This window comes from Phoxinus phoxinus (genome assembly GCF_949152265.1).
Source record: "Phoxinus phoxinus genome assembly, chromosome: 11".
NCBI lineage: Eukaryota > Metazoa > Chordata > Actinopteri > Cypriniformes > Leuciscidae > Phoxinus > Phoxinus phoxinus.
The window spans coordinates 28,967,766-29,083,775 of record NC_136886.1 but is presented as its reverse complement, the minus strand read 5'-3'; the positions used below and the strand labels follow the sequence as shown (position 1 = coordinate 29,083,775).

Below are 116,010 nucleotides of genomic sequence, written 5' to 3'. Positions count from 1 at the left end.
TAATTCAAACAGATTTTAATGTGATTGAGGGCTTGTATCTGAATACACATGGGACGTGCTAATTGGTTGCCATGAAGTATTTATCAGATAAATGAGAGCCAACAGTCTCCCCAGCTGGTGCAGGCTTGTCGACTGTGGGTTCGCCTGAGAAATGTGTGTTTGTTAGATCACACTGTGCTTGTGGGAACTAAAGGAGACGGCAGAGATTCTTGAGTAGCAATGTTTGCAATTACAACATGCTTGATGGTGTTACACCTGCATAATATATGTGCATATATGTGTAAATTTGTGTGATCATACTGTAGTTATCTTAAAAGAGGACACTCACTTTTTCTTTTTAAGCGCCTTTTACCTTTTTAATGGTCAAGTAAAAGGCCTTTTCTAAAAAAATAAAAAATTCTAAAAACATCCCTCTTCAGCTTGTGGTACACACGTGTCTTTTTGCTGTGAAATCCATAAATAATGAAATGTAAGCATTTAAATAATCTTACTAAGACATACTATTGGAAGATATACGATTAACTAACTGTATTTTTCTATGTACATTTCTGAAATGCATTTTCTGTAAGGCTGCTTTGAAACAATATGTATTGTGAAAAGCGCTATACAAATAAATTTGAATTGAATTGAAGATATAGAGTGACTGATTTCTATTGCCTATGCATTTTATCTAAACTGCTGGACTGTTATAACGATCTCATTTACTTACATTACAAGCTATCCAAATTGTATCTTTTTGGCCATATAAACGGGCCCGGTTCCAGAATCAAATCACTAAGGGGTTCTCTAGTAAAGTGCAGATGTAATGTGTAAGCAGCGGCTCCATAAAAATAAGCCATTTAAGATTATTTGCAAGTCATTATTTGTACAAATAATTGGAAAAGAATTTCAAAAATATTTTGTTTACATTTACATTTATTCATTTAGCAGACACATCCAAAGTGACTTACAAATGAGAATAATAGAAGCAGTTAAACTAACAGTAGGTAGGACAACAAAATGACCCTTCCCAGTTTAATCTAATCTAACACGTAAGTGTTTTTTTGTGTGTTTTTTTTTAAATAAATAGAATAGAAGAGAAAGTGTTAGTATTACTGGATCAAGTGCTGCCGGAAAATATGCGTCTTCAGCCGTTTCTTGAAAATGAATCCAGCTCTGGTTGAGTTGGATAGATCATTCCACCAGGAGGCAACACTCATGGTAAAGGTCAGAGAAAGAGATGTTGTGCCTCTTTGACATGGCACCACAAGACGACGTTCCCTTGCAGAGCGCAAGTTTCTGGATGGCACATAAGTCTGAAGTAATGAGTTTTGGCAAAAGGGAGCAGAGCCAGTAGTTGTTCTGTAGCCAAACGTCAGTGACCAAACCAGTGCAATTTTGTGAGGAGAGGAGTGACGAGTGCTCTCTTCGGCTCGTTAAAGACCCTCTAGCTGCAGCATTTTGGATTAGTTGCAGAGGTTTGACCGAGCAAGCTGGAAGACCAACCAAAGCATTGCAATAGTCCAGTCTGGATAGAACAAGCGCTTGGACAAGGAGTTCTGTAGTATGCTCTGATAGGTAGGGCCTGATCCTCCTAATGTTGTACAAGGGAAATCTGCAGGACAGGGCAGTTCTAGCAATGTGGTCCGTGAAGTTCAATTGATCATCAATTACAACTCCAAGGTTCCTGGCTGACCTTGATGGAGTTATGGATGACGAGCCTAGCTGAATGGTGAAGTTGTGATGAAGTGTTGGGTTGGCCGGGACCACAAGTAGCTCTGTCTTCTCAAGGTTTAGTTGAAGGTGGTGGTCCTTCATCCAGCCAGAGATGTCTGTCAGACAGGCTGAGATGTGAGCAGCTACCGTCGGATCATCAGGCTGGAATGAGAGGTAGAGTTGTGTGTCATTAGCGTAGAAGTGATAGGAATAGCCATGTTTCTGAATCACAGATCCTAGTGATGTCATGTAGATGGAGAAGAGAAGTGGTTCAAGCACTGAGCCCTGAGGCACTCCAGTAGCTAGATGTTGTGACTTCGACACCTCACCCCTCCACGACACCCTGAAAGACCTTTTGTTACAAATATTGTTACAAATATTTTTCTATTAATCTATTATTCTGCATTTACATTGCTTAATGCATATCTATTTTGATATGCCATATTTTTGTCCCATGCTATGTTTATCATGTCAATCATTGCAATTTTGAGAGTGAATCCTGCATTCATATGTAGATGTCACTTCAGAAACTTTGCAGCATGTAATTGGCCGTCGGTCCTCTGAGCAGCATGAAAAACAAAACTTTTCATTCAATGCATTATAATAAAGCGTGCAAACTAATACACTCCCTTTATAATCACTACAAAGTTGTCATTCATCTCAGTTGATCGAGATCTCACAAAATTCCATCAACCGGGCCTGCATATTATCAACAAATGCATAAAGTTTATGCTCCATATTATCACTATCTTACTATATGAACCATTTTTGTAAAGGGCATTCTTCAAATGGATCAAGTCCAAGTGATGAAGGTAAAATACTTTTTTTTGTAATTATTTTGTGAATTTACATTTTTGTTTGGGCATTGAACAGTACAGCACAGCTTTGGTTCTGTGCTTCTTCCAGACCTCCCGCAGTTAAACGTATCAATATCATGTTCTCCAGACCTGGTGATTTTAGGAGCGCTGATGAGGGTCATAATCACAGAACAGAGTCTGACACCTGAACCATATCTCGCTCCCCTTGTCTGCTACTGCTCCCAGGTGAGCAATTACAGGACCGCCGGGAGCCTCTTGACACACACACACACACATTCTTAATCCAGCTACTTCTTATTCTCACACACACACACCATACTTCCATTACCGGAGGAGTGAGTGAAAGAGAATGCTCTATCAGTCTGTCTGCCAGCCGAGCGATCCATCATTTATATGGACGGAGACAGGCAAGGTGGAGTTTTTTCCCCAGCTCTGTCCTCTACAGTTTGAACACTTCCCTTCTGCTACTGTACATGTTTGCCCTATCTGGTCCGTCCTTCACTTTACCTTTTTCATCACAAACCATGGACAGTTAGCAGGTCCAACGATCTATGGATTTTCTGTTTACGCTCTTTTCACTGTTAGGTTGCCTCTCCTTCTCTTACTTTTCTTTTTCTCGCCATGTTTACCCAGGTTTTACTTTTTTTTTTAGTCATGCTCTCATTTTTACTCTTCTCTCTTTTCTGTATCCATTTCCCTCTCTTCAATCTTTATCTTAATCTATCTCTCCCAATTTTGCCTGGAGGAAGAAGTATCTCATTTTATCCTCATTTTTAATAAAAGTGAGGATGTATTCTTGGAAAATATTAAATATTAATTCATGATGTGTATTAATAATGCATTATTAATATAATGTGATGGCAGAGGTCTTCTGTGGAAAATTTATCAATTTACCTGGATTATTTTAGGTTATATCCCGAGGGATTGGGGATCAGTGGAACACCTTTTGCAGGATGACAAATGTCATGTTCTTTTTATAAAGAACTTTTTTTATTGCTTTATTAACGACACAAACTCCTGGTTTTGCTGTAAGTGCATAAAAGCTCAGGATAAAAAGGGTAAATGTGAAAAAAAGAAATGTTCTTAATATTGGAAAAATGTTCTTCAGATTATTAAAATGTTCTTTACACTAAAAAAAGAGAGGTTATTTTAAGAACTAATAACTGAGGTTAGGGAACCCAAAATGGTTCTTCAAGGGCAATGCTGTGAAAAACATCTTTTAGAACCTTTCTTATTAAGTATGTTGTTTATGCAAATATTTGCCTAATTAATTTAACCAAAATAAAGGGAATGAGAATTTGAACAATGCTCTATTGCAGGAGTCTCACACTATTTATCCTTAAACCCCACAATCAGGTATTTAATATCTGGGGGAAACTATCTGTTTACATTCCCATTTTTTGCAAAGTCGTCTGGTGCAGGACCACCCCTGAATTACACAATTTGACATCTGCCATCTTCACAGTTTTGAGTCAATTTGAGCTGTAATGCCATGTGACTAAACAGCTGTAAGAAAATGACATCATGACAGTGCTGATTGGCTGATGGTAACACAACAAGGCATGTTGTCCCAAAAATTAGCTGTGGTGTGAAAGGCAGCAAATACAATTATTAAAAAAAAGTCATGTTTTTAAGAACCATCCAAAAAACACTGGTTTGCACTGACAAACAATCTAATATAAAAAAAAGGTTGATATTATTAATAAAATAAATCAATGAAAATATTAGGCTTATTTATATTATAATCAACGGAGCTATATACATTTTTATCAGTGTAATTTTTATCCGATGCAAAATCACATTGCTAGTTGACAGACAGTGATGCTTTGCACATCATCTCCAGCACCTTTTTTTCATCATATATGATGTTTTATTTACAAAGTTCGGGAGAAGCACGTTCAGATAATTAACCTAATTAACATTGAGGAGCGCATTCTGTCAATCAACTCAATTTACAAGATAAGAGGTCAATATACAGCAGACTCACCTCTGTTCCAAGACTGTTTTCCAGCATCCCTTCACCACTCATCTCCTCACTTCTAACTATTCCTATCCCAGGGTTCGGGCCAAATTCCAAGCTTTTGTCTGACCATCATTTCAAAACCAGTGATGTTTCTTTTGATGAAAGAGTTCACCCAAAAATAATCATTCTGCCATCATTTACTCACTCTCACGTTGTTCCAAACATGTATGAGTTTCTTTATTCTGCGAAAACACAAAAGAAGTTATTCAATGCTTTGGACCCCATTGACTTTCACAGTACGAAAAAAAAACCCTGAGATTTATTAATGTATTATTTTTTTGTGTGCATATAGGCACATTGTTAATGCATATAGGCATTTTTGGTAAGTTATATAAATGATAACATAAGTTTCATTGGGTGAACCACCCCTTTGATGGGCTACCTGCTATTTTCATGGAGGTAAACACCTGATTTATACTAAATATTAGTATATAAAGGTTAAATGGGGCATTCCATTAGATTCCTCCATTGGTTTCCTGCCTGAAGAGCTTATTTGAATATCTGTGGAAATGTGTGTGGGAAAAAAATAGGTTCATATGTCTTTGTTCCAGTTGACAAGTACCAAAGGGACTACTCAGAGACAAGTCTTTCTGGAGGAAGCTCAAACAGTCTGGCTTTAGTTACAGCTGGAGAACTATCTGCAGAGAGAGGGAGAGAGAGACAGAGAGAGAGGGAGTGAGAGGAAGGGAGGGAGGGAGGGAGGGAGATAAGAGACCGACCGAAGTGCTGAAAAGAGAAAGGGTGAATGGAACAGGACCACATGTTGGGTTGATGTGACAAGCACGCATCACCAATGGCTCATTCTCCAGCTCTGGTGTTCGGAGTGACTGGAAACCGGAAAACACTTCCAGATTAAACGGTAATGTATATGAACACAACATCAACACAGAGTTTGATGTTCTACACTTTTTTAGAATCAGTCTAGCTACTGGAGCCACTAGCCTGAGAATTGTGGTTGCATGCAATATGTGTTCATGTGGGAATGAAGCAGTGCGTAGATGGCATGTTTCGTGTGTTTACGTGATGTTTTGTTTAAACCAGGACAGCTGAAACATCAATGCGTTCCAGTCTCTCATGTGTTCTCATTCTTTCTTTCTCTCTCATTAAAAAAGCAGCTGTAAAGTTCCCTCCTCTATTCTGAATCACAATCCATCTGCCCAAGGAGCTCTAAACATCCGTGTGCAACAACCATCAACAGGGGTGTGGAAAACAGGAGGCTGTTGAAGGTGACTGTGAACATGTTGTCCATCTCAAACCGGAACCCTTTGGGCTGCACAGACCCGGAGTGCCATGGAACGCTTCAAATGGACTATCAGTTCCGTGAATTAATCGATGTCGCGTTTGAAAGAATAGTCCTTTAATGTCCCTGAATGGGACGACTGCTGAACTCAGATCCTCTGGGGTATCGCCTGAGATTTTGAAAGACAAAAGCGCTGAACATTGGCTCATGGAGCAGAAGGTGTCTCTGGGAAATGCAGTTCTCAATAACTCAATGGATTTCAATTGTAGCGAAGACAGAAATAGGTCGGTCGATTCGACCTTTAATGGCCAGAAGAACTGGGTGGCTCTTTTGATTTCGCTGGTCATAATCATCACAGTGACAGGAAACATTCTGGTCATCATGGCAGTGAGCTTGGAGAGGAAGTTACAGAATGCCACCAACTACTTCTTGAGGTCTTTAGCCATTACAGACATGCTTCTGGGTATCCTTGTAATGCCAGTAGCCATGCTGACGATCCTCTATGGTGAGTTTCTTGACATTTTTACATATCATCATATATTTGCAGTAATACACAATAGAAGTCTATGGGGCAAGGCATTTGCCAAAATTAACTGTTAAAACAGGCAAAGTTTTGAAAGTATAGCCTAAAGACATGAACATTATACATGTTAACATAAGGCTAAGGTGATCAAATTGATTAATAACCTTGCGATGCAAAGTCGTTCCACTCCCATCATTACATTTTTAAGCCAGTATAACTTGTACCGTATGATATGCACAAGGATAGCACAGGGAGAATGTTTACAACAGGGGTGCCCAATCCTGTTTTTTGAGATCTACCTGCCTGCAGAGTTCAGATCCAATAAAGTGCTCCTGAAGATCTTAATTAGCTGGTTCAGTTGTGTTTGATCAGGGCAGAAGCTAAACTTTGCAGCAAGGTAGATCTCCAAGAACAGGATTGGGCACCTTATGTGCAAAATTGCAATAACGCATGTAACATTTGCAAAAAAAGCACCGTTTCCATCCAGTTGAAGAGAACAAAAACGTCAGTCGTATAAGACAGTTCTGGGAGGTACTTTGACGACAGACATTCTGGCAACTCGGGCATTTCAGAATGACCAAAACAGCATTTTAGATGCTGTGCAATGAGATCAGTCCGCTGGTTGGTCCAGTTAAGCCTTCCCATTGCAAAGCCACATGTCTTTTTCGATGCACATCGAGGAAATGATTCGTAAATTTGTTTCAAACGTAGTTTATGCACGTTTTCTTAACGGATAAAAAATGTATCCGACTCAGTTGAGCGCATACGGTTTTTATGAGCATTTTTAGAATTTATATGCATCTTGGCGTTTCCATCCAGCATATCTTTCATGCGATATCCCAAAATGAGCATAAAAGTAGGTGGATGAAAAAAAAATTGTCTCTGTCACTATTTATCTCACACAGTATATCACAACACAAGAGTCCAATTGCATACACAATAATGTATATATATACAATATTTATTGTAAAATTATACAATAATAATTCGTTACATTTATATGGCGCTTTTCTGGGTACTCAAAGTACTACACTTTACATAGAAGGAGGGAATCTCCTCAACCACCACCAATGTGCAGCATCTACCTGGATGATGCGACGGCAGCCATATTGCGCCAGAACGCCCACCACACACCAGCTTACTGGTGGAGAGGAGACAGTGATGAAGCCAATCAGTATATATATATGGGGATGATTAGGAGGCCATGATGGACAGGCGCAAATGGGCAAATTTGGCCAGGATGCCATAGCCGGGGTTAAATCCCTACTAAATCCCCCCCCCCCCTTTTTTTTTGCCTAAATTTCTGGAATGCCTAGAACTATTAACAACAAGCTACATTTTTTCTTTGTTTTTACAAACTGAGAGAAAAATCAACCATAATTATTTTCTGCCATAATCAACACAACAGCATGGGTGATGCCATTTCTTAGCATAGATCATAATTCTGACTTCTGTTGTTGTCGACCACATGCCCCAGATGCTGTTGATAGACATTAAGTTGTTTAGAAACCAGAACATTCCTTTAAACAACACAAGTTGTGTCTAAACACAAAAGGGATTTTTATTTGAGCTGTTTTACAGAATCAAGTCAAGTCAAATTTATTTATATATAGCACTTTTTACAATACAGATAGTTTCAAAGCAGCTTTACAGTGATAACAGAAAAATTATGCAAAAAAGTTTGTTTCCAGCATCAAAGCTTAAGTTCAGTGATGTTTCATTTTTGTTTAAAAAAAGTTATTAATTTAGTTAATTTATATATATATATAGCAGCTCTGGAGTAAACCATGATGTCTCCGTCCAGCTCAGTTCAGTTCTTGTATAATAGTGTCAATGCAGGCAGATCAATATTATTGTTGAATATTAATTTAAATTGTACATTTCAGCAGCACAGAATCAGCACTCATTAGATGTCTCCAGTGAGTTTCTTCCATGTCAAAGGTGTAAATTGCAAACTTTCTTGTGTTATAACATTTGTATCTCTGAAAAAAGACGTACAAACAATAATTAGGCCTCCATACATTTAGCTGGAAGGTGATTTATTTCAGTGCATAATGAGTGTGTGTTGGGCCGTCTGGTGTGTCCTAAATTAGTCTGCTTGTATTCACGCATGGGGAGAGAAATCCCTCTTCCTACTCCTTCCAGCGCTTTGATGAGAAATTAATTATGCAGTAACGATGCTCCGCTTTGGTGTGTGTTTATGCAGCAAAAATTGTTATGCTTCCTATTTGATGTACTGAATAGTTTGACCAAGGAGAATAAAACACGCCACTTCCTGTTTCTATCAGACGTATGTTTTTTTTTTTTTTGGTGTTATGACAGCTGGCGTCGTATGGACAGAATTCTGATAACACACAGCTGAATTATTTATTCCTTCTTTCTTCTTTTACTGGTGGAGTTTATCATTTATAGATCAAAATTTGACATGAAGACCTAGACATAACAAAGTCCGCCAAAAGACACATAACACATTGTTTCTAAATCAAACGTGCAAACACGCAATGCAGAACTCATTCTGAGTGACAGCAGCTACAAGATCCTGTATCATCTTTTGCCCCCTGAAACAGGTTATTCCCGCATGATGTTATGGTATTATATAACCGGTCGAGAGTAATTGAATTTATATAGCCTACATGAAACTCCAGGCACTGATAAAAACACGGCTCTCTGTTTCAGCTGAACATGTTGTGAGAATTCTGGGAGATTCTATGACTTCACAGTTCGAAGCACACCATTGAGTGTGATGGTGCTATTGATGACTTCCAGTGTCTCTATCCGCACCCGAGAGTCTTCTACTCTCTCATCTTTGATTCCAGAGCGCATTTCTTTGTGTTTAGATTCAACCTGTATTATACAGAGACACAGTGCCTTCCAAAACATCTCTGTTCTTTCTAAGTCAGCAAACTAAAAGGCGGATTCTCATGAAATATTCTCATGATTCTCATGAAATATATGTTATTTTGCCAGTGACTACTGGTACCCTCCTTTTTCAAGATTATTATTGGTGGTAATGGACTTGAAGAAGCAAAACATATTTTAGACATGAAACGTTCAGATTAACAGTAAAAGGGTTTAAAAGGGTTATTTTATACACGTTTACTATTTATTTTACCCTGAGGTCCAATTATGATGCAAGTAAAGTTTTTGGTAGCACTTTATTTTACAGTCCTGTCCCCCATACATACTATGTACTTATTATAGTAATTACAATAACTGGGTAACTAATAACTATACTACTATAGGTACTAACCCTGAACCTACCCCTAAACCTAACCTTAATGCATGTAGTTACCTTATATTAAAGGAACACACCGACTTTTTGGGACTTTTAAAATAAAAAAGTCTGTTCTTATTTAGTTTGCATGTACCTTAAGACTCTTTTAAGATCATTTGAATGCCCTCTTTGCAGGTTAAATGAATAATTTATGAATAATGTATATAAACTACTGTTGAAATGTTTGGAAGATTTTAAATGTTTTTGGTAGAAGTCTCTTATGCAACATTATGATGTAAAAGAATAAAAAATATTAATATTATAATATTACTAGCCTACTACTAGGTCACTAATCAAAAACAAGTAAATTTGTGGTTTTGACAATGTGAACGTCTTGTACAAAAAAGTCAGATTTCCTTGCTCCATGAAGGATAAATGTTGACCAGTGAATATTCAATATTATATGACTGTAACCAAAGTATTTGCTTGTCCCGAATGTGACACATTTTGTGTCTCTTATGTGTTAGGTTACACCTGGCCACTCCCCCAGGCCTTATGTCCTATCTGGATCTACCTGGACGTTCTCTTCTCCACCGCCTCCATCATGCACCTGTGCACCATCTCTCTGGACCGATACATCGCCATCCGTAACCCCATCCACCACAGTCGCTCAAACTCACTTACTAGAGCCAGAGTCAAAATCACAGCAGCCTGGACCATCTCTGTGGGTAAGTTACAGATCGCTCAAAGCAAATAGGAAATTGCTTTCCAGCTCATTTCAGAAATGCTAAACAACTGAGACTGCGTCTATTAGCACTGGTATGCCACACCACAGCACCAAGCTGTCTTCTTACTCTCATTTTGTCTCCATCTGTCTCAAGTTATCTCCATGCCTGTCCCAGTTCTCGGCCTGCACGATCACTCCAAAGTCTTCCGGAATGAAAGCTGCCAACTGACGGACAACAATTTCGTACTGATTGGCTCTTTTGTGGCGTTCTTCATCCCGCTCATCATCATGGTCGTCACCTACTTTCTCACCATCCGTGCTCTGCAAAGCGAAGCGACTTTGTGCCTGGACCAACTCGTTGTGCGGCCAAAATGGTCGTCCACTATACTTCTCCCTCGTGGCTCGCTCTCCTCCGAGCGTCTCTTCTCGCGTTCATCTATCTGCCGCGACGGGGCTTCCAGCCGTCGCTCCATGCAGTCCCTCAGCAATGAGCAGAAGGCGTCTAAAGTGCTTGGCGTGGTCTTCCTCCTCTTTGTGATCATGTGGTGTCCGTTTTTCGTTACAAACGTGATAGCGGTGGTGTGCGGCTCGGCGTGTGACGAAGATTTGGTGGGGGGACTGATGAACGTGTTTGTTTGGGTGGGTTATCTGTCATCGGCGGTCAACCCTTTCATCTACACGCTCTTCAATAAGACTTACCGTGCCGCTTTCGCCCGGTACATGCGTTGCCGCTACCATGAGGAGAGGAGGCCTCTGCAGATGATACTTGTCAACACCATCCCTCCTCTGGCGTACAGCTCCTCCGGGCTTCCCTTGAAGGTGGAGAACTCATTAAGGAAGAGGGCAGAGGGCAGCCGGTCTGGGAGCTTCTCCAACACAGATAGGTCCAACTCTAGAAACACACAAAACAAGCAGGAAAGGGATGAGGTAGTAAGCTATTTGTGAGACTAGAAACTGACTCTGGAGAGTTTTTAATTATGGCTCACATCAACAGACCTTAGAGACTGTCTTTTTGTAGGTGTAAAAGCTTGAAAAAATAAGTATTTTATTTGAATGTGTGTCCACCTGTGCAGCATAGCACAGTCAGCAGATTATACTACCTACGGCTCAAAGCCAAAAGAGAAGACGGATGCTTTAAATTGTTCCAACAGCAATAAAGTTTCACTACTCTCTTTGTGGGACTCACACCACAAATTTCTGTTCATTTTGTACAAGATTTGTAAAAAAAAAAACTCACTGTATATGTTTACTTTACACAAATATCCACTGTATGAATGAAATACGTCACTTTTCTCACTTTATCTTGCCTCTGGTAAGGAATAGTTTCATTAATTTATTATAGATTGTATTGTGAAGACCTGTTCATGATATGTGAGTAGATTAAATAAACCGTACAAGGAAGATTTGGTCGCTTTCTTGAGACAGACTGGTTTAAGGTCTGTTAAAAAAATGGGATTTGGCAAATGAACTCGCAAACAATTCACCTCGAATCATTATGCCATCTGAATGAAAAAACAGATGCAGACAAAGTGAAGGGGGAGGCCAATAACAGACCAATGTGTGTTAAATTAAAGTGTCTAAACAGCACTTGACTTTTAATCTTGGCAGACCTGCAAAACATTGTGTGGCTGCTGATGTCATTGCTAATTAAATACAATTGAAATTTCATGACAGTCATGTGACTGTGATGTGAGAGGTCAGATTCTCCACTCATCTAAAAGCAACGCAACACAACGTGGACATATACTTCTCTGACTCTAAAGCCAATGTACGGATCCACCCGGTGTACAGTGGGTAAGGTAAGATCTGGCGTTGTAAATCTCTTAGATTTAAGAAGCTTTTTTGGCCAGCACTTCAGACTGAAGATAGGCCATAGGTTTGAAAAATGTGGTTCTTTGTGTCAGAGTTACTATTAAATTAACGTTGAACCATAAAAGACACAGACCCCTTACAAAAAGTACTGTGGTGGTACTTTTATCATTTAATACCATGGTACTTTGATAGGCTATAGCCATGGCCTACATAATTCATAGCTTAAAATGTGGTAGCCTATGTCTAATTTACTGTAATGTATTTAAAAGGATAAAGTAGACGTTTAGTTACCTTTTAATAATGTAAATACTCATGTGCAATTCTTCCGTGGGTAAATGAGATCATAGTATCAGCGGTCTCTCATTAGCACAGATTTTGCAGCACGCATGCGCCCTAGTGGAAAACAAAAATACTACATCTGCATCACGTACTGCATGTTTTTGACTTGCTCGCCGCTGGTTGGCGCTTGTTGTACCTCTCAAAGTTGTTGCATAGCTCTCCCAGATTTATTTTTTGTCTTAAAACGCCAAATAGCAAGAACAACCACCACAGAAATTTCCTAAACATTTTACTTCTCTTCTCTACATTAGCTATGCACTATGTCTAGGTTGATTTCGTGTGATTTTATCTAACTTTTAACAATTTCAAGATGGAAATTTGTGTTACGAATAAGAATCCCTCAATTATCACATTTATTTTGAATCAAAATGACTTTCAGCTTTGCTAAATGTGAGACTAAACTATTGTTTAAGTGATTAACTGTAGGATAGTATGCCTATTCTAATAAAAACATAAAGTTTTTAAAGTAAAAACATAAAACACACACACACACACACACACACACACACACACACACACACACACACACACACACACACACACAAAACTTGTTGTTGGGGCTAAAGAAAAGCCAAGATTAAAGGGATAGTTCACCCCAAAATGAAAACAATGTGAGCTATTACTGACCCAAGTTGTTGTCTCAAACCTGTATGGGTTTCTTTCTTCTGTTGAACAAGAAAATATTAAAGAATGTTGGTAACAAGAAAATATTAAAGAATGTTGGTAACCAGAAAATATTAAAGAATGTTGGTAACCAGAAAGTGACAGCACCCTTTAACTTCCATAGTAGGAAAAAAACATAGCCTATACTATGGAAGTCAATGGAGTCCGTCAGCTGTTTGGTTACCAACAACATTCTTCAAAATATCTGTTGTGTTCAACAGAGTAAATGATGATAACATTTTCCTTTTTTGGGTGAACTATCCCTTTAAGGCCCATAACACTGTTACTTTGTCAAAGGTAGCAACAAAATACTTCAACTAATTTATATCTTCAGTATGGAATGATGCAACGTGAGTTTAGCCAACATTAACTGGTCCAGTCAAAATGCAGATTATTTTTGTGAAATATGTCTGTACTTTTATTAGCTTCAAGATTACTTAGTTAATTAATGAAATTATTTTAATCAAGACACCCTTTTTGGTGCCCTCGTTTGGACCATCGCTAAAGTAGCGTAGTAAAGTTAGTTTTGTTTTCGATATTCCCCGATAAATGGCAATACCTCCTAAACAACTAGGCTAAAAATAATTTGAACACTATTGCTGCTAAAAAGGCAAAGCTACCAATGTTTCACAAGCTTAATTTCCCGTATTTTCGCTCTATATAATGAGCACTGCCCCACAAATGCCGCCGCAATGTGAGTTTCGCCGTGAAAGCTCGCTCTTGACGGAGATGCGAGTAAGGGACCGTGGGGAAAGTGCACTTTTTCTTCGTTTCTAACTATAACGCAGAGGGTGTGTTTTTTATTTTAAAGGGCCCATTGACATGAGACCAGTGCAGTTCGGTAGAGGGCCTCAGTGGGCATATTTCACAACATCTCCTTTACCTCTCCTTTTACCCCTACTGGCTGAAATGGGTATTGCATGTCCAAATTAACATTCTTTTTGTAATAGCTTTGTCCATCAGGGAGACGGAGACATCAAACCAGTGTCAATAAGTAGAGGAGGACAGGGGACAACTTTCACAACCTCTCCCTTTTACCCCTACTGGCTGAAATGGGTATTGCATGTCCAAAATTAACATTCTTTTTGTAATAGCCTTGTCCATCAGGGAGACGGAGACATCAAACCAGTGTCATTCATTAGAGGAGGACAGGGGACAGCTTTCACAACCTCTCCCTTTAACCCCTACTGGCTGAAATGGGTATTGCATGTCCAAATTAACATTCTTTTTGTAGTAGCTTTGTCCATCAGGGAGACGGAGACATCAAACCAGTGTCATTCATTAGAGGAGGACAGGGGACAGCTTTCACAACCTCTCCCTTTAACCCCTACTGGCTGAAATGGGTATTGCATGTCCAAATTAACATTCTTTTTGTAGTAGCTTTGTCCATCAGGGAGACGGAGACATCAAACCAGTGTCAATAAGTAGAGGAGGACAGGGGACAACTTTCACAACCTCTCCCTTTTACCCCTACTGGCTGAAATGGGTATTGCATGTCCAAAATTAACATTCTTTTTGTAATAGCTTTGTCCATCAGGGAGACGGAGACATCAAACCAGTGTCATTCATTAGAGGAGGACAGGGGACAGCTTTCACAACCTCTCCCTTTAACCCCTACTGGCTGAAATGGGTATTGCATGTCCAAAATTAACATTCTTTTTGTAATAGCTTTGTCCATCAGGGAGACGGAGACATCAAACCAGTGTCATTCATTAGAGGAGGACAGGGGACAACTTTCACAACCTCTCCCTTTAACCCCTACTGGCTGAAATGGGTATTGCATGTTCAAAATTAACATTCATTTTGTAATAGCCTTGTCCATCAGGGAGACAGAGACATCAAACCAGTGTCATTCATTAGAGGAGGACAGGGGACAACTTTCACAACCTCTATTTTACCCCTACTGGCTGAAATGGGTATTGCATGTCCAAAATTAACATTCATTTTGTAATAGCTTTGTCCATCAGGGAGACGGAGACATCAAACCAGTGTCATTCATTAGAGGAGGACAGGGGACAACTTTCACAACCTCTCCCTTTAACCCCTACTGGCTGAAATGGGTATTGCATGTTCAAAATTAACATTCATTTTGTAATAGCCTTGTCCATCAGGGAGACAGAGACATCAAACCAGTGTCATTCATTAGAGGAGGACAGGGGACAACTTTCACAACCTCTCCCTTTAACCCCTACTGGCTGAAATGGGTATTGCATGTCCAAAATTAACATTCATTTTGTAATAGCTTTGTCCATCAGGGAGACGGAGACATCAAACCAGTGTCATTCATTAGAGGAGGACAGGGGACAACTTTCACAACCTCTATTTTACCCCTACTGGCTGAAATGGGTATTGCATGTTCAAAATTAACATTCATTTTGTAATAGCCTTGTCCATCAGGGAGACGGAGACATCAAACCAGTGTCAATAAGTAGAGGAGGACAGGGGACAACTTTCACAACCTCTCCCTTTAACCCCTACTGGCTGAAATGGGTATTGCATGTCCAAAATTAACATTCTTTTTGTAATAGCCTTGTCCATCAGGGAGACAGAGACATCAAACCAGTGTCATTCATTAGAGGAGGACAGGGGACAACGTTCACAACCTCTATTTTACCCCTACTGGCTGAAATGGGTATTGCATCTCCAAAATTAACATTCATTTTGTAATAGCTTTGTCCATCAGGGAGACGGAGACATCAAACCAGTGTCAATAAGTAGAGGAGGACAGGGGACAACTTTCACAACCTCTCCCTTTAACCCCTACTGGCTGAAATGGGTATTGCATGTCCAAAATTAACATTCTTTTTGTAATAGCCTTGTCCATCAGGGAGACAGAGACATCAAACCAGTGTCATTCATTAGAGGAGGACAGGGGACAACGTTCACAACCTCTATTTTACCCCTACTGGCTGAAATGGGTATTGCATCTCCAAAATTAACATTCATTTTGTAATAGCTTTGTCCATCAGGGAGACGGAGACATCAAACCAGTGTCAATAAAATTGAGTTAGATAGATAGATAATTTATTGTCCCTTAACGGGAAATTTGTTCTCACATATTATCATACAGCACACGCAACTGGCATGTAACAACAACAACAAAACACATGTAACAGCAACAACAGCAACACCAGCAACACACAGTGAATGTTCAACTTTATAGCCTATTAAGGATTGAAATTGCAGATGGTACAAAGCTCTTTTTGAAGCGAGCCCTTCAGTGTAGAGTGTGTACAGAAAGGGAGAGAGGACACAGCCTTGAGGGGCTCCAGTGTTGGTTATGGTGGTGCCCGATGTAACAGACCCTATCCTCACAGCCTGTGGCCTGTTACTCAAGAAACTGTGAATCAGATGGATGTAATGAGGTGCAACGCTGAGTTTACGTAGTTTTTTACGAAATATAAGTTCTTAAATATGCTACAAAGACAAATTATAATTTTGTAATAAAATAAAGTAATGTTTACCTGTTCATTAAAATGCTTTATTTCTTACTACATCAGGGAAGCACTTAAATATGCTTGGACTTGGTCTTTTGTCCATATGAATTGGCCAATGGCAGAATAGAAAGAATAGAAACACCACAATAAAAATATTCAGGATTTTGTATATTCAAAATAAATATCTAAATAACTCTGTCACTCACTACAAACTTTATATGTTGAAAATTCAAAATACTAAACATATTAAAAAAATACCGTCATTTGTTTTGAAATATAGATTATTACTGGATCATGCACCACTAATTAAAATGACCAAGACCTTTTAACTATGGCATTTCTTGCATAATGAAAAGTGATTCTTATTTTATCTTACTCTGATTATTTAGGATAGAGTCTCAGGAGAGTTTTCTATTACTTTTCAAACCAATCCATTGCAAGTCAATATATTTCTGGTTGACTTAACTACACCTATAATCATCAATACTGAGAGCTTTCTCCCAAGTATATGGGCCGGATATTTACAATACCACTGGGTTCCAATGAATAAAAAAGAAAATGAAATTTTAAAATAAGGTGTTGAGTATAAATACATTTTAATGCATATGTTGGATTTTCATGTTTTTAGGGGATATTCCATAGGCATATATTCCAAACTGTTTATTCTGTCCTACTACACTAAACCTACCTATCATACAAAAATAAAAAATCCACAAGATCCAAATTTACTGGTGTTACTATAGCTACTTGTGTGGATATTTAGACCCCATAACCAGTATCACACACACACACACACACACACACACACACACAAATAATTGTGTTAGTGACACCAACAGGCCTTATTTGGAATTGCGCCAAACATATCTTACAGAATTTATCTTAAATATTTATATTTTTAAATGCGATCAAAATACAGTTATGTAGCTTACAAATTTACAAATTAATAGTTTTATGCAGAATGAAGTCGTTCAAAAATTATTTATATTACATCGGAGGCTTAGTTAAAACATTCTGTTACCGGTCACTCATTCTGCGCGTGCCATACGGAAAATTACAGCTGTCATTTAAGCTTTGATGCTGATTGTCGTGAACAGTAGGTGATTGCAGCTTTATTACCAAGATATTGCGTTAGAATGTGTTTCATGTCGACATGGGTAGAGTGAAGAGAGGTCAAAAAATTAGGAAATATGATTTATGGAGTAGATGTGGAGGACTTGCACAACTTATAAACAAGTTCCATGATGTCAATATAACAAAGAAGACAACGCATTGGAGTTCAGAGGTATGGCCTAAACTGTCTACAGCTGTTTTTGGAATCAATACTTCACAATACCGTAAATGGCTTTATGTTGTGTGGAATGAAAATAGAAGAGGAGTCAGAACACATGTCATAAAAACAAATAACTGTGATGATAAAGACAGCAATGGAGAGCGTGATGGAGAGCGCGATGGAGAGCGTGATGAAGAGCGTGATGGAGAGCGTGATGAAGAGCGTGATGAAGAGCGTGATGGAGAGCGTGATGAAGAGCGTGATGGAGAGCGTGATGGAGAGCGTGATGAAGAGCGTGATGGAGAGCGTGATGGAGAGCGTGATGAAGAGCGTGATGAAGAGCGTGATGGAGAGCGTGATGAAGAGCGTGATGGAGAGCGTGATGGAGAGCGTGATGAAGAGCGTGATGGAGAGCGTGATGGAGAGCGTGATGGAGAGCGTGATGAAGAGCGTGATGGAGAGCGTGATGAAGAGCGTGATGGAGAGCGTGATGGAGAGCGTGATGGAGAGCGTGATGAAGAGCGTGATGAAGAGCGTGATGGAGAGCGTGATGAAGAGCGTGATGAAGAGCGTGATGGAGAGCGTGATGAAGAGCGTGATGAAGAGCGTGATGGAGAGCGTGATGAAGAGCGTGATGGAGAGCGTGATGGAGAGCGTGATGGAGAGCGTGATGAAGAGCGTGATGGAGAGCGTGATGGAGAGCGTGATGAAGAGCGTGATGGAGAGCGTGATGGAGAGCGTGATGGAGAGCGTGATGAAGAGCGTGATGAAGAGCGTGATGGAGAGCGTGATGGAGAGCGTGATGGAGAGCGTGATGGAGAGCGTGATGAAGAGCGTGATGAAGAGCGTGATGGAGAGCGTGATGGAGAGCGTGATGGAGAGCGTGATGGAGAGCGTGATGGAGAGCGTGATGGAGAGCGTGATGAAGAGCGTGATGGAGAGCGTGATGGAGAGCGTGATGGAGAGCGTGATGAAGAGCGTGATGGAGAGCGTGATGGAGAGCGTGATGGAGAGCGTGATGAAGAGCGTGATGGAGAGCGTGATGAAGAGCGTGATGAAGAGCGTGATGGAGAGCGTGATGGAGAGCGTGATGGAGAGCGTGATGGAGAGCGTGATGGAGAGCGTGATGAAGAGCGTGATGGAGAGCGTGATGGAGAGCGTGATGGAGAGCGTGATGAAGAGCGTGATGGAGAGCGTGATGAAGAGCGTGATGGAGAGCGTGATGGAGAGCGTGATGAAGAGCGTGATGGAGAGCGTGATGGAGAGCGTGATGGAGAGCGTGATGAAGAGCGTGATGGAGAGCGTGATGGAGAGCGTGATGAAGAGCGTGATGGAGAGCGTGATGGAGAGCGTGATGGAGAGCGTGATGGAGAGCGTGATGGAGAGCGTGATGAAGAGCGTGATGGAGAGCGTGATGGAGAGCGTGATGGAGAGCGTGATGAAGAGCGTGATGGAGAGCGTGATGGAGACAGTGATGGAGAGCGTGATGGAGAGCGTGATGAAGAGCGTGATGAAGAGCGTGATGGAGAGCCATATAGAAGCACAAGGCCAGGACCCAAGTCCTTTACAATGTATATATCCACACGGAAATGGAAAAAGATAAGGCCTTTGCCGGGTAGCAGAAAATTGCAGAAATCATGGACACATGTCATTTATGAAAAATTCCGGAAAACAAATCCCTGCTGCACACTGGTTTTTAAATACCAGCACTTAAAGGTCACCCACAGTCGTAAGTATCGGTGCCCATTTATGACAGTTAAGGCATCATGTTCCTTCAAAACTTGCAATGCGCATTATATTTTCCGTATTACACACAAACCATTGGGCTGTGACAAACAAATTCCAATTCAGGTGACAAGAATTGGTAAGGTAACGCATTTGAAACCGGAGATAAGGTCCCGGCCAGCTAGTTACCAGAAGAGAGGCAAGATTGCCAAAGAAGTGGTACAAGGAGTAAGTAATGTGTACTACAAAAATCTCAGGGAAACACCAGTTCCTGAGTTGATGGCTGGAAACATCACTAGAAGTTTAAATAAAAACATACTCAAAGTAATTTCTAGTGAAATTCAAAAAAGCTGCAGACTGCATGATGATGTGATCCTCGAGCTGATGTTGACTCAGAAAATTATGAAAGACACAGATCTGTCATACAGATTTTGGCCAGGATATGTCCAACATCTGCAAGTGGATCCATTTGGAGTACATCTTTACACTGAGACAGGACTGGTCATCCTTGTACAACATCTCAGAAAAGGAAATCCTGTTACCCTGTATTTGGATGCTACTGGAGGGGTTGTGAGTCGAGTTCCAAGTCAGGCAAAGAGAGTGCTGTACTACAGCATCAACCTACCAGGACATGGAAAAGATAAGCCTCCTCTTCCTGTGTCTGAAATGATAACGAATGACCACACAATCCCAAACATTTCTTTCTGGTTGCATCAGACTGTAACAAAGTTACGGAAACTCACTATCTACAACATACACCGGGTTGAAACCGACTATAGTTGGGCACTCATCCAGAGTGTCCTATTGTCTTGCAACAAACAAGATATACATACCTACCTAAAAGACAGCTACAATTTAGTTACAGGAAACGACACCATGGCAGACTTCAGGAGACTAACTATTCTTCACCTATGCTCTGCCCATATAATTAAGGCAGTCCATGGAGCAATTGGCAGAAGAACAACAGACAAAGGCTTGAAAGAGTTCGCTACTCACTGTGTGGCACAACTAATGAACACCACAAGTCTGAAGACGGCATTAGACATTTTCGAGTGCATGTGCCATGTCTTTTACACCAAATCAAACACACAGTGTGTAAATCAGTTTCTTCAAAAACTCCATGACCACATTCGTGGAATAGAAATTCCACAAGACACTCTGGATGAGAAGCAGGCAGTGGACCACTACATCCCTCCAGAGGCAAACACAATATTGGCCAGGTCACCATTTACAAAGGAGTTTACTTCTGTACTTGAGGCTGTCATGTCTATTGAAGATCCTGCGGAGAAAACTGAAATTGACAACAACAAATATCATTGTCCAGGGATCCTGGATATTCTGATGAAAGACTACATGCCAATTTTTCCACTCTGGTCAGGGATAATGCTTGGTGATTTGAAAAGATTCAAAGACAGAGAGTTCATCAGAGATGACCTACAGAAAACACATGACACAAACTGTCATGCTGAAAACTGGTTCTGTATTGTCAAAGACAAAATCCTACAGAAAAAACTGTACCATCGCCCAGCAACATTCATACAAAAAATGTATGCGTCATTGCAGGGAAGGTACAGAGAACACATCCTGCAACATGACCTTCCAGACAGAATGTTACAGAAGCATTTAAATGTGAAACAACACAGTTTGGAGGACTTTGAGGAAAAATGGGCCAAGAAGAGCGTGTGTGACCGAAAAGAAAAAAAAACCAAGTACTTTCATACCCCAGAAGTTATACCTTCTCCTAAAGAAAAGGTGAGTAGTACGGCCATTAATAAAGTCTTAAAACAAAATTATTTTTAAGATTATATACATGACCATACAAAAATGTAATAACATAAGTATTTCTAATAATTAACAGAAAAGTTATTTGTTACACATTGCATCACATACTTAATTTCTGTCTGTCCTCTTAGGCATCAAAAGCTTCCGCCAGAAAGTCGAAGCCTACAGTAAAAGAGACTGACAATGTCAGAGTTGTGTCTGACCAGGTAAGACTAAGTCAACTTAAGGCAAATTCAGGGCCATGACACCTTTTTAAAGTGTACAAATACTCTAGCATTATTACAGTTTTTCACAACAACATGTAAATATTGATTATCTTCTGTTTTCCCCTCTTAGGCATCAAAAGCTTCTGCCAGAAAGCCGAAGCCTACAGTAAAAGAGACTGACAATGTCAGAGTTGTGTCTGACCAGGTAAGACTAAGTCAACTTAAGGCAAATTCAGGGCCATGACACCTTTTTAAAGTGTACAAATACTCTAGCATTATTACAGTTTTTCACAACAACATGTAAATATTGATTATCTTCTGTTTTCCCCTCTTAGGCATCAAAAGCTTCCGCCAGAAAGCCGAAGCCTACAGTAAAAGAGACTGACAATGTCAGAGTTGTGTCTGACCAGGTAAGACTAAGTCAACTTTAGGCAAATTCAGGGCCATGACACCTTTTTAAAGTGTACAAATACTCTAGCATTATTACAGTTTTTCACAACAACATGTAAATATTGATTATCTTCTGTTTTCCCCTCTTAGGCATCAAAAGCTTCCGCCAGAAAGCCGAAGCCTACAGTAAAAGAGACTGACAATGTCAGAGTTGTGTCTGACCAGGTAAGACTAAGTCAACTTAAGGCAAATTCAGGGCCATGACACCTTTTTAAAGTGTACAAATACTCTAGCATTATTACAGTTTTTCACAACAACATGTAAATATTGATTATCTTCTGTTTTCCCCTCTTAGGCATCAAAAGCTTCCGCCAGAAAGCCGAAGCCTACAGTAAAAGAGACTGACAATGTCAGAGTTGTGTCTGACCAGGTAAGACTAAGTCAACTTTAGGCAAATTCAGGGCCATGACACCTTTTTAAAGTGTACAAATACTCTAGCATTATTACAGTTTTTCACAACAACATGTAAATATTGATTATCTTCTGTTTTCCCCTCTTAGGCATCAAAAGCTTCCGCCAGAAAGCCGAAGCCTACAGTAAAAGAGACTGACAATGTCAGAGTTGTGTCTGACCAGGTAAGACTAAGTCAACTTAAGGCAAATTCAGGGCCATGACACCTTTTTAAAGTGTACAAATACTCTAGCATTATTACAGTTTTTCACAACAACATGTAAATATTGATTATCTTCTGTTTTCCCCTCTTAGGCATCAAAAGCTTCTGCCAGAAAGCCGAAGCCTACAGTAAAAGAGACTGACAATGTCAGAGTTGTGTCTGACCAGGTAAGACTAAGTCAACTTTAGGCAAATTCAAGGCCATGACACCTTTTTAAAGTGTACAAATACTCTAGCATTATTACAGTTTTTCACAACAACATGTAAATATTGATTATCTTCTGTTTTCCCCTCTTAGGCATCAAAAGCTTCTGCCAGAAAGCCGAAGCCTACAGTAAAAGAGACTGACAATGTCAGAGTTGTGTCTGACCAGGTAAGACTAAGTCAACTTTAGGCAAATTCAAGGCCATGACACCTTTTTAAAGTGTACAAATACTCTAGCATTATTACAGTTTTTCACAACAACATGTAAATATTGATTATCTTCTGTTTTCCCCTCTTAGGCATCAAAAGCTTCCGCCAGAAAGCCGAAGCCTACAGTAAAAGAGACTGACAATGTCAGAGTTGTGTCTGACCAGGTAAGACTAAGTCAACTTAAGGCAAATTCAGGGCCATGACACCTTTTTAAAGTGTACAAATACTCTAGCATTATTACAGTTTTTCACAACAACATGTAAATATTGATTATCTTCTGTTTTCTCCTCATAGGCATCAAAAGCTTCTCGCGGACGGCCGAAGTCCAGAAAGCCAGAAACGGACATTGTCACTGAGGCCACAAGTCATGTCCGTAATGAGGACATTATACAGGTAAAACATAAAAAATGTGCATGTTATATTATGTGTATGTGTGAATGTACTTATTTTAAGGGTTAATTCCACTAACGTGAAAATATAGTTACTTTTAAGTTGGGTTGTCACTGAAAATCCCTGTCTGTTCCCTAACTATGTTATACCATTACCTCCGCCCGACACCGCTGATGTGTTTGTTTGAAACATTCACTGTTTAACACAAAACAACTTGATTACATCTCTGCATAAAAAAACACACGAAATACGGATCAATTCTTGTCACTTTTAGTATATACAAATACATTTTATTCAGCTTTGTACTTCTAGACAATAATAAATACATGATGTGTGGTTGTGGAACTTAGTAGAAAGTAAGCAATACTTTATACAAAGTCTTTATAAAGTTAACTGCCTATAAAGTATGTTCTTGAAAATGGACACAAAGTAAAACCAGCACCACCAAAGTAATTTATTGGTGTGCAGTGACTGTTGATTGTTTTTCTCTCCAATCTAATTTTTTATAGGCTTTTTGGAATTCAAAGGACAGTGAAGTTGTGGTTGCAGTGATTCAGTCAGTTGACAAGGATGTCACATATACATTGCGCCTAACAGAGTTCAAAAGCCTGAAACCACACAACTGGTTGAAAGGGGAGGTAATCATATGTTTACAGTATCAAACATTGATATACTCCAGTTAGATAAATAATGATTTAAATTAACCACCACTGTAAATGCCAAATGGTATTTTAGGATGCATTTTAATATTTGTACTGGTAGAGTTTTATGTGAAAGGACGCATGAAGCTATTTGTGGACTTGAAAGGACAATATACAGTATACAGAAAGTGAATATTTTCTTATAATTAAAATGACAAATGTTTGATGCATACTGTGGATTTATATATTCATATTAATATAATGTTAAACAGTAGGCCTAACTACTGTGCATGAAGTTTTACTATCCCTACTGGTAGGCTAATGAGTAAAGACACATTTGACAAATATTAGTTTATTTGTTATAATACATTTTAAGGTAATACATTTAATTTTCTTTAATGTTTGCAGATTATTGAAAGCTACTTCCAAGCACTGTTGAATTCGAAACCATATGGAAGAAAAATATTTTTATTGAACCACTACTCTGCCGGTGTTGTTGTATTTGGGGAGAGGTCTGCATTGCCAAAGCACAGTTTCCGAAAGGTTAGACTTTACAGTTGTTAGTCAGTGCAAAATTAAAAGGTCAGACGGACAAGTTTAATAATTTCATCTCGCTTACAGGTCAACTTTGAAAAATATGATGCCATGATTGGATTCATGCAAGTACACGAAAACCACTGGAAATTTCTGGTGTGTAAAACCATTGTCAAATCATAGTTAATTACTTACGTACATAGAAAACTAACCAAACTAAATGTTTTTACAGTATCTCGATAGGACATTGCAGAAAGTGTTTGTGGTGGATCCCCAAGGGATAGATGAAGGAAAAGATTCTAAACTTGCTGCTGCAAGATTCAGGTATTGTATTATATATATATATATATATATATTTTTTATGATCATACAGTACATTATCATGTAGTGTTATTATCAACTTTGGTGACAGTTTAGTGAAATGATAACTGGTTATAAATTCGATAACATACAATTCTCACACACATGTAGAAAATACTTCAAAATGCGGCAGATACTTCATGGTAAGACAGACTGGGTGGATGTGACATGGACACATGGTGTCTTGAACCACAGCATACAGCAAGATGGTTGCAGCTGTGGAGTTTATGTCATGCAGGTAACAATTTTATGTAACCTTGGAACAAGACAAAATTTTACATAACCTCGACAGTGTAATATTTAAATTTCTTATTCTGCTATGGCTAATGTATTTTGCAAGTTTATTTAATGCTATTTATGTTACCCAACAGATGGCTAAGGAGGTGGTGGAGGCCTTTCCAGTGACACCATCTGAAATAATGATACCTTCCCGTAAGCGTCTCATCTCAGAGCTGCGTAAGGGGGTGGCTGGAACAATCCTAGAAGCATCAGGTATGTATTGTAAGCACACAATTAAGGAGAATCTTGCACTGATCCTTCAGTGCGAGTGCTCTTTTACTACACATGGGCATGAAAAGCCAAGGATCCCACAAACTGATCTATAGTCATTTTTGAGTGGTGAGTTTGATTTGTATTATTATGTTGGCTTTACAATGGTACTGAAAACATACTGTTTACATATATATTTATTGGTTAATATAATGGGTTCAAGCATCAAACGTACTGGAAACCTTTTGTATTTGCAGAAATTCTTTGTCTAGTCATCAGAGACCTAAGCCATAAACATTTTCCCAAAGTTGATGAAATAGATCCAAATCAACCCCATTACCCATTTCATTTTGATGTTGTAATAAAACTTTAAACATGGTAAAATGTAATAAGATATACAGTAGTACAGCACATACATATATTTTTGCAAAATATAGTTAATTCACATTTTATATATGTCATTATATACATTGTTAATATAATAAGAAGAGAATAAAAATAGTGATTTTATTCCTTGTCACTGTAATTAACAAGATTATTTTAATTACATTTATTTAATTAGCTCATATATGAAGAGTTTGATCATTTTTTATGCTTTTCAACAACTTATTAACCGCAAAGTGTTCTCACTTCAGATTAGGTGAAAATCTGAAAACTTTAAAGGACATTAACTGCGCTACAACTAAGTGGTCCTTAAAATGTTTACAAATGCATGAAGGATAAATAATGCATGAGTATAGTTTACCATACTTGACCATCACCTTGCTTCACTTCACTTCACTATATATAACGCAATCCTTTCAATGTGTTAACAATTTATGTTTTTATGTCAATGCAAATGCAAGTAAAGGTACATGTGAAAGGAAAAATAGACACTAATTCTCCTGAGATAGGCTAACATTAGGTTTAACTTAGAATACATCAGTTAGGTTTAGTGGTAGAGTTAGAGATAGGGGAAAGAACATACTCTGTACAGTATAAAACTCCTATTAATTAACAATGTAGAGAATACAATATATATACTACAATTTAACTATAAACTAAAGCTCATAGTGTATGTCAAGAACATAGTAACTGTCATAGTTATCCATGAGCTAATGTACAGTGAGAATTATTTAATTATGTTGTTAACAAAGAATAAAAAACATTATCTTAGTCTTTACATATGACCTAATTCAAATATTTTGATTTCTACCCTGAAAAGGAATGAAGAACTCAATATTTGTATAAAGTAATCTATTTACATTAACAGTTAAGAGACTACAATATAAAAACCATGAATTAACTATAACATTTGCAATTGATTTGGAAACACTTTATTACTATATATACTTAGCCTATTATAAAGTTTAAGACATTTAATTTTTTATTTTATTTATGTAGCCAATTCATTTTGGACGTGTTAGAACATTCACCAAAGAAGATGCATTCGTTTTTGTGTACTAGGTTTGATACAAAACAGATACGAACGTTTAAATAAATTCAGAAATATCTATCTATCTATCTATCTATCTATCTATCTATCTATCTATCTATCTGTCTGTCTGTCTGTCTGTCAAAAATAAGTTGAAATAGAGCACTGATTTGCGAAAATGTAATTACAGTGTTCAACCCCAAGGATCATTGCTCCTTTTGTGGACAAGAGTCTCCTGTTGGACGTGTGGGTCGGAACACATGGGTTTGTGTCCTTTATGTACATTTTCTTATTACAGTAAATTAGCTATTAGAAATAGATCTCAAGTGTTAAAATATTAAAATTACTTAAATAATTAGTAGGCAGATAATTATGTAATTACAGTTTTTCTCAATTGCTTTGGCACATTTTTCGAAACAGTCTTAACATTCTCTAAACTGTGAGTGCAAATGTCACAACTGTTTGCAGGAACTTCAAAACTTTATAGCATGTCTGCAAAATGTAGTTACTCATCCAAAACATTTAATTCATGCTTCAAAACCTAGTTATTGTGTCAATAATTTGGCCAAGGCCACCAAAATCTAAAGTATTTTTGTCATTGTGTGAGCCACACTGGTCAAAATGTTTAGTTGTTTTTTCACCACAACAGTCAACCATGAAAATTAAGGGTTTAAACAAATCTCATATTTGTTGAGAAAAGTCAATAGTATGTAGAAAAAAAAAAAAGTCTATGAACATTTGTATTTTTACAGTGTTTATTTTTGTACTTCATGTGTATATACACAATACAAGTGTATTTACTGTACATGTAAAGTAACTGACAAGAGTAACAAGATTTCACTTTACATTTCATATTTGTGTATTACCACAAATACACAAACAACAAATAGCATTCATGGGGAAAAAAACAAAACAAACAAATTATTCTTGGTGGACATCTTGTCGCTCACGTTGGTCAGGCCAAAGATTTTCATCAACATCACATCTGATGTTTTCCATTGCCACACACCGTGGAAAAAATCTCCTTGAATGCCGCACCCATCCCCTGCAATGGTCCCCCCTTGTTCTGGAATCAGGTCTCTGTTAAGTGCATTTAGGAAGGCCAGGAGAAGTTGGGTATTACGTATAGGGCCCAATGTGTGGAATATGTGTGCTCACACCGTTCTCTGAAATGGCAGCACACATTGTAATATTGGCCCCACGTTGGCCTGGTGTGTCAATTGTGGCTCGGTGTCCAATGAGATTGCGACCACGTCTCCGGCCTTTGGACAGATTAAACCCAGCCTCGTCCACAAAAACAAGAATGTGGGTCGTTTCATGTACTTCTAACTCCATGATTCTCTATGAAGAAACACAGAAAAAAGTGTAACAGTAAATGTTTTTTTCTTATGGGTTTCTGAAACTTACAGTAAAGTAATACAGGCATCTTAGAAAAACAGGAAAACTCACTAAGTGCACACCAATGGTTTACCTGGACATACTGGTACCGCAACGCCTTGACTCTTTCACTGTTCCTCTCAAATGGCACCTTATAGAGCGGTTTCATAGTCATCTGATGTCTTTTTAAAACTCTGTCTATGGTGGAAATGCTGACAGAATTTATATTTGCAAAGACATTATTGTCATTTATGATTGCACTTTGAATCTCTCTTAGTCTGATGGAATTGTTGGCTATGACCATGTTGCAAATTTCTTGTTCTTGCAGTTGGTTAAATACTGCTGCTCTGCCACCAGCGCGAGGTTGTCGTGCAGTTCTATAGAATAAACAAATGGACTTGCATTTACCTTTACAATATTGTTGTTTATACTGTAAAAATACTTTACATACTGTAAAACAAAACAAAAAAATATTTACCTGTTTTCCCTACGAAAGGTTTGCACAATTGATGACACTGTGGACCTGTTTACATTAGGCTGTAGTCTTCGACCAGCCTCTTCCATTGTTAAACCATGATTTATGGCATGATCCACAAGTGTGGCTCTAATTTCATCAGAGACTCTGACTCTTCTATTTCCACCTCTTCCTCGATTATTTCTTCCTCTACCACCACCACGTATTCTTACACGCCTTCCAATTGCTCTTCCACGAGCATGTTGCTGCAGTTCAGGGTTGTGAACGTCCTCCATTCTCAAAAAACTTCTACAGCAGTGATTGTGCTGTGGGCAATCTATATATATATACTCCCAAAGTTGATTGGTTAAATGGTTAAATGGTTGATTCATATTAGAGGTAATTTGCAATTAGATTGTGAATGCAATTAGAGGTCATGTGCCAATTTAGCAGACATTACAAACAATGTCAATGTCAGATATATTTTAGAATATACGTTCATGTATACTAATTATGATAATTGAATAGATCGTTTTGAATGTGATGGCTTACACAATAAAACATGTCTGAGAAGTTCTGAAGTGTTTGACAGTGTAAGTGAGAATCGAGTCATCAGTTTTGATCAACAAGCCATATGCAATTATTTGTTGTCCAAACTGCAGACAGTTGTATGTACTCTTTGCACACATGTGCCAAAGCATTTGCAATTTGCTCAAATCAATAAGAAATTCCAATCTGATGTGAAAAAGAAGCAAATTGTTCAGAGATCTGAACTTAATGTTTTGGGAAATAAAAAAAAAACATTTGAGAACTGAGCCAAAGCAATTGAGAAAAACTGTAGTATGCTTTGGCACATTTCTCGAATCATCCTCGACATTTGCAAAACAGTAATTGCATATCTCAAAACAATTCGTACAAATAGCAAAACACAATGGATTACTGCAAAAGCCAGTATCTTGCTCACAATTCTTAGTTCATCTCTCAAAAGTAAATATCTGTGTCAATGAACATGTCAGTGCCATCAGAATGACAAGTTCTTGTGTCAGTGTGTACGGATGCGACAGTCAAATTGCTTAGTCATGTTGTCAATATAACAGTGTACTCTGGAGGGATGTTCTGATGTAAACTATGCTAAAGTTTTGATGACAGTTACTGTATTGAAATGTACAAAGCTGCGCTTCTTCTGTATGCCATATATCCATTTCAAAAGTACAAATTTACACACTACTGTATGTGAGTTATTGATGGAAAGAGACTGGATAGGATTCACAGTTACACTTTTACTAGTGGTCAGACAAACAAACAAAAAAAGCATTACAATATTATTGTGATATAGTAAAGAAAAAGAAATAGGGGCACAAAGGCGAAAATACAACATTAGAAAGGCAAATACAGGACAGACCCCTTAGGCAGAACTTTGCTTTTGCATGCAGCACTGTATATATACTTGTCAACTGAATGTTCATGAGATGCAACTTTGAGCTATTTCAGAGAACTGGTTTCTCATTGGTTGATCTACATGGTCTTCATTCTCTTCAGTAGTGAAAGTCAATATTCACCTGCACAATTCATCAATTCATGGCACATTTACAAAAAGTCTAATAGAAATGTGTAGAAAAGATGCTTGTTTATGACAACTAGATCAACCATTTTGCATTTAATGACTTATACGATGAAATAATAACTAGATGTTTTGAGGGGTAAGACTATTGCACAGAGAACTATATAATACATTTTGAGCAACATGGCATTAGCAACTGATAATGTAGGAAACGGCAGACAATTGTACATAATCAATTGCATGAATGTACCAAAGCAATCACAACTTGTTCAAAAGAATAAGAAACTGCTTTTATGATGTGCACAAGTGACTAGATGATGTGGAGGTTGAACAAGTAGTTTTGAGAATTTCATTTCTGATCTGAGAAATGCACCAAAGCAACTGTGAAAAACTGTATGTAAATAAAGATAAAATATTATCATTATTGTACTGTACATTGGATTATTATTTAATTAGATGTTTTCAAGTTGAAAATAATATTACTTTATTATTCATGTAGGATGAAAATATTTTTTTAAGTTTATTTGTAACTTAATATGTTCGATTTAATATAAAAGTATACAAAGTTTAATTGTCACAATTTTCCCTCACCAGATTCAGTGCAGCACCTGTGAAAGGTGGTATCACTCTGTCTGTGTCAACATTCCAAAAAGAGACATTCGGAAATTTAAGAAAACTCTGTGGTTGTGTGTTTTCTGTAGGTAAAAACTACAAAATCGTTTGATATTGTAGCTGTAAAAAAATATTGTGTACTCTTTTATGTTTTTTTAATGTTTTATCTTGTTTGATCAGTTTGTTCAATCTCCTCCTATGTCTTTGCATAAACACGAGTTTTGTCAAAATGTCTGTTGTCCTACTTTTTTTTGGTAACTATTACAAAAAGAATGTTAATTTTGGACATGCAATACCCATTTCAGCCAGTAGGGGTTAAAGGGAGAGGTTGTGAAAGCTGTCCCCTGTCCTCCTCTACTTATTGACACTGGTTTGATGTCTCCGTCTCCCTGATGGACAAAGCTATTACAAAATGAATGTTAATTTTGGACATGCAATACCCATTTCAGCCAGTAGGGGTAAAATAGAGGTTGTGAAAGTTGTCCCCTGTCCTCCTCTAATGAATGACACTGGTTTGATGTCTCCGTCTCCCTGATGGACAAAGCTATTACAAAAAGAATGTTAATTTTGGACATGCAATACCCATTTCAGCCAGTAGGGGTTAAAGGGAGAGGTTGTGAAAGTTGTCCCCTGTCCTCCTCTAATGAATGACACTGGTTTGATGTCTCCGTCTCCCTGATGGACAAAGCTATTACAAAAAGAATGTTAATTTTGGACATGCAATACCCATTTCAGCCAGTAGGGGTTAAAGGGAGAGGTTGTGAAAGCTGTCCCCTGTCCTCCTCTAATGAATGACACTGGTTTGATGTCTCTGTCTCCCTGATGGACAAGGCTATTACAAAAAGAATGTTAATTTTGGACATGCAATACCCATTTCAGCCAGTAGGGGTTAAAGGGAGAGGTTGTGAAAGTTGTCCCCTGTCCTCCTCTACTTATTGACACTGGTTTGATGTCTCCGTCTCCCTGATGGACAAAGCTAGTACAAAAAGAATGTTAATTTTGGACATGCAATACCCATTTCAGCCAGTAGGGGTTAAAGGGAGAGGTTGTGAAAGTTGTCCCCTGTCCTCCTCTACTTATTGACACTGGTTTGATGTCTCCGTCTCCCTGATGGACAAGGCTATTACAAAATGAATGTTAATTTTGAACATGCAATACCCATTTCAGCCAGTAGGGGTAAAATAGAGGTTGTGAAAGTTGTCCCCTGTCCTCCTCTAATGAATGACACTGGTTTGATGTCTCTGTCTCCCTGATGGACAAGGCTATTACAAAATGAATGTTAATTTTGAACATGCAATACCCATTTCAGCCAGTAGGGGTTAAAGGGAGAGGTTGTGAAAGCTGTCCCCTGTCCTCCTCTAATGAATGACACTGGTTTGATGTCTCTGTCTCCCTGATGGACAAAGCTATTACAAAAAGAATGTTAATTTTGGACATGCAATACCCATTTCAGCCAGTAGGGGTTAAAGGGAGAGGTTGTGAAAGTTGTCCCCTGTCCTCCTCTAATGAATGACACTGGTTTGATGTCTCCGTCTCCCTGATGGACAAAGCTATTACAAAAAGAATGTTAATTTTGGACATGCAATACCCATTTCAGCCAGTAGGGGTTAAAGGGAGAGGTTGTGAAAGTTGTCCCCTGTCCTCCTCTAATGAATGACACTGGTTTGATGTCTCCGTCTCCCTGATGGACAAAGCTATTACAAAAAGAATGTTAATTTTGGACATGCAATACCCATTTCAGCCAGTAGGGGTTAAAGGGAGAGGTTGTGAAAGCTGTCCCCTGTCCTCCTCTAATGAATGACACTGGTTTGATGTCTCTGTCTCCCTGATGGACAAAGCTATTACAAAAAGAATGTTAATTTTGGACATGCAATACCCATTTCAGCCAGTAGGGGTAAAATAGAGGTTGTGAAAGTTGTCCCCTGTCCTCCTCTAATGAATGACACTGGTTTGATGTCTCTGTCTCCCTGATGGACAAGGCTATTACAAAATGAATGTTAATTTTGAACATGCAATACCCATTTCAGCCAGTAGGGGTTAAAGGGAGAGGTTGTGAAAGCTGTCCCCTGTCCTCCTCTAATGAATGACACTGGTTTGATGTCTCCGTCTCCCTGATGGACAAAGCTATTACAAAAAGAATGTTAATTTTGGACATGCAATACCCATTTCAGCCAGTAGGGGTAAAAGGGAGAGGTTGTGAAAGTTGTCCCCTGTCCTCCTCTACTTATTGACACTGGTTTGATGTCTCCGTCTCCCTGATGGACAAAGCTACTACAAAAAGAATGTTAATTTGGACATGCAATACCCATTTCAGCCAGTAGGGGTTAAAGGGAGAGGTTGTGAAAGCTGTCCCCTGTCCTCCTCTAATGAATGACACTGGTTTGATGTCTCCGTCTCCCTGATGGACAAGGCTATTACAAAAAGAATGTTAATTTTGGACATGCAATACCCATTTCAGCCAGTAGGGGTTAAAGGGAGAGGTTGTGAAAGTTGTCCCCTGTCCTCCTCTACTTATTGACACTGGTTTGATGTCTCCGTCTCCCTGATGGACAAAGCTATTACAAAAAGAATGTTAATTTTGGACATGCAATACCCATTTCAGCCAGTAGGGGTAAAAGGGAGAGGTTGTGAAAGTTGTCCCCTGTCCTCCTCTACTTATTGACACTGGTTTGATGTCTCCGTCTCCCTGATGGACAAAGCTATTACAAAAAGAATGTTAATTTGGACATGCAATACCCATTTCAGCCAGTAGGGGTAAAAGGAGAGGTAAAGGAGATGTTGTGAAATATGCCCACTGAGGCCCTCTACCGAACTGCACTGGTCTCATGTCAATGGGCCCTTTAAAATAAAAAACACACCCTCTGCGTTATAGTTAGAAACGAAGAAAAAGTGCACTTTCCCCACGGTCCCTTACTCGCATCTCCGTCAAGAGCGAGCTTTCACGGCGAAACTCACATTGCGGCGGCATTTGTGGGGCAGTGCTCATTATATAGAGCGAAAATACGGGAAATTAAGCTTGTGAAACATTGGTAGCTTTGCCTTTTTAGCAGCAATAGTGTTCAAATTATTTTTAGCCTAGTTGTTTAGGAGGTATTGCCATTTATCGGTGAATGTATGGGGAATATCGAAAACAAAACTAACTTTACTACGCTTGGTAAAGTTAGATCCCTTCAGTGAAGTGTTTCAACTGCCAAGTTTTGGAAGCACATGGAAGTCATGTCGTGATGTGCTCGGAACTGATTTATAACACTTATTTGTTTTAGTTTTGCACTCGGTAACATCAGTCAGTTTAATCATTGACAGTAAATGTGACGGGCAAAAGTTTGACCGGCGGTGACGGGTGCAAAATCCATAGCGCGCGATGACACGCGGGGCGCAAAACCTGCGGAGATTTAAATGCGCACGGACCGTCACGCCACAGGACAACCCTTTCACTCAGCAGCAGCGATATGCCACAAACTAGCGCTTTTTGTTTTTCAATTGTTGGTTAAAGAAGGGTAATCTAAAGTAAAGTCTTAGGTCTACTGGAACACCGCTACAATGAACAAACTCAGTCCTTTCAGTAATCTTGCCAAGTTTATCTCTAAGTCGTCTGATAATGGGCCAGTCAGTGCGGAGAAGCTCTGCTTGGAAGACTGCAAACCTTTGTGCCGCTGCGGGCCGGACCTTTGCGTTTGTTCTTCCTCACAAAATAGTAAAGATGGACCGAAGGAATATAAGGTTAGTTTCATTCATAACAATTTGATCATTACATAAAGTTTAATAATAAAATAAAATAAAATAAAAACTGTTTAAAATAGGCATATCTAAAAATGTCATTGGTTATATTAAAGTGCTAGTAACTTTAGAAGTAACTTCTCTTTTGCTTTTTGGCCATTAATTGGTCTTGCAGTGATTTTTATGGATGTCCTGAAGTTCACAGGCTTTCAGCAGATCCCTCAAAATATAGACATATGCACAAAGTGTCAATTCTTTTTGTTTTTAGTTCAATGTATTTTTATTTTAAACATACGTCTATATTTATTTATTTGAGTTATAAATTTGAAATACTTTGTTTGAAATAGTGTGAAATCTTACTTTGATATTTTATTATGTAATATCAAGGTTTGAACTAGCGGATAATATAGATTATATATTTCCATTTCTTGAATGAGCATTAATTTCTAGACTTTTAAATCTGTATCTATTAGAAGGTTAAATGTCCAATTCAATGACATTAATATAAATACAAATACTAGTAGCCTAAGTAAAGAATGAACGACAACAATTATTTCCACTGTAAAACTTTTTACAGTCTTGACCTTTTTTGGCCACAGAGCAACTTTAGCTCTTTCGATCAAAGCCTGTTGCATAACAAATGCATAAAGTACAAATAAAAATGGCACTTTAGATCAAATATGATCAACACTCAGTTGTAATCATGTAAAAGTCATTGAGTAGTAAAATAGGTGGAGTAAATTCCAAGTCTTGTGATTTGATTGTTCAGTCAGACAACCTTTACTAATCTGCTCTAATACTTCTCTGTGTGTGTGTAGCAAGTGCTTTGTTGTAGAGCCTCAGATTTAGAGCCAATTTATTGGGTTCAGTTGAGTGTTTTCACTAAGAATTTTTAATAAATGTTTAAAATGCCTTGAAGGTAGAAGCACGTCAATGATACAAAGCGACATGCGTTATATTTCTCAACTGGTATGTAATATCTGTAAGCTAATAAGTTGATGCTCAGTTTTTCTGTTTGTTTAGGAGGAAGGAAGTCCACAGGAGGGATGGACCCCTGAAAAACATGCCTTTGATAATCTTGGTTATGAATCGGAGTGCCCCAATGGACTGAATCGCAATTTGGGCCACCAATTAGTGGCCGAGGAGACTGAGGTGAAGATCCGGGTGCAGGGAATGACATGTCAATCATGTGTTCGATCTATTGAGGAGCGCGTTGGAAGTCTTCAAGGTGTTGTTGGCGTCCAGGTGTCTTTGAGCGATAAAGAAGCCTCTTTGAGGTTTAACCCTGCAAAGGTTACACCTGAGGATTTGAGAAAACATATTGAGGATATGGGGTTTGATGCTTCACTTCTGGTCTTGCCAAGCCAACTACAGCCTTCGACGACTGATTGGTCTGAGGTGACATTGGGTGTAGAAGGGATGCATTGTGGGTCATGTGTGAAGAACATAACAGACACCTTGTCGGGAATGTTAGGTGTGAACGCTGTATTCGTTTCATTGGAAAAAGGAAGTGTGGACCTTAGATTCGACCCATCTCTGCTAACCCTGGAGACAGTTAAAGGGTTCTTAGAGGAGATTCCACCCGGGAATTTTAGGGTTTCCATTCCTGGTTGGAACTCTACATTGAATTCCACCAAAATTCCACTCCAGAGTGTCACCATTGGAATTGAAGGGATGACATGCAACTCTTGTGTTCAAGCCATAGAGGGAATTGTGTCCCAGAGAGCTGGGGTACGCTCCATAAAAGTTTGCTTACAGGAAAAGAATGGAATTGTAACATTTGACTCCAGCGTGACCTGTCCAGAAGAACTGCGGGCTGCAATTGAGGACATGGGATTTGAAGCGTGGCTGGATCAAGGTAGTAAATGCATATTATAATACATATCTCACACAGTGAAGATCATCTTTCTCACAGGGACCACTAATAGATATCTTGTCTAGACAGTGGCTTCTTCTCTGCCAGCAAAATCTGTCAAGAACAATGGTTTCCTTGGTTATCACACAGGTTGCCATTCTAGAATAACATGAAGTGTACTTGAATGACTCAAAACCCAGACATGGCAACCTTTAAAAGGGAAAGTGGGTGAGTTAATCGGATTAAAGAGGCTTTAGGTAGACTGCTCTCTCTCTCTCTCTCTCTCTCTCTCTCTCTCTCTCTCTCTCTCTCTCTCTCTCTCTCTCTCTCTCTCTCTCTCTCTCTCTCTCTCTCTCAAATGTTCATAACTTTTTAACTGTGATCCCTATAAACATAAAGCCATTAAAAAATATTTACAGTAGGATATATATATATATCTTATAGTCTTCTTGTGTGCATCTGTTTTTAATGCGTCTTGACTGCCGTACAGTTTGACATTAATATCAACTGAGATCCTACAGTGTGTACCCGGCTTTAATGGTGCCCCATACAGTCATGTAGTGTGAGAAGAACAGCGATCCAATGACTTCGTACAGTGTACCATCATAAATAATCTAAAACTTAATAAAAACATATAGACATATTTAAAACAACAAAACCAATAAAAATGACAAAAACATTCAAATCTAAAATGAAAATTAAAACAAAAATATAAAATAAAATCTAATTCATAATATTAACAAAAACTATAATAGTGCACCAATGATAAAATAATTGCCTAAAATAATAAAAAACATATTAAAAAGAATTCTTCACTAATGTTCTGTATGCACATTAAATGTCTTCCATACTGTGCACAATTCTTTATCTCTTTCAAAGATTCTGGAGTTTGTGAAGTTCCATCAAGCAGTCAGATGTCAAGTGGTGTGAAACACCTGCCCTCACAAGGCCACACATCCAAATCTTCACTAAGTGAAATCACCAAAGAGAACCTCTGTGGCTCAGAGGAAAGGGAGACACGGAAATGTTTTGTTCATGTGACAGGAATGACCTGTGCATCCTGTGTGGCCAACATTGAGAGAAACCTGTTGAAACATGAAGGTAAAAATGGCATTCAGGATAAAGAGTGCTTTTTAAAATTGCTATCAATATCATATAATAAGCAACAGTGGTTTGATTTGTATGTGTATTGATTGTTTAGGTATTAAATCCGTATTGGTCGCCCTGATGGGTGGAAAGGCTGAGGTGAAGTATGATCCCGGGCTTTTGGACCCAGCACAGATCATCCAACTCATCTCTCGCTTAGGGTTCGGCGCCTCAGTGATGGAAGAGAATACAGTCCAGGATGGTGTCTTGGATCTCTCTGTGAGTGTCTGGCAGTGTTATTATTATACTTTAAAGCGATAGTTCACCCAAAAATGAAAATTCTGTCATCATTTACTCACCCTCAAGTTGTTCCAAACTGAATTTCTGTCTTCTGCTGAACACAAAATAACATATTTTGAAGAATATGGATAAACAAATAGTTGATGGACCCATTGACTTTCATAATATGCAAAAAAAAAAAAAAAAAAAAAAAAAAAGTTTTAAATGTTATTCTCTTTAGATATTTGAAACTGATATATATTAAACAGATATTGTTTTTTGTATTTAATATTTTTATTTTAAAAAAAATGTAGCACAAGATTCTTAAAAATGTTGTTACCTCTAAATAATTAGTATTTTTTATTAAAACAATATGACTAACAGCCATTATCAATTAAATTGAGTATTTTTCATTAGTACTTAAAGGAACAGCTTTCACTTAAAATATCTTCTTATACACTGATTGTTTTAAACACAAGAAGTAAATATTCAGTCATAATAATATCATTTATCGATATCACACAAATTAAAACTAAGTGTATTTTCAGTCTATGGGTTTTTTCACCCTTTTATTTCTGCCAAATCGCAAGTCATCTTTCCCCAATAAATGTATTCAAACATTTTTCACTGCTTGAATTAAAAAGTTCTTGCATTTACAGGAAACATGATCTCCACAAAAGGCAAAACATTATATATTTAAAAGAAAGGCTATAGTAAAAAACAACATCAACAACCCGTTGTATATATATATATATATATATATATATATATATATATATATATATATATATATATATATATATATATATATATATATATATATATATATATATAAACCAGTGGGAAGAGAGATTAAATGGAAATTCTAATGAAAGTCTGATGTAGAATTCAACAAAAGTATGGTTTGATGTCAGCAATGTCTAGGCCTCTGAGCTTGTTTCAGTCTTGACTGATATTTCATCAGGTCACCGGTATGACATGCGCTTCCTGTGTCCATAACATCGAGAGCAGACTTTTAAGGACAAAGGGAATACTGGAAGCCTCTGTTGCTTTGGCGACAAACAAAGCTCATGTGAAATTTGACTCGGATTTGGTAGGCTCTCGAGATATCGTTCGAATTATTGAGGTAAACTTTTATTTATATTATTGACAAGCATGAGTTGTTTTAACATTAGTGTTATTTTATTCATTTATTGGTGTTATTCCTTTACACTCATTTTATTTGTCAATTTGTGACAAATAAACTCTCCTTTTCCTCTTTTCTATAGGGTTTGGGTTTTGGTGTGTCTTTAATAAAAAGGGAGGGACTGAACAACACACTGGACCACCAAGAGGAAATTCGGCAGCAAGTATCTTTTTCAAATTTAACCTCTCATATTTCTGTGTGTGTGTGTGTGTGTGTGTGTGTGTGTGTGTGTGTGTGTGTGTGTGTGTGTGTGTGTGTGTGTGTGTGTGTGTGTGTGTGTGTGTGTGTGTGGTCAAGGTAAACACAACCCTAAACACAACCCACATTTTTGAAAAATGTTGGCCCCCCCGAGAAAACAACTTATAAATCATACAAATGTTTTTTTTTTTAAATGTGGTCTGTGTTTAGGGGTAGGGTTATGGTTTGTGGATGGAATATACAGTTTGTAATGTATAAAAATCATTATGTCTTTGGAAAGTCCCCATAAAACATGGAAACCAGTGTATTTCCGTATAATAGTGTAAACTGCTCTATACCTGCAGGTGGAAGCATTCGTTTCTGTTCAGCCTGGTGTTTGGGATCCCAGTGATGGGTTTGATGATCTACATGATAGTGATGGACAGTCAACACAAGGAGCATGGTGGATCCATGCCTGTGGACCAGAACATCCTTCCTGGTCTCTCCATCATTAACTTGGCCTTCTTCCTGCTCTGCACACCTGTTCAGGTACCTCTACTGCTCTATCTGCCATGAGCCTTAGCAAATCACAACAAAAAAATGAGTCCATTGCCACAAAACAGGGAGCAAAGTGGTCTTCAGTTGTAACAGTTTTTATTAAATATTGCTTACGCAAGCGTGATCAAGCCTCATTAGAGAGGAAACAGGCCAAAAATGTTAACAGTTAAAAAGAAGATCCAAAAATTGTATTGCATTCAGGTTACATCAAAGGACATAATTGAGCTTGAGCCTCTCAAACTGACAGAGGATGAAGATTCAACACCACCATTCCCAGGATACAATAAAGTAACAACCCTCACTAGACAAAACATACACTGAATTTACACGAGGTGGCCAGCACCATGAAAACAAAAAGGGGAAACAAAACCATACAAATTTTTACAACAGTAACAACACGAACCCTGGAATGAACACAATACATTTAACTAAATTTAGAGCCACGGTTAAATTTTAGTTCATGCAAAAGGAATTCTATTAAACAAAAGTCACATTGATCAAGATATCACATTTTCCTTTGTCCCCTCTAATCCATCAAAGTTGGTACAGTCTAATTTCCTTTAGAATTCCCATAAAATAGATCAACTTTCTGTTTGAATCTTTTTGTCACTAGGCTGGTCCATTCCCACAACACACCAGGTACTAAACATTTCAAGTCATCTTAATTACAAAAGGAACTTTAACAATTTGAGCTATGTTATTAAAGTCACATTTTAGCCAAAAAGGAATTTTAACTGGTTTTAATGTTTTAACCTTAAGCCAAATAACTAGCCCATGCACTGACTCAGTACAATGACAAATAAAGACCTTAAACCAAACCAATATAGTAATGTCCTTTTATTTACATTTATTTACCTGGCCATCACAATATGTGGGCATAGAATGATTGCTTATACAGGCATGTCATTTCTGTTACTCTGAAATAAGGACGATTTAGTGTAGTGTCACTTAGTTTAATTAGTATATGTTTGATTTAATTATAATAATAATGATTAAGAAGAATATATACATGTATAGAATCTAATATTTATACACTACCGTTAGGGCTTTTAAGATTTTTTTTAATGTTTGGTTTCAGAAAGAAGTCTCTTATGCTCACCAAGGCTGTATTTATTTGATAAAAAATACATTTTAAAAAAATAGTAATATGGTGAAATATTATTAAAATGTAAATAATTGTATACTATTTTATTATTAAAATGTATTTTATTGAATTTTCAGCATCATTACTCCAATCTTCAGTGTCATTCCACACAAAGCTTTGGAACAAATTAGTGAATAAATGATTTAATGACTCATTAGTTTCGTTACTGAATGAATGTAGATTAATAACAGATTAATAACTCGCAGGTAAAGGAAGTCGCTTGTCACCACCTACTGGCCTGGATGTAATCTGTAGAAAGATTCACTGAACAATCCCCACCACTAATGCAGAGACTGACTGGAACATGCACTGGTTTTTTGCAGATGTGCATGGCTAGTGAATAAAGACCCATTATAAGTCAGCGATTGTATTGATTAGATGTTTAGTGCTTCAGATTTAGTGTCATTACTAATGTTTTTTTTTATATTAGTAGGTATTTACTGTGAATATTTATCATATAAAGGTCATGCATAATTGTTTGAGTGACAGCCGATGAATCTTTAATAGTATTTCACTCTCTTTTTCTGATTCTTTTTAATCTCATTAAGTTTCTAGGTGGCCGATACTTCTACATACAAGCGTACCGTTCGCTAAAACATGGTGTAGCCAACATGGATGTGCTCATTGTCTTGGCAACCACCATTGCGTACGTGTATTCATTCATTGTGCTGATCGTGGCCATGATTGAAGGAGCCAAACAGAGTCCTCTGACATTCTTTGATACGCCTCCGATGCTTTTTGTGTTCATCGCTCTAGGACGCTGGCTGGAGCATGTTGCTAAGGTAAAGAAACATCAAGAAAACTCAAATGATCACTCTTTAGGACTGTAAAGTTAGCAGTGACAAAATGATGCTGTTTCTGACAATGGTAAATGTGTTATAAATATTGAGAGGCAGCACGTCTTAGGGGATATTTGAAGCTTGTTATCAAGTTGTTATCACGTTTTTAATTAGTTCATATAAAATGAGGAATATTCATGGCATATCAGCCTAATACCCTAATGGCAAGTATTTTGAGATATTAACCGGCGCTTAGACCCAAAACAGAAAAAGGGGGATTAAAGAGATAATTCTAGGTGATCTGACCCTTAAAAATGTCTTTTGTTGGTGCCAACCTAATGTAGTATATTAAAAATGGGTCATTATAATATATTTTGCCTTAGTCTATGAAATAAAGTTAAAATAAAGCCAGTTAATTTAGATGTTCCCATATAAAGGACTTTGTTTTGGTTACATAACAAACAAACAAAAATCATGTCCCTTATGAGGAAATTAGTAAGCTTTTGACTGGTGGTCATTTCCATATCCATATTTTAATATACACTTAACTTGATATTTCCTACACAACCTAATTTATTAGCAAGCTGTTAAGGCCATATATCACATTATTGGCCTGCACACTGAGGTTTTTAATAGCTTTTTACATGCAACAAAACATTTACATTGTTAAAAGCGCTATATAAATGAAGATGACTTGACTTGACAAAAATCATTGTATCAGAAAATGCTTATTTACCGTTGATTTAATATATTTGTTTACATATATTTACAATTATTTATGTTTATCTCGTGGGCTGTGAATGCATGCAGCTTTACGGCAGCAGTGGTTTATGACCCTTAGTTTATTATGTCTGGTGCTGTAATTTCTCTGTAATGGATTCACTCACATGCTTCAAATGAGTGCTATCATTATGTCATAAAAATGCTGAAATAATGAATTGCTCTTTGCTGACAAAATGAATTCCCCGAGCTGCTCTGAACTCTCCTTAGTTTAATCAGTAACAGCCACAAAATATACTGAAACTTGTGTTTTGATAATGGCGTACCTACGTTTTTACATTTTAGTACAAAAGCAGTGCTACTGTATATAAATGTTAGCATACTAGCCAAAAACGGTCTGATTTTTTTTAATGCCATTTACCTGAAATAGATTATACCGATATAACAAACCGGCAGCAAATAATTTATTCAAATATAATTTTTATGCGCATGGTCTTAAGATGATTATGCATAATAAATTAACTTGTTTTCCTATATCGGAGTAAGATCATAAACGGCTTTAGCATAAACCGATCGACACGGCTAGATTTTTGCCTCTTACCCCGATTTCACCCGGCATTAAAACACATTAACCTGTGTTCTGTCAGCTTATTGTAGTGTGTGTATGATTTGTGACAGGAACTCTTCCTTACAAAGTGAGTGTTTCACGGTAGGGCAGGAGGAAATATATTGCAAACTCTGACTCTTTTTAAAATGATCAAAATATGTTCTCATCTTGTGCAGACGTGGTACAGGCAAAATGCTACATCTGTAACTGCATGAGAGGATAATATACTACTTGTGTTGCTGGGTAATTGGTTTACATGTAATCCGGGACAAGACAACGCATGGAATCAAAAAGCAATTTGGGAGTTATAAGTGTATTGGTGACTGCTGTGACATATGGTTCTGGGGTTCTGCAGTCGGTTATTATTATTGCAATGAACAGCAGTCTTTGTGAAACTGAAAACACTAAATCTAAGGTTATATGGCTGGACTGTTTATGTGAGCTTACCATTTGACCATCTTTCTTACCTGAATGAGATACAAACCCATGATTTTTGCCTTTATTTTGTCCTTTCAGAGTAAAACTTCTGAGGCTCTGGCTAAACTCATGTCACTTCAGGCCACGGATGCCACTATAGTGTCCCTGGGCCGAGACAACATCATCATCAGGTTCAGTTCACTCTCTAGAGTCTACTGAAGTCATTATATAAGCTTTGAGCTAGAAACTAATCACATTTCAGGGGTGCTCAATAAGCTCATAAGTGAATTGGATACTTCAGGTATGACTGATAACTGATATTTTGATATCAACCTTCTTATTTACAGTAGATGTATCAAATTTAGTGTTGTCAAAATGAACACCTTGAAACAAAAAACATCCTCCAAGGACATACCAGCAAACCCAAACACACAAAATGATTGACAGGCAAGGAGCACTGCTGTAAGCGTGAGGCAACAGGAGCAGGATTGAGCACCCCTGACATGAATTTGAATACTGAATGGTATTGATTGATGTGTGTGCTGTGTTGCATGAGACGTATGCTAAATTAAACTGTCAATTTCCTTTCATGTGTCAGGGAAGAGCAGGTATCTGTGGATCTGGTGCAGAGAGGTGACGTGGTAAAGGTGGCACCAGGGGGGAAGTTCCCTGTGGACGGGAAGGTCATTGCAGGCACGTCTATGGCAGATGAGTCCCTTATCACTGGTAAGACTTTAACTTAGTGGGGGTTTGTGTGGTTTAGGATGTTACATTTGTAAACAGTGTCATAGTACATTCTTTGTAGGTTTTCCCAGTGATTCAGAAACGTCATTGTGATATTAAGTTAAAGGTACAGTGTGCTTATAATTGTATTTGCATATTAAGCTTGGATAGGAATAGAATAGGAGAAAGTTTCTTAACTTAAAAAGTACACAGATGACCTTTGGTGAAAAATGAAAGGGTTAGTTCACCCACAAATTTAAAAGTCTGTCAAAAAGTCTAAGTCTCATGTCGTTACAAACCCACAAGACTTTTATTCATCTTCAAAACACAAATTAAGATATTTTTAATGAAATAGCAGAGATTTCTGTCCCTCCATTGAAAGTCTATTTACCCAAAAGTCAGCGAACAGTGATTACAGCATTCAAATTTGGTCATGGAAGCTCAAGCATGCTTATGATTATGTCCGCTGATCAATGTTTATTCAGAAGACTCTCTTCAGAGGACTCGGGTTGAACTGCTCAATTCATATGGATTTATTTTATGATCTCTTTATGAATGTTTTGAAGCGTCATAGTTTTGTGTGAATAGACATTTAATGGAGAGACAGAAATCTCTCGGATTTCATTCAAATATCTTCATTTGAGTTCCAAAGAATTCTTATGGGTTTGGAATGGCATTAGAGTGAGTAGCTAAACGAACTAGCTGACAAAATGTTCCTTTTTGAGTGAACTATCCCATTTTTTTTTTTTTTCATTTGTGAGTTGGTATGAGTGCCAGCTCAAAGTGTGATTTTTGGTTTCTGGCTTCACCTTCTGCTTTTTCTTAGTGATCTGTCTTGTTCATTAGTTATATTAGCATTATATTGGTCCAAAGCTGCCTGATGAATCTTAAGAATCGGAAATCCTAACTGAAAGTCTATTTATCATTCCAGGAGAGCCAATGCCGGTCATTAAGAAACCAGGCAGTTGCGTGATTGCAGGCTCTATTAACGCTCATGGAGCTCTACTAGTGGAAGCCACACATGTAGGGTCAGAGACCACGCTCAGCCAGATAGTCAAACTAGTGGAAGAGGCGCAGACATCAAAGGTAGTAATTCATGTACACAAACATGATACAAACACACTCAGACATGTGTGCAAACAAACCTTTGCTTTTAGAGGTATCAGCAATGTAATAAGAGGCCGAGAGTAAAGAACCTGTAAATGGACATGCATGTGCAGACAAAAGCAAGTTTACTTCCCTATTTAATTTTACTTGGGCTTGCTGTCTTTTAAAATATTTATTCACGATTAATCTACTTATGTAGTTTTTCTATGTTACATGGTAATGTGTATGTACATGTGTGTAGTTAAAATGTAATAAAATAATAATATATATATATATATTTTTTATGTAGTTAAATCAATTCAGGGAAAATTAAATAAAAGGCATTTAATAAGGACATTCTTTTGGCAGGCACCGATTCAACAGTTAGCCGACAGACTGAGTGGCTATTTCGTTCCGTTCATAGTGATCATCTCCTTGCTAACAGTGGTTGCATGGCTCATCATTGGCTTTCTGGACTTTGACATTGTGGCAAAGTATTTCCCTGTGAGTTACAGTAATTCATCAACTGTGTGTAAACGCAATCATGTGTGTGAGAAGAAAAAAAATAGAAAAAGTCTCTAACCTAATTGTGAACTCTACAGGGTTATGAGCAAAACATCTCCCGAACAGATGTGATCGTCCGCTTTGCCTTCCAGGCCTCCATCACAGTTCTGTCCATTGCGTGCCCCTGCTCTCTGGGTCTGGCAACCCCTACTGCTGTTATGGTGGGCACAGGGGTGGGCGCTCAGAATGGCATTCTCATAAAGGGAGGAGAACCCCTAGAGATGGCCCACAAGGCAATGCTCAACACTAATTCCTTCTTCTAAGTCTGTATTTATTAAGCTGACATCCTGGGGTGCAGCGGTATTGGAATTTTGCTGGATTTGTACATATTATGCATGTACATACTGTATATATTTTTCAAAAGTTTGGGGTCGGTCAGAATGATCAATTATTCAGGAAGGACATGTTAACAATCAAAAGTGGCTATAAAGAATTTTATATTGTTACAAAAAATTATATTTAAAAAACTGCTGTTCTTTTAAACTTAATTCATCAAAAAATCCTGACAGAAATGCGTTACAGTTTTTACAAAAATATTAAGCCGCACAACTGGTTTTAACATTTTTGATAATAAGAAATGTTTCTTGAGAAGAAAATCAGCATATTAGAATGATTTCTGAAGGATCAAGAACACTGAAGACTGGATACTGAAAATTCAGTTTTGCCATCAAAGGAATAAATTACATTTTTAAAATATATTCAAATAGAAAACTGTTATTGTAAATGGTAATATTATCTCACATATTTTTTTGTTTTGTTTACTGTTTTGATCAAATAAATGTATGATTGGTGAGCATTAGATACTTTCAAAAACATATTGACCACAAATTGTGTAATGCATACTGTAGATGCATAATATATAAAAATCCAGCAAAATAGATGGTCTCTACCAGCATCATTTATAAAATAAACATATATAATACATTTATAATATCATTTCAAATATACTATTATATATATATATATATATATATATATATATATATATATATTCTATTTTTATGTCTAATTATAGTACTCTGTATATTATCTATATTCATATATATAGAGACATTTTAACAAGGTTCTTTTAGGATTCACTGGGTAATCTGTTATAACTGGACTCTCTTCCCTGCTGCTCCTGCAGGTTAGGGCTGTTATGTTTGATAAGACGGGCACTATCACTAATGGTGTGCCGCAGGTGACCCGAGTTCTGGTTCTGTGGGACCGAGCAAGGCTTCCTCTTCGGAAGGTTCTGGCTGTGGTTGGCACCGCCGAGGCCAGCAGTGAACATCCACTGGGCATAGCTGTCGCAAAGCATTGCAAAGAGGTTTGGGAAAGCCACCACACGCACAACAAACTTTGAAACTTCAGGACAGTATCACATGATCCAGCTGTACATACAAAAGTCTCCAAAATCTCCCACTGCTGTTTCCATGTCTGTTTGATGAAAGAGGTTTGTCTGCTTCTAAATCTGTCTCTCTGTAGGAGTTGGGAACAGAAACTCTGGGCTCCTGCCATGACTTCCAGGCTGTTCCAGGCTGTGGAATAAGTTGTAAAGTCTCCAACATTGAGGATCTGCTGCAGAACAGCCCAAAGACACAAGAAACAAACACACCCGCAGCAAAGCAAACACCACTTGTCACTATCCAAGGAGCCACCACAGATGAGAGCAGCTTGGTGGCAGGCACAGATTCAGGGTCAGGTAAGGTAAATGTGTGTTAATGGTGCCTCCTAGTGTGAGCTTTTGTGCAAGCCTTTTTCCTTTAAAAGGGCCTTTTTCTATTTTTTTCCATAGATACTTTATCATATTAATATTTCCAGCACTTAACATTGCTTGTGTAGTTTTAAAGCATAAAAGTTTTGTTGTGTGTCAGTTTTTTGTATTTTCCTGTATTTGTCTATTTATTTATTTCAGTGTGATTGTGGCTCAGACTTCCTTGAATGAATGAATCTCTTGGTGAATGAAGAAGAAAGATACACAGTACTGATATATATAAATGTCTTTTCTCAGATTGCCCCTCATACTCTGTTTTGATCGGGAACAGACAGTGGATGTTGCGGAACGGTTTGGAGGTCACAGCTGATGTGGATGATGCCATGAGCAGCCATGAGACTAAAGGACAGACGGCCATACTTGTAGCCATTGATGGTACCGCCCAAGTTCATAAATGACCTTTGTGTTTATTTGCATGTTAAGAAAATAAGTTTAGTCTAACAGGCATTTTTGTAACGGTTGGAGGCTGTAGAGAAGCGCACAACGTTAGAGATAGAAACTTAAACCGTTTTTTATTATAATCCACAAGGAAAACTTAAGAGATAAACTTGGATAACAACAACGTTTGGCATTCACGCAAACAATACTAGACCCAGGAACTGAGACACAGGGCTTAAAATAACAGGGAAAACTAATGAGTTAACTAATTGAACAAGAGGTGAATGAAATCAGTAATTAAAGGAACAAACTGGCACACACTAGGAAACTAGGTCAGTGAACACATGGCTGGGAAACAGAACAACACAACGAACAAAACATATTCCTGACAATATTAAAGGTGCAGTTAGCGATTTCAGCAGTAAGGGGCGTGTCCACTCATGAGGGGGGAGGTGCCTGTGCTGCATAGCGTGTTCATGAATTTTGGGGCAGAGCTATCAAGATAGAGGTGTGATCCTTTTAGGTAGGGGCGTATTTGCTTTTGTGATTTCAAATATCAACAATTTCTCAGAAATTGCCAGTGGGTCTAATTTTAAAAATGTTGTATCATACTTTTTCCACCTGATGTCCATTTATAATATATTTTGAATGTATTATTAGTTAAATCAAGCTATTAAAGGAATAGTTCTCCCAAAAATGGAAATAATCCCATAATATACTCACCCTCAAGACATCCTAGGTGCATATGACTTTCTAATTTCAGCCGATCACAAGGAGTTATATTAAATAATATCCTGGTTCTTCCCAGCTTTGTAATGGCATTGAATAGTGTCTGGATTTTTGAAGCTCCAAAAAGTACATCCATCATAAAAGTAATCAATACGACTCCAGTGGGTTAATAAAGGCTTTCTCAAGCAAAGCAATGGGTTTTTGTTAGAAATATATAGGCTTACATAGAAGGGTGACCTCTGACCCGATGTATGGCGTATGACGTAGGCGTAGTGTAAGCTTACTGTAGGTGAGAATTGATGAATGCGGAAGCACAAAGGATAGAGCAAAACAAAACACCAGCCACGAATTAGAAGTCTATAACGGGATTTCGATATAAGAGAAGAGAAGCTATGTCATACGTCGGGTCAGAAGTCACTCTTCCGCCGGACCTCGTCTCTCTTGTGAACAGACGTACGGCTGTTGCTGGAAGCCAGTAATTATGGTTAAAGTTTTAAATATGGATATTTTTCTTACAAAAACCCATTGCTTTGCTTCAGAATGCCTTTATTAACCCCCTGGAGTCGAATGGGTTACTTTTATGATGGATGGATGCACTTTTAGGAGCTTCAAAAACTCAGGCACAATTCAATGGCATTACAAAGCTATTTAAAGATATTGTTAGTTATAACTCCGATTGTGACCGGCTGAAAGAAGAAAGTCGTGTACACCTAGGATGACCTGAGGGTGAGTAAATAATCGGATAATCGTCATTTTTGGGTGAACTACTCCTTTAGATGTCAAGCTTAGATGTCATCACTCTTTTTCTCCCCCTTTCTGTCTTTTTTTTAGGTGTCTTGTGTGCTATGTTAGCTGTGGCAGATACTGTAAAGCCAGAGTCGGCTCTAGCTGTTCACACCCTGTGCAGTATGGGAATAGAGGTCTTCATGATCACAGGAGACAACAGACGTACAGCCCGGGCCATCGCCACACAGGTGCATATCCATACACGCAGAACCAAATAAAATATGAGCAGGAATTCATATAATAATATAAAATATCACAAGCTGGATTCAAACTCAAGTCGTTCACACATAAGCACCACCATTCAGAATATTGATGTTCATAAAGGTGTGGTCATAATTACATCTGTTCTGTACATTTTCGCAGATGAAATCCAGTTATTTTAATATTTCAGAAATTTTGCGATTCCCCCACGCATATTTCACAACAGTTTCAAGTTGGTCATGTTGATTTGCCACATTGACCAATAGAAAGCTGCTTTGTTTGAAAGTGACTTCTGTGTGAGCTGTGCTTTATATATCACTACACTATTAACAATGACCCTTTTTCATCTGCAACAAACATTTCGCTAATGTGACCGCCATGTTTGTGACATCCAATTTACATTTTGTGCTTTTGTGTCTTTGACTTTCTGTCTGATTTTGTCTGACACCAGAATACACTGTCTTATTTTACAGGTAGGCATCAGGAAGCATTTACACCAGAATACACTGTTTTATTTTACAGGTAGGCATCAGGAAAGTATTTGCAGAAGTCTTGCCCTCCCATAAAGTGGCAAAGGTCCAGGAATTGCAGGAAAGAGGTCTGAAAGTTGCAATGGTGGGCGATGGGGTCAATGACTCTCCCGCTCTTGCCCATGCTGATCTAGGCATCGCCATAGGAACGGGCACTGATGTTGCCATTGAGGCAGCAGGTATTGTCCTTATACGGGTGAGTTACCCAATTACAATCGATTTATCAGGAAATAAAGGGGGAAATTCTATTTAAAAAAATTCAATTATGTTTTGTGTTGATGTAGAATGATCTGCTGGATGTGGTGGCCAGTATCGAGTTGTCTAAAAAAACAGTGCAGAGAATCCGGATAAACTTTGTGTTTGCTCTCATTTATAACTTGCTTGGCATCCCTATTGCAGCAGGTAAACCGATCCACCCACACTGGTTCCGATGTTTTCTTACATTAGCGAGTACTGTGTGCATTCAGTAATAGATGGATGTGGTTTACTGGTTTGAGGCTGATTTTCAGGTGTGTTCATGCCCGTCGGTCTGGTGCTGCAGCCGTGGATGGGCTCTGCTGCGATGGCAGCTTCATCTGTCTCAGTGGTGCTCTCCTCTCTACTGCTGCGACTGTGAGTGCACACTACAGGACACCATCATGATGTGCTCTTCACATTCTACCCGCGTGCGTCAGTGAACACTGTAGCTCTTTTCCAAAATCAAGAAAATTTCCCATTTAGGCATCATAGAAGTCTTGACACAAAGGCTTTTTAAACGGTGTGCAGCAAAATAATGCTGCCTTATAAGCTGCACTCAAATGTTTTGTTAGGTAACCTAAAATGTGCTTAAATGTGTGTTAGCATCAGAGTTGTTAGATTAGCAACATGCTAACAGCAGACCTTGGCTGCATCTGGAATCGCATACTTCCCTACTATATAGTAGGTGAAAAAGAGTATGTGACAAAAGAAGTACATCCGAATTCACAGTACCCATAAAAGATTAGGCAAAAAGATGACCAACTACTTCTGGCGAGATTCTGAAGTGTGTGTACGATGGACACTTTACTATCCCATGAGGCCACGGGAGAGGATTTATGAATGGTAGTGAAACGATGTACTGTAACTGACGCTAGTAGGGCACATGATAATGAAAACATGACGAATGTAGTATGTCCAGATTTCATTTATACTATATAGAACATACTTTTTTGGTGGTCGTGAAGTAATTACTTGTTCAAAATAAGTACCTGCTCAAGAGAGTATGCGATTTCGGACGCAGCCCTTGTTTTAATTTAGAAGCAAACTTAGCCATTTTTAACTTGAATGTGTTACATTATTACAATACAAGACCGTTTTCATCCCCGTCTTGTTTCATTCATCCAACAGCAGTACACAATCCAATGGCTAAATATGCAGTAATGAAGCACACAATCACTCAAGATGGTTTGCATGAGTTGTTAGCTTAACAAAATACTTACATCTGACTTTAGCATGGACTGTTAAAAAAAAGATGGATGATGTTTTTCCGCCTAGAAAATGTAGAAAAATACAAAATATAAAGCAAATACTCCTGCATACTCAATCGCAAGCACAATGTTTATATAGCATAAAATAACTAACTAAAACCAAAACTTATTGGAAAAACAAACACCTCAACATGTCTGTCTGTAAGTGTAATTGGACTTTTTAGTTTGGCTCGTGTCCCATTCGATTACATGGCGGGATTTATGACTTATACTGCAGCCAGCCACCAGTGGGCGAAAAAATTCTTTGGCTTAATTTTCAGGAACTTTAGGTGCGTTCATGCCATGTCGTAATTGCCATAATTACGAAATTCCAACTTGTAAAAGTGTAAAAAGAACAGCTTCGAGTGGAACGTCACGTAGTCATCTCGAAATTACAGTAATTAGGACATGGTGTAAACGCAGCATTTATTTTTTCACCACATTTGTAAAAGCAGACATTTTCAATTTGAATGTGCAAGACTTCCAGTGTCTGCCACTTCCAGTTACTTTAGCTGTACAAAAACAGTCCGTAATGCTGGTCGATGTTACAAAATGACATTTGTTATCGTATTATTTAAATTTATTAGCTTATTCATAAACACTTGTGCAAATAGTTTTACCATTTACTGCACTTTGTTACTCGTTATAGCAGCTAATCAAACAGAAGTCTTAATATAAGTAACTTGTATAACTGTGCACTTCACATGATGAATGATAATTCAAACTACTTATGCTCCATTTCAGTTAGGATACTGTCTCGGAGTGTAACTGCCCATGTTGAGGTTTTGGAACAGAGCTCTTCATCATTCCTATTAGCCTTCCCATGACACTGTAAATGTCCTTCTCTGTCTCTCTTTTAGCTACAAGAAAACATCAGTGGAGGAGTACGAGTCCAGAGCTCAGAGTCATAAGTTCAGTCTGAGTCCATCTCAGGTCAGCACCCACGTAGGACTGGAAAACCGCCGCTGCAGCCCTCTTTCATTCCGCCGAAGTATGGACCGACACAGGCGGAGCTATTCAGGCTCAGGCTCCTCCTCCCTGAAATCAAACCCCTCCACAACACAACCACACAGCACCTGGGGAAGGAACATTGTGTAAAGCAACTAGCCATGAGTAGACTTCATCAGATGACAGTTTGCTGAAAATATTTTTATCATAGAACGACATATAAATATAAAAATTTAAAAATGTAAAATTTTTATATAATTTTACAATTATAGATTTTTGATACTGTTATTTGGTAGCAGGAATTTAGCATGAGGATGGAAGCTTTCCCCATGCAGATTTCGCAACGGGTTCAAGTTGGTTGATTCACTGCCATTATGTGTGCTGTCTACCACCAATTTTACCCTTTTTAAGTTGTCTGCTGTCGATTTGAATCAGGATTAGTAATATCAACATTCTCTTTTTATTGCATCGGAGAATAGCAATGTACGCATTTGTGATCATGGATGTAAAACCAGTTTAATTTTGTACTAAAAGGGTCATGAAAAATTACTTAAAGCTTGTTTTCTTTAAAAGAACCTTACTTTTTTATACATTTAATGGCAGAATCTAGAAGTCAGTTTTCAATAATGAATACAGTAAGCACCCTTACATTGATACAATTCTGGCAACAATTTCTAAAAGCATTTGCCTACTAGATCAGATTATTTAACATTGCTCTCTGGTGGATTGGATTGATGGATCTGGTGGAATGGATTTATCGGTTTGTACAGTACAAGGTTGCACGTCCAGATTTTGCAGAGTTAGACGCGTTCTTCTGTCATATTTTTATTACCGGATTATTCCTAACCCTATCCGTACCCCTAAACCTAACCCTACCCACAAGTTATCCCTAAAACCAGAGGGAAATGATAGTTGGATAACACTGATGTAGAAGCACCTAACCCTGGTTGTAAGCCTAAACTTGACGTGAACTTAAACTCATAACCTTGTTCCTCAAATCTGATTGGTTGATTGGAATGTTGTTCCTGGATCAACAAAGATGGTTCTGCTGATTTGGCATTTCTTGACCAACAGGGGTCAGTAATGTTGAACAGTTGACAAAGGGCAGGGTTAGGTCCTGAGAGCTGCTGTCCTGCAGAGTTTGACGCTTTAATTTTAGAAGAAGTGGATATGTTTATTAAATATACAGTTAGCAGTGTAAAACGAGCCTGTCCATTAGTTTTTACATACAAAATAAAGTGCATGGTCCCAGCATGGCCTTATATGTGATATTTGTCACTAGTATTGCAGTTACATCATTACAATACAAGACAGTTTGAAGTTTTCATCTCCATCCTGTTTCATTCATCCACCAGCAGTACAATCATATGGCAATATACAGTTATGCAGCACACAATCACTCAAGATGGTTGTCAAAAATACATACTACTTGTAAAAAAGAAAAGTTCACATTTTTGGCCCAGTGATATTATATGGGGTTACTGTATGCTTGGATGACTAGTTCAAGCCTGCTGCTCAGATTCTCAAATTTAGTCGTATTGCTTATGTAAAGTGGTCATCATGAGAAATTAAATGTTAATTGTACCATTAAAACATACTGTAACTTTCTCAACTAATAAAGTATAAGGGTAAAAGAGAGGTTGGAAAATATCTATATGATATATTTTGGTGCAAAACCTTAGGGGACAAAATATAAACATAAATAACAAAAGAAAATGTAATATTACAACAACAACAAAAACACATGATATTAAAATATTATAAGAAAATATACAATTTTAAAATGAATGGTAAACTAAAAATTTAGCAAAAAAATAATACTCCCCCTTTTTAAAAAAAAGTGAGCATTGCATGCACAATTAAAGTGTGTATATACCATCTATTTTTGCATCATTGTTTCATTGTAACCTGAACAAAAGCAAAATAATGTTCCTTTACTCACAGTTATAGAACTGAGCTCTACTGCTTTGCAAAGGCTTTAATACACATAATAAATATGCATTCTTGTAGGTTAATCAGATATCATTCATTTTGAGAGGGATATACAGAATAAATGTAGTTTATGACAGACATTTGGGATAGTAAATTCTCATAATACTGTTAATTTGAAAGTTGGTACTATTATTATAAAGCAATTCACAGCGGCCTGGAATATAAATAATGGTTGTAAATATGCAAACCTGTTTAAAATCATTATAACCATTCAAATCCTTCAGTTGGACCCTACCCTACAGACTGACATCAGCTTCATGAGGATACAGACTATTGCTTTATCAGGGTGAAGGGTCACAAAAGGGCTTTTCACACTCCAATTATCCCCGGGTTATCCTCATTCTAAACCCTGCTTGTAACCCCGGGTAAAGAGACATTTCACATTTGTAATTTAGAAGCGAGATAAGTAAGCCTACCGCTTTTTACCCGAGGTTATGAAACCGTGCTCCGGTTTGAAATGAAGCAGTGATAGAAAGTTACGACTAGAGGTTTAGTAACAAACAGCCAATTGCGTGCCTCATATTCAGATTTGTACACTCACAGAAACACCGCACGACACGTTGTATAAACTGTAGGCAATGTTTTAGCGTTTGAGTGCGAAATGTCAAATGGTGACAGAAAGCACAACAATTTGAGTGAAGAAACCATCGTTTCATTCTTACCTTTTATAGTTTGAAAAAGTCCATTCAATACTAACTTGATAATATAGAATGCGCAAGGCCTTTATGCAAACAGGTCGCGTGCTGCGTGCGTTCGTCCATTGATAACCACAAATAAGAAAGGTTTAGGAATAGACCTCAAAGCAGCGCCATGTTTGATTTTTAACGGGAACGAAAGTGAGGCTGTGATGGACAGACATTCATCTCTTCAGTGGCTTGTACTGTTATTTAATGTGTTTTTGGATTGTTCTGCTGACGCAACAATGCAAAAATATAATTCCAAGAAATTTCAATAGACAAAATACAACATGAGCTGTGGAAAATTATAGTGACCTAGCAGCTATACAGCTTTTTACAGCAGGGGCAATTGAAAACACAGTAGCCTAAGCCTATGCCTCACAGCCTAGCTTTCAGACCGGTGGACGTTGGTCATGGTGCTGCTCTGAATAAGGTCTGTGTACAGTGTGAAACAACAGCTTATGAATACCCAGGGTTAATTGTTAAACGTGAACCAAGATAACACAGGATTCTGTTTCCCCAGAGTTTAAAATGACCCACGATTAACTATTTCAAATGTGAAAAGCCCTAAATAGTCCTGTAAACACCACAAAATAACCATGTTTTCAGTATCACATATTGGCTCAGGCTTTATCTATTTATTTAACTATCTATTTGTTAGCATTTGAGATGTTTCTTGTTGGTCATATCGTTCCATATCCTCAGTATCTCCTCTGGTGAAATCTGATGTACAGTCAACACTTTTCGGTAGCGGCATAGACTATAGGTCATTTTCCAGTGATTGAATCCATTGTTCTGGAAGGGCTGAATGCCTAGTTTCCGCAGGCACAGGCCCACGTACACGTCCTCCAGATGTAGGAGTCTCGTATGTAGGGAGGTCTTATAGAGCAGCTCCGCCATGTCTCCGGAGAACACGTATCCAGTCCCAGAGCAAAAAGCAGGGTACCTGCTTTCAGGGTAGAGCTCTCTAGACATGAACCACTTGCTGTGAACATCACGTATGGGTCCTCCGTTTATAACGCGACCCGTGAAAAAGCGGTGCCTTGGTTTGGTGTTGGGTTTCAGCAGGTTAAACACTAAGTTGTCCATGTTGACAAATATATCACTGTCGGTTTTCATGACGTACTGTGCATTTGGGCAGAATGAGGACACCCACCGCATCCCCATGAGAGTCTTCAGGGTCAAATTGTGGTAGGAATCCACAAAGTCCTCGACTAGGATGTCATGGAAGATCTGGCTCTCTTGTTCCACCATCTGGTTGAGCACAGGTTCAGTGCTGAACCCGAGAAGGAACAGCGTCACAATGTGGACATCGCCGAATATGTTCTCATCTCCCCACGTCTCCCGGATCGCCTGCCGGGCGTCAAACTCCTTGTGGTTGGTGCTGATGAGGAGGACAAGAAAGGGCGTTGTGCCTTCACATTTTTTTGGCTCATTGATGAGGAACTTGAAATTGTGTGGGTTCAGAGTACGCGTGCGGATATTGCTGAGCGTGTCGTTCTTCGAGAGCCGCGGGAGCGGTTTGCGGGCGAAGGTCATCTGACCCACGTAGGCGGTTGAGGGCCGGGAGCCGCTGAGATACCACAGAGCACTGGCCCAGCAGACCACAGTCAGCAAATACAGGCATGACACCTTGGATGGCATCTCGTCAGTGGCTGGATCACCTGCCAATCACACGCGTTCAGCCCACAGGCCAATCACGTGTAGTTATTGGGAAAACATCGTTGAAATGAGCACAAGCCCTCCATCTTTTGATGTCAGTGCTGGTGTAGTTTTGCTCAGATGTATTCGTTCTGGAAATACAAACATTACTCAACATTTTCCTCACGTACCAAATGCCACCAACTATCTCATGTTATTTAAATGGATATCCATGTTCTTTCATATGCAGTTATCAGTGTTGGGAGTAACGCGTTACAAAAGTAATTAATTACTGTAATGTATTGCTTTTTGCTGTAACGCGGTAATGTAAGGCATTACAGGGGGGGAAAAAAGTAATATTTTACTCGGTACAAATGTCAGTAACGCGCGTTACAAGCATTGTTAGTTAACCTGGAATAAAGTGGTAGTTTTTTTTTTCTTCATACAAATTCGCCAAAATCACAGCGAGATCAGCAGAGGAGAAACGTCCGCGCAAAATGTTTCACTTCCTGTACGTTAATCAGACAGAGCCGAGATGAGTGAGCCTGCAGCGGATAGTACATTCTCAATCTCAACAGCGAGAGAGGGAGTTTCTGCTTCCCAGTCGCAGTGGTCCAGCGCCGTTTCCATGGCAACTCTGCGCCGCGGCCGCTCCAGTGTTTGAAAGCGACATGAATGTTCAAAGTTCACGCGCACGGCCATTGATTAAACCACGTCAAAATCATGCAGCATTATCAAACATCTAGAATTAGAACATTACTTAAATAAAAATCTCATTAATATTAAATTATACATTTAAAACTGATTTTGGAGATCTATGACTCGTTCATAGACCAAATGGCCTATGCCCACACTACTGCAGTGACTCACAATAATAAAAAAAAAAAAAAAAAAAAAATTTAGCTTAGTTATTATTCATTAATAGTTATTTTTATTTTTGCTAAAGTTTAAGCCTAAAGTTTACCCCGGGCTTAAAGTAAAAAGATGTCTGTACCATGCGTCCATGCAAAGTACCATGGTTATATCTGAGGTAGTATGTATACCATGGTAATATGTACGGCAGAATGTACCATGGTTATATCTGAGGTACTAGGGCATGTTCATGTACCATGGTAAATCTGAGGTACCATACTATGTACCATAGTAACATACTGTACAGTATAGTACTTCAGATATTATCATGGTACCATGATAATATCTGAAGTACTATAAAGTATGTACCATGGTTATATCTGAGGTACTATGGTATGTACCATGGTAGGTACCATGGTAAATCTGAGGTACCATACTATGTACCATAGTAACATCTACAGTACCATGCAATGACCATGGTAGCATGATAATAGCTATCTGAAGTACTATATAGTATGTACCATGGTTAGATGTAAGGTACCATGGTACTACTATGGTATACCATGGTATGTACTATAGTACATCATGGTAAAATTTCTTATGGGTCCAAGCTCAGTCGGATACCACATCACCTTCTACTGGATGTGTAAGGAGCTAATTTAGCATCATACGCTACATTTAGATTGCCAAATCCATATTTGCAGTTATTTTGGTGAGAGTAACTTAAAAGTAATGCAATAGTAGTGTAATGCCTTACATTTTAAATACAGTAATATTGTAATGTAACGAATTACTTTGAAATGACAGTAACAAGTAATAAATAACGCATTACTGTTTCGAAGTAACTTGCCCAACACTGGCAGTTATTGATAAAGGACAAAGAAAGCGTTCTCTTTACTCGTTCTCATTCTAGATCGGTGGTTCTCAACCAAGTGGCCAGGACCCATTAGGGGCATCAGCAAACCTCCAAGGGATGACTTAAAATTATTCGTAGCACTTTATTTTGCAATCCTGTTCTAGATACTAGATACTAACCCTAAACTTAACACATGTAGTTACCTTTTATTAACCAGTACTTTCTTAGGTAAGTTCATGTAAGTGCAAGTACTGTAAATAAAGTACAACCAATTATTCAAATGAATAGATTATTATTAATACAATTTATATTAATAATATTACTAATAAATGAAAACAATCCAACTTTTAAATTTTTTAAATGCTTAAAAATACATAAAATCTAGAAATCATATATCCCCCCCCCCCTCTCCTAAGTATCTAACTATTAAGTATCTCTTTGTTTATAAAAACAATTAAGAACAAAACAGGTTTGTCATAATTCTAGTAGAAATAGAACTAGCCCATCTAAAATTGTGTTAGACAATGAGCAGACTGAGTCAAAATGGTTAAGAACCACTGTTCTAGATGTTTCTAGAAGCTTCTATACTCTTCCGATCTGCTGAGATTTGAATCCACTTCATTATGATTGACCTTCTAATCACTGTGGGTCATCACTGCATTGCGTCTGCTCCGACATCATGAATAAAGCATATAGGGTGGAGTGGATCGAGATGCTCAGTTCAGGTGCAGCAGGATGCCTCGGTCTGTAGGTCACAGAAAGCCAACTGTCCTCGGTATGGGGTTTGTCGTCTTCCCAGATTTTAGTGTGAAAGCGAATCTAAAATAGAAAAACAGAAAAATATAGAAAAAGTAAATGTATCTGAATGTTGTATGTACTGACTCTCTCTCTCACACACACACTGTACTTCATCGGATTTAATAGACAGATAATTCTATAAATATAATACTTAAATGTATGTGGGCTGTCAAGCTATTTAAAAAAAAAAAAAAAATCGAATTAATTACATGATGTGATAAATTACCCCAGAAAGATGATATAAAGTTATTGTGTTAAATGAGAAAAGAATCAAACAGACATTACAAAAAGTAGCTTTAGAAAGAAATATTTTATTTGATTCAACATAGAATTTATTACACAGACTTTTAGGCTACAACGGCCATGATTTTTTTTTTTCAGAAGCTGCATCTGAATTGGGATTTAGATATATATATACAGAGACCAAAACAGTTTGGTTACCAACATTCTTCAAAATATCTTCTTTTAGGTTCCACAAAAGAAAGTCAGTCATACAGGTTTGAAACAACATGAGGTCGAGTAAAAGAAAATAAACTGAATTTAAATTTTTGGGCAAACCATCCCCAAAATTAGCCTGGTTCTACCAGACTCTCGTACATTTCATTTGTACATATTTTACTCATTTGTACTCATTTTAGTCTGGACTCTCTCCATTGACAAGCGTTAACTTCCTTGAAGGCGGTACTCTGTTGAAGTTTAAAACTATTGGATCTGCCCAGAGTCACTCTGGATCTGCTATAACCAATCGCTGACGTTTGGTCGTGACGTATGACGACTCAAACTAGCGCAAGACCTCAACGTCATCGTTCTCAGACACTCCCTCTGTTCGCTGATTGGACCGATAAAAAAGTGATCGGAGAAAACTCAAGAATACACCACAAACCCAGATGTAGTACTGAAGGAAAAGGGAAATTGAGAGGAAGTATTTAGGAGGGCGGAGCCAGGCTACCCCTATAGGATTTTAAAAATAAATAAAACATTTATGAAATGATACTCTAAGTAATAAACTAACACTGCCAGTAAGTCACGGAGTCATTCATTCGTTCGATTTGTTCAAACAGTCTTTTCATTGAGGAATGAAGTGAATTAAAAATAAAATTTGAATAGCACATTTAAAAAGAATACTTTTAAATGAAATCCCCCGCAAAATGACACATAAACAGATGGTGCTGCGGGTGGGACTGTAAACTAAAGGCAGACCTGGTGAAAAGATCTATCTGTCTCCATTACAAAAGTGCACTTCAGCAGATATTATGCACCTGAAAACACAAAAGACGACAAACAAACAACATCAGCAGCAATTGTCTGGGAAGGATTCCAACAGCAGAGCCAGAGGCGATTTGCGAGTCCGTCCGCTCGCTCTGAACCTCACTAGGGAGAGAAAAGCGACTCATCCTTTTTTCTGGCCTGTTGGTAATGTTTCTATGAACCTCGATTAACCTTGGTTAGATACCAGAGAGACTGGGCCACTGCTATGTGTTCTGTGTTAGTCAGTATAAAGCATCTTAAGACACCAGGCATAATTTGCCACACCAATGTTATTTTAGTATCATAGATATACAGTGTACAGTACTATTATAGTTCTTTCTTAATATTCTGAATTATATTTTATTTTTTATTAGGTTTTAGTGTTTCGTTTTAGTTAACAACATAAACAAAACAAAAATAAGAAATACTGCCTTGGCAAATAGCTGGAAAAAAAACAAGTTTACTTTTTTAATATTTGATTTCAGTTAATGCTTATTTTATTTTAAGTAATGATTTTCTTTAAATGGTTTTAGTTCCAGGTAACGATAATAACCCTGTGCCACACATACTATCGATATTCTGCAATTTGGACTGAAGTGTTTCTTCTTGTGTCAATAAATAAAATATTTGAATAATAAAGGGGTACACATTGAATGCAACTTAAGTCACTTTGAAAATAAGAGTCTGCCAAATAATTAAATATAACTTAACATACAGTGCATATAAAAAGTCTAAACACCCTTGTTATAACAGCAGCTTTTTGTGACAAAAAATAAACAAAGATAACTAAAATGAGAACTTAAGGACCTTTAGGGGAAACTGTATGCAATGCTACAGAAAACTACAGTACAAACGACATTCATGGAAGGACAACAACCAACAAAGAACAGAGAAAGCACACTAACAAGACACACCTGGGAACAATCAAGGACTAATCACGGGAAAAACTACAACAAACTACAAACATGGCACTCAGGACAGGAAGTAAGATAAAAGTCTTACTAAAACAAACACTATGACAAAATTAACCACATATTTGTGCACATCGTTTTATAATTGAAGAATTAAGTAATGGCTGCTCAAAATTCAGCTTTGCCATCACAGGAATAAATGACATTAAAAAAATATTTTGAAATAATTGTTTTGTATTTTATTATATTTTATAGAGACAAACAGCACTCTCTGATCTAGACCTGTAAAATCAGGTTACAGGCATTTGATCAAATGTTTATTAATAGGTGTGTCAAATGTGATAGATAGAATTATGGGTTTTGGTCCTAAAAATAAGAAAAAATAAGGTGCAAGGGTCTCCACTATACAAACAATATTTTCTTCATCTTGATTCCCCCTACTTTGCATCAGATCAACACCAGCCTCTCTGTCCTTTTCTTTAAAAAGGTCAGATACATGCAAATGTCACAGTATGTAAGCTAAAGAACAACCTCTGAAGTGATTCACATTACTGATTTAGCAAGTCTGTACTTCCTGGAAGTGTGTGTGTCTGTGTGTGTGTCTGTGTCTGTGTCTGTGTGTGTGTGTGTGTGTGTGTGTGTGTGTGTGTGTGTGTGTGTCTCTGTGTGTGTGTCTCTGTGTGTGTGTCTCTGTGTGTGTGTCTCTGTGTGTGTGTCTCTGTGTGTGTGTGTGTGTGTGTGTGTGTGTGTGTGTGTGTGTGTGTGTGTGTGTGTGTGTCTGTGTCTGTGTGTGTGTGTCTGTGTCTGTGTGTGTGTGTGTGATGACATCCACACAAAGATGCCAATATTATAAATCATACTAGGTGAAAATGTAAAAATGTAGAAAATGTTCTGTAAATGGTAGGTTTAGGGGATATAAATAAAGTTTGTACTGTATAGAAATCATAGTCTATGGAAAGTCCCCATAAACCATGAAAACCCAATGTGCATGTTTGTGTGTCTCTCTCTAGCAGCAAATTTGCATATGCATGAAATTGTTTCTGGGTCGTTAACCATTTCCTCCGAGTATATCCTTGTGAAAACAACGTGTTCTTAATTGTATTGAATGTGCACTCCGAGTGTACTTCAAATCATAAAAGTATATTAAAAAAACTGTTATTATATATTATTGATGAAATAAAATGGCACTTAAAGAGAATACTTTCATGACTCAACACACTTATGCACAGTTTAAAAAACATAAATTTTTAATAATGTCAAATTTAAAGGTTTTACTTTAAAGTACTTTTAACATTAAATCAGTGTTTTGTACATGCTTTAAAGAATTACACTTGTCCGAAAACATTACATTTAGTTCACAGTTAAAGGGTTAGTTCACCCAAAAATGAAAATAATGTCATTAATGACTCACCCTCATGTCGTTCTAAGCCCGTAAGACCTCCGTTCATCTTCGGAACACAGTTTAAGATATTTTAGATTTAGTCCGAGAGCTTTCTGTCCGTCCATTGAAACCGTATATACAGTATACTGTCCATGTCCATAAAGGTAATAAAACATCATCAAAGTAGTCCATGTGACATCAGTGGGTTAGTTAGAAGTTTTTGAAGCATCGAAAATACTTTTTGGTCCAAAAATAACACAAAATAAGACTTTATTCAGCATTGTATTCTCTCCCGGGTCTGTTGTGAATCTGCGTTCAGGACTCCGCAGTGACGCTGCTGACGTAAGACGCTGATGACGTGTTATCTGGTGCGCCCGAGCTTCGTTTACAGTCTGAGGGAGACGCACGCTATATTCAAGCTATTCTACATTGTTTGCGTGGATATCATTTTTTTAATGGTGCGTAAATGTGCATGTCGCGGATGAGACACTTTTACAGCGTGCGTTTCCCTCAGTCTATAAATGAAGCTCGGGCGCACCAGATAACACGTCATCAGCGTCTTACGCCATCAGCGTAACTGTGAAGGATTGACAACAGACCCGGGAGAGAATACAATGCTGAATAAAGTCTTATTTTGTGTTATTTTTGGACCAAAAAGTATTTTCGATGCTTCAAAAACTTCTAACTAACCCACTGATGTCACATGGACTACTTTGATGATGTTTTATTACCTTTATGGACATGGACAGTATACTGTATATACAGTTTCAATGGAGGGACAGAATGCTCTCGGACTAAATCTAAAATATCTTAAACTGTGTTCCGAAGATGAACGGAGGTCTTACGGGCTTAGAACGACATGAGGGTGAGTCATTAATGACATTATTTTCATTTTTGGGTGAACTAACCCTTTAAGAATTTTCTTTTAGATTACTTCCAGAATAAGAACTCATTTTAAAAGTATGCTAAAGTGTACTTATCTTTCGCAATATGCACTGCTGTGTCCAGAAATATAGTTGGATAGTTCACCCCAAAAATGTAATTCTGTCATCATTAACTCTCATGTCATTCTAAACCCATACAGTGTGACTTTGTCTGCCCAGTCAGTTAACAACTTCACTAAATCAATTATTCCTTAAGCACTCCTTTAAAGTCCACTAAGCACCTAAAATGACCGAGACAAATCAGACACAAGTATTTGTTATATTTAACAATAATCTTTAAAACCCCTCACCGACCACAAAACAAGGTGTCTGTTACAACCCCTAAAGTAATAGAACCAGGCCTCTAGTTGCCATGGATTTTTGACTTAAAAGAAAGCAGAGCTCATTTGATGTCACTTGAATCAGGCCATAGGATAGACCCATAGCTCTTAAAACAGACTTTCCTGCATTTATTTATAGACGAACTAATGAACATGCATCCCAGGACATACAGTACGTGTTATTACTGTCTGGTATGGCGTCTCTTGTATTGCATTTTGTTCTATGCATGCATCATGATAGAATTATTAGATAATGCATCCTATTCTACTCAGTCGAATAATCACTCGAGACTTGTACAATCATGCATTTCCCTATGGTCACCCATTCTTTTATAGTGCTTTTGCCTATGTATCAATTCTGTGATGAATGTGTTATTATTATTCGATTAAAGGGTAACTGTCGCCAAAATTGAACCTAGGCTATTTTTGTTATTCTACCCGAGTCAAACTTTAGAGTAAAAGCATAATTATAATGGAAACGGCACTTTTAAGATTGACCGTAATTTCGTTTTTAGCTCAAAATGCCTTTTGAACGGGAGTGCTAGGGGCAGTTCTATGATAGCATCATATCATAGCTATTTTTAAAACACTAAGGCGGCTCGACACAACATAAAACTGTGCTCGAAGTATCACCAGGGGCTCTACACATGAACTTGAGCATTGAGCATTGTGGTTTTGCACGACTCACTTTATCAGTTAGTTAGTGTTTACGGTGGCTGGAATTTTGTCAGTCAAAAGTAGCCGATCTCCGAATGCAACGTAATGAACTGACTCCATATGTGGAAATGTCATGAACTTGTAATCCAATGAAAAGCATGGTAACTTAGATACTTAGAATTTATATGGAAACAAGCTTTAGGAGCTTTCCATCTTTACTCTCCTCATGTTACGTTGCATTCGGAGTTCGACTACTTTAGACTGACAAAATTCCAGCCACCGGAAACACTAACTGAAAGCGAATTGTACAAAACCTTTCTTTTTAGTAAACTTTGTGTACACAAACAATGTAGACAATGCTTCGAGCACAGTTTTATGTTGTGTCGAGCCTTCTTAGTGTTTTAAAAATAGCGATTTTGATGCTATCATAGAAGTGCACTCCCATTCAAAAGGCATTTTGAGCTAAAACAAAAATAGGGTCAATCTTAAAAGTGGCGTTCCATTATAATTATGCTTTTACACGAAAGTTTGACTCGGGTAGATTAACAAAAAAAGCCTATAGGTTAAATTTTGGCGAGAGTTACCCTTTAATTAAGATCACATATATATATATTTTTCTGGGTATCTACGAATTTGTATTTTGATGATCGTGTATATCATATGTTTATGCCTATTCAGGACCCAATCCAGTTACATATGCAAAGGCCCTGTAAGAACACAAAGAGCCATAAAACTTTCCCGCCGAAAGCTTAAGTACGATTGGCTCACTAACCCCAAGGAGGACAGGCCATCCTCAGAGATTAAAAGCCTCCACACCTCTCTCTCTTCCCGCTTATGCTGGTTGCTGTACGTGTGTGGGATCGGAAACGTGACGGCAGGCCCAACACATCAAGCCATGTGCAACTTCCTCGACCATGACAGAGTCGAACTAACCGCGCAAGTTCATCATCATATCTTCTTCATTCATTCAACAGCAGAAGAGATCGATTGCAACTTCAACACCATCGACTCACGGAATCAAATTAAATCAGGAACTTTACAAAACTGCTTCAACTGCAATGCAAGTATCGTACAATTAAATGGTTGATGGTTCTTTCCATGGTTGGATGAATATTTTCCATAGCATCATTCCCCGTTTCCGTTTTCATTCTGTCACTTACCATTTTGTATGTGTGATTGTGTGTATGTATTTGTTTAGATTAGTTGTGTTTGTGATTTAGTTAATAAAACTTGTGCACAATACATATTTGTTTCTGATTCTCTGGCCATGAAAATACCCTTTTCTTAAAATGAATGAATAATCAAAAGTGTTACCTGGACGAACTGATTAATAGTAGCCTAATTGAGCTAGTACATCAAGTTAATTAGATTAACAGATTCAAATATTCATAATTGATCATAACAAGTTATGATTAATTATTAATATTTCCTCTTTGAGCTAATTAGTTACACAACAAACTGCATACAAAGGACTGTGGGATATCATATGCAGCGAATATAATATAATAATCCTATGGTATTTTCATGCTGCTTTTTTGTCCTTTTAAAGTGGTCACATAAGTTGAAGGGAGGCGACTAGTCCGAACCCATGAACAAATACAAAAATACAACAATAAAGACTTTAACAACGTGACAAATTCACCAGCAGTGGTAACACGAAGCAAAGCTAGACAACGGGAACATGAGGACTACCGGTATATTAACACAAAGACTAATGACAAGATACACATGTAAGTAGGGGGCGATAGGACCAAATACTAATTTTGTGTTATTTTATCTAATTTCTGTTATTAAAAATAAGAAAAAAGAAGCAAATTACAAACAATAGGACAAATACAATTTAACAAAAATATGAATTAAACAAATTAAGTTTTTCCAAGTACAACAGGCCATGTAGTTAGAACATTAGTACAGAAATTTAATAATCAGGTGTAAAAATATTGTATAGTCTGCACTGTATAAATTAAATATAAATGTATACTTATTAAAGCTTAAAAAAGTTATTCAGTCAAAAGCAGTAGTGGAAGCACATGACCTGATCATATGAGGGGGCAAGGAAATCACATGACATGACAATGAGAAAACTTCAAAATAAAAGTCATGAAAACATGACAGTGAACCAACAACCATAACAGAAGCACAATCACCCAATTTTCCAATTTCTTTAATTCGTTCATTCTCCAATTCTTTCCATGGCAGAAAGAGCCATGGGCGGTTGGAATGATGTGATGAGAGTAAATAAATGATTACCAAATTTTCAATTTTGGGAGAAGGAGAGAGATACTGAAGAAAGAAATATTTTGTTTTCTTAGCTATATGCAATGTATTCTGGATATATTTGGGGTCATAGCAGCATTACCAACTGTTACTAAATACAAACTGGATATTTACATACAGACACTTCATATTATTGGCAAATAACAAGACAGGCAGCTGAATACTGATGAATGGGGATTATGTTTGAGACTCTAGCAGACATAATTTGATCCACATATAACTTCCACTGACCATTACTGCTACCACTATTAAGCTGTACTAAAAGCACTGCAAAAAAAGCTATCAGTATTATTATTTTTTTTCAGTCAAAATATCTCATCATATTACAATCTTAAAACGTATACAAATTTAACTGAATGTTTTTTTTTTCTTACTCCACTGGCATTTTTTTTTTTTGGTATTATTATAAAAAACAAAAAACAGTCAATGTTGTCTTGGTCTCTTCTCTTTCTCTCTGTCTGACTGACTCTGTCTGTTATGAATTAAAGTTAATAATGTCTGCCAGAGACTAAACCATATTTCTCGTTTCAATGGCTGCATATTTGTCATGTGTATAATTGTGTTTGCTAATGTAAGGCTTTCTGTGATTTGCTGATCTATAAACAGATTCTGGAAACTGATTCTCTCACTAATACATCTTTAGACAGTGTGTATGTATCCTTCCTGGCACTGGCTTCAACAGCAATGGCTGTCATGTATATAATTAAATGATATAAAATTATATATAGTAATTTCATACTCTCTAAAACCCTTCTGAAAATGCATGTTCCAAATCAAACCAGCTCAGGATTATTCAATTGAGTTTATGAGTTGGAATTTGAAATTATTTGGGCAGGGGACATTTACATAGTTACCAGGTTTAAAAATAAAAAACTAAGTGAATAATGCAGATGTGTTGTATGATTGTTTACTAGCATATTGTTAGTAAATAATATACAATGACCTCTGATAATAAAAAAATGGAAATTAACACATTAGTCCAATAAATTCCATTAGTTCTAATCCCACATTTACATTTAGCAGAGCTGAAGTAAAAAAAGAAAGAAAAGTAAATCAATAATAGGCAATGAACCAACGAGTCTCAGCAGGCGACAAACGTTTCATGGTCAGAAGCACTTTCTGTCTCAATACTGATGAATGTATTTTCTATTATTGGTAGCCTGTTGGGTTCTAATAAACGCTTTGATATACATCAGAACTGTTTCAACGGCAATTTAGAAATAAGATACTCTCCACTATTTAAATATTTATGTGGATAAGAAATGCTTAAACAAGAAAGTGTAATTGGTATGCAAGTGGGTTTTTCTCCCTTAGCTCTGAGAGAAGCTGCTCTACTTAGAAATCTCACACACTCACTCACACTCACACTCACGCATGTTTTATGAGGACTTCCCATAAACATAATGATTTTTATACTGTATACAAACAGTATATTCTGTCCCCTAACTAAACCCTACCCCTAAACCTACCCATCACAGAAAAAGTTCTGCATTTTTATGTTTTCAAAAATAATAATAAATAAAAAAACATGATTTAGAAGTCGTTTTCCTCATGGGCACCAAACAATGTCCCTACAAAGTAAAACATTTCTGGTATTACTGTCCTCGTGGGAACATTTGGTCCGCAAAACGTAGGGTTTACCAAAACACTAATACACAAACACACACACTAATACAATTAGGCTACATTATATTACCAGTTCTGCAGTAAACGTATTCGTCAGCAAGAGAAAGTCGGGGAAAATAAAGAGGAATGGGAATTGATACCTTTCACTTCACAATAACTATGACATATCACTATAAAAGTAAAAACACACTGACAGATGTGATCAACATGGAGAAAGTATAATTTGAATGCAACTCACTCTCAATAATGTATGCATTAAATCATTTTGCTATAAATGTGCAATCAAAAAATACATTAGGGGCTCAGACAGATGAGCTATATCAGGGCCTCAGGGCGAGGGACATACGCTATTAAGGGCCCTAAATATTTACTGTAAAAGTCCAATTTAAGTCATACTCTCAGATACCTTTTGGAATGTCATGTCATGCCTGCTTACAGGGATGAGAAAGCTTAAATTAGCTACAGTACAACTTTAAAATACCCATAAAAGTTTCTTGATTCCCCAAAAGCACTTAATCAAAAGCATGTCAATCACCCAAATCATGGTAAAAAAAAAAACTGACAGCATGCCAATAGCCTTGTGAATAAATAATCTCTACAATAAACAAAAAGTAACAGGCTGACAGAGGCCAGATCTGTAGGATGGCCTCCATTCAAACTGCACAATATGATGCATAGCAGCACTCATTTCAAAAAGCTCCATATACAGTACCTAGTGTCACACAACAACCTCAGCATCTGAAATGTAAATGTGGCCACCAAACCCTACTCCTTGTAGATCTAATTTGAACACAAAACTGTCTTCACAATATTGATTATACTATTGACAATGTGTTGCTTTCCCATCCTGTCCTCGCCCTAGGATCTACACAAAGACTTAAAGAGATAGTTACTCACCCTCGTCTTGTTCCAAACTTTCTTTCTTCTGCGAAACACAAAAGGAGATAATTTGAAAATATTTTTTACGCATACAATGACAACCAATGGGGTCCAATGTTGAACTAATAAAAAAAAAAAAAAGGCAGGTTTGTAATGACACATGAGGGTGAGTAAATGATGACAGAATTTTTGAGTAAGGTGAACTATCCTTTTAAAGCCTCATCAAATACGAAAACACTTTTCACAGGGTTAAACCATGTCAATGTTGATGGAATAAGATGGTTTATGTATTGTGATTGTAAGAATCACACACTTTCAGGTAAAATGTTTTTTTTTTTTTTAAAGAGACTGAAAAAGTTGTAGGAAGCCTAATGGTGGTGGTGACGTTTAAGTGACGTTTAGCTTTTTGCTTCTGATGATTGTATTTAGGCTTCAAAATTCATAAAAGTTGTTAATTTGTGAAGAGTATAGTGATTATCTGTAGTTGTCCAAAAGCCAAAGAAAAAAATCCTATTGGGTTCTGGTTGAGGGAACCAGACTTCAGGGTTGGCCTACAAAAATACATCATCACTGTCTTATTTAAAAAAGACTATTTTGTAGGTTTGAAATCAATGCAGGTGAATTTGACAGATGTGATGCACTTGTTTTTAGATTTAGTTTACACTGGATTTAAATATGTGATTGGTCCCCTTGGTTATTATTCATGAGAAGGCAATGCCATTACCCTTTAAAAAACCTTTAACAAGTCAAACTATGATCCAATCTAAAGATGAAGTACTAGTATCACCTGATAAATAATTACTAGTAAAACTGGAACAGGTATCAGCAACAATTGCAATAGTTAGGCTACTAGTCAGTAGTTGTCAAAATAGTGAATCATTATTAAAATAATTTGGTAGTAGTTACCAGTGACAATTAAACAGTCACCTGTCACTAAAAGGATAGTGTGAAAGTAGCAAAGGAATAAGTAGGCTAGTTAAAAAAATATATACATAATTAGGCTACTAATAAAAGTATAAATACTAAATAGATTAAATAGAGAGTAGCCTTGTTGGAAGTGCTAATCTAGTGATTATCTACTAGGCCTTTATACAGTATATATTAAATAATAGTATTTTTTTGGACTGCATGCTAGTGATTTATATAATAGCAACATAACAATTTTATAATATTTACGAATGAAAATAGATGTCTGCTGGTCTCTTGATAACAGATCACAAAATATACGCAGAGAATGCTTTGTGCATCGCTCCTTTCACCCAAAACCACAAAAATAACATCACATGATCATTGTAGCGCTGCTCCTCTCACCTTAAAGAAAAGGACGCTCTACAAACGCAGCTCGACACACTCGGTAAACTAAAACGTGGCAATGTGAGGCAACCTACCTTTTCGGTCAGATTATCTGCCTTGGTGAAATCCAGCCATTTGTCTGCAAAGCACAAAGCGAATGCACTGTAGTGAACGAGCAAGCGGTCGAATGGTTGCGAGGTGGTGGTGCGCTGCATCGGGAGAGCGCTGTCCAATCAGCAGCCCGCAGGAGGCGAACCAGTGCCAGCCAACCGGTACTGCTCATTTGACCAACCTACACCCTCACTTCATACTGCAGCCTCTCTCTACAAAGACATCAGGTGAAGATGACGATTGCTTTGATAAGGCAAGGCTGATAACTGGATTCATTTACCTTTCATTGTTAAGTAACCAGATAACACTTAAGTTACGACATAATGTAGGCTAGGCTATAGCCAATTAATATATTAAAGTTACATACAATTCTAACTATATTACTGTAGCCTATATCAATGCACGTATTTGTAAAAAAAAAAATATATATATATATCTATCTATATGAAGCACAGTAATAATAATCACAGGTGCTTTTCACCAATTCGTTAGCAACTATTAACGTTACTCGGCCGCCATTTTTTCAGACAAGTGCTTTTCTAATGTACAAGGATACAAAGAATAAGGATACAAGTTGTATTTTATTATTTTAAAGAAGTGAATGCTGTGGATTAAAGTCAAAGACTATAGATATGATTAAGTGTCTCTCTAGCCTAGATTCCCAAATGCCATCGGTGCAGACACCTGGCTACTCTGAGGTAGGCTAATAACGCGATTTCATTTTAAGGGATATAATATTTCACCCAAAATAAAAATTTAGGCATCATTTACTTACCCTCAAGTTGTTCCAAACCTGTATGAATTTCTTTTCTTTTGCTGAATATGGTTAAACAAACAATTGGTGGCCATATGGAAAAACAAATTACAATGGAAGTCAAAGGGGTCAATCATCTGTTTTGTTCTCATTCTTCAAATTAACTTCTTTTGTGTTCAGCAAAATAAAGAAATTCATACAGGTATGGAACAACTTGAGGGTGAGTAAACATGGACACAAATTTTCATTATTGGGTGAACTATCCCTTTAAGAAGCATATTGATTCAAGTCATTGTAGTCATAGGGTGCTTCTAATTTTTTATTTGTGCATCCCTTTCCTCGCGTCTCAGCTTCACCCCCTGTAGAATGCAAGGAAAGAAAATGAGGGCAGAGGAGTCGAAGGAAAGCTTATTTGTATATTGGTATATTTGTATATTGGATTGTATATTATCACTCGGGCAACACTTCTACGCATCATGAGCTGCGCTCGAAGGATCTGCCCTTAAAGTTTGGTTATTTATACGTCACGCCCACAGACCGTCGACTAAACGTCAGCTGCATATAGCACACAAAATGGGAAACACTTTGGTTTTTGAATTCTCCAGGATTTTCAGAGACATGTGTGTTGTGTGACAATAAGCGCTTATCGGGATCAACAAAATGCTGTAGCCTATTTAAGTATGGGAAGTTCACAGCATAATTGTTTAAGTAAACTTGCACAACGTTCTTGAATGAATTGCACGCTGTTATCATATGGACATTGACTTTAATCTAGTATCTAGTGTACCAGTCGGGTTCCGCAAGTAAAAACTCCAGTAATTTTCTCTGTAGGGAATTTTTTTTTTACAATAACTTATTAACCTTTAAAGACAACCTTACGGTGAGCTACGATGTATATTCGATAGTATTTTCTTCTGTTGAAGCTGTTAGCTTGTGTTATTTCAACTTAGTTTTAAAACAATAATTTTTAACAGTGGAATTTGTGGGTAAAAACTACATTACCCATGATTCTGTACAGAAAATTGAACAAATTAGAGTCGAAACAAACCGAAAAATCTCTTAGCTCCGCCCACCCCCATGAAGCACCTCGCATGACGTAATCGAGTCGGTCTCCACACTCTCTCAAAATACTTAAAAATATAGGCTGTTTATTTAGCAAAAAAAATTAAAATATAGCCTATAGTTTTTTATATATAGGCCTAATCAACATTTTTAAAGGAGTTGTTTTATTTTTCTCCATTGCTGTTTGCAATTCTTCATGGGATTGTAGTTCTTTACCTCAACAAAGCCGTTAAAGGATTAGTTCACTTTTAAAGTGAAAATTCTGTCATCATATACTCACCCTTAAGTTGTTTCAAACCTGTATGAATTTCTTTCCTCTGCTGAACACAAAGGAAGATATTTAGAAGAATGTCAGTAACCAGACAGTTTCTGGTTCCCATTGACTTCCATAGTATATTTTTTTCCTACTATGGAAGTCAATGGGAACCAAAAACTGTCTGGTTACTGACATTCTTCTAAATATCTTCCTTTGTGTTCAGCAGAGGAAAGAAATTCATACAGGTTTGAAACAACTTAAGGGTGAGTATATGATGACAGAATTTTCATTTTAAAAGTGAACTAATCCTTTAAGTGCACAGTCTTGTACCTTTGTATTTTTGTCCCATTTTCAAAAACGTTTTTTAACAAACGTTTTTTTGCTTCAAATCAAAGTTTGTTGTGATTCACATTGTAGCTGGTTTGCTTGATTCATGGCTTAAAACGCTTCAACAAAGAAACCTTTTTTGAAATCTTAATGGGAAATGAATGGAAGAGATCTTCCGGAATCAACACAGCTGAAAAAGTTGGAGGGCACTAATGCACTCTATTCACTGAAATCTTCTAAAGCATGCCTGAGTTTCCAAAAGTAACCAAGGGGGGCAGTGCTTAACTATAAAGCGTTATCTTGTAAAATAATTAGCTTCAGGTTTTAATTTGAATGACTATTTTTGGATTGGTGACTCATTTACAAAAGAACTTCTGAGAATCTTCTTTGGCTATACATGGATCATTTCATATGAAAAATACAGAACATACTGATGAAACAAAAGATAATACTGATAATTCCAGAAACATGGTTTTTATTAATTGTCAATGCATTAGCACTAGCAGTATAATGGAAACAATTAGCTCCAACCACCTTAAGACAGACAACCTGTCAAAAATTCTTTCAAACAAAAGCAGAAATCATAACCCCCTATGAATGTTCTATAAAGAAAGTAAAAGAGTCTCTGCAAACACAGACACAGAAAAAGATACATGAATTCTGAATTAAATGTTTACAGCAAAAAACAAAAAGAATCACAATCATATTTCCCAAATTTGTCTTGCACACCAGGTGCTTTCAATAAAGCTTTTAAAAATGATCAAAATGCAGTTAAATGTGCTGCCTGCTGCGAGCGGAGTATAAAATACAATACAAGCATGCTAACATTCATCTCTCCATGAACAGAGCTTTGGGACTGTTCTAAGGGATGTTAACAGAAACTTTGATTGTGTATAAATGAGTGTATGGCAGATTAAACAGAGTGTTCATTCCCCCCCCCCCCATCAGTCATCATCATAATATCGGTTCTGTTTAATTTGATCCTCTACAGACAAGAAGTGATTTTCATCCTGCCAGAGGCTACTGGCTTCACTCAGCAGCCCAGCAGCTTTGGTGTCATCTTCATCGAGCGGATTCTTCTTCGTTTCCGCCTCAGTATGTTGGCCCATCTCCCCCTTTGATTCTATTCCAAAATCCAGAAGGTCATCCAGCTGAGATGAAGCTGATTCCTTGCTATTAATGTCATCCTTAAATTCAGGAAACAAACTAGAACTGTCACCAAAACCTGCAAATATATCATCTAGGAAATGTGAGGCACTACATGTTTTGTTGTCATCTGTCTCTGTGCAAACCAATGTTTTGGTAGTGGGATGTTCTTGTTCTGCCTCTTTCATGTCTTGGGAGTATTTGGCACATGATATGACAGAGCTGTCCTCTTGAAGTTTTTGGAAAATGTCAGAAGCCCTGATCTCACGGTTGACCTCTTCTTTAAATGATTCATGAGAAGAAAGTGCCCCTGAGGAGGACAAGTCCAGCAGCTCTGGTGTTTCTTTAATTTCAATAATTCCTGGCAAACTGGCCTTGTTGTCCAATAATAGGTTACTGTTGTTGTTATTATTGTTGTTGTTTGCATTGCCATTGGCTGTTTGGCCATTTGGTATTTCACCATCTATCACTGTCACTGTTAGCTCTTCTCCCTCATTCACTTTCATTTCACTTTCCTTAGCACCATTTTCATCAGTGTTTTTTGCATTGTCACTCTCCTCATCTGCGTTCACATCCTTAGTTCTTTCTGCAACTCCATTCTCCATTTCCTCCTCTTTTTGACCATTTGTCTCCTTTTCTTCTTTTGCCTTCATTGCCTCATTATCTTTCTGCTCTGTGGTCTGCTGGCTTTCGTTTGAGGGCTCAATGGCTTTGCCTGTTTCACTGGCATTCTCTGCCCCAGCTGTTTCAGTGTTTGGTGTCGGCTCCTCTGGCTTTTGAGTTATTTTAGCATCTGTAGATGACTGTTCTGGCATATTTATCAGTGACACAGGCCCTCCATCATTTTCTTTGGGCCCATTTTCAGCTGCGTTTCCACTAGTAATTGCGGTTTGCCTCTTATTTACTGCTGGATCATTATCCTCTTTACCTGAAAGTTCTGATTCAACTTGAGGAGGCCAGACAGGTTTGACTACCTTTATTTCATCCTCTAAATTAAATGGCTTCTTTGGGGAATCACAGAGGGGCGGCCACACAACTGCCATTTTATTTGCTTGCTTCTTTATGTCATCATTCAACTTTGCTTGAGTCATATTCTCTGTACTGTTGGGGTCATTTTCTTGAGGGCTGTGAGTTACTTTGACATTAAAATTGACAGGAGGATTGTTTTTCATGTTAGTTGTTTCTGCCGAGTTGTTCTGATTCTTTGTACTCCAAAGATCTTTGTGGGGCCTTTCTCCAAACCCTTCATCATAGTTGCCTTTAGACTTGAAAAGTTGTTTGTAGTGTGGCTTGCAGTACATTCGTCCATGGAGAGAAGCATAGTTTCCAAGACTGAAGCAGAGAGATAAACACAAATACGATTTGAATTTGCAATGTGGATCTGAAGAACTAGATAGCTGTATATTGTATTCTGACATTACAAAAACTCACATATTCATAACTCTCCACAGAAAAAATCATACAAGCTCACTCAAAGTATTCAAATCAAATCAAGTTACAAATCATGGTGCATTTCACCAAGAACTTCTTCTCACTTGTTCCATGCTGTAACACATTAAAATGTGGAAAAACATCTAGGATGAATGTAAAAAATGAAGCCACTACCTGAGCTGGCTGCTGCAGTGGGCACATCTAAAACAGCTTTTATGGAAGTTTTGCTTGTCTGCTATGAGAGACTCCATGGGATACACCCTCTTCCGACATGCCTGACACAGTTCGGACTCTGGCACCCGTATCTTCTGTTGGAGAGAGAGACTGATATCAGAAAATGCTTTTAAATCTGTCAACATATAGGTATATGTATACACTGCCCCATCAAAACAAAAGTTGCTGTTTAGCAAATGCTTCAGAGTCTATGATTGGATCATTATTGCAGTGATTACTATGTTTCTGGCATGTTATATGTTGGAAAACAATTCTTCTAACCCTAATTGATGGAGTGTGTAGCTTTTCATTTCTTAAACAACCATGTTGGAAGACACATCATGGCCATATTCTAGGATGACAATGTCCAGACCTTAAATTCATTGAAAGTTTTTAGAATGTGCTGGAGTAAACTTTACATGGTGCTCAAGTGCATTGTGCATTGTCAATACTTGTTGCAGAGTCAATTCTTGATGGAAATAAAATCACATAATTTATTTCCATCAAGAGGTGCATCATTTTTTTGTGAAGATCTTGTATCTTGTCTGTTTTGGCTGGGCAATGTATATATTTTATGTGTAAATATGTTAATGAGTTAATGAATATAGAAAAGGAATCAAAAAGTTGTTAGTATAGTTGCTGGAATTAAAATGTTTAAGTACTACATGCATTTAGGGAGGTTAAATAAAACTGCACACATTTCATCTGGACCTCAGCACAGTCTCATAAAATCTAAAGGGCAATACTTCAAATGTTCAGTTTACAAAACAATAATCATATTCACTTTGACCATGATATCCAGTGTAGCAGCACTCCATTATTAATTCAAACTAAAATATCTAAATTAAAGTACAGGCACAAGAAATACGTAAAGAATCTCCATTTGTCAATTGCACACACACCATCACTGTTTTAGTCATCACACTGTACTCTTTGTTAACTTTTCCATGCTCATCACATAGGTTTACCGGTGACAACAGTCTGGTGCTGGTGTGAAACAGTCTGTGATCTGTGCTGTTCAGACACAGTGAAGCCCAGATTTTTGAAGACGTTTTCACTCTCTGCCCATGTCTGTTGGAAACTCTTTAGTAACTCTTCTGCAGAGGCCTCTGGGGGAACGTCCAGGACAGGAACATCCCCTCTTACTACATCTGCATAAGTTGGTGGATCGCCTCGTGTTGTCACACTCTGAAAGTGGGAGGTTGTTTCAGTCTTCAAGCCTGTTACAGTGTTTCCAAACTCATCTACAGTGGAGAAGTGCTCAGTTGCAGATTTAGTTTCAGAAAATCCTTCAGGTGCATCCTCTTGTTTCTCAGGATTCTTTTTCTCTTCCTTTAGGTACTGGTGGGCTTGCTCACCCATTTCAAAGACATTCTTGAGGGCCTTAATATCAAAGCTAGGCATGTCCTCCACCAAGGATGACTTCTTCTCAGGTTCAGCATCTTCTGTGTCACTTTCAAGTCTCTCAGTAATCACAATGGGCTCCTTTCGAACATAAACTTTAGGCTGGGGAGACTCAAATTTGTTAACAAGCCTGGAGAGGTCAACCCTGGGCAAGTCCTCTAACATTCTCTCATGTGCATCTATGGATCTCGGAATCTCTGGCTCATCTTCTGTATCTGGTTCAAGACGCTCTGGGATGTCAATAGGATCCCTGCGAACATATGAACGAGACACCTCTGCTTTCTGAGCCTCTTCAAAGAACTCACGCTTGTCTTTGACGGTCATCATTGAGTCTCCATGGATATCTGTGATATCCATCAGGGATGATTCCATCATTTGAGTCTCAAAGGTAATCTCTGAACAGCTGGATGAGCGAGACCCTTCCAGATCTGTTTGGACCTTTATCATGTACTCTGGCAAAGGCATGGGTGGTGGAGTCATACCTTGTGAGAGTTTGGCGGTGGTATCTCGTAGTTTAGCTAGTTTCTCAGAGCGACTCATTGTGGGGGAGGGTGTGGATGGGTTCAGGCGTGTTGGTGTTTCAGACCAGCGAAGTGGAGGTGTTGGGGTGGTGCCCGACCTGTAAGAGGAAGTCGGTGATGGAGTCACTCTCAAAGGAGAGTCTGTCCTCTTGGCAGACTCAATGCAGATATACGTTGGTGACGGTGTCCGCATTCTTAGCTCAGGTGGCATTTTGAGCTCTGCTGTCTTTGATTCAGTCTGGCACTCTGTCTTCTTTTCCTCCAATACTTTCTTCTGAGTCTCTATTTTTGCTGAGCCAATAGTAATCTTAGATATTTTTTGTGTGGCTCCACCTACTATTTTCTTTTCCTGTGTTGACTCACTTTTTGCCGACTCTGAAACAGACAAATTTCCTTCTAAAAAATTCAGTTTAGCCAGGGCAAGATTCTGTACATAGGTTATGACCTCTATAATTTTCTGCTTGTTGTACTGAGTACAGCTTAAATCAGCCTTCTCTTCAGAATCGACTAGCCATTCAGGAATGATACTCAGCATGGTCTTTAATGATTTTGGATTCATTTTTGCAGGGGATCCTTCAAACTCCTTGATGTAACTCAACAATTTTTTAATCTCTTCACATTTTTGTGCATAAGAATTTTCAGTTGTGGTTGATGCACTCTTTTCCGAATCTGCTGTCTCTGTAATTTCTGTTTTGTTTTGCTCCTCTTTCTGCATTGACTGTTTTGTGGCCTCCTCTCTGCTTGGAGGCCGCGGTGAAGTCTTTACCTGCTTTTTGATCTGAAATTTACTTTTTTGTTGAGTGCTCTGTTGTTGAACTGTGCTCTGAGTGACCGTCCTCTCTTCATGAATCTGTACACATTCCTCTCTCACTGCTTGATGGGACTGAATGACAGTTGTCTGCCCTTGACCTTTATGCACGTCTATAGATATTATTGGTTGTATTTGATGTATTTCAACTGATGGTCTTGGTGCCACAGGTGGTGGCTGCTTAACTGATGTTTGCCTTTGTTTCTTCAACTGGACCTCCATTTTGGTGTCTTGCTTGGTTTGTCTCATTTCCTCCTTTTTCTCAACTTTCACTTCAGTTTTTTCCACGGCACTGTAGGATTTTTGGAGGCCTTCCTGACCTATGCACACTTGAGACACACTTGTTTGCACACTTGATTGAACTATGTCCTTCTCCTCTTCCTGTTTCTCCTGCTTCTCTACCTTAGGTACCTTAAATGTTTTCACCTTAAAGTTAGGGGTCACTTTTGGGATCTTTGTGGTCTGAGAGGAAATCTTCTTGACTTCTTGAGCCGTACAAGTCTCTAGGCTCTTGATCTCTTCTGCTTGAGCAGAAGCAGTTATCTGACTTTGAACACTTTTTGTGGCCTGGATGCTCTCTTGTTTTCCAGAATGAGCTTTTGTACTCTCAACTTGCTCTGTAACAGAGTGTGGGTGGACGGTAGGGGCTGGATGGCTTTTAATCTCTAATGCAGCAGTGATAGATGCCTGCTTTTGATCTGATACTGTTTTGGATGATTCTGTGGTTGTTTTCTTACCAACTTTGGGAATCAAAGGTTTGCTTATCTGAGAATTTGCAGGCTTTTTCTTTGGAGGGGTCTGTGAACTTTTTGGGGGGGAAAGTTTTTCTGCTGTTTCTTTGGGCAACATGGCTGGCTTCTGCTCAGGCTCTGGTACTTTAGGTGTTTCTTTCTGGGTCTCAACAATGATTTGTGGCTTTTCAGCTTTCTGTGTGCTTGACTCTGCTTCAACCTTCATTTCACTGACATGAAATGTTTTACTAGGTGGGGGTGAGGTGGGAGTACTTTCTCCCTTGTTCTTTTCAGCCTCCTCTCTTTGTTTGCGATATCTCTCTTCTGCAACCATTAGAGGTGTTTTGAATTTACTTCCATAAGGTCTTGGTTTTGGAGCAGTAGTGTCAGGGGGAGGTGGAAGTTTAATTGGCGGAACGAAAACCTTTTTAGGGCGTGGTGGTTCCTCAGCTGCTGGTTGTAGCACAGGAATTGCTGATGAAGCTTTAGCAATATGTGGTGCTGGAGGTTCAATTGTTTTAACCAGTCCCTTTTGCTTGGTGATGTTCTCTGTGGTTTCAGTGACTACAGTTATGTTTGATGCAACTGTTTCACTCTGCTCTGCCACTGATAGAGGAGGTGGAGGGGGTGGAGCAGGTGCAGTTTGTTTTTTCTGCCATTTAAATGTTTTGGGCTGTGGTTGCTTGGGAGGCTCAGGTTTGGGTACTTTGAATAGAGCTTTGCCTTTTGGCTTTCCAGGTTGAGTGACCGAGCTGAGTTCCTGTTGAGATGGAGGAGGAGGCAGGAGGTCTTGGGGTGGAGGAGGTGGTGGAAAGAATTCAGTGTCTGTTTCCATGATAGGGGGTGGTGGTGGTGGAGGGGGAAGGTCACTGTCCTGTCTCATGACCAGAGGAGGGTGAGGTAAGAGGGCTGACTGGACATCACTTTCTGCCACTGGTGAGGGAGGAGGAGGCAGAGAAAGCTCTGACTCAGAGGGGGGTGGAGGAGAACTCGGAGGTGGTGGAAATTGAATCTCTGGCTGTGGCTTCACTTTTTTTATCATTCCTTTGGGACTGAGATTGCGGTTCAGACTCGTAACATTTTTCTCTGATTTTAAATTCTTGATGTTCTGCTTCTGGGTTATGGTGGTGTGCTCTGTTGTCTTAGTCGTCTGAACCTGTGTGACTGTCTTTGTCTCTTCAGTTTGCTTCATACTAATATTACTTTGTGATACCTCCACTGATGCATTTGTTGAAGACATGGCTGCAATTTCAGATTTTTTCTCACTCATATGACCTCCAACGTTCTTCTTCTTGATTAACACTGGACTAGGAGTGTTCTGTTTTTGTTTTATATGTTGCTCCTTTACATTAATCTTTTGAGAGCCTTGAGAGGACTCTTGTGAATGAACAGCTGTAGTCATCTGTTTAGTAGTAGAACGATACTCCTCAGAAGACGTCTGACTTTCTGAAGATTTTATCTCTGATGTCTTTTGCGTGCTGCTCTGCTGCATGTTTCTCACTGGAGGTGGATTTTCTGGCTTTTCCTCAGTTTTAGGCCCAGCTGGGCAATCACGAGTTGCCTGCTGAGGGGGAACCGGATTCCTAATGGGAGCTTTAGCTTTCTTATTTATTTTTGATTTGTGGCTTGATTGCTCTTTCTTCTTCATCAGGGATTTAATGGTGCCCTGAACATCTCCTTTAATCACCTCTTCTTTCTCAATTTGCACTTGCTCCTGTTCATAAAGGGATTTGATGGAGAATTGTATGTCACCCTCTGTGCTTGGCCTCCTCTGCATACTTGGGGATGAGGCTGGCTCTAGTAAGAGCTGAATTGTACCTTTCACATCGCCCTGTTCACTTACTTGGTGCTGAAAAGCCCTCTTTTCAGTTGAAGCCTCTTGAAGACTAAGAAGAGCAGTCTGAATGTCACCTTTAACAATCTCCTCCTTCTCAACCTCTTTTACCGCCTGCTTTGCCTCCTCCAGGGATTTTAAGGTACCTTTAATATCGCCTGGGACCAAATCTTCAATAATCACCTCAGTTTTTGCAGATGTAGATTTTTCAAGAGATTCTAATGCACCCTTAATATCACCAGGGACAATTTCAGGTTTTTCTATTTCTTTTAGTTGGTTTTGAGCCTCCTCAAGAGACCTAAGTGTTGTACTGATATCTCCTTTGACTATCTCTTCCTTTTCTATGACAACACATTGGTTTACAGCTTGTGTAAGAGAGTCAAGAGCTCCTCTCAAGTCTCCCTTTACTATATCCTCTTTCTGCATGTTATGCAGGGATAGTACAGGTTCCATCATAAACACCTGTACTGTGTTAATTACATCACCTGGTACAATATCATCTTCAGCAACAGTTCGTCCTATTGTCTGCTGGCTCTTTCTTAGAATCTGCTTGGTTTGTTCTACATCACCTCCAATAATCTTTTCTTTAATTTTTTCCTGAACAATTTCATCAGCTCCCACCTGAAGTTGTCTGAGGTAGTCCATTGCCCCAGACTCAATACAAGTAGAATAAAAACTGACGTTTCCCCTCTCTGCTTCTCCCACAGTTATCTTAGAGGATGGGTCCCTTGCATCAGCATTACCCAGCAGCCTATGCAGTGTTCCACGAATATTTCCTCTAATTATATCCTCTTTCTCAACACTGCTCTCACTTTCTTTATTGAGAAGTGAGTATATGGTCAATCTCACATCTCCTTTCTCATCTTCTTGAATCAGAATGCCATGTTTGGAAGATCCTTCCTGCTTGAGTAAGTTATTAATTGCATCTTGAATGTCTCCTCTGATAATTTCCTCTTTCTCAACATTATCACTCTTATCCTGATTAAAGAGCTGTTGGACAGTTGAGTTGATATTTCCTCTTTCCTCCCTATCTATGGTGATTCCCCTCTCTGTTGTCTCACGTCTGTTGAGCAGGTTCATCATAATATTGTTAAGGTCTCCATGTATTACTTCTTCTCTCTGGATCTCTGGGGTCTCTTGGTTTAGAAGTTTGTATTTAGCCATTCTGACATCTCCAATCTCATCTGTCTCAATTAAAATTCCTTGTGAATCAACCATTTTCTGAGAATACAGCTCTTCTAGGGTTGACTTAATGCTCTTTCCAACAATCTCTGTTCTCTCCACACTGCTCTCATTAAACTCATTTAGGGCGGTAGTTTCAAATAACCAAGTTGTTGTCTTCACATCAGCTTTTGGGATTTCCTCACGAGAAATGACAGTATCTGTTTCATCAGCTTCCTTGATACGGTCAAGTGGTTCCTTTTCAAAGAGCCACACAGACTGCTTAACATCACCTTTTACCACTTCTTCACGTGTCACCTTCTCCATCTCGTCATACTCCGAACCTTCACCACGGATCTTGTCAATGGTATGAGTTTCAAACATCCATGTGGAGCTTCTCACATTACCTCTCTGAATCTCACTGACACTAACGGTTCTCACATATTTCTTTGATAGGTCATCCATTTCAAAAAGCTGCTTGTTTGTTTTCACATCCCCCCCTTGGATGTCTGCTACTGTTTTATTAGCAACTTTCATATCCTCTGCAATCTCATCTAGAGGCTGAGTTTCAAACCTCCACCTGGCTGTGCTGACGTCTCCTTTTTGGATGTCTTCTTCAGTAACAGCTTTGATGACATAAACCTCATCTGTGTCTCTTATTGAGTCAAGGGGCTTTGTCTCAAATAACCATCTTGCCCCAACCACATCTCCTCGCAGAATCTCTTCCTTTGTGACTGTAGTAACCTCATGATAGTGTCCTTCTTTGTCCCTGATAGCATACAGTGGCTGAGTCTCAAACATCATGGTGTAGTTTTTTACGTCCCCTTTCTCAATCTCCTTGTGTATGATGCTTTGGAGTTTGCTGATCTCAGTATCAGATGTTTCCTCCTGAATCTTATCTAATGAGTATGTCTCAAAAATGAAGCGACCTTTATCAACATTACCTCCCTGAATATCTGTTACTGTGCGTGACTCCTTTAATTCTTCAGAGTTTACCCTGATGGAATCAATTGGTTGATTTTCAAATATCCAGGTACAGTTCACCACATTTCCTTTCTGAATGTCCTCTGTTTGACAGCATTTAAGTTTCTGCATGGTCTCTTCTGATGTAGAAGTCATTATATCAGATGACTGATTCTCAAAGATGTATTTCATCCGTGATACATCTCCAGAGTTAATGTCAATCTCTGTTATTCGCTTAAAGCCACTATGATCCACATCGTCTGTGATGTTTTCCAGGTTTTCGGTCTCAAATAGGAAACGTACTAGACGTACATCCTTACCTTGTACATCGTCTTGCTTTACTGTGCAAGTTTTCAGGATTGTCTCAGACTCATCTTTGATGCTGTCAAGAGTCTGAGTCTCAAAAAGCCATGTACAGGTTTTAACATCTCCTTTCTGGATGTCTGTGGGGTCCTCAGTCTTTGTCTCTACTTTCTCATACAAGACATCCATTGGCTGGGTTTCGAACAACCATCTGCATGTTTTAACGTCACCTCTCTGGATCTCAATGCTCTCATTTTTCCTGTTGTCCTCCTCCTCTAAGTTAAAGTATTTAATGCCATCAAGGGGCTGGGTTTCGAAAAGCCATTTGGCAGTTTTGACATCACCTGATTGGATTTCTTCTTTAGATATCCCTTTGATTATCTGAAACTTAGTGATGCTCTCATCAAACTGATCAATAGGACGAGTTTCAAACATCCACTTGCAGCTTCTCACATCTCCTTTCACAACTTCCTCTCTGCGCACAGTTTTGACCTCATGGTAGTGTCCTGAGCTGTCCTGTACAGCATACAAGGGTGCTGACTCAAATAACACTTTATTTGATTTCACTGAACCACTGGTAACACCCTCCACTTGTATTTTTTGTGCATCTGTACACTTGCTCAGGTCCATGGTCTCAAATATTTCCTTGTAATTTGTAACATCCCCCTTTTCAAGGTCCTCTAGATTAATAGTCCGTGTGATCTCTTTCTTTTCTTCTCTGATCTGCTCAAGAGGTTTGCTTTCAAACAACCACCTCTGGTGTCTCACATCACCTTTCTCTTCTTCTGAAGCTATCACCTTTTGTAGCTTTCCAACTTCTGGTAACTCTTTCAGATTCTCCATTGGCACTGTTTCAAACAAATTCCTAGCAGAAGTAACATCACCACCCATAATGTCTTCTGGCTCCAATGGTCTTGCATTGGTATCGTCTTTAAGTTGATCCATTGGCTGTGTTTCAAAGATCATGCAGTGTCTCCTCACATCTGCACCTAAGATCTCCTCCTTCTGAGTCTTTGTGCTTTCCCATTCCTCATCTTTGATTTGATCAAGTGTCTTTGTCTCGAACAGCCATCTTCCCCTGTTTACCCCAATCTGATAATTTTCCTCCATGGAGACCCCACAGATTAGTTTTACCTGACTTGGATCTTTGCTGATCAGGTCCAGTGGCTGAGTTTCAAAGAGCCAGCGTGATGTCCTGACATCACCTTTCTCAGTTTCTTCACGTCGCACCTTGGTAATCTCCAGCATCTCACCGGAGTCACCGCGGATGACACACATGGGCTGTGTTTCGAACATCTTGGTTGTCTTCTTTACTTCACCCTTGGTTTCTTCAAGCTCTGACTTCAGCTGCAGGAAGTGACTTTCATCAATGGTCTCAGTGTGTCCAAGTGTGTCCAGGTGCTGTGTTTCAAACAAGTACCTAGCAGTTTTCACATCACCCCCAGAAATGTCTTTCATATACATCACCTGTGTCTCCTGCTCATCCTCTTGGTAATTTCTGTTGAGTGAGTCTAGAGGTTGTGTTTCGAATAACCATGTTGCAGTTTGGACATCTCCCCTTGCAAGCTCTAGTTTTCCGCTAAGCTCTGCTGAGTCTGTTTTTTCTGTACCTAGAGCATCGATGGGCTTTGTTTCAAACATCCAAGTAGTAAACTTCACATCTTTTCCAGCAATAATTTCTTGTTGGGCTATGTTCTTGCTCTCATCCTCATCTGGTGTTTCATCTTTAATGGAATCTAGGGGCTTGTTCTCAAACATCCAGCGCATTGACTGCACCTCACCTTTCAGGATCTCATCCCACTCCAAATACTCTCTCTCTGGGCTTATGCACTTGCCAGGACTGGTACTTCTGCTGTTTTCAAAAACATAGCGTGCTTGCTGAATGTCTCTGCTCACCTCCTCATCACTGTCCACATAAGTTTGCTCCGTGTCTGTCACTTCAGTAAAGAAGTCACGCTCCAGGTTTTTACGCACTTCTGGATGAATGTGCTTGTAGAGGCGCTTAAGTTCATAGAGGTTCCTCTGCTTAGAGTACTCCTCTTTATTGACTGCATATTTGGCTGAAGTAGGTGCTTCTGTTGGCTTAGGGGAAAGACAACGTCCTGGGATTTGGGAAGTCACTTGAAACTGATGTGTGGCAGATACTGGTTGTGCGAAGTGCTCCATGGCATCATATTGTGAGGAAGCCACTGAGGAGGTAGAGGCCTCTTGCATTGTTTTGGTGACAGACATGGTCTCATAGCTATCTGTGGCAGTAGTCTTTGAAGAAACATTTACTGGGGCCCAAGGAAACTGGTTGTAATCAAGATCAATCTTTGTTGTTATAGATGGGAAAGACAAGCATAATCTTTTATCAATACATAATTTTCATGTACAGGTACAGAAAAGGAGTGATACTAAGAAATATGCACGAATAGAATAGTCAGTGGAGACAACGTTGATGTATGTAAACTAACATATTGGCATTTCTTTAAATAGGGCACTTTTGGCGATGTGGACTTTTAGAAAACTCTCTTAAAACAAATGTTTACACTTATTAGTTTGTTTTTAATTTAGTATGTACATCCTTACATCAAAATATAATTTTAGGCTAATTTCATATCAGTATATTATGTATCACAAAAAAAATTATAATATATATATATTTTTTACATGATTTAACAAAATAACAGCTAAATTGTAAATGGAAACAATTCGTTTTCTTCATTTAATAGTTGTGTTTGGATCTCAGACATGGATAAACCAATAACATATATACTCTATGTAAAAGACATGTGACAAAAAAGTGCCTGAAATTAAAGAAACACCCATACAGTGTATTTTAAGTAAGGTCTGTTTCACACTGAACGCGTGAGCAGAGCATACGCAGCAGTGTTGTGATCTTTCAGCAGCGAGTTCACTTTTGCTGTGCTGCTTACGCTGAATTAAAGCCACTGTGCATTGTTCTTGTTCTTCAAAAAACAAACTGTACGTTAACATGAAAAATAACAAATTTCTCCATAAAATAAATGAGATGTTCTGTGTTTCACAATCACCATTCACCATTTCACATTCAGCTCTGTGAAAAAAACTAAAAATATATAAATACGAAAACACGATATTACAGACATTGCCAGGAGATTTTCCCCAAACTTCAAAGGCCTGTTTAATTAATTAAAACTAGATGTATATCTTAACTTTTAAGATTACTTTTATCATGTAAACTATATGCAGTATACAGAATGTTATATACATATGTGTGTTGGATAGTAGGAGGGGAACACGGTCACATCACCGCAAGGTACAACGGGGCTAAAGTCTCCACGGGGTAAAAGGCTCTGATTTTTATTTTCCTCAAACATCTGCTTTTCACGATGCACGTGGATTTTTGGCTGATCCTTGACGTGACGGGCAGCAATGTAAAGTTGATTCTGCGTTACTTTGATCTAATATTTTATGTGTTTTTTTTATGTAGATTTAAAGCGACACCAAAGCACTTTTCCTTGTCGGTCCCCCTACAGGTTGGAAGCAGATTTGTTCATTACCGCTGTCGTAAATAATTTAGTCTACCGCAGCCTACCGTCGCACACACGTTATTTGTTTATCCAGCACCGGCTTTGGAAATAACGATGTCCACAGACAAGGTAGAGTATGTTGCATGATTTTATGAAAGTATGATGTATTGCGACATCAGAAACGAAGAAAAACAAAATAATGACATTGCTTGCTATTTTTTTGCTATTGTGTGAAACGGTAAATTTTAAACGGTCTAGCAATAGCAAGATAGGTTTACACAAGGATGCAAAATAAAAACTTATTGCCTAACAGTTTATCATGAAATAGCCATTTGCATAGTCTGTGAAAATCTTCACAGAAAAAAGTAGCAGAGACATGTGACACCGTTTTAGTGGCTGCATTGCTATTATTATTGGAATAGTTGCCAAAATCTCCTTACTACCCCATTAGCTTACTATGTTGCTACTTCTTGCTTTTTGAGTCTTGCATCTTGTAGCCTCCTTCAGCTCTCACCAACGAGTGTAAGCCGGTCCAAATGTTCACTCTAGCCGAGCTCTTTCTCTATCATGCTCCCTTCTTCTTTTCTTCGCCTCCTCCGACATCATACCCTTCCTTTTATTTGTAGACTCTGTCATGATGACAATTCAAAAGCTACCTGGCTGCAAGATATCTTCCATTTATATGTACCTGCCGAGTATGCTCCACCCAGAGCCTTGCTCCACCTGCTATTGTAACGCTTGCCGTAAAGCAAGTCAAATTTGTAGTTTCTTATGTCTCATTTGAACTACAGATCCGGTTACCGACCTGGCAAACTTGCATTGTGCGGTTATAGCCGATAGAGGACCGCAAAGCGAATGCAGATTGATGAACCACTGAAACGATTTTGGAAACATTATTTTAAGGTACAAAATAATCTTTGGTGTTGCTTTAAGTGAACGAGAATCACTAATCAATAAAATGATTGAATAGATATATTTCGAGACGATTTGTTAATGATTTTCATGCTAATTAAAGCAACAGTTTTTCAATAACAGAAGAATGCGTAAAAGTATGGTATTTGGGATAAAAGTTAATTAACATGTGTCATAGATCACTCATCAATGTCTCTCTCTGGTCATCAAAGAACATCTTCACCTGAATACTGAACTACTTTTCCCATCAGTCCTATTCTCACTCCTAATCACTTGCACAGGTGCAACTACTTCTCCTCTCTATTTAAACTGCCTTCTCTCAGTGCTCGGTGCGAAGTCTTGTACCAGCTACGGCCTACATCTCTGAGCGTTTACATTTTATTGACTTTCCTGGTTTCCTGTTTTCTGCCCGCTATTCTGGTCTCCGTGTTATCGTCTGCTGCCTGCCCCGACCCCTGCCTGGTATCGTTTATGAGTTTGGATCTCCTCAGTTCTCTAGTTAATACTACTGCATTCTCTGCCTGCTTTCTGTTAATAAAGTATCTGCAAATGGATCCGCACGACTCTGACTCTGCATCACAACATGATTAACAATAATTAACAATAATTACAATAATTAAAACAATAATTAACATGATAATACATTTCTGGCTGACTTTGTTGACATGACATGGTTAGATTCAGATGGTAAATATCATATATTAAGTTCTCCTTAGATAATCTCAATGTTTATAATGAAACCATCATATTCAAAAATGTTATATTAATCATATAATTTAATAAAATATGATTTAATGTTAATACTGTAAATCTAAATTAATTTATTATGGGATATCATTCAATGCTTTCAGAATCTTGACTTTTTAAAATAATTTTATGTATTTTTAAAATATATTTTTATATTAACATTTTAATGACTATATTATTGAACAAAAAATATTTGTATTTATCAAAATAGACAGAAAATAGTGCAATCTTTGCTAAAGTGATTGTTTTGAACAAGTATTAACTAGACATTATTATTTTAGCTAAAGTATTTGTATAAATACGGTGTGCCTTTTACCCCGTATTTGGGGTAAAAGGCCCACCTTACCACCTCATACATTTTTAAAACAAAATAAACCACTTATGACTTATTTTCACACAAAATCTGTTGATCCATAAATGTTCAATACAAACATATATATTTTTTTCTGAAATCATACACTATGGGAATAGTAAAAAGCCAATTTTTTCCCCTAAGGTGTGCCTTTAGCCCCGTTGTACCGTACTATGCTGCGGCTGCCCATCATAAATCAAAGCATGTGACCGACAGTGGTCGGAGGAGAACACCTGAAAAACGTGACAGAATGGACTGTATTTGCGGTCCCAAGTCGAGGGGACAAACACTGACAAACACTCTGCTTGCGCATGCAGTTTGAAACAGTCGTAATGATCTTTTAATCTATTGAAAGTAAAACATTTAACTGTCCAATAGTATACTTTATTTTTTACCTTGATATGTTTGGGTGGAGTGGCCTCCTCAATACTTTTTTCATGCTGCTGTTTCAGGACTTGGGTAGAAACCGTTGGCAAATTTTCTCCTCCAATTACCATCACTTTAACAGAGTAAACGTGAAAAAATAATTAGTCATGAGGTAATTCCCCATTGTCTCACAGTTTATTATTTAAAACAAATAATTCTGCACTCGCACTACCTTTCTCATCATAATGATCCCCGAAACTTGAGGCCACACTCTGATGAACATTCTGGTCCAGGGAAACCTAACATGAAAACAGTGAGCAGCACACTTCATAAGACCTTCTCAAATGAATGCACCACAAAATATAGGTTTTCTACTAACTATATTAGGTTTGGAACAACACAAGGGTCAATAAATGATGACAGAATATTAATTTATATTGCACCTGCAGTATTATAAAAATGGTATCTTGTCTTATGTGGATATGATATACAGTACCTGAGCATTTGAGGTACTACTTTCTTTAACACTGCTTCGTACCGTCACCTCTGATGAGCTCACCACCTGCTATTAAGACAGAGAACATTTGTTGTAATACAAACATACACAGCAACTCACTGCTGTTAGTTTGACTAAAAGCATAGCACTGCTCAATGCCTTGTGATATGAGAATTAAACATTGTGGAATCAATCTAAATCAGGTGTTTACTGCATGCACAACTGTTAACTGCCAAATAGGGGATAGCATTGCAAACTGTTCTCTTCCATCAAGTCTTGTTTTAGACTATGAATGTGTTTTTGTGGATTTGAGTGAGTGTTGTGGATGCCTTGTGTGTTCGTCTGCTGTACCTGTCTCTGCTGGTAGTGGTGTTGTTGTATAACAGTGCTTTGGGATGCAGAAGAGGAACTGAGCTCATGGCTTTCAAACTGTTTCTTCACGCTGGCCAGTCCGCCTGGCAGAGAGCACGGTTCAGAGCTGTCCATGACCTTATAACACAGAATAAAATCCTCAGACGCTCATAAATATACATATTATTTACATACTGTATATACATAGAAAAGATCTGAGACATGATTCTCCTCGCAGAACCTTATTTCACCAAGTGCAACATCTTTGTTGAACCTCGAACAACATTCTAATTAACCAATCAGATTTTGAGGGACAAGTTTAATGTTAGGTGCTTCTACATAAGTTATTCAGCTATCATTCCCCTCTGATTTTAGGGATTACTTATGGGTAGAGTTAGGTAGGGATATGGTTATGATACAATTTTCTGAATGTTGTTCCAGGATTAACAAAATAACGTGTCTTACTGGGCAAAATCAGGACAAACATTCTCCTATAGGGGGCACTATAAAGGTTGAAACTCCTCTTTTCTTAGAACCTCTTTTCTTTTTACTTGTAAAGTCCAGGGGTCAGAAAGTAAAAGTCCTGCCAAATGTTTATTCCACCCATGAACTGATTTCACTCATTAGTTCTCCTGGCTGAAAAACTGCGCTAATTAGCAAATCCAGGTGATCGGAACAAAATACTGAGGAGGACTTTTACTTTCTGAACCTGGACTTCACACCTCTGCTTAGAACCTAAACACACATTATCATAAGTCGTCATATCATTATTCATTATTGTTAATTATTTATTATTCAATTATTTGTTATATTGTACAAACTATAAAAACAATAGTCTTTGCTAACCAGCATAACCAGCGACAAGAAATGTTTCTCTCCACGCTGTTAGTTAAAATGTCACGGAATGCAGCGCAATTGCAAACAATCAGAACATATTTGGAGGGCTGGATTTTCAACCACTGGGATTTCACAATGGGTGGACCTTCCAGAACCTTCCAGACTGGACTAAAAATTGACACCATTACTGCAGGATTTTTATTATTAACTAAAACTAAACAAAAAAATTAACTGAAAGTAAAATATAAAAAACTTTAAACTTTTATGTTTTATTTCATCTAATTGAAAAAGGCAACATTTCTCATTTTTAATAGTTTAAATTAAAGTACAAAACTAACAAAAACGAAATAAAATAAAACTTTTAAAAAAGTAATAAAAAAACTACATACATAATCAAACATTTTTATTATTATTATAAAAATGACACAAAACAATACATTTACTAAAACTTTAACTGAAATTAAAATGAAAACAGAAAATAGAATCTAATACAAATATATATTTTAAAAAACTATAGTAGTATAGGCTATATCTTTTTTTTATACAGATCTATAGAAAATAAGCAACCGATTAAATGATTTTCCATGGTTGTACAGGAGGTGGTTAGTACAACAACACAGATTTACACAGAGGAGAGGACATGTAAATATAAATGTCAACATCCAAATTATATTCATACACACATTATATAGAACATACTTTTTTAGCAGTCGTGAAGTATTTAAGTATTTATAATCAAGTGGAAGGCCTTAGACAGGAAATAAGAAATCCTACAGGTAATATGAAATGAGTCTGTGGGGTAGCATATGTTCACGCGTGTTTGTGTGTTCATGCTGGTAAATACCACAGATGGGCTTCTCTCCTCCTTGGTAGCGGCAGCTTGGTATAGGGCCAGTCTCTGCTTGAGAGGCAAGGTCTCAGTCTCACTGTCAGCGTGTGTTTCTCCTGATGGTGAGACGCCTGCACCGCCTGCAGCTGAAACACAGAAACGTCCAGGTTGCAGCGTGTGCATCATTCGCTATTAAACCTGAACCTGTTACATAAATAGATGCATTTCTTTACCCTGACTTCAGGGCTCATGATTGGTTCAGGGAAACTAATGTTAGAGTAGAGATCACTTCATCTGTCATATTCTAAGAGTAAATTTAGCCAGACAAAGTCAAACTGACAACAGGGATGTATTGTGACAGCATGCTGATTCTTTCTCTGTCTCTCGGTCTATAGATGGCTCAAGTGACAAGATGAGGAATGATGTCATAAAGCATGCACGGCGTTCACATCAATCACTGTTTTCAAAGTTTGATCCCCAAGCCATCACCACCTCCAGCTCTGGTAAGGGTTACACATAAGGTCATTTACACATATATTAGAGTTTCTTTTTTTAATTACTGGTGTCTGTCACAAATGGGTATTCATCTGTCACACTCACACTCATTTTAAATATTTTTTATAACAGAGAATTGAATGACACTATTAATATAATATTTAGCAAAAATTAAAATGGTATGTTCACTTGTTCTTGAAGCATTTATTTATTTTATTTTATTTGCTTGTTTTGCTTTTCTAATTTTTATCATCATGGTGTATAATTTTAATATTGGGTTATCAGCCCTGACATGAAAATAATTATTGGCTTGTTGTCAGTATCAGCCAGAATTTTAATATCGGTGGTTGATATACAAGGTTGCATTAAAATTCTCATGATTTTTTTTGTTGTTGTTCTAATTATCTCATAGCATGCATCCATTCAAAGTCCTTTCATATGAAATATCTGTAAAATAGCTTAAATTTTTTTTAAATCATACGTTCAAGAAATCGCATAACAATATGTAAAAACGAAAAATGAACACAAAGCTGTATGTCATGATGAATTATGAATGAAATGTCATAACATTCTAGACAGACACGTACTACACTACTCTTGAAACAAAAAAGTTCTCACTGCAAAAAATGATTGTTGGTTTAACTTAAAAAAAGTAAGTTAGCTGGTTGCTGTAAAGTTTTTAGGTCATTGAACATACAAATTTGAGTTAATAAAACAAAGGAGTTTGGTTTAATAAATAGAAACTTAAAATATTATGTTATCTGAACCACATTAATTATCTAAGTTGATTTGACAAAAGATAAAAGTTGTGACAAGAAATCATGAAAATATATTTTTTTTTACAGTGATATAGAATCTTAAAGGGTTGTCACTTCTTACTAGTATATACAACCTTTAAGATGTTTCCATTTAGCGATTTAGTTTTAATTAATGTTTTCTTTTCATTAAATTAAATTAAACAGCTCGTAAAAATACTTTATCACTATATAAACAATTGAAATAACCTGTTAAAAATAAAAGTATTATGCAATCATTTAAGACATTTCTCCTTATATAGAACCTTTTTTGGCATAAAGGATTCTTTAAAGTTGAGTCAAGAACCCTAGGGTTTTATATAAAACCCCACAAAACCATTTTTTTGAATAGTTAGCACATTTTAAATTCTTCATTGATTGAATATTTGAATTCAGTCCATCACTGTTAAAAATAAGAGCCACCGGAAGATGCACTGCAGTGCTATTTGCGGAGTCTTTCAAGCCAGATCTTTGTACTGTGTCATACAACCACACTGCTTTTCTTGCATCAGTAAAGTATGACCGTATCACCATGTGACCAAGACATGTTCCCTGAACTGTTAATTTTAGCAGAGCAGTTATTCAGAGCATGCCAGTGTAAAGCTATAGCCAGCAGAGGGAGAGAGATGATTCAGATCCAGAATAAGCAGTAGCTGTTGAACAGAAACTCTACACCTGAGGGTATCTGACACTTTTCAAACACAGAGATGATGGGATGTGAAGACCGAGGGATCACGCACTCGTTTGTCATTATGGTAAGAGAAAGGCATCAGTGGGGAAGATGGACGATGCAAGGCTCAACATTCCAGAAAACCTCCAAGTGTCCAGAACCGCAGGGGTTGGCGGCATTCTGGACTGTTGCGCTTTACCATGACGTGAAGTAACCACAGTACTGAGAGCAATTAAAGAAGACTTATTTTAAACCAAGGACCGCTAGTTTCATATTTCAGAGAGAGAGAGAGAGAGAGAGGCGCCCCAGGAAGAGTGACTTCCTAAAATGCAAAGCCAAGGAAATCTTTATATCTGTCACTAATCTGTCATTAATTTTTCTACTCCATAAGTGCCGTTTTCTGTCACATATGACCAAGAGAAATAGGCATTAGTGTAGATTGACTGCTTTTTAAATATTTAGATAAATGACTGCTTTGGTTTTGGTTCAGAATTAGCAATCTATTAATGTGATACAGTAGACGTCTACTAAATGTATGATTAAACTGCATATCAATACACGAATGTGTTAGCATCATGTCAGTAGGCCTGTGATATTCTGGACTCTAGTCTATGGAATGCAGCAGTAGCTTACAGGCTAAATTCAGAAAGTCCAGTCTTTGGGACTCTATTCTGAGACACTCATGGAGTGAGCCGACATATACGAGACTCGCTGCCTTACAGCAAACACAATGCTCAATGGGATAAAGATCATTTACTGTATACAGTTAACATGTTTCGCTCATCTCATTTTACATTTGTCTTCACATTGTCCGTACAATTGTTCATATAACTTTTAATTCTATAAACCAGTCATCAGTTTCTTTAAATGCATTAAACTGTTACTGTTGTGAAATGAAAAGCATGACGAGTTTTGAATTGCTAAAATCCCAAACTCTGAGATCTTGTCTTCCTAAAAGGCCAGTGACCGGGTATTGGAAAATCTGATATTGTTTGGTTTATAACAAAAGAACCCTTTCTGTTCATATAAATAATACTCATCAATATTAATTTTGGTCAACTCCATTATGATGTGACAATAAGCCATGTGTCCTCTACATGCATTCTTAATGAGCGCTCTCGAAACACACGCGCCACTGGCATCATGCACTCAACCTAGAAAATATATAGCACAATGTACCATTTAAAAATGAAATTATTGTTAAATTATGAATTATTGAGTAGCACTGATTACTATAATTCATTGTCAAAATTGGTTTAATTGGAAGCCATGCATCTTCCAAATGAACGCCAGACATCTACAGTACAGCAGAAACCACTTCTGTTAAACCACACTCACCTTCAGAGGTCTGACGTTTCCTCTCGGTTCCTCAACGTTACTATAGTGTCACCTGGACACCAGATCCCACCTGGAGACCCCTAGACACCCAGCGTCCGTGTGTGAAAGTGTGTGAGCGTGCGTGTTTGGAGACCAGCTCCAGTCTACTGTCCGGTTCACCTCAGAGTGATGGAGGGCAGAGACAGCTGGTTGTATTTCAGAGACCCTCCTCCTCTTTAAAAGATTGCCAGTCTGCTAGGCCTTTTTTTAGATAAGCTACTCAACATGCCCTTAACCTGAAGTCACAGAGCGACAGACAGACACACTGAGGGGGAGAGGCACCCTACTGTCTGAGAGATTTTAGGGACATTCATCCTTGGCTTTGAAAATGCACTAGCATCCCATTTCATCTCTTTAAATGTAAGATTCAGTGAAAACTTTCACTCTATTTCACTTTTGTAAAATGTCCAAGCAGATCTTTTTCATACAATAACAGCTCATAGGGACCACTGCTAAGCTCACACACACGTCATGTATCATTAAAGCAGTCCATAAAACACATCTGTTATATCCCAAGCCTTCTGAAGCCATAATATTGATTTGTGTGAGGAACATTCTCTAAAAATTCACAGATAATCTCAATAAACTAAAGAAACACTGTGACTGGACAATCGAGAGGAAGATAATCAGTGAATTATGATTCAAATTTCAGACGTTAGAAGACTGTAGAAGTCATATGGACTACCTCTATGGTGCCTGTTATGTTTGTGGAGCCTAACAGACATGGAAACTAGGAACGTTGTATGGAAAATTCTTCGAAAATGTTCCTTTTGTGTTCCGTGGAAAAAACAACATACAAGTTTGGAACAACATGAGGGTGAATAAATAATGATGAACACAATTTTCTATGATAGAGAACTTTCTCTTTTTGAAGGGGATCATAGGAGGTGAGATCTACTTTAAAGCTCTGATTAACATAAAGCATTTACAGGAAGACCTGACGTGTGTGTGTGTGTGTGTGTGTGTGTGTGTGTGTGTGTGTATGTGTGTGTGTGTGTGTGTGTGCGTGCGTGCGTGTGGTGTGTGTGTGTGTGTGTGTGTGTGTGTGTGTGTGTGTGTGTGTGTGTGTGTGTGTGTGTGTGTGTGTGTGTGCGTGCGTGCGTGCGTGCAGTGTGTGTGTGTGTGTGTGTGTTGGCGCCAGGGTCAGAAATTAGCCAGGACTTGAGTGACAGAAATGGGGGGAAAAAACACTCCCAACTATTTCAGTATAAAATTCATCATTTACAGACAGGACAGAACTGTATAATCTAACATATGGAGGAACCAGTCAATTATTTTAAATAATTGTATTGTACACAATGTACAATATTTAAAAAAAAATATTAACATAATATATTAATAAATAACAAATATAAATTTAAATATTATATATTTTACAACATTTTAAGTAATGATAGCTGAGCATCTATTGTGTTTACTTTAATATTTGATGTCGCTTTGATTTTAACAGCCATAATTCTTCAGATGAAATAGCATTTTTTTGCCAGATGGATGCTGTGCTTTTTATATGGTTAGAAAAAAATGATCTTATAAAAATTGGAATACAGACCTAAGGTTGGTCTCTTTTTAAATGAAAGTAGTAGATTATTGCTGAAGTGAATGTGTAAAAAGTTATAGAAGTTTAAATGTACTATAAAGCAAATGTATAAATATTTTTAAAAACTACTTTAAAAATCCTATAAAACCAGCCGTATGTCTAACCAAGTGAATTTTATTTTGAATGCGTTCTTCTGTCAAAAATTAATAAATGTTTGTCACAATATCACAAAACAGTCACAAAATAGAATCTTGAGTCTCAGATTAGAAAAAGTTTTGATTATAAAATAGTGCAGTCAATTTTGTAATATGAAACATGACACCGCCCACTAACTAAATTTAAGTACTGTTTCCATGGTAACGCAATGTCCAATTTTTTTAATGGTTTTCACTGGATGAATACTGAGGGTGCACGTTTTCAAATGATACCTAATTTATGATGGTTAATAAAATATGTGATAGGGGAATTTAAAAAGACAATAAAAAAGAGCGACAAGCTTCCCGCTACCGGCGATAGTTAATGGGGTTAATGTAAAGAGAGAAAGTTGAGACAGAGGAGAAAATATTGTAATGATATAATCATAACAATCAGAATTTCCTCCTTTGCTCCTGTACCCATGCATCAGATAAGTGTGTCATATGACACCAGATACAAACACTCAAGAGAATGCAACACACTTGAGGGATGATCATCATCATTCCCAGTGTAGATATGAATGTGTGGATATGGACCTGTCATAAACAAGGTTGTCTATTTCAAAAGACAAGCTGATAGCCCGATTTAAAGAATGAAAGAGGGATAACAAAAGAGAGACACATGCAGACACTGACCATACACAAATCAGCTCGCCTGTCAAACAAACCGATTAAATTACACAGGCCTCCCACTAGCATATTGTTTTCACTGCATATTTAAAAAAAGATATACATATACGAGCATTGTAAAATAAAGTTTGGGTATAGTATGTGTACGGTACTTTTAAGACTATCCTGTGTCTTGTCTGATTAAACTTAAAATAACAAAATGAGATTGCAGCAGAAATCCAAACACATGTACAGTACATACACACACACACACATCCATGAACACTAAAGCAGAAGTCTGTCATCACAGTTGTCATCATGCTAGACAGCAATGTGTGAAGTCTTTAATCATGTCACTTTTATACACACACACACATACACACACCCTGAACTGTCACGAACATGTAAATCACATTAGAAACAAGAGATCACAAATGGCTCAGTGTAAAATTTCCTGAATCAGACTTTATAGAGCCAAACATAAACTCGGTGAATAAAACAATTCTGGGGCTCAATTTAAAAAGAAACACTGAGTTACAGTAATATAAAAGCCAAAAGATACTCACAGCCTCCAAAGTTTGAATCCTGGTTTGACATTTTTTCCCTTACACCACTATATTTGTCTGCAACTCTCCCACTGGACGAATGTGAAGCACTCACTTCCTAGAGAGCGAGAGAAAAGAGAGAGAAAGAGAGAGAGGCAGGTGTGGTTAGAGAACACGTTCTAGTCCGCGTTTCATTTGCATTCACCAGTTCCGTGAGACATAGAACAAAAGTTCAAAACAGAGAGACTGTACATGAAGCGTGTGTGTGTGTGTGTGTTTTGGCTATTTATCATTAACAGTATATCAACAAGACTCCGTTTTGTGTTGAATAAGCAAGTTCACCTGAAGCTTGAAAGCTGTCACCAAGTCAATAGTGCAGTAATGCCCTTGAAAGAGGAACATGAATAAGGGAAGGGGTCCGAGAACACTGAAATAAACTGCCAACTGTGAAACATATTTGCATACAAACAAAAAGAAATGTATTTATACAGCTCGTATAAATACATTTTCAGTCTGTACATCATTTTGATCCCTAGACATCAAAAGCAAACGTATTCTGCCACAACACACAGCTCGAAACTAAAAACCAACACTTCACACTGAGTTTGAGGCAATAGTCAACATTAATGCAAGTTTCCAGATGAGTTTAAGCTTTAGCATTTTAATTGATGAGTGATGGATTCCTAGAATATTTTACAATATTTTAATATTTGATTTATTTTGTTGCAAGTATCTGAACAGTTCAAAGCTGCAAAATTTGCATAGCATGCATTAAACAGAGCTCAGCGTGTCTAATGATCATCACTGGTTGTGCGTTTGCTTTTTGAATATTAATGCCAAACAGTTAAACAAACATGTATAATAAAGGTGTCCAACTTTAACATCAGTAAGGAGTTCTAACTGAGTCAATGTTACTTTGTCAGGTAATATTTTGATAACGTTTTTAAGGGGAATCAAACAAGTATGGTTACAGTTGTCTCTACATATCAGGGTGTGGTTACACTACCGTTTTTTTTAAAACTAAAAATAGAAAACTTTTTATGTGTTTTTGGCAGGTTATTTACACCACCTTTGACACAATTTACACAAATGTAATCATGTTTCCCCAATACGTTCATTGCACTGGCTGCCAGTTTGTTACAGAATTGATTTTAAAATTCTGCTTTTTGTTTTTAAAGCCATGAACGGATTAGCTCGTAAATATCTCTCTGATCTTTTGAAATGAAATAACTCTGCTAGATCATTAAGGTCATCTCAACAACGACTGCTGACTAAAAGTGAAAATCGTGCCTTATGGCTGTGGTAACCATTGACTTTCACAGTTCGCAAAGACCCGCCCCCCCCCCCCCCCCCCTTAGTTACTGTCGCTATGTCCGACAAGCTACGCCGCTCTCACGCCACACCATGTTCTCACGCAGTGAAAAATACATCGCGGAGCAGAGAGGACACTGACAACACACTGACAGACAAGGTTACTTTTGATATTAAACATATTAAACAAAATCTCACCTTTCAAATTTGGTCATTTTTGAAAAGAAATTTAAACAAAAAATACCATTTTGTGGCTCTTTAATGTGCCTGATAGATCGCTGTAGAGCCTCAGTTAAAGCTGCTCGTGAACCGGTCATCTCTTCCTTCTGGTTCATTTATAGCATCAAATAAACATGAATGAACATAAGAAGGAATGTTGTTTTATCCGCGGAAAGGCGTCAGGACACTCAAATCCTCAAATTTCGAATCCTCTAATCTACTAACTCTCCTGACTGCTTTGTCGGACAAAATGGCGGATGGTGAAGTATGATTGGTCAGATCACCTGTCAATCAAGCTCCCTGCGAAGGGTCAATTGTATGGAAAATCCACAGTGTTCCACAGAAGAAAAAGTCATAGTTTACATGACGTGAGGGTGAATACATGATTTTCATTTTGGGGTGAACTTTTCTACTAACCCTAACAAAAATGACACACATCGGCTATATAAACAGACATCACATCATACATATATTACACTCATCAGTTTATAAACTTTAAAAACAGGATGGAACTGTTTTCGCTATAGCGCTCTCTTTCCCTTTACCCCTCTCTGTCTATTTAGTTTCACAAAACAATTTGCAAATCAAATCTCGCACCATCATCTCTTCCATAACACTCAAGCATCTGTAGTTAAAAACATCAGGAAGGGAAAATCAACACTATCCCACACATGCTAATGCACACACACACACACACACACACACACACACACACACACACACACACACACACACATTGATTGTGTCATGTGGAGTCCCATTCCACTATTCAGCTCATCTGGCATAAGACGCACACACAGAGTCTGTCGAATACTGAGCCAAGAGGTCAAGGTTCACCCTGCCCAGCCGAGAACAGGTGGTTTCATTTACACACACTGAAAGGCTGAGTTTCACTTTATCAGTTACACTGCAAGTAAATTAAAGGCTAACTACTGTAAATTAATTCTAATAAACAGTCAGACATGTAGTCATCAACGCCGCAGTGCTGTCAAACACCCTGATTGTGTTTTCAAATGCACAGATATGTTGGCTGGAGGGGGAGTTCAGGTTGATTGGGACAATTTTTAACTTTTCTCAATGGCAAAATGTGTCCCAATCATCCTGAACTCACCCTAGTTAAAAAAAGAAAAAAAAGATCAAGTTGAATCTGAGGCAGTTACAATTTTACCTGGATAAAGATTACAAGAGTTCAGAGTTAATTCACCTGAATAAACCTCAGATCATGAATGAGTTATTATCTGATTCTAGTTATTTATTTCCCAAATAGTATGTGTATTTTTGTGAACCTTGTTTCAATCAGGTTACCAAAACCAAAGGGATTTACATGTACAAATCTTGCCAATATTGTGTGTCCTTAAAAGACCCCCTGTGATAAAGTACAGTATATGTCTATGTGGTGTTTAAAATATGCTTTAAGACAAACCATGATGTGAAAAATCATAAGTCAACACCATTGCTGATTATTTTCTCCTTAAAACTGCAGAGAAAAAAAGTCTCAAAAACACGGTTTGAAATCGCTGGTGTTTCTTAGGTCACAAACTTGTAACCAATCAGGTCAACATGCGGGCGGGCTTTAGCATATCATTAACTGCGGTCTCTCTCAAGACACGCCAGGTTATTCCAGTATATTTTTCTGTTGATATGAAAAATCAGGTTAATTTAGCAATATAGTGGGTGAATTATGTATATGATGTAGGCCTATATTATGATGTTATGATGTACTGTATGACTTTCTCCACTGACGTTCTAAGTTGTTCAAAGCGTTTCTAAGGATACTGATGGCAGATAAGATGGCGAACGGGAACATGGTTTGTGTAACACTAGCAACATATTAGTAGTTTCATAACATAGTCAAGCAAAAGACTAATCATATTAATTACCGTTATGTAGCGATACATAAAAAGGCATTACCATTCTAATACATTGACGAGTTGACCGAGTGGATCTCTGAGCTGGCGTGAGTGGAGAAGGGGCTAATTTGCATATTCATGTGTCCGCATATTAATGAAGTAAGGGTGTAGATTTACATTCAAACTATTTTTAAGGCATGATTAAAAAAAATTCACAGGAAAAAAACTTTAAAATACATCATTTTGGTGATCAAAGATGAGTTATTGACAAAATGATTGACTACAGGGGGACTTTAATTTTGTTCTTGAGTATCAGATGGTCATATGGTACTTTGATACAATGGTACTAAATTATACACCATGGTATTTACATGGCATTCCAAAGTACTTCAGAGAATACCATGGAACTACCGTCATGGTAGACAACGACATGGTATTAAAATTTTTTCGGGGGGGTAACTAGATGTTCCCATTTTTGATGGCATGTCTGTTCAAAATAGCCTGTAAAGGGAAATAATATGAGCTTATTGAACATTAAAAAATGCTTATTGAACAAACATAAAAAAAAGTTGCAAGCAGGTTTATTATTATTATTATTAACTAAATCTAAAACTATTAAAAACACATTTGTTAACTAAAATAATAAAGTTGATAAAATTAAATTAAATATAGGCTACATATTAGATGTAGTTAAACAAAATGAAAAATTTGTTGGAAAATTGAGTTCCAGAAACTAAATTTTTTTTTAAACCTAAATGGTAAAATTTATAAAAGCTAATGATGACAAAGGCTGGACTAAAAAACAAATTTTAAAATAAAAGCTGATTCAAAATATTGCTAAAAACTAGAATATTCTTACAGTCTGCACTGATGACTAAATGTACGTTTGAGTATTATGACATACATGTTCATCACATGCTCATATTATATACAACCCTTTTTAATTCAGAGATGATTACATTGGAAATTGTAATATGTTGAATCACAGAACTAAAACTTTGAAATCTGGTCACCTACGTGTGTTTGTGTATGTAAGGGGATTTCCTGTTTTTGTAAGCACCACTGAGAGTCTCCCATTACTCTGCTGTCTCCGTGATAAGTGGACATATTTAAACATGAGTCACTGACCTGGAGTTAGAAAAACAAGCAGGGCAGCTCCCTCTCTCCCTCTCTCCCTCTCTCTCTCTCTCTTTGCTAACACAAACAATAGTATTCCCACCAACTATTAAAACAAACTGAGAGGCTTTTATACACACACTCAGGAGGAAAGAAAGAATGATGGAAGGTGTTTTGTAGTCAGAACAAGGCCACAGGTTATAAAGTGAAGACATGGTATGATTACCATGCGCACATGAGATGACACAAGAGCACATACCGAACATCCTGTGACAGTGCGTGAACAGCTAAACATGTAAATATCTGAGTTGTTGTCCCCAGGCCTTGACCGACAGGTCTGTTTTTCTTTTTCTTTTTAACACTAAAGGCAGCCAGAAACAGTCACACAGAGCTGCTTTTAGCCAGAGCTCTACGTTACACATAGCGCAGGGATGACTTTAAAAGAGTGGGATGACAGCACCTAATACTTTCTACACTTTTAGCAGTGAAGTTACTGTGTTTGTAGGGTATATTTAGCAGTGGCGGCAGTGCTTAACTGTCAGCTAGCTTTAGCCTGTAGCTTGAGTTTATGTCTCACAACTAAACACAATGGAATGTCGGGTTTCAAAACTTGTAATTACCAATTAATTCCTCTGGGTGGGGTTTTCTTCTTGTTGTTATTAAGCCCCTGCTTGGAATCATTGCACATGTCATTAGAAAGTTACAGAGTTTATTAGCTGTGACAGGACAACTTTGCATAGATAAGGTTAGTAACAGTTTTATAACATTAATCTCATGTTAACACTTAATGTTGGAGTGGCTATACCCTTGTCAAAAGGAAGTGCACTTACTTTTAAAAAGAGCACTTATTATGTAAATTATATATTTTAACATACTTGGGTATAAAATGAATGTAATGTGTTTGGGCACTTAATTGCATGTTAATTGCAATTAAATGAAAATGTATTATAGTTTACATTTATATTAAATGCAATTAGCTGAACTTTAGAGTGCTTGTTTGACTTTAAAGTATATCATAATTTGTTTCATTTATATAGTGCTTTTCTCAGCATTGAGTATGATTTCACTTTTCTAACTTTAGTTAGTGTGTAATGTTGCTGTTTGACCATAAACAACATCTGTGACATCACCAACCCTAAAATGTACATAAACCCCACTCCCGGAGGTCCATGTTGAGAAGAGGAAAAGTTGTTGTAGCCTATCAGAGTGCATTTATGATTCAGCTCAAACTTTAGCATCCATCTTTTCACATGCAATAGAAAGTCACTCTGTGTGCATCTCATTTTAGTGTGTGTCTGCGTGAGGTAATCGCAGCTGCTAACACAGGACCTCTTGAAACCCTGCCCTCTGCAGCAGCTCATTTGCATTTAAAGGGCCAGGCACAAAACGGTGCGTTTTTGCAAACCCTCAAACTTTAACATGCTATATAAAAATATCTGTGGGGTATTTTGTGCTAAAACTTCACACACACACGTGTGTGTGTGTGTGTGTGTGTGTGTGTGTGTGTGTGTGTGTGTGTGTGTGTGTGTGTGTGTGTGTGTGTGAAGTTTTAGCACAAAATACCCCACAGATATTTTTCTGCACCACATAGACACAAACTCTGGGGACATCAGAGATTAATTTTACATCTTGTGAAAAGGGCATTTTACCACCCCTTTAAATAGCATATACCTGTGGCTATGATGGACCACCAACTCATGTACTGTTCCCAGCACAACACTGGACCATCATGGGAATACATGATGGATTATTCTGGTATTTTCACCAGGGTGTGTGAATTGTTTCTCTCTATTCCTTGAATCCTGAACGTACATATTTGCTTGAAAGGAAACAAACAGTGAAATTAGATTAGACTCAAGCACTGTGAAGATGTTTGTTTATATTGAGACCACATATCCAAATAACTATTTCAATTAGCATTCTTTTCCTTGCTGACATTTTAGGCAGATTTATGAAGTTTTTTACTGAATACTGCGAAAACATTGATTAGGTATCAGTTCATTATGACAATAATGCAGTATTATTATAGTACTGCAGGCAGCAGTTCACATTACATTTACATAGCCTTACATTTTCTATTAGTGACCTCTACTGGAAAGAATGCACGACAACATCTCTCGGCCTGCTGAAGAGTTTAAAAGTGTTATCTAAACCTTGGATGAACCTAAATCAAAATCCAACTAGACTTTAAACAGGATGTGAGGATTTGTATTGCTTTCTGTTCTAAAGTGGTTGATGAATAACAGGAGAAGGATTTCATGTCTGAAATGAAAGTTTCTCAGTCTCTTCTGACAGCCTTTTTAAGCATGGCTGTGTCTCTGTATACCCTGACTGAGTAATAATGAATGAGAGAGACAGAGAGTGTGTGTGTGTGTGTGTGTGTGTGTGTGTGTGTGTGTGTGTGTGTGTGTGTGTGTGTGTGTGTGTGTGTGTGTGTGTGTGTGTGTGTGTGTGTGTGTGTGTGTGTGTGTGTGTGTGTGTGTGTGCGCGCGCAAAGGGATCATGAAATATTAATAACCCCGGTGGGGTGGAGAGGTCATGTTTCAGACAGAAACAATAGATGGATCTCTAGCAATCTCTCTCCTCTTCCTGTGTTTATCTAGGCAACAATTAGCCACTCAATCAGGAACAACAGTCACTCATTCTGCTCTTGTCCAAAACCCCTTCAGAATCAAGACTCAAGCATCCAATCATCCCGGCCTGTGTTTCACCAGCAAGATGAAGAAATATACAACTTAAGACACAAGTATTCTATTAGCCTACTTCTTTTTCAAGTTCAAGCTACCATGGAGACCCTTACAAAAACAGTGGTTTCCATCAAAATACCATATAGTTACTACAGTTATTGATGCTGTTAAATGACGATGATAGGTAACCATGGTGACCATGATAGGTAATACCAAGTTATCACCTTTTTATTGTAGAAAAATCACTGCCAATCCTATCTCGCATACTATACATCTTAAAGGATTAGTTCACTTTAAAAAAAACTTTTGCTGATAATTTACTCACCCCAATGTCATCCAAGATGTCCATGTCTTTCTTTCTTCAGTCGAAAAGAAATTAAGGTTTTTGATGAAAACATTTCTCCATATAATGGACGTCAATGGGCACCAAACGGTTCAAGGTCCAAATGACAGTGTCAGTGCATCTTCAACGGGCTTTAAACGACACCAGACGATGAATAAGGGTCTTATCTAGCGAAACGTTCCGTCTTTTCAAAAATAAAGCACAAACGCTCGCCTTGCTCTGTTCTGTGATGCCGTGACGTCACGTAATACGCGATTACGTTGAAAAGGTCATGCTTGACGTACCGAGTCAGTGTTTACAAATGTGTGGAAGGAGGACCATATACACATATTCAAATGTCTTTGTGTCAGTTTATCGTTTAAAATGCCCATTTCGTGTTCCTGTGTGTTGCAATATTAAAAAGCCTAAAAGAAAATTTTCGTCAGGACAGACATTTTTTACTTTTCATAGAAGCGTGACCTTTTCAACGTAATTGCGTATTACGTGACGTCACGAACGCACATCACAGAACAGAGCAAGGCGAGCGTCTCTGCTTATAAAACTTAAACTTTTTTATTTATTTTTGAAAAGACGGAACGTTTCGCTAGATAAGACCCTTATTTATCGTCTGGTATCTTTTAAAGCCCGTTGAAGATGCACTGACACTGTCATTTGGACCTTGAACCGTTTGGTGCCCATTGACGTCCATTATATGGAGAAATGTTTTCATCAAAAACCTTAATTTATTTTCGACTGAAGAAAGAAAGACATGGACATCTTGGATGACATGGGGGTGAGTAAATTATCAGCAAAAGTTTTTTTTAAAGTGAACTAATCCTTTAAATGGTTAGTGTGATAAGATTGTGTCTGTTCCAGACCATAGTGCAGAGAAAACTGCTGATATAATCTTTGGTTTTGGTTTTGGTTTTTGGGCACAAAAACTTTAGCTTGTTAGCTTGACTAACGTGACCTGCCAGAACTGACGCTACGCTGAATAATTATTGAGAATAAGTGAAATTGTCACACTGATGAAGTGCATCTTTTCTCTATTAGGTCGGCAACAAGACACAAATACTAAGAAAAGCATTTTTTTCAGTGTAGAACCCGCAACAGCAAAAGCTCGATCAGGAGAGGAGACCAAGATTGCTAGATCTCAAGAATCTGTTTGGTTTGTGGGTGGAGATCACTTCTGAGAGATATGAAGGTGCTTGATTATGTAGTGATTTAAAAACAAATATTACAATTTTAAAAACAATTCTAAATTTAATCGTTAGCCAGTGTACTGAGGTCAGAATGGGCGTAATGTGATCAAACTTTCGTCAACAACCTGCTCCATAGTATATAGAGAGTTGCAATCTTAATCACAAAAACAACAAAACTAAAGTAAAGCAACAGCCCCTCACGGACATGATTGACGACTGCTGCATAAACTAAAACAAAACAACATAATGTCTAGGCCTGGTCCTTTCTCTTCCTTCACTGACGTCACTATTCCTTTTAGTTTGTGTGTAGAGTTTATAGAAAAGCAGTCATAGTTTGAAAAATTTGTGAGTAAGCAATTTTAAAAACTGTTATAAATAAACATGCAAGGGCAGGGGATGGGTTGAACTTTGTGAATGATGGGCTTTGCAATTCTGCTGTTGCATATTGCATGTGGGCCTGGTCAGGCAGATAAAACACAGTAAGACTTTACAACAATCAACATCTGATGAAATATAACTGACCAGTATCTTAAGAACATGATGGTCATCATTACAACTTCAATAGCATTCAACCTATTCTTTTTAATCACAGCTTTTGTTTCTCTTGTGTGTGTGTGTGTGTGTACATGTGTGCGCGCGCGCGCGTGTGTGTGTTTATAGTTGCATGTATGAGTTAAACCAAACCATGCTAAACTAATTAGTTCATTCTCTCTCTCTTTATATATCTCTATATATCTCTCACTTTCTTCTGTTGGTTTTACTCTGCCCACACACACACACATTACCCACATGCAAATTACAGGGTTATTTATACGAAAGCCAGTGTTGCGGAAAGAACCCCCAAAATAAGTTTTAAATAACATAGTGCATAACATTTTGTGTGTGTGTGTGTGTGTGTGTGTTTAAACATTTCAGTGCACAGTTGCTCTGCTTCCCAAGTTTATTGCAGTAGCTGCCTCTAGTGTGTGTGTGTGTGTGTGTGTGTGTGTGTGTGTGTGTGTGTGTGTGTGTGTGTGTGTGTTGCACATTTTCTGTTTTTCCAGATTGTGACCTTTCTCACTGTCTCTCTCTCTCTCTCTGTGAGCTCACAACAATTTAATTTAAGGGATTAAATGTTCCTATGTAAAAGGCCAGCAAAACAAGAGCTTTCCAGCACAGAGCAGTTTGCCAAGGTATGAAAACTATGAAACATTAAATTGATCTGCTTTCTTAATCTACTGTCTCTATTAATCTTTCTTACTCCTTTCATGTCTACTCTTCCGATTTTCATTTTCATTTGACTCATTTCTCATTCCTGTCTCGTTAATTTTTCATTCGCAGCCATCCCATCAGTGTCACTTCACTGAACTGTGACTGATGAACACTAAACTTCCAAACCCGTTCTTTGAAGTATGAAGTAACTTTCAGTAGCTCACACACCTGGGAACCACTTAAATAGCTATCCTCCTGAAAACACCAACATACAGTAAGATTTTATGCTGGTCACCAACATTGGATACGGGTGTGTAGGTGTTTACCCAGTATCACTTTAAAGATTATGCTGGTTGACCAGTTTCACCAGCTAAATTGTGCTGGTCAACAGATATATTCCAAACTAGACCAGACCAGCATGGGAAATCATGCCAGCCTAAGCTGGTCTTTTGAGTATGTTATCCTGCCAGTGATCAGGTTCTAGAAATTAGATTAATGTTGTTTTGATAACATAGCTGACTAATCCATAAGTATGCTTTGAAGTATGAAAAACAAAAAATCCCAGATTTATTGCAAGTGAAACCAAAACTTGTCCTTAGAAAGAATGGGATCCAGGTCATTTTATATTTCCTTTCGATTCATTGTCTCTAACTATTAACCCCTTATATTGGCATAGGCCATTACATATTTAAAACAGTAATATCCTATACTAAACCTACACTAATCTTGACAAACTATATATCATTTGAAAGCTTACAATCTCTAGTTTACATATTTGGTGACTGATTTTAAAAATAAATTACAGAGGAGCTGTAATTTATCAATTTGCAACAAGAATATTTTCATACTCCTAAGGTGTGTTCAGACCTTTATTTTGAAATAGTGAAAAATCATGAGAGAATGGTAAAAACCTCAGTTTGTTTTCATGCCAAGAGTTCAAAAGATAGCATCTATTCAATTCTTTTAGAAAAAAAGGTCTGAAAATGTTTTAAATATAAAGAAAAAAATTATAGATTCACTATTTGTGATGTGCCAGCGAGCTATAATGCACATACGGGATCTTTTTGTGTTTCTTAGAGGCTAAATTCATTTCAAAATCTGCCAAACTTCCAATACTACTTCTGAATAGGATGTCTACTTCATAAATTGTATGAAAATTGTAAAAATAATGGTTCAGATCACCCAAACGACATATGGAAATGGAGGCGCCCTTATATAGGCAGTAATGTCAACTAGTGAAAAAGTTTGGTACTGCGCCCAAACAAAATCTCACTGAAAGCTTATTTTTTGAGATGTCAACCTAAAATTTGAAACACAACTTTTTCAGATTTTTGGCTTTGATTTTTTTGCATTTTAAGAGTCCTCCAGGTTTTGAAAATATATATTTTATATAAAATATGAATAATAATTTTTTTAACATTGTACTACATTTTCATAAACTCAAACTTCTATAACTTTTTTCTGTTTAACTTTCTTAATTTATTTCAGTTCTACAAAAATCTGCCAAATGTCTTCTTTAAAACAAGACCAATCTTACATCTATATTCCAAAGCATTCTTGAATTACAAACATTTAAGTTCGGAATGTGCATATTAATCTTGTTTAAATTTGGCTTGTGGCATCAATTCTCAATCAATTTCCAGTGTGTGCCAGGCAACTTATTCGTAATAATTCTGCGAGACCCAACGAGCTCCTCCCACTCTCCGACATCCCTTGCAGAGCAGCATTCACGTCTCCCAGACCTGCCTTCATTGGTGAGTCACCGTTGTGAAATTAAACCACTATTTAAACATCTCAATACAGCAAGCCTAACTTAGGCAATAGCCCTCCATTAAGCTTAACAATAAGCAAGCTAGTCTGGCATTGACATAATATAGCGTCGTGCAAGGTCAAAATGTCACCAAAATAATAAAAATGCCCCCAAAAATTCAAGAGATGAATTGCCATTGTATGAGTTCTTGCATTTTGTGTTTATAACATAGTTAAGCAAGTTACACAAGCAAGAGTGCTATTTTCTCGATTCACGATTCCAAAATGTGACATTCATTTTATACAACCGTTCGATAAAAAATATATGAACTGACAATTTTTAGACACAACATTGTAAATTTTGACTGTTTTTGCTCTATTTGGCCAACGAAAATAGTTCCAAACGAAGCTACGTCTCCCAGCAACGCACAGCGGTTCGTTATTGAATGATTCACCGTTTTTTAACGAAACAGGTCAGTCAATGATTCAATGACCCATTCATAAAGTCAGTGGACACTTGCTTCTTCCATGAATGAGTCAGCCAGTTTGAACGAATCGGTTGAATCAATGATTCTAGGTGCCTCTCAGGGTCTTTGAATATTAAGAAGCACCCTCTGGTTCACTTATTACGGCTGAAAATGTTGTATTTAGAACATTAATCTCATAACATTATTTAGGCAACTGTAATTGCGGTTTAGATGAATTTTGATAAATGGAATGGATTTTAGATTCTGATTTCATTCAATAGGTATAACAGCCATATAGTGTATTAAAACAGAAAACGGTTATTTTAATGTATAATCATATTTCACAATATTGTTGTTTTTACTGTATTTTTTATTTATTTTTCTTCAAATAAATGCAGCCCTGGTGAGTAAGGCACTTCTTTCAAAAAATAGCATTAATAACCTTACTGACCCCAAACTTTTAATGGTAGTCTAGCTCTCTAACCTGTAAATGTGCTTCAAAGAGTGTGTGTTTGTCGTCAAATATCCCAAAGTTAACTGGCTATCCATGTCTTTCAATACATTATCAGTTACTGTTAGCATGTAGGCACTTCATTTTCTAACAGGAGCTAACAGACAGAGGAGACTGTTGGAAGTCAACAAAACAACAACAAATAGCCTAATGTACGAAAACAGATCATTTAAATACTAAAGAATCATGAGGGGAAGCAAACAGACCCTAAACAAATGTCAGTATCTTCAGATTCTTTTTAGAATGCCTAATCCATCTATGAGTTGCAGCCACCAGTGAGATATGATAAACACAACATCCTAATGCTTACACTCTTTCTCTTCATCAACAGATAGACTCAAGAGCTCATCATTTGTCTTTCCATTCTCATTCTCTCATTCTTTCGCTCTAAGACTCACCACATGTTGCACCGGCGGTTTCTCAAACATTTGCTTCAGACAGCTGAGTGGGATGTCAAACTTCTCAATGTGCCTGTTCTCCTCCAGGTCCTCTTTAGCGTCAGCAGGCCGCAGGGTGAGCGGAGATGAAGAAGCGTACTCTCCTTCTTTCAACACCTCGGGTCCATTTCCTGATTGAGTTTCCATTGTCCAGGAAACCAGATATTCCAGCCTCCCCCACGAGAGCAAAGAGGACCACTACTGAGAGAGTGGACGGAGGAAGAGAGACACGGCGAGAGAGAGAGAGAGAGGAAAAGAGCGAGAGAGGGATGTGGAGGAAGGACTGCGTGGCACGGTTGTGGTGTCTAGGAGGCCGAACCAGACGGACAAACCGAGGACAGCCTTGAAGGAGGAGAAAAAGAAAGAAAAGAAAAGAAAAAAAAACTCACTGTGAACTCATGCTATGAATTTTCCTTCCAGTAAACACAATCACACACACACACAGAATGCTAAAGTTAAGGGTTTCAAACGCATTGTAGTTGAGTAAAACATAATCACACACACTCGCTCCTGCTAACAGGAAACAAACATCACCACTGAACAAATCATGGAAACTTGACCACAGCCCTCCTCACGGCTTTAACACCAACACCCTTTCCTCTCTGCACACACATTTCCTAAAAAAAAAGAACCCACACAGAGACTGTATCCTGCCAAAAAAAGCCATTTATTTAAAAAAGACATTTGGTGTAGGATTTCCTAAATTTCACAAAATATTAGAGAAAAGGCAAGTAACATGTCGAATTGAGCATGGAATTTTGAAGTAGAAAGTTTGAAATAGTTTTTTTTATTGTACAACATTTCAATAATCTTCAGCCTCAGACCACCTTTTGCCCCCCTTCCACATGGGTTTTGAAAAAAAATAAGATATACTGTGTATAAGGTATACTGTGATTGACACATTAGAGTTCACAATTGTGACTTATAAAGCCAAAATTCTGAGATTATAAAAAAATATTTTTAGCTGGTAATCATTCAAGCTTTATATTATACAAGTGCTTCTCGTCAAGCAGCTTATAAAAATAATATTTTAATTGTATTTCTGCAGTATTTGGTCTGCGTATGATGAGATATTAAACCACAACTACAAAAGCGAAAACATGGTGACAAGAACATTTATACCAAACTCCATTTGCCTCATTTCCATGATCTATCCTTCCATGTTTAGGAATATTTCAGGATAAATACAAGTTATGCTCTAGTATCTGTTTACAATAACACAATATTTTGACTTGTATCTCAGTTTCAATAAATAAATTGAAAAAAATGGATGGGGCAACCATTGTATTGTGTCCTAACCAGCATGTTCCAGTGACAATATACAGTTACCGTTCAAAAGATTGGATTTTTACTGTAATTTAAAAAAAAATGAAATTCATACTTTTATTAAGGAGACATTAATCATGTGACAGTACACACATGTATAATGTTACAAAAGATCTAATTTAGATAAATGCTCTTCTTTTGACCTTTTTGTTTCCACAAAAATATTAAGCACCACAACTGTTTAAATATTGATAATAATGTTTTTTTAGTATATTATTAAGAAACTGCACATTAGACTGATTTCTGAAGGATCATATGACACTAAAGATTGGATTAATGGGTGATAAAAATTCAGCTTTGCCATCAAGAATAAATTACATTTTAAAATATAACAAATACGAAAACAGGTGAGCATAAGATATTACTTTTAAAACATTTAAAAATCTTATCGACCCCAAACTTTTGAACTGTAGTGTATATACAGTAGAGCTAGATTTTAGGCCAATGAGATTCACATTGGGCGGAAATACCTAAATGGATATGGACAAAAACTAGATATGACAAAAACTGTAATGAGTTTTTACATGGAAGAGAGACCTTTTATCACATTATATCACGTTGCGGCTGGTTGCACAATGCCCTGTGTTACTCTCATGCATGTTTCAGTTTGTTTTTACAAAGAGTTGAAATTATTTCCTGAGGTAAACAACAGCATACCACAGATGCTGTTGATAGAGCATATAAATCCTGCTGCTGTGCTCCAACTCATTCTTATTGTGAACAGTATCATGACTCTTATCTTACAGGAAATGGCCATAGACAGACGGATGAATGGAGGAAAATCGTTATATATAAACCAGGGGGAGGATTCTATGACCAGCATTACTTAAGTAAATGAATTCCAGGCAGGACACGTTCAGACGGTTGAGTCATGGAGTGGATCAGAGACAGGTGAAAACATGTGATTCACACACTCTTACCTTCTGCTACGGTGGATGCTTGTACTTCACTGAGGAGACTGTAAGAATGTCTGATGAGGTGAAAAGATGGAGATTGCAAGTAAAGAGCAGGAGAGATAATGGAGGAGAGTGAATGATGGGGTCAGGTTAATGCAAACTAATGATAAGAGAAGTAAGACACGGCTGTAAGGAGAGAGAGAGAGGAGGAGAACGTCACAGAAATGCATTATTCAACCCACAGAAAGACAGCTCGCTTACAGGCCTGTCCACTCATCTTACACACAGTACTACACACACACCAAAATACAGAGAGAGAAACATTCAAATAAAGGTTACGCGCACACAAACATTAAACTGCTTTGTCTTGCCGATGACAATATTTCTAGACATCTTGCAGGACGGCTAGATTTATTTTTTGCACAAACCTCACATTGTGTGCTTTGTCTCTGAAATTAGTCTACAATAAGCAGCTAAATAGTTAGTTCAGCCAAAATGAAAATGCTGTCATCATTTACTCACATTCATGTCATTCCAAACCTGCATGACTTTATTTCTTCTGTGGAACATACAGTAAATTCTAATATTTTGAGAAAGGCCTCAGTTTTTTTTTAGTTTTTTTTGGTCCATTCAGTGGATTCACCAAACTGTTACCAACATTCTCCAAAATACCTTTTTTTATGTGTTCCACAGAAAAAATAAAGTCATACTGGTTCGGAATGACATGAGGGTCAGTAAATGATGACAGAACTTTAATTTCTGGGTGAACTCTCCTTTTATTTCCAACAGTCATATTGAAAAAAAAAATGAAAAAAAAAGAGGGCCTTACACATATCCTTGAGGAACAACGTGCATTATACCACCACAAATTACCATTCAGTTCTTTTGATAAACTCCCATCAACACCTGCCAACCAAAGTCATTACATTATCTTCTCATGGCCTGGAAGGCCCTGCCACAGTTTTGTTTACAATGGGGGAAAAACTCAGCCCTCAAAAAACAAAGCATAATTTGTATGTCCTTGTGCAAGACTCTTGTATTGCACTCATGTGTTGGGACCATTTTCAATTTCATGAACATATCTGTTGGTGGTTAGACATTATCATGCAATACCAAGTATCTGGAATTGTTACTGTTAATTAATACAGTAGAGTAAAGTCCTGTACTGAATACTTGACCATGTGAATCTTTGTCATCTCAGTTCTTCACAGTCAAGGCATTTTCAGTCTTTGAGTGGAGATGACATTGCTCCTCCTCACCGGTAAAGAGCAGTGTTTGAGGTCGTCTTTCTCCGTTTCTTTCTCTCCTTCACTCTCTCTCCTCACTTGACCTACTTATCTTCTACTTCTGGAAATATGAGATTGCATGGAGAAACACAGCTCAAAGAGTTAAATGCACAAATATTTTTCTCTGCACTTTTATCCACCAGGAGCACATTTATCCGTGTGTTACAAAGAGGAACATTTTCTCTTTTTGCAGCTTGTTGAGTTTGGTAAAATGCCTGTAGCCTACTTTCCCTGTAACGCAAATGCAGATGGTGAGGTGGTTTCCTTTTTTTTTTTTTTTTTACATAATCAGGCTTTTTCTCTTACTTTCCCACATTTTTACTTAGTGGAAAAATTGAGCTGGTGACATTCAGAGGCAATTACTCACACCATTTAAAGAGCCACACACACTCAGTAACTCACACATGTACACACAAATGTACAATAAACCCTTGTGAAAAAGAAAAGCTCTTAATTGATAGATAATATTAATGACATAAAAGGCCATTTAAGTGTATTTAAAGAGATTAGACTTTCATGACTGTTTATTAACACACATGGGTGTTAGATTTTTTAGAGTCACTTATTTGCTATAAAAAGTCTTTTAAAATGTAAATGACGTCACACACATCGTACGACCAGAGATACTGCTTTACAGAAATCCTTCAGTCACTTTGGTGCTTTCGCGCTCTGCACTTTCTTTTCTCTCGAGGCATCAACAACACAGCCGACACAGGTAAATACACGTGCTAGAAGAGTTTTTGTTAGAAGACATTCTGGTCCCGCTTCGGATGCCACGATGCCATCAAGCGGTATCTCTGGTCGTAATCAGTCCTTCACTGACCAATCAGCGTTCATTAGCAGAATGCTAGCGTGTTATGGACAACAACAACTCAACCTGTAAGAAATCGAAAGGACATAAGTACTCGTTCATTCAACTTTCGACCTATAACCCATATTGAACTTGCAAAACCTACAATCAAA

At 37.7% G+C, this 116,010-nt stretch overlaps 5 protein-coding genes and 1 long non-coding RNA gene across 12 annotated transcripts; 3 read left to right on the top strand and 3 right to left on the bottom strand.

The window, feature by feature from the left end:
• Positions 1 to 4,644: 4,644 nt before the first annotated feature.
• Positions 4,645 to 12,432, bottom strand: LOC307006824. Its single transcript, XR_013799524.1, has 3 exons — positions 12,344 to 12,432; positions 10,940 to 11,132; positions 4,645 to 4,718 (listed from the first exon to the last, which is right to left on the bottom strand). It is a non-coding gene; the product is annotated as an uncharacterized lncRNA (long non-coding RNA).
• On the top strand, positions 5,310 to 11,520 carry htr2ab (5-hydroxytryptamine (serotonin) receptor 2A-b). The gene is made up of 4 exons (XM_079628228.1): positions 5,310 to 5,395; positions 5,652 to 6,281; positions 10,041 to 10,241; positions 10,395 to 11,520. The coding sequence occupies exons 2-4, from the start codon at positions 5,897 to 5,899 to the stop codon at positions 11,183 to 11,185; spliced, it is 1,377 nt and encodes a 458-aa protein (XP_079484354.1). The 5' UTR covers positions 5,310 to 5,395; positions 5,652 to 5,896; the 3' UTR covers positions 11,186 to 11,520.
• atp7b (ATPase copper transporting beta) lies at positions 11,971 to 55,794 on the top strand. 3 transcript variants are annotated; one of them, XM_079628225.1, is made up of 21 exons: positions 11,971 to 12,039; positions 35,526 to 36,360; positions 37,237 to 37,458; positions 37,559 to 37,722; positions 38,687 to 38,848; positions 38,991 to 39,067; positions 39,451 to 39,634; positions 41,336 to 41,569; positions 43,410 to 43,501; positions 43,909 to 44,036; positions 44,965 to 45,119; positions 45,489 to 45,623; positions 45,722 to 45,916; positions 46,810 to 46,992; positions 47,151 to 47,367; positions 47,677 to 47,814; positions 49,378 to 49,520; positions 50,056 to 50,259; positions 50,348 to 50,465; positions 50,573 to 50,675; positions 52,408 to 55,794. In XM_079628225.1, the coding sequence occupies exons 1-21, from the start codon at positions 12,007 to 12,009 to the stop codon at positions 52,643 to 52,645; spliced, it is 3,960 nt and encodes a 1,319-aa protein (XP_079484351.1). In that variant the 5' UTR covers positions 11,971 to 12,006; the 3' UTR covers positions 52,646 to 55,794. The 3 variants fall into 3 exon arrangements, with proteins under 3 accessions (XP_079484351.1, XP_079484350.1, XP_079484352.1); XM_079628224.1 differs by lacking the exon at positions 11,971 to 12,039 and adding an exon at positions 34,069 to 34,505; XM_079628226.1 differs by lacking the exons at positions 11,971 to 12,039; positions 50,348 to 50,465; positions 50,573 to 50,675; positions 52,408 to 55,794 and adding an exon at positions 34,069 to 34,505 and having other exon boundaries at positions 50,007 to 50,247.
• Positions 20,276 to 33,931, top strand: LOC307006974 (uncharacterized protein). Its single transcript, XM_079628525.1, has 18 exons — positions 20,276 to 21,241; positions 21,403 to 21,477; positions 21,608 to 21,682; positions 21,813 to 21,887; positions 22,018 to 22,092; positions 22,223 to 22,297; positions 22,428 to 22,502; positions 22,633 to 22,707; positions 22,838 to 22,912; positions 23,043 to 23,117; positions 23,248 to 23,346; positions 23,853 to 23,981; positions 24,393 to 24,527; positions 24,606 to 24,674; positions 24,751 to 24,842; positions 25,250 to 25,370; positions 26,972 to 27,045; positions 30,768 to 33,931. The coding sequence occupies exons 1-16, from the start codon at positions 20,366 to 20,368 to the stop codon at positions 25,281 to 25,283; spliced, it is 2,109 nt and encodes a 702-aa protein (XP_079484651.1). The 5' UTR covers positions 20,276 to 20,365; the 3' UTR covers positions 25,284 to 25,370; positions 26,972 to 27,045; positions 30,768 to 33,931.
• b3galt1a (UDP-Gal:betaGlcNAc beta 1,3-galactosyltransferase, polypeptide 1a) lies at positions 54,505 to 71,213 on the bottom strand. Of its 2 annotated transcripts, XM_079628229.1 has the most exons (4): positions 70,943 to 71,180; positions 69,573 to 69,600; positions 59,146 to 59,332; positions 54,541 to 56,957 (listed from the first exon to the last, which is right to left on the bottom strand). In XM_079628229.1, exon 4 carries the CDS (start codon positions 56,806 to 56,808, stop codon positions 55,822 to 55,824), a length of 987 nt encoding a protein of 328 aa, XP_079484355.1. In that variant the 5' UTR covers positions 56,809 to 56,957; positions 59,146 to 59,332; positions 69,573 to 69,600; positions 70,943 to 71,180; the 3' UTR covers positions 54,541 to 55,821. The 2 variants fall into 2 exon arrangements, with proteins under 2 accessions (XP_079484356.1, XP_079484355.1); XM_079628230.1 differs by lacking the exon at positions 69,573 to 69,600 and having other exon boundaries at positions 54,505 to 56,957; positions 70,943 to 71,213.
• A 2,602-nt stretch (positions 71,214 to 73,815) lies between these two features.
• xirp2a (xin actin binding repeat containing 2a) lies at positions 73,816 to 112,456 on the bottom strand. 4 transcript variants are annotated; one of them, XM_079628220.1, is made up of 11 exons: positions 112,042 to 112,456; positions 111,501 to 111,881; positions 98,499 to 98,595; positions 92,272 to 92,402; positions 90,591 to 90,728; positions 90,240 to 90,308; positions 89,976 to 90,042; positions 89,773 to 89,876; positions 77,116 to 86,185; positions 76,109 to 76,242; positions 73,816 to 75,835 (listed from the first exon to the last, which is right to left on the bottom strand). In XM_079628220.1, exons 2-10 carry the CDS (start codon positions 111,684 to 111,686, stop codon positions 76,148 to 76,150), a joined length of 9,957 nt encoding a protein of 3,318 aa, XP_079484346.1. In that variant the 5' UTR covers positions 111,687 to 111,881; positions 112,042 to 112,456; the 3' UTR covers positions 73,816 to 75,835; positions 76,109 to 76,147. The 4 variants fall into 4 exon arrangements, with proteins under 4 accessions (XP_079484346.1, XP_079484347.1, XP_079484349.1 ...); XM_079628221.1 differs by lacking the exons at positions 98,499 to 98,595; positions 111,501 to 111,881; positions 112,042 to 112,456 and adding an exon at positions 95,554 to 96,241; XM_079628223.1 differs by lacking the exons at positions 98,499 to 98,595; positions 111,501 to 111,881; positions 112,042 to 112,456 and adding an exon at positions 95,554 to 96,241 and having other exon boundaries at positions 90,240 to 90,305.
• Between the last annotated feature and the right edge of the window lie 3,554 nt (positions 112,457 to 116,010).

Coding starts and splice junctions, on each gene's coding strand:
- htr2ab (XM_079628228.1), top strand. CDS start 5,897: ATGTCCCTGAATGGGACGACTGCTGAACTCAGATCCTCTGGGGTATCG. Junction 6,282..10,040: donor CATGCTGACGATCCTCTATG/GTGAGTTTCTTG, acceptor CTTATGTGTTAG/GTTACACCTGGCCACTCCCC. Junction 10,242..10,394: donor AGCCTGGACCATCTCTGTGG/GTAAGTTACAGA, acceptor ATCTGTCTCAAG/TTATCTCCATGCCTGTCCCA.
- LOC307006974 (XM_079628525.1), top strand. CDS start 20,366: ATGGCAGACTTCAGGAGACTAACTATTCTTCACCTATGCTCTGCCCAT. Junction 21,478..21,607: donor TCAGAGTTGTGTCTGACCAG/GTAAGACTAAGT, acceptor TTCCCCTCTTAG/GCATCAAAAGCTTCTGCCAG. Junction 22,093..22,222: donor TCAGAGTTGTGTCTGACCAG/GTAAGACTAAGT, acceptor TTCCCCTCTTAG/GCATCAAAAGCTTCCGCCAG.
- atp7b (XM_079628224.1), top strand. CDS start 34,326: ATGAACAAACTCAGTCCTTTCAGTAATCTTGCCAAGTTTATCTCTAAG. Junction 41,570..43,409: donor GGCTGGAGCATGTTGCTAAG/GTAAAGAAACAT, acceptor TTGTCCTTTCAG/AGTAAAACTTCTGAGGCTCT. Junction 47,815..49,377: donor CATACTTGTAGCCATTGATG/GTACCGCCCAAG, acceptor TCTTTTTTTTAG/GTGTCTTGTGTGCTATGTTA.
- b3galt1a (XM_079628230.1), bottom strand. CDS start 56,808: ATGCCATCCAAGGTGTCATGCCTGTATTTGCTGACTGTGGTCTGCTGG.
- xirp2a (XM_079628220.1), bottom strand. CDS start 111,686: ATGGAAACTCAATCAGGAAATGGACCCGAGGTGTTGAAAGAAGGAGAG. Junction 92,403..98,498: donor GGATTCAAACTTTGGAGGCT/GTGAGTATCTTT, acceptor TCTGTGTTTCAG/CTGCAGGCGGTGCAGGCGTC. Junction 89,877..89,975: donor GGATCATTATGATGAGAAAG/GTAGTGCGAGTG, acceptor ACTCTGTTAAAG/TGATGGTAATTGGAGGAGAA.